The sequence below is a fragment of the Plecotus auritus genome (assembly GCF_963455305.1).
Source record: "Plecotus auritus genome assembly, chromosome: 15".
NCBI classification, from domain to species: domain Eukaryota; kingdom Metazoa; phylum Chordata; class Mammalia; order Chiroptera; family Vespertilionidae; genus Plecotus; species Plecotus auritus.
Window position 1 is genome coordinate 10808901 of NC_137781.1, and position 131554 is coordinate 10940454.

Below are 131554 nucleotides of genomic sequence, written 5' to 3' on the forward strand. Positions count from 1 at the left end.
ACTTCAGCAGGCACAGGCAACAGCTGGCAGATCTTATTAGAATGCAGTTTCTGAGTCGACAGGTCTGGGTTGGGCGTGAGATTCTGCATTTTGAACACGTTCCCGGCTGACACTGCTCACCTGTAGACCACACGTTGAGCAGAAAGAGGTTAGATCAGCCGTGGGCAAACTACGGCCCGCGGGCCGGATCCGGCCCGTTCGGCTGTTCTATCCGGCCCGCGGAGCCAGAAGAGCAGAGGGTTCTCTTGCTCTCCCCTCCTCTCCTTCACCAGCAGCAGTGTTAACATGGCAACGTCGGGAAACACGGCCGCAGCTCCTTCTTCTGAGTGGGCGGATTTATATCCCCATTCAGTAGAAGGAACAACCTCTCAATCTTCCAGAGGCTCCTTGTAATGCCCGCGGACGCGTCCCCCCGACATCACCCTGGGAATGCGTAGACACGTTATCATGGTAATGTAGGGAGACATGCCCCTGGAGAGCACAGGATCAGAGCATTAGCTAAAAAGGAGACCAACAACACTGTTCCCACTGAAGTTGATGTTTTAAAGACCAAAAACCTTTCAACCAGTCTACATTGCCATCTACATCTACGTCCCGGGCATAATTTGGAAGCTGCACTAAAGAAAATGTTTAATTTACTGTTTACACATTTTGTTCTTTTCTATTTGTTTTAGTTTTAAATTATTTTATTATATTTAAGTTTAATTTGAAAGGCTTTTGTACCTTTCCTTTGTTAGGCAATTTTATTTTGCCTTTGCCATCTTCAATAGAAGGTATGTGATTGTGCTATGATTCCTCCATTTTTTGAAGTTTCAAATTATAATAATTAGTGTTTACATTCTTCTTGTTAAAATGTTTGAAATGAATAAAACTATTGAAATAAAAATAAAAAAGACCGTACCCTTTTATGTAATGATGTTTACTTTGAATTTATATTAGTTCACACAAACACTCCATCCATGCTTTCGTTCCGGCCCTCCGGTCCAGTTTAAGAACCCATTGTGGCCCTCAAGTCAAAAAGTTTGCCCACCCCTGGGTTAGAAGCTGCCCATGAAAGCAAATCGAGTCAGGCAGCCTGGAACAGGCATTAGGTAACTGTAAGATCTTTGAGCACAGGAGGGATGGCCAGCACCAGAAATTCCACCTAAGGAACAGGACTCCTGCCTGCACTGAATAGGGTGGCATCCAGGTGCCACCCCAGGATGCTACCCTGGTCTGGAGGGCTGCACCCGCACAGCCGCCCCAGCGGGCCCACTGCCACGGCTGGATGGGGTTTCCAGGTGTGGTGCGCTGGGTCTGCAGCTGAGGCCGGCACAGCCACTTGGCAGGGAACTTCCTGAGGAGGTGGCTGGACATTTGGGAGGTGGGATGTGCTGCATTGATTCTCTGAACTTGGTCTTTGAAGTGTCCACTTTCCCCTCATCTTGGGTTTTCCGTAAGGGCAGGCGGTGTGGAGTCATGTCTATCTGCACTCAACCACTACGGGGAGGCCTCCCAGGCTCAGTTTGTTAGTGTGTGTAATGGGAATAAAACCCACCTGCTAGGAAATGGCATCAAGCAGTGTCTGACACATAACAGGTGCCCGTTATATATTTCTTTTTTTAAAAAACATATTTTATTGATTTTTTACAGAGAGGAAGGGAGAGGGAGAGAGAGTCAGAAACATCAATGGGAGAGAAACATCGATCCGCTGCCTCCTGCACACCTCCTACTGGGGATGTGCCCAGAACCAAGGTACATGCCCTTGACCGGAGTCAAACCTGGGACCTTTCAGTCCACAGGCCAACGCTCTATCCACGGAGCCAAACCAGTTAGAGCCTGTTATATATTTCTTAGCCCCATTACAAAACTAGATGGGTGGTCAATAAACATTCATTGCCTTCATTACAAAGATTAATTACCTAACTAATATCCTGTCCTTGAATTAACTGTCCTTCACTAATCCCACATGTCCTGGGATGTATGTCATATGATCCCACTTTACAGATGGCATGGTTTGTTCTCATTGAGAGCATCAGGCAAATACAAAGGATTATATTTTTCTAGAATGAACATTTCCACTGGGCCAGGCGTTGGGGTCAGGAACTAATTAAGATTTCATCCCATTTCTTAGTCCAAGAGGGAAAACTCTATTTCCCCGCTAAGGGACCCCAGTCACTGATATGTCAGCACTGCAAGTTTGAGACCTGACCGGAGAAACAACAGACTCAGGTAGAAAAGGGGTGAAGCCAAGAACTGCCAACCAATGGAACCCCTTAACCACAGTTCCAGGGACTGGCAGGTGAAGTAGGCACCATGCCCTCCCCAGGCCTCACTGCCCTGTGCAGGGAAGGGATGGGGGCGGGGGGGGGGGGGGGTGCGCTGACCCAGGGCCAGTCCTGCCCCCTGACAGACATGGCCAGTAAAACATCCACACAACTCCAGAGAAGCCACCGTGGGGAAACTGAGGCCCTGCAGATCCTTTTAATCAAAGAAAAACTTGGTGTATTCTCCCTGTAGTACACAGCCCACAAAGATCACACTTCTTGTTCTTCATTCAGTTCTCACCCAATGAGGGGGTCAAGCAGTTTCTACCACACTGAACAAGGCCACTAAATCTTGGGCACCACCAGCTTCCTCCACAGGGACCCTGAAAACCACCAGCCAGCCTGGGTCCCCCAAAAATGCTGTGGCTGAGCCAGCAAGCTGGGGAGTACAGAGAGCATGACCTTGTGTTTGAATTCTGACACCACCCCCCACCCCCCGCTTGAGTAAGTAAGGCCATCACTCTCTGAGGCTCAGTTTCCACATCTTGGAAGAGGAGGCACCTATAATAATAAAAGCCTAATATGCTAATTAGACCGGATGTCCTTCCAGGCGACCTTCCGGACCAAGCGGGGGAAGCCCGTGCCAACAGCCTGAGGAAGGAAGGCCTAATTCCATGCATTTGGCCTCTAGTTACAATCTATTGAGCTCTTTGGGAAAAGTGAGTGTGATATTCATGTATGTGAAGCAACTAGCTCACAGAAGGCGCTCAAAAGCTGTTGGTTCTTTTATTCTTTTGCCCGGAAACAAAATTAGGAGGGTGGTCTCCGGAGTTCCAGTTGTACTGGAGAATTCCTGCTTCCTTTGAGATGTCCTTGGTCTCTGGGGGGCGGGGGGGGGGGGCGCTGAAGCCCTGAGGGTCCCACCCCAGGACACCCGCTGCCGCCTAACCTCCTCCTCTCCCCGCTCTCCCCTGCCATGCGGCGCACCCCATGCCCCAAACTTTCAGCCATCTCCTCAGGAGGGTCCCTGCAAACCGGGGCTTGCGAGCAGGGGACCGCGTCCGCCCGGCTTCAGCGGGCAGACCCCGCGCGAAACGCCCGGGAACCCCCGTCCGGCCGCCGGGTCAGCTGTGCGGGTGCAGCCCTCCCGGGTCCCTCCGACTGCGGAGCTGCCGACCGCATTGCAGACACCGGCCCTCGGCCCTTCCCGCGCCGCCTGCCTCCTGCGGACCGGGAGCTGCGGGTCGGCGCCGCGGCGGGAGCTCTCCTCCCGCGCCCTGCGCGCCCGGCGGCTTCCCCAGCGACGCGCCGCCCGGAGCCGGGGTCCAGCGCGCGCCAGACGCCTCCGCCCGCCCCTCCCCCGCCGGGTCCCCGGGGGTGGGGTTTCCCTGGGAGCGCGCCCCCTCCCCGCCCGCCCCGGGTATATGTGTCACGGCGCGCCATGCCCGCCCGCCCGCCCACCTACCTACCTCCCCGCCGCTCCTGACGGGCTTGCAGAGCGGAGGACGCGCGCGCCCCTCAAGGTCTCTCTCCGCACCTCTCCGGCGGCTTCTGACGCGGGGCCACGGGACTCCGGGCACCTTTCCGTGTCCCTTCTTCCCTCGGCCAACCGGGACTCCACAGCCAGCCGCCGCCGCTGCGCCGCCGCCGGAGGGACCTGCGGGCAGGACGCGGGCAGGAGCCGGAGCGCGGCGCCCGCGCAGAGCGTCTCCCCGCCGCGCCGCCCCGCGAGACCGAGACCGGGCCTCCGGGCCCAGGAGCCCCGCTGCGGCGCCAGGTGTACGGGACCCAAGTTCTTGCAGCAGGAAGCGCAACTCTTCAAGGTAACGGTCTCCTGCCCTCGGGGAGAGGCTCGCCCGGGACGCCGCTCCGCGCTCGCGGCGGCGCTGCCTCAGTCTCCCCTCAGGGCCGGGGGCTCGGGGGCCGTCACCTCGCCGCTGTGGCGTCGAGCAAACTTTCCGGCTGGTGCAGACTCGGCGCGAGTGGGGCGAAGGAGCGCGCGAGGAGGGGCGCTGGTCCCCGGGCCCCCAGAGTTCAGGAACAGTGAACAGGGAGCTTTTGTGCCAACTCCTGTGTTTAGTCCGGGGTCTGAAAGGAGCCATCGCTGGCGGAGCCGGGCTTCGCGGACTGGAAAGCGCGGGGTCAACTCTCGCGGTTACTTGCGGGCGGTGCGTGGTTTCGCCCCCGGCCCTGCGTGCGCGCCGTCAGTGGGGAGGGTCTCCCTGGCACGTGGTTTCGCCCTCGGCCCTGCGCGCGCGCCGTCAGTGGGGAGGGTCTCCCCCCTCCCTGCGTGCGCGCCGTCAGTAGGGAGGGGGTCCCTGGCACGTGGCTTCTCCCCTGGCCCTCCTGCGCGCACACCGTCAGTGGGGAGGGGGTCCCTGGCACGTGGCTTCGCCCCTGGCCCTGCGCGCACACCGTCAGTGGGGAGAGGGTCCCTGGCACGTGGCCGGGGGATGCACGAGGGGACCGGGGTGGTGGGTCAGGTACACAGCAGGTGCCTATGAGAAGCAGCTAGAGGCCTTCGGTCCCACTTCCTTGGCTACTTCGCCTAATCCGGGAGCCACAGGGCACCTGGAAAGCGGGGAGGAATTGGCAGAACCTGTGAGCGGCCAAACCTGCCCCCAAGAAGGTGCATTTCTGAAGGAAGAGGAGGGGAGATGAGGACCCAGGGCAGTGTCTCCAGCTCTGCGTTCCTTCGCAGATGAGGCCAGTGATGGCGGAGCAGGGACCCTGGGCTAACCTTGGCGTGGGGTGGGTGGCGGTCAATGTCAACGCACCCACATGCTAGGCCACAGCAAACTGTGGCGGTGGGGTTGTCTCCGGCTGGGAGGTAGGATCCAACCCAAACTTTTCCATCGTTCTCTTCCTTGCAGTCCTGAGCGGGATTCTGCTGGGATCCTTCTAGAGTTTCATCCCAGGTCCCCGAATTTTGGTTGATGCGTAAATTCCAGTTCTGTTGGGGTGGCTGGCAGGAGGAATAGAAGGGAGATGCAAAGCTGACTTGGTTTAGGGTGGCGTTTCTGGTGCTGGACGCAGCAGTGGGTGGGTGTCCCACAGTGTGAGAAATCCTGGACCTTGGAAACCCACCCATCTCATCTCCTGATGAGGGAAAGTGAACCCAGAAATACGCGGTGACTTGGTAACAGTCGCCCTGTGACTTGGGGGACGTCCTGATTGAAGAGTGCAGCCGTCTGGGCTCCAACCCTTGTCTCCATTCCTTGCTCTGTAGGTTGCCAATGAGAAGGAACGATCAGGCAGCCTGGGCCCCTGGGTGAGGGGTTTAGGAAGCGCTGTGAAGGCCCCTGTAGGAGTGTTGGCCTGTGAATCACTGAGTCGGGGAAGACACTGCCCAGGAATGGCAGGGCCATGAGGGAGGATACTCAAAAGCTTGTGGGAACGGGAGTGGTGGAAGTGAGATGGGGGAGAATGTTTCTAACCTGAAAGAAAAAAATTACGGCTCAAAAGATCTCACGTTTAAAAAGTGTCGGATGAGGGGATTATCAAAAGTAAGAAAGTGTCTCTCAGAGGGACACTGATAGGTTCATTCATTCTCCCGTATCTACTGAGCGCCACCTAGGCGCCAGGCCTTGCACGGTGCTGGCCCAGAGCAGGTCCTCAAACAGTAGCTGTGATGTGACCCAAGCAAAGCACACAGCATAGTACCTGCCACTGCGCGAGTATTCAATAATGGTTTGATATTTATTGTTATTATTATTATTATTATTATTATTTAAAATATTTTCTTTTCCTAGATTTTTTAATGGAAATCATACCTAAATTGGGATTCTTCAGTATTTAAAAGCCCTCTGGTCAATACAGGAGTAAAGAATTGGGGGAGGGCCCTAGCCCGTGTGGCTCAGTGGATAGAGCGACAGCCTGCTGACCCAAAGGTTCCCGGGTTCCATTCCGGTCAAGGGCACATACCTCAGTGGCAGGCTCCCCCCTGGCCTGGGGCCCTGGTTGGGGCGCGTGCAAGGAGGCAACTAATCGATGTGTTTCTCTCCCATTGTTATTTCTCTCTATCTTTCCCGCTCTCTTTCAACTCTCTCTAAAAATCAATGAAAAAATATCCTCAGGTGAAGATTTAAGAATCGGGGTGAGGGGTGATGGAAATATTATTACTTATTTGGCGGCAATCTCTGTGTGCTTGAGTGGTGAGATCCGCGCTCTCTGGTCTGAGCCACACCTGACCCCGTATTTTGTCCCTGCTCACTATGCCTCACACACACACACACCATCCCAGCAGCCCACACCCCTGCAATGCTGAAATGGGGTGCTCTCCATCCTTACATGCCCAGAACAGCCTGTCCAAATGCCCAGTCAGAGAGGGGGCTCCAAGAGAGAACTCACCTCCCCGGATGGGGGAGAAGAGCCCCAAGAATGAGCAGCCTGCCAGGCAAGTCAGAACTTTTTGACTCGAGGGCCACAATGGGTTCTTAAACTGGACCGGAGGGCCGGAACAAAAGCATGGATGGAGTGTATGTGTGAACTAATATAAATTCAAAGTAAAGGAGCGGAGGGGAGAGCAAGAGAACCCTCCGCTCTTTCGGCTCCGCGGGCCGGATAGAACAGCCGAACGGGCCGGATCCGGCCGGCGGGCCGTAGTTTGCCCACGGCTGGGTTAGAATCCCAGCTGGGCCCCTTACCTGCTACAGGACTTCGATGATGTTACTTAGCTACCTCTGACTCAGTTTCCTCTTCTCTGAAAAGGGGAGGAAAACCGAGGGTTGAAAGACATAATGTGGGTGCCTTGTCCAGCACTCAGCAGGAACCACAAATCTTAATTCCTGTCTTCTAACGGTTCCTCTCCTAACGGTCACCAACCGTAAGTTCAGGATAGGGCCAATTTTGAATATACTCTTAGTAAGAGACCCTGTGTCCTAACTGTTGGTGTGGATTTTTTAACGATGCCTGCTATTACCCGGTCCCGTCCAAGGCCCTTCTTGGGCGCTAGTGTGACCACAGCTGAGCCAGGAGAAGCCCACAGGCGCCTGACTGGGGGGTGTGTTTTAAACCATCTCTGCTCCCCCAGTAACTTCTTTTTTTTTTTTAATATATTTTATTGATTTTTTTTTTACAGAAAGGAAGGGAGAGGGATAGAGAGTTAGAAACATCGATGAGAGAGAAACATCGATCAGCTGCCCCCTGCACACCCCTCACTGGGGATGTGCCCGCAAGCAAGGTACATGCCCTTGACAGGAATCGAACCTGGGACCCTGCAGTCTGCAGGCCGACGCTCTATCCACTGAGCCACACCGGTTAGGGCTCCCCCAGTAACTTCTAACACCAGATTTGTCCCTTTGCAGGTTGTGGAACCAATTTAGTGGGGATTTATGACACAGGAGAGTGTAATCTCATAGTACTACTCATATAGTAAGGATAGATATTGTGTCTGGAAACTCTTTTTTGTTTGTTTGTCTGTTTGTTAATCCTCACCTGAGGATGTTTTTCCATTGGTCCTTCAGAGAGAGAGAGAGACAGAGAGAAACATTGATGTGAGGGAAACACATCGATTGGTTGCCTCCTGCACGCACCCTGACCAGGGCCCTGGTCGGGGAGGAGCCTGCAACCCAGGTCCGTGCCCTTGACCGGTATCGAACCCTGGGACCCTCCGGTCCGCAGGCTGACGTTCTGTCCACTGAACCAAACTGGGAAACTCTTATTTTTTGTTATATATTTTACAGTCCTATGTGAACGTATGTGTGTTTATAACATGTATGTATATACTATGCACAAATATATGCAAACTTGATATTTGTGTAATGGTATTTCTCACTGTGGTCAAGAAAGTTGAAAAGACATTGATCTCAACGTCTCTGAGAAATTCCTGCCTTGGGGCTCCAGGTGGCAGGCACAGTCCCAACACCTGGAATGGATGCTCTCCTCCTGTCTTGGGAGGGAAGGCAGTGAGGGGTGGAAGCTGTAGGTGGGCGTGAAAGGGGAGCTGGAGGGAGGGGACCCAGAAGCAGGGAAGAAGCGTGGAGGACAGGCCTGCTTGCGAGTGGAGGGGACAGGCTAACGGGCTGCCCTGGGATAGGGGCTGTGGGTGGAACCTGTCTTGGAAACGGGAGTGTCCCGGGCTGTCCTTGGCCACGCTCTGGGCCCCGGTGGGAGTTTCACTGCCGTCCTCCTTCCTGAAGGAAGCCCTTTTCCAGAGCGCGAGCGAGCGAGTGCTGTCTCTATGGCATCTCCCCTGGGAGTGGCTGCTCTCCGTCCCCCAGACCTGTACCCGACAGGACACCCCATCCCTGCGAGGGGGTCTGGACCCCTGGGCATGGTCCAAGATGGGTGGAGATTGCAGAGGAGGGGCTGCTGGAGAGGTGGAGCAAGCGGAGGACCAGCGAGGGCGGCGGGGGGTGGGGGGGGGATGTGTAGGGAACGGTAAAACGCTTCCTTTCTTCAAAAGTTGAATCCAGGGCAAGAACGGAAACGGTGGAGTTTACTTTTAAAAACTCAGAGCCTCCTTGTAAGCAGCCGAGAGAGTGAGTGTGTGTGTGTGTGTGTGTGTGTGTGTGTGTGTGTGTGTGTGTGCTGGGAGGGCGGGCCCTGCGGGCTAGCCTGGGCCTGTGAGAGGTGACTTTTCTCCCTCTCAATGGCCTTACAGTGTATCCCAAAGAAGCTTTTTGTTAGGCTCATGAATAGGTGAATTTGGGGTGTGCGATGCTGGGCATCGCGATTTGGATATTTGGTTACCTTTGAGGTTACATGTTTTTCCTTTTAAGACACACACACCCAAAAAAGAAGCCACCTCTCCTGCATAGGGTTGCTTTTCTGGGGAGTGCCTGTCTCTCGGTCATTGACTTGACTTTTTTTTTTTTAATTGATTTCAGAGAGGAAGAGAGAGGAAGAGAGAGATAGAAACATCAATGATGAGAGAGAGTCATTGATCGGCTGCCTTCTGCACACCCCCTACTGGGGATGGAGCCCGCAACCCGGGCATGTGCCCTTGGCTGGAATCGAACCCAGGACCCTTCAGTCCGCAGGCTGATGCTCTAGCCACTGAGCCAAACCTGCTAGGGCCAAGGGACTTGACTTGAACGGCAAGAGCAAGGAGAAACTTGGGACTGGGCAGGTCTGCCATGTCTGGCCTGGGAGGCAGCCCCTAATCAGCCCCTAAACTCTGGGCCTCTGAGGTACAACATGGCCATTCCCAGACCCCAGATGTCCAGCGCCGTCAGGAGCTGTGATGACTCTCATTTAAGAGAGAGCAAAGGGGATCAAGGCCCAGAGAGGAGACGGTGCATGATTCATGCCAGCCCAGAGCAGGTTGGTGAGGATCTGAATGAGAACCGAGGCCTTCAGGCCCTCGTCCTGAAACATACCATGTCCATGGAAACCATCATTCATTCATTCATTCATTCAACTTTCAGCAACACTTGCTACATGCCAGGCACTGTACTAGGTGTGGATAACACAGCAGTGAGTAAAGCAATTCACTCTTCCTGCCCTTTAGCTGTTCCCACTCTCATAGACAGGCTGTAATCAACTTGACCCTGACCCCTCATTTCTATAAAGCGCTGATTCTCAGCTGAGGAGCTATTCCCCCCACTCTAGGAACATTTGGCCATGTGTAGAGATATTTTTATTGTCACCAGGGGAGAGGGGCGATACTACTGGCATCTTGTGGGTAGAAACCAGGGATGCTGCTCAATATTTATAATGCGTGGCACAGCACCTTCCCCCCCAACTCTAGAGAATCAGTTGGCCCCAAATGTCAATAATGCCAAGTTGAGAAATCCTGCTTCAAACCTTCATTTAGTTATGGGGCCAGGTCACACAGCAAAGAGTGGGCCACCCAGAAAGAAACAAAAAAGCTTCCCTGGCTGGGTTTGCTCAGTGCCTAGAGCGTCGGCCTACAGACTGAAGGGTCCCGGGTGTGATTCCAGATCGAGGGCACAAGCCCGGGTTACAGGCTCAATCCCCCGTGTGGGGCGTGCAGGAGGCAGCTGATCAATGATTCTCTCATCATTGATGTTTCTCTCTCTCTCCCTCTCCCTTCCTCTCTGAAATTGATAGAAGTATTTTTAAAAAAGAAAGAAAGAAGCTGATATGACAATGGTAAAGTAGAAAGAACTTGGACTCTCGCAGCCCAGATATAGACTGAAACCCCAGCTGTGAGCTCTTGGGAAAGTCATTTAGCCTCTCTGAACCTCGGTCTCTTCATCTACAAAATGGGGCTCGGGGATGATTGAGAGGGTTCAAATAAAGCAAAGGAAGGACCTGGCAGAAAGTAAGCCTACCATGAAATAGCAGGTATTATTATTTTTGAAGTTTTTAAAGGTCTCGCGGTGGAAAATTACAGCATCAGCAGGTGTGGACATGTGATCACAAGGCCAAGGAAGGTTGCTGTTTGGGGCATGGTTGCCATAGTAATGCCATCTGTTTGGGAGGGTGCAGGTCAGCATCTCCTCATACACACAGCTCCCAGCAAGAGGTGAGAAGAGGGGGAGGGGTTTGCTCAGTGTGTGTGCACTGGCAGGAGCACTGGGCTTGGAGCCGCATGAGCTGTGTGACATGGGGAAATCGCTTCACTTCTCGGAGCCTCGGGTTCCTTGGCTGTAAGATGGAGGTGCTGAGGTGAGCCCTCACTGGTCAAGATCCGGTAGGAAAGGACTGTCCGGAAGGTGCCTTGTGGGGGCATCCATGAAGACTAAGTGGGGACCTTTTGTATCTAGTGTGCCCCATACCTCATCCAGTATGTGGCATATACAATGAATGAATGAATGAATGAATGAATGAATGAATGAATGAATGAACGAACGAACGAATGGTTTCTCTGGTAACTTCATCTGTCGTGAATGAATGAATAACCAAACGAATGGACCGTCACACTATACATTACTTTCTATTCTTGACAAGGAGAGTTCCAACAATACCCAAATGGGCAGTTCTCCACTTTGCCCCTCCTCCAGCACAAGCAAACCGGAAGAAGCCAGGACCTCTGTGTGTGCCCAGGCCAGGTTACAGCACCAGGCAGTAGCACCCTCTACAGGTCATTGAAGGCATAGCAATTAAGTTACAACAGCCCCAAGGTGGGATCCCTGGGGAAGTAAGAGGTACAGGTAGGAGATCAGAACCAAGGAAGGCCAAGCTGCTGAAAAGGGGACCAAATCGGGATCAGGAACCCAGAGACCTATCTGAGTGGAGGCACATCCTCAAACACCTCCATTTTCCTATCTGTAAAATGGGCCCATTGCTCCATCACATGGAGGTGAAGTCACAATAAATTAAGGCCTAACTGAAAGCCACTAGCCAAAGGGGTGGATTTGGGAAATGGATTCTAATTTCCTTAGAATCATAAAGCATTGGAGCAGAACGGGTCACATTCAGACCAGTAAAAGGACGCACCAGGCCTGGCCGGTGTTGCTCAGTGGTTGAGCGTTGCTCTATGAACCAGGAGGTCAGGGTTCAATTCCCGGTCAGGGAACATGCCTGGGTTGCGAGCTCGATCCCCAGTGTGGGGCGTGCAGGAGGCAGTCAATCAATGATTCTCTCTCATCATTGATGTTTCTCTCCCTCTCCCTTCCTCTCTGAAATTAATAAAAATATTTTTTTAAAAAAAGAACAGATCACTGTGGCATTCCATCAGAACAACTGTGGGCAGATTTTTTTCCTGGGGCCACCCACTGTCGACCCTGGGCCACCTTCTAGCTCTGTTCCTTCCAGCTCCTTGCTGGTTTCAGGGCTGGTTTTGGTAAGAAATCCCTTTATAAGAAAAATATCCAAGGCAAGGGGGAAGCCAGCATCCCATCTCCCTCAGAAAACTAGGGTTTCCGCCCTAACCAGTTTGGCTCAGTGGATAGAGCATCAGCCTGCGGACTCAAGGGTCCCAGGTTCGATTCCAGTCAAGGGCATGTACCTTGGTTGCAGGCACATACCCAGTAGGGGGTGTGCAGGAGGCAGCTGATTGATGTTTCTCTCCCATTGATGTTTCTGACTCTCCCTCTCCCCGCCTCTCTGTAAAAAAATCAATAAAATATATTTAAAATAAAATAAAAACTAGGGCTTCCGTGTCCCAGCCTCCACTCTGGGTCAGATGCAAGGGCCTTTTAACCAGCAAAACCTAGACCTTGGTCTGACCTTCCACCATCACTTCCTTCCCCAACCAGGTGCTCCCTTCCTCCACCATCCAATCCCATCACTTTGACCTCATATCTGGATGGCTCAGGGGAACACCTGGATTTTAGTGGATGTTTGTTAGCTTTCCAAGACTGAAAAGGGGGCCTGGAGGCCGTCATCACGGGTACCCTTCCATCCCTAGAACCAGAAGCATGTGAGGAGCTTTTGAAAAACAGGGGTGCCTGAGCCCAAATGTGCCCCCCAGGGTGCTTGATTGGGGGCAGGGGTGGGACTCGGCATTCGAAACACCCCAGGTGTTTCAAATGCAGTTCCGTTTCTGAACCCCTCATCGAAAGCCCAAAGCTATTCCTCTGGGTGCGATTGGTTCTAAGCCCCTCCTTCTAGCCCTGCCTCTGGGGGTCACTCGCCCCTTTTCTCTGCAAGCAGAACTCCAGCCACCACCACCAGTGTGTCCTTTTCAGGGAGGGAGAAGGTCAAGCTTCCCTATCTCCTCTCTCCGGCCTGAGACAGGGCTCCTGCTTCCTGAATAGAGTTGTCCTTGACCCTGGATTCAAGTGCGTGTGTCCCAAGAGGCAGATGAAGCCAGGCCAGGATTCCCCAACGTGGGTGCGACAGAACATTCCTCAAAAAGACAGGGTCCATAGGCAGGACATGACAAAAGGGTTTCATCCCCAAGGGTTAAACAGAATAAAACGGGTCCCTTTTCTACAGGGTGTCTCAGGATGCTGATGGATATCTACATCTTCATCAAGCATCTCACATTGAACTTGACCAGGGGACTCTCCTTCCCTAGAGCAGAGTGAAGGACTCCCTGACCCTATAGAGATGCCAGTCGAGGCAACCAGCCAGGTCTGATCCTGCAGCAGGAAGGAGGCTCTGCACCAGGGCCCATGAGCCCTTCAGGGGAAGAGGGACCCCACCAGGTCGGGCTGAAAACCCCACATCTCAAGCACAGTCACTGCCCCAGCAAGCCCTCACCCTCCCATTGCAAGGCTGGGCCCAGCCGCTCTTTTAACACCTCCGACCAGCCACCTTCCCTTTCAAGGTTAGCCTGCTGGATGCAGAGGGCCTGGGGCCTGACCCCATGTGTTCCATTGTTTCCTGGGTTTCTTTTTTTAAGTGTTTTTTTTTATTATATTTTATTGATTTCAGAGTGGAAGGGAGAGGGAGAGAGAGATAGAAACATCTATCCTATCTAATAAAAGAGTAATATGCAAATTGACCGTACCTCTGCTATACCCACAAGCCACGCCTACCAGCCAATCAGGAGTCAGTATGCAAATTAACCCAACCAAGATGGCTGCGGCCACGGAGAGAGCAGGAGGCTTGAGTTTCCCTGGCAATGGAGGAAGCCAAGCTTTCCACCTGCCCTGACCAGCCCAAGCCTCCACTCAAGGCTACAAAGTTTCAATTATAGAAGATAAATAAATCCCAACAAAAATGGCTGCGGCCACGGAGCTGGAGAGAGCAGGAGGCTTGAGTTTCCCCTGGCAATGGAGGAAGCCAAATTTCCGCAGCCCTGGCCTGCTTTGGCCTCTGCTTAAGGCTACAAAGTTTTAATTATAGAAGACAAATAAATCCCAACAAAAATGGAGGCAACCACAGAGCTGGAGAGAGCAGGAGGCTTGAGTTGCCCCAGGCAATGGAAGAAGCCAAGTGTCCACAGCCCTGGCCTGCTTTGGCCTCCGCTTAAGGCTCCAAAGTTTCAATTATAGAAGATAAATTCCAGATACTAGGGCAGGGGTGGGCAAACTTTTTGACTCAAGGGCCACAATGGGTTCTTAAACTGGACCAGAGGGCCAGAACAAAAGCATGGATGGAGTGTTTGTGTGAACTAATATAAATTCAAAGTAAAGGAGCGGAGGGGAGAGCAAGAGAACTGGATAGAACAGCCGGATCCGGCCCGCGGGCCGTAGTTTGCCCACGGCTGGCTTAAATTGTCTTCACACCCACTCCTGAGGGAGAGGAGTGCTAGGTAGAGCCACGGTTGGGGTGGGAGCCGCTTCGTTAGCCAGGGAAGGTCCTAGCACTGGCTTAGAGCCTCAGCCCCCTTCGCCCACCTAGGTCTTCCCACCCACTCTCCTCTCTGGTCACTTCATCTGTCATGGATTAAGATGGTAAATTTTGCCCAGCCAGCGTGGCACAGTGGTTGAGCGTTGACCTATGAACCAGGAGGTCATGGTTCGATTCCTGGTCAGGGCACATGCCCGGGGCTGTGGGCTCCATCCCCAGTGTGGGGTGTGCAGGAGGCAGCCAATCAATGATTCTCCTCTCCCTCTCCCTTCCTCTCTAAAATCAATTAAAAATGTATTTTTTTAAAAGATGGTAAATTTTGTTATGTCTATTTTACCACAATTTTTTTTTTACTGATTGATTTGTGAGAGAGAGAGAAACATTGTTTTGTTGTTCCACTCATTTATGCACTCATTGGTTGATTCCTGTGACATAAAGGTGCCTCAGGGGTGCCGGGCAGGGGGAAGAGGGTCCCCCACAGGGATCAGTAAGACTTGTATACACCAGGGGAGGTTCTGGCATCAGTTCGGTGGCTGGAAGATGGTAACTAAGTCCCACTATCCTTTCTCACTGCAAGTACGAACTATGTAGAATGACCAGCCCTGTGGCATACCGCCATCAATGAAGGGCATTTGCATCTCCCTTCTCAGCCCTCCGGGACTGCAGAGATAGGGTCCTGGACTCTTAGAATAAAGCCCCGTCCCCTTCATTGGCCCACAGCCCTCAGGAGCTGGTCTCCCCTGCCCTCGGCACCCACAGTTCACCCTCCCCTCCCCCACCACCCTCAGCCACTGGCTTTCCACTGCAACCCCACCTCAGGGCCTCCCCGGCCAGGATGCTCTTCCCACAGGGCTCTGCATGGCTGGCTCGCTCTGGTCCTTCAGGTCCAGATGTCACCTCCGGTGAGGCAGCTGATCAATGATGCTCTCTCATCGTGGATGTTCCTCTCTCTCTTTCCCTCTTCCTTCCTCGCTCTGAAATCAATAAAATATATATTATTTTTTTTAAAAAAAAAAGTTCAGCCCTAACCGGTATGGCTCAGTGGATAGAGCGTCGGCCTGCAGACTGAAAGGTCCCAGGTTCGATTCCGGTCAAGGGCACGTACCTTGGTTGCGGGCACATCCCCAGTGGGAGGTGTGCGGGAGGCAGCTGATCGATGTTTCTCTCTCATCGATGTTTCTAACTCTCTATCCCTCTCCCTTCCTCTCTGTAAAAAAGCAATAAAATATATTTTTAAAAAAAAAAAAAAAAGTTCAAATGTCACCTCCTGGGGAAGGCCTTTCTTGACCACACAATTTTAAAGAAGACAAACGCCTCAGCGCCCACGGCCCAGCAGCGCTTTGTTGCATTTTCTTTGTAACTTGTCACTCTCTCTCTCTATTATTATTTATTGATAGATTAGAGAGAGAGAGAGAAACATCAAGTTTGTTGTTCCACTTGTTTATGCATGCATTGGTTGATTCTTGTGTGTGCCCGGACTGGGAATTGAACCCATACCCGTGGCATGGCGGGACAGCTCTAACCAGCTGAGGTCCCCGGCCAGGGCTTCCAAAGCTCATTTCATTTCAGATGTTGCGTTTTTGGGACTTACACATCTTTGGACTTTGCTTTGCAAATAGATTTAATCTTGAGATTTTGTTTTATTTTTCCCTGGGAATTGGATGGAATGGGATTCATATTCAAATATGGGGCACCTTTGCCCGGCAAGTGTGGCTCAGTGGTTGGGTGTCAACCTATGAACCAGGAGGTCATGGTTCAAATCCAAGTCAGGGCACATGCCCAAGTTGTGGGCCCGATCCCCAGTGTGGGGCATGCAGGAGGCAGCCGATCCATGATTCTCTCTCATCGTTGATGTTTCCATCTCCCTCACCCTTTCCCTTCCTCTCTGAAACCAATAAAAATTATATTTTTTTAAAATGGGGCGCCTTTGGTCAATAAATAAATAAATAAATACAAAAATAATTTCTGCAACGAGATCAACTGGTCACATAAAGATGCCCCATAGAGTACAGGACAGCGAGCCCAGCCTCCCTTAATAGCCCCTGATGCTTCACCGGGTCATCACGGAGGAGCAGCTGCTTTGAGGAACAAATGTCTATTTTTAGCAGGGTCCTCAAACTTTTTAAACAGGGGGCCAGTTCACTGTCCCTCAGACCGCTGTAGGGCCGGACTATAGTTTAAAAAAAAAAACTATGAACAAATTCCTATGCGCACTGCGGGCCCGGGACGCGTCGGCTGCTAAGCAGGACAGGCAGCGGCACCCGGCGGGCCGGATCCATGTCCTCGGCGGGCCGCATGTGGCCCGCGGGCCGTGGTTTGAGGACCCCTGAGTCTTAGACCTAGGGTCTCCACATGTCCTCTTGCTCTGAGACGCCTGATTTTTAGGGTCTCCCACTTTGGGAACCTCAAGTTCTACCCCTTGGGTTCTATCGAGTTCTGTCTCTTCCGGCGTCCGGGAGTGGCTGTCAGTCTTTGGCGCCCTAGGGTGCCGCTGCCTCACTCTGACCTCTGCCTCCATCGCCACCCCGCGTTCTCCCCGAGCGTCCATGTGTTCTCGGGACTGTCTTCTGCTCTCACAGGGATGCCAGTCAGGCTGAGCTAAGGGCCCATCCTCATGGCCCCACCTGCACTTGATTACATCTGCAAAAGCCCTCTTTCTTAATAAGGTCCCATTCACAGGTGCTGGGGGTTAGGGCTTCAACACATCGTTTGTGAGGGACACGGTTGAACTCATAACAGCCTTTGTTGACTTACACTGTGTTTCAGCCTCAGGCTTCATCTGTGAGATTTGCAGCAAATATTTCTATCGGGGGCACAAATTAAATAAATGATGTGTTCTCCCATATGTCAGTGTTTTTATGCTAACCAGTGTTTTTATGACTGCCTCTCATTGGGAGAATAAGATGGTAAATATTGTTACGTCTCTTTTACCACTATTTTTTTTAATATATTTTATTGATTTTTTACAGAGAGGAAGGGAGAGGGATAGAGAGTTAGAAACATCGATGAGAGAGAAACATCGATCAGCCGCCTCCTGCACACCTCCTATTGGGGATGTGCCCACAACCAAGGTACATGCCCTTGACCGGAATCGAACCTGGGACCTTTCAGTCCGCAGACTGACGCTCTATCCACTGAGCCAAACCGGTCAGGGCATACCACTATTTTTTTATTTATTGATTTGAGGGAGAGAGAGAGAGAAACATTGATTTGTTGTTCCACTCCTGTATGCATTCATTGGTTGATTCTTTTTTTAAAATATATTTTTATTGATTTCAGAGGGGAAGGGAGAGGGAGAGAGAGATAGAAACATCAATGGTGAGAGAGAATCATCATTGATTGGTTGACTCCTGCACACCCCCCACTGGGGATCGAGCCCGCAACCCGGGCATGTGCCCTGACCGGCAATCGAACCGTGACCTCCTGGTTCATAGGTGGATGCTCAACCACTGAGCCACACCGGCCGGGCTTAAACCTCATTCTTTTGACCCTAGTTTGCATGTCCTGACCCCAGATCTGGGAGAGACGTCACAGAGAACATCCACTCTGCAACCTCTGGGTCAGGCTCCTCTTGGGGAGCCATTGGGAGCTCAATCCGGCTTCCAGAGGTAACTTCTAAGCCCTTATTTAATACTTGGGGGAGGCCCTGGGCCACGCTGGGTAGTCTATGTAACAGTGTGATGTAAGGTGTGGGTCTTGGGTCATGTGGTAGGAACCTGACCTCTAGAGGCACTAGGGACTGTGAGGCACGTCTGTGTGAGCAGCCCTCCCCACCCCCACCACCCCCCACCCCCTCACCCCCCCACCCCCACCCCGTTAAAACCCTGGCCTGCATGGCTCAGGCGAGCTTCCCCAATGGGCAATCCTCTGTGTGTGCTCTAACGCCAGTAAGCGCTGTTCTCAGGGCTCCCCTGGGAAAGTAGAACTGGGGGCTCCCGGCCTGGGATCTCCCGGCCCTGCCCTACGCGCCTCTTTCCTTGGCAGAGTTTGAGCTACATCCCTTTACTGCCATGAACTGTAGGGATGCGTAGAGTGGCTTTGCTGAGTTCTGTGAGTCCTACAAATGCCTGAGCCAGAGGTGGGGCTGGAGGTGACATGGCACCCTCCCTGCTCTCTCAGCTCAGCTTGTCCTGCCTGGGACGGCTCAGTGCCAGCTTCGTAGACAGTGGACACGACCTCTTCCCCCCCGTGGCCATCCTGCAGGGACGCTGCCTCCCCTTTGGGTGCTCCCTTCTGGCCGTCGTGGGGCAGGAATGACTGCCTCTCATCGGGAGAAGCTCCCAGCACTCCTTGGCTTTCCTTCCTCCCGCCTTTCCTCTGCCCAGCTCCCCCCACGTGGGAAACGCTGCAGTAGGTGTGGGACGGATCCAAGGACGGGCCCGTGTGATCCACCCTGGGGCTCACGGTGTGGGACAGGCGCTAAGATGGGTGACTAAATCCTACGACACAGGAGGGAGGGCCGCTGTCCGTGACGGGATTCCCGAAGGCGAGAGGATGCAGGGTCGCTCCTGTTTGGGGCAGCTTCGAAGAGGAGGTGGCATTTGATCTGAGCCTCGGCAGACAGGGACATGCTGGGCATTCTGGGAGCAAGGGGTCGCATGAACAGAGGCAGGGAGGAAGGAGCAGATCCCACCGGTGTAGGATCCAATAAAAATCAGACACGAAGCTGGGCCCGATTCTGAGGGGCGGGGCCCCCACGATTAGGCTAAGGAGTCTGGCTTTGTTTTCGAAGCGATGGGGAAACTCTCCCGGCTTCAGGGAATGATGTGAGGTGTGTGTCAGGAGGAAACCACATATCCACTACCGCCGCCGGCTGACGCCTCCTCCAGGAAGCCCCCCCTGGTGCCCCATCCCGAACGTGTGTACCCCCCTCATCACAGCAGGAGCACCCGCTGCCTGTAGCATCTGTCGACCTCAGCAAGGAGACTGCCCCCACCCGTGTGCATTGGCCTGTTCATCCCTGGTCTCCCTTATCCGTGAGCACCTATCACACTGCTTCCTCTAAAAAACTGCCATGTATTGCCTGGCGGGCGTGGTTGGTGGTCCAGTGTTGACCTATGAACCAGGAGGCTCGATCTCCAGTAGGGGTCGTGCAGGAGGCACCCGATCGACGATGCTCTCTCGTCATTGATGTTTCTTTCTCTTTCTCCCTCTCCTTTCCTCTCTGAAATCAATAAAAATATATTTTAAAAAAAGATAAATAGGTTTAACTCCAAATAACCCATTTCCTTTCTTACTTTTGACTGGCCCTAGACTAAACGCCAAGAACGTGACCATCTGCCCCAAAAGTGTAAGAGATTGGGCCAGTCACCCCTTGTTTGTTCTCAGCTGTATCCCAGGCACCTGGTCCTGCACTTTGCCCAGGAATTCAGCTGTGACCCTGAGCACCCGATGGCCCTATCTGGCAAACGGTGCTTTCCACCAGGACTCTAACCTCCCAGAAACCTTTGCCAAAGATTGTTTTGTTTTGTTATTTATTTTAGAGAGAGTGGAAGGGACGGGGAGAGACAGAGAAAGAGAAACATCGATACATAGATGGGTTGCCTCCTCCCCAAACAACACCTCTCTCCCAACCCCCACCAAGGTACATGCCCTTGGCCAGAATCAAACCCGGGACCCTTCAGTCTGCGGGCCGACGCTCTATCCACTGAGCCACACCAGCCAGGGCAGCCAAAGGTCATTTTTGAAGCCAGGGAGGCCACCAAGGAGTCCCGCTGGGTCCCCAGCCCCTTCCCAAACCCCTGCAGGAAGGAGCTCTCTGCCCGGCTGGTAGAAGAACTCGGCTCTTGGCCCAAGATCCCCGCCCCAGGAAAGGTGCTTGCGCCTGATGGAAAGTTTGGGCTGAAAGACACTCGTTTCCAAAATCCCAGGTCCAATATTTACACAACGTCTGAAATTAATTCGAGAAAATCTCCAAGTGCCCGGGCTGGAACGGAAGGCTGGGACAGGAAGGGGCCGGTCCCAGCACCAGGGTTTTTTCCACAAAGAGAACAGGGCAAAGCTAACGTCCCCGGTGAGTGACTCAGGAGCCATTAATCATGCCACGTAGCCCTCCGCTTCTATTTTTTTATTATATTTTTCTTGATTTCAGAGAGGAAGGGAGAGGGAGAGAGAAATAGAAACATCCATGACGAGAGAGAATCATGGATCGGCTGCCTCCTGCATTCCCCACACTGGGGATCGAGCCCGCCACCCTGGCATATGCCCCGACTGGGAATCGAACCGTGACCTCGTGGTTCATAGGTCAACGCTCAACCACTGAGCCACACCAGCTAGGCCAGACATGGGCAAACTACGGCCCACGGGCCAGATCCGGCCCGTTCGGCTGTTCTATCCGGCCCGCGGAGCCGAAAGAGCGGAGGGTTCTCTTGCTCTCCCCTCCACTCTTTACTTTGAATTTATATTAGTTCACACAAACACTCCATCCATGCTTTTGTTCCGGCCCTCAGGTCCAGTTTAAGAACCCATTGTGGCCCTCGAGTCAAAAAGTTTGCCCACCCCTGGGCTAGGCCGTATCTCTCCACTTTAAACTGGTTTTACTGGGAATTTGCCATTGAAGGAAGGGAGAGGTGGGGTTCGTGGTGAAAGGCTGGTGATATTGAGCTGAATTCCCACCCCGGGGAAGCACTACCCGTGGTCAGCCCATCACCCCAGCTCCCGGACTCACCTCACTCCCAGCCCCTTGGACATGCATCCTTCCTCAGGGGCCAGGATGGCTCTGAGTCTGTGTTGCCCCTGGACGCTGACTCTGGAGGTACCCACCGCTCCCTGCTCTGCCCATCCTGCCCACTCCTGGTCCATGAAACCACGGTATTAAGTTTATTCTGGTGGTAAGATGCTCACTGTTGCCAAAGGGTAGAGAGCGGGTGGCTGTCCCCACTCAGTGACAGCAGAGACACTCGGAGAGGGACAAGCTTGTGTCACTGGCGAGGTCAGGGGTATCATCAGGATCTTACCTTCCAGGCCCCAATTTTATTTGAACCCACGTGCTATGTACACACAGACTTGGGGGGCAGATGCAAAAGTGAGCCCTAGATTAGCCAAGGTGGGGGCGCTGGTTGTTTGCTATTCTTTGTAGATCAAATGACCATCCATGGGGGGCAGCATTTAAATTAGATCTAGGAGACATAAAAGTGTCGAACAGACGGTCAAACTGCAGAGGGAAGGCGGCGGGGGGGGGAGAGGGGGCATAACCCATAGATTGGGACAATAAGCATAACCCATAGATTGGGACAATAGGGGGGTGAGGCCTGTGCTGGGGCACTGGAGCAGCTGGGAGAGGTCAATGGAGGGAGGAGGAGACATATGTAATGCATTCAACAATAAAGAACTAGTAAATAAATAACTAAATATTTTTTTAAATAAATAAATTAGGTCTAGGAGCAATTAGCCTGGCTGGTATGGCTCAGTGGTTGAGTGTCGACCCATGAACCAAGAGGTCACCAGTTCGAATCCCTGTCAGGGCACATGCCCTGGTTTCAGGCTCAATCCTCAGTAGGGGGTGTGCAGGAGGCAGCTAATCAATGTTTATCTCTCATTGATGTTTCTATCTCTCCCTCCCTCTTCCTTCCTCTCTCTCTCTAAAAAAAAATCCATAAAAACATATTTTTAAAAATTGGATCTAGGAGCAATTAATAAAATAGGAGTAAGGAAATCAATTATGTAAAAACAGACACAGAGAGAGAGGGCAGTGATAAGAGGAGGAAGGCCCTAGCTGGTTTGGCTCAGTGGATAGAGCATCGGTCTGCAGACTGAAAGGTCCCAGGTTCAATTCCGGTCAAGGGCACATGCCCAGGTTGTGGGCTCGATCCCCAGTAGGGGGCGTGCAGGAGGCAGCCAATCAATGATTCTTACTCATCATTGATGTTTCTCTCTCTCTCTCCCTCCCCCTTCCTCTCTGAAATCAATAAAAATATTTTTTTTAAAAAAAGAGGAGGAAGGGAGAGAGAAGAGAAAGGGGAGGAAATAGAAAAAAGAAGCTTGGCATCCACAGAACTGACCTTCACTCTTTTCTTGGCGGGGGGGGGGCGAAGCTTGCATTATGGTTCCAGTTCACAGATGGGAAAAGGGAGGGCTTCCATGAGTCCCCCTGTGAGTGAGGACAGAGAGAGGATTGGAATCAGCTTCCTGTCTCCCCCTTTTCCACACCCTCCCACCATGTCTGCTGAGAACACGCGGAAAGTTATCAGGTGCGGTTGGGGCCACTCTGGCCAGCTGTGCCCTTGGTGGGGTTGCGTGTGCCCTTCCCTGTGCTGGATTTCAAACCCCGTCCCAGGTGCATAGCCCGCGGCTGTCATGCACAGATGTAGGATGGTCTTGTCTCTGAGAGACGAGAGGGGAGACATGCTTGGGAGCGTGGCCGGCAAAGAAGTGATGTGCTGACTGACGGCTAGCACTGGGGGAATGGGTGACCTTGGTCCTTTCCAATCCCTGCCCCCAAAACGGAAGTCATGGACACAGAGCCACTGGCTACTGGCAAATCTTACTGGTGGACCACTTCCAAGCTCCGCCCACTCATCCAGTGCACAGATGTCTAATCCCGTTTTTTGTTGTTCCTGGCAAGATGTTGTTCAATGTAAATTAACACTGAAGGGTTTGGTTTTTCTTCTTCACCTTGAGGCTTAACTTTCAGCTGTAAGGAGGTCACGTCCACATGGTGAAGCTAGCTTATGTTAAACAATAGGCCATAGATACCCTACCAGCCGTGGGCAAACTACAGCCCACGGGTCGGATCCGGCCAGTTCGGCTGTTCTATCCGGCCCGTGGAGCCGAAAGAGCGGAGGGTTCTCTTGCTCTCCCCTCCGCTCCTTTACTTTGAATTTATATTAGTTCACACAAACACTCCATCCATGCTTTTGTTCAGTTTAAGAACCCATTGTGGCCCTCGAGTCAAAAAGTTTGCCCACCCCTGCTAGCTGGTTTGGCGCAGTAGATACAGCATCGGTTTGCAGACTGAAGGGTCCCAGGTTCGGTTCTGGTTAAGGGCACATGCCCAGGTTCTCGTCTCAATCCCCAGTAGGGGGCCTGCAGGAGGCAGCCGACCGATGATTCGCTCTCATCATGGATGTTTCTGTCTCTCTCTCCCTCTCCCTTCCTCTCTGAAATCAATGAAAATATATTTAAAAAGAAAACAATAGGTGGTAGAAGCAGTCAGAACCCAGAGGCAGGACCTGCTAAGGACACAGGAGCCCTGCAGGGTCAGGGCAGGGGGGCGCTTCTGTTCACTTCCCGGCAAACATTGGCTGCGCCTGCACTGCCGGACGGAGCGTGACCTGGAGGCGGACGTGGCCCTGCCCTGCCCGGCTCTGAGACTAGCAAACCGGCCTTGGTTTCAGGGTCAGCTTCAGGGACCCCTGGGACTTGTGTAGGACAACACGGCCACTGGAAAGTGAGGCTGCATCGCACAGAAAAAGAGGGGTCCCCAAGGCCCTCCCCCCAGGCTTTTACTTAGTACTAGTTCCTCCCGGTAGTATACGGTAAGCCACGCTGTGCCGCTTACCACTGAGCCACACCGTCTGGGCTGAGGCCGCCCCTTTTTGTGTTGTATTCAATACATCGCAGCTAGTATACCGCTTGCTTGTGACGCTGTGTACGGCTGTATGGATTCGTGCCAGCGCACCAGCCCCGCACGTGACTGTGGGAAGGTCACGGTCCATTGTGCAGCCTCGTGGTGTGACAACCAGGATCCTCCCTTCCCAGGTCCCCAGCACCAAAGGTGTGTGGCGGCTGGTTTGTACTGGATCTCCAGGGCCCGTTTTTATTTTATTTTATTTTATTTTATTTTATTTTATTTTATTTTATTTTATTTTATTTTATTTTATTTTATTACTAGAGGCCCGGTGTACAACATTTGTGCACTGCGGGGAGGGGGCCCTCAGCCCGGCCTGTGCCCTCTCACAGTGTGGGACCCCTTGGAGGATGTCTGCCTGCCCACTTAGGCCCGCTCCCCACAGTCGGACATCCCTCGAGGGGTCCTTAGCGCTGCCGCGGAGGCGAAAGAGGCTCCAGCCACTGCTGCTGCGCTCGCCAGCCGTGAGCCCGACTTCTGGCTGAGCGGCGCTCCCCCTGTGGGAGTGCACTGACCACCAGGGGCAGCTCCTGCGTTGAGCGTTTGCCCCCTGGTGGTCAGTGCGCGTCATAGCGACCAGTCATTCTGCCGTTCAGTCGATTTGCATATTAGCCTTTTATTATATAGGATTTTAAAATATCTTTTTATGGATTCAGAGAGGACGGGAGGGGGGGGAGAGAGAGAAACATCAGTGATGGGAGGGAACCATGGATCAGCTGCCCCCTACTGGGGATCAAGCCCACAACCCGAGCATATACGCTGACCTGGAATCGAACTGCGACCTCCTGGTTCATAGGTGGACGCTCAGCCATGAGCCACACCGGCCGGGCGATCTTGGAAACCTTGAGCACAGTGAGGGCTGCCCAGCCATGGCACAGGCCACCTTGGGAAGGGATGAACACCTTCCTCTCAGTCAGAGGGTGAAGACCTCAGCCACATGGGCAGGATCCCTGGCAGGGAGGTCGTGACTGTGAAACCCCACAGTCGTCACTTCTGGAGGAACAGAAAAAAAGCCATTAAGCCCTGGCCGGTGTGGCTCCGTGGATAGAGCGTCAGCCTGTGGACCGAAGAGTCCCGGGTTCGATTCCGGTCAAGGGCACGTACCTCGGTTGCAGGCTCCTCCCCGGCCCGGGCCCTGGTCAGGGCGTGTGCAGGAGGCAACCAATCAATGTGTTTCTCTCACATCGATGTTTCTGTCTGTCTTTCCCTCTCTCTTCCACTCTCCCTAAAAATCAATGGGAAAATATCCTTGGGTGAGGATTTAAAAAAAATTTTTTTTAAAAGTCATTTGATCCAGTGTGTTACGTGGGAAAAGCAAACGGGACACCAAAAGGTGACAACTCCATAAAGCACAGGTGAAGGCGCGGGGAAAGGGGTTGGGGGCCATGGTGATAGGTGCTCTCCGCTTCCCAGACGTTTGGAAGTGCTTGGTGATGTTGTTTCTGAAACAAAGACCGTTTGCTTCTTTATGGAAAGAACCTACTCCGGCCCTCATCCCGGGACAAGGAGCCTCCGGACAACCGCTCACCTCTCTCCCGGTCCCCACCTTCTGAGAGGCGCCCCCCACCCCCACCCCAGGCCTGACATCAGGGAGCGGGGAGGAACCGGGCACTGAGGGATGCCTGTCCGCACGCTGGGGACTGAGCCAGGAGGGCCCCTGACTGGCACAGTATCTCACTCAGCCTTTGGGGGTGGGTCCTGTGTTATTAAAGCAGCGAGTGGCTCAGCCGGTGCAGCTCAGTGGTTGAGCATTGACCGATGAACCAGGAGGTCACGGTTTGATTCCCGGTTCGATTCCCGGTCAGGGCACATTCCTAGGTTGGGGCTCAATCCCCAGGGAGTGGGAGGGGGTGTGTGTGTGTGTGTGTGTGTGTGTGTGTGTGTGTGTGTGCAGGAGGCAGCCAATCAATGATTGTCTCATCACTGATGTTTCTATCTCTCTCTCTCCCCTCCTTTTCTCTCCGAAATCAATAAAAAATATATTTAAAAAAGAAAAAATAAAGCAGTGAGTGGCTGAGCCAAAACCAGGACCCAGGTCTGGGGGTCTCCCCAGCCCTTTGAGGGATTCAAGGCAAGCGGGTAAGCCGCCCATTCGGTCCCATCATTTTTTTAACCATCCACAACAAATACATTGATTTGTTTATTTGCTTGTTTTTCCATTGATTTTTTAGAGGGAGTAGAAGGGAGGTGGGGAGAGAGAGAGAGAGGAACATCAATGTGAAAGAGACACATCTCTTGGCTGCCTCCCACACACATCTGGACCAGGGCCAGGAATGGGGCCTGCAACCGAGGTCTGTGCCCTTGACCAGAATTGAACCCAGGACCCTTCAGTCCAGGGGCCGACACTCTATCCACTGAGCCAAAGCGGCCAGGGCCAGTCCCATAATTTGATGGAATAAAAGCCAAGGCTCAGACCAGGTTGGCAATATGGCACGTAGTCTACTGATGAGGAGGGGAAGGGTTCCCTGTTTCTAACTATGGGTGTCTCTCTCTCTCTCCCTCTCTCTCTCTCTCTCTCTCTCTCTCTCTCTCTCTCTCTTCCCCGCCGCCCCACTTAGCAGCCTTCACTCAGCAGCATTCACTTCCTGTCCCCCAAGCCCTTCTTTCGCTTCATTTCAGGTGCCCCCTCTCCCCTTCCTCCGCCCAGGTACACCATCCCCTCCCCACCTCCCACGGAGAACGCCCTCCCTGTTGGTGGCCTGGCAGAGTCCACGTCCTCCCATAAAAGCCCGAGGGAGTCCTGGTGACACTTGGAACCCAGACAGAATGGAATGTCTCCCTATTTTCTTTACAGCGAAGAAAACACACACAAACACAGGAGCATATTTACTGGCGATATTTCTATCCCAAAGTTTGTCTTTAAAAAAAAAAGAAGAAATAAAATTAGTTTTACTGCCCACTCTGCGCACACACACACACACACACACACACACACACACACACACATCTCCACCCTTTTCGTTGCTGGTCGAGGAGACCGGGGAGGAACACGGAGCGGGCCCAAGGCCCCCAGAGAACCACAGCATCCTAACAATGCCGGGCTTGTTCGGAGTGAGGGAAGAGACACAGCTCCGAAAACATACTCACTACAGCCCAGGGAAGGGTGTTCTGAGGGAGAACGGACAGGCGGGCCTTGTGTCTGCTGGACACGGATCCCTGAGGCTTGGGGAAGGCAGGAGCCCACACGTCTCGCCCCCTCCCCGGAGTAGAGGGGACACCTTACCCTTTGAGCCCCCGGGGGGCTATTTCCCAGCCGTGACTGGTCACACGGGGCCTGAAGGAGACCACTGCAACCCCTCATGGAGCTGGAACCTGGAGCCCCAGTTTTTTGGGTTTTTTTTTTAGGGCAGCATCTAAGGAATAAAGTCCCGAGGAGGAGTGAGGGGCTGTTTCTTTGGCCTTTGGGGTTTTCCAGACTTCCTGCCATGTGAGGGAGACACACCTCCCACATCCATCTCAGTGCCTCCCCGGAGCACCCGGATCATGAAGGGAAGATCACTCAAACGACAGGCCCGCCTGGCTGGTGTTGTTCAGTGGTTAGCGTAGACCTATGAACCAGGAGGTCACGGTTCGATTCCCAGTCAGGGCACATGCCCAGGTTGCAGGCTCAATCCCCAGTAGGGGGCGAGCAAAAGACAACAAATCAATGATTCTCTCTCATCATTGATGTTTCTATCTCTCTCTCCCTGTCCCTTCCTCTCTGAAATCAATGAAAATATTAAAAATAAAAAGCCCTAACCGGTTTGGCTCATGGATAGAGCATCAGCCACAGACTGAAGGGTCCCGCACTCGATTCCAGTCAATGGCATGTACCTTGGTTGCAGTCTCGATCCCCAGTAGGGGGCGTGCAGGAGGCAGCCAATCCTCTCTCATCATTGATGTTTCTACCTCCCTCTCCCTTCCTCTGAAACCAATAAAAGTATTTTTTGAAAAACTAATAAAAACAGAACACAAAAAAAACAGGCCAGACAGGTCGACACCCAAGAGGGTCCCTCAGAGTCCTGGGCCCTGCCCACCGCTCCCCAATGCATTCCTGGGATGGGCACTCAGGCTAGATGGGAACCCAGCTGGATGGGAATCCACCCAGCCCCAGCAGATAGTGACTGAGCCAACAGCGCCACCTGCTGGGCCATCAGATTCTGACGGGGAAGCTGGGGCCACAGGCTCAGCTGAGTGTTACTCCATCCTTGTCTTTAGCTGTAGACCCGCCATCCCCTCCAAGGCTTCCTCCCTCCTCCCTGTGGATTGTCTGTGATGCAAACATGTCTGTTTTTTATAATACACTCAGTGGCCAGATTATTGTGATCTCTGAACGCATAATAATCTGGCCACTCAGTGTCTATCCCATATAATAAAAGGCTAATATGCAAATTGTCCCCTTGACCAGGAGTTCGACCAGCAGCCAGGCCGGCCAACCGCCTGGCCGGACCCCACCTATGCACGAATTCATGCACCGGGCCTCTAATACACACACACACACACACACACACACACTGAGTGGCCAGATTATTATGCGTTCAGAGATCATAATAATCTGGCCACTTAGTGTATATTTTTATTGATTTCAGAGAGGGAGAGAGAGAGAGAGAAACATCAATGATGAGAGAGAATCATGGATCGGCTGCCTCCTGCATGCCCCCTACAGGGGATCAAGCTCACAACCCGGGCATGTGCCCTTGACCGGAATCAAACCCAGGACCCCTTCGGGTCCACAGGCCGACGCTCTATCCACTGAGCCACACCAGCCAGGGCATGTGATGCAAACACGTCTTAAACCAAGACCAACCGCTCACGGACTGAAGAGGAGGGCGGGGCAGGTGCCAATGCAGGTCCATGCAAGGGGGTGACCAGCAGACCGCCTCGGGCACATGTGAAGTTCATCATCGCGTGTCCTATGTCACGGGACCCTCCTCGGCCTCACTGTGTCTGAACCCCCAAATAACACTCCCGCCTCCCCTCTTCCAGGTGAACTATGACCACTTTACTCCTCGTGTTTGTGACTCTGAGGGTCATCGCCGCCACCATCTCCATAGAAGTCTCAGGTGAGGATATTCCCATGCCGGTCCCATTCATCCAGCAGGGCCGGAGCCTGGGCTCTGGGTCCTGAACCTGGTGCAGCCGGTCCCAGGGATAGAGCCGCCCGTGTCCTGGCCTTTTCCCGGCCCGTCCCCTTTTCTGTGGAAATTGATCCTAACCGCAGTGACAGAGCACCTGTATGTGAGAGCACACGCATGCGTCCAGGTGCCCTCTGGGATGGACAGCTGCGGGGGGCGGGGGGTGGCGTCCAGGCAGGGGCCCACCTTCCCAGAACCCCCTCCAGGGGTCTCACCTAGAACTGTTTGCACACGGAGCTTGGGATCGGGGCCAGACATAGATGAGCCCAAAGAGAAAAGGCTGCCAGGGAAGGATGGGCTGGAGCAGCAGAGAAAACTGCCCGAGAAACAGAGAGAAGCCCCAGGCGATCACATAGGCCTTGGTCCTTCTTGGTAAACCACCCCCGCCTGGTCTCTTTTTTTTTTTTTAATCACGAGGCCATTTAATAATGAAAAGAAAATTTACAAACTAAAGGTAGACGTGTGAGCATGGAGGTAAGCCATCTCCGTATCCCGCCTGGTCTCTTGCGTGTGGCAGGCGCCCGGCCGGTTTCTGATCGCCCAGCCCTGAGCCAAGTCAGCAAAGTGTCCACTGACCCCGGAACCAGCTCGCCCCAAAGTGAGACGGATCCCGCCAGAGAGGCCACTGCTCTGGACCATGCACTTCATTGTGTATCTATTTTGTTGTTGTTGTGGATCCTCGCCGGAGGGTATTTTCTCATGGATCTTTTAGGGAGAGTGGAAGAGAGAGGGAAAGACAGACAGAAACATCGATATGAGAGAAACACATCGATTGGTTGCCTCCTGCACGAGCCCCAACCAGGGCCCGGGCCGGGGAGGAGCCTGCCACCGAGGTACGTGCCCTTGACCGGAATTGAACCCGGGACCCTTCGGTCTGCAGGCCAGCGCTCTATCCACTGAGCCACACCAGCTTGGGCCTGGGCCATGCACTTTAGAGCTCCTCCCCGCGACCCCTTCCCGTGACCCTCCTTCAGCCCCAGTGCTCCCTAAAGAATGAGGAGTCTGACGGGCCATTGACTCATGGCCATCCAGATCGATGTTCCCCTTTGGATCACGCCCTCGGTACCAGGATGCCCAGAATTCCCTGCCCAAGTGGACCCAAGCCACTTCCGGGACCACTCGGGCCTCTCCTCTCTAGGGGATCACGCCCCTGGTGTGAGCCACCCCAAGCCTGGCGGGAGAGGTTAAGGGGTGCCTGATATATGGGGTGTAGATAGAGCTGGGGTGTGAGGCTGCGGAGAACACAACCCCCTCACAGTGCAAAGCAGTGGTGGGAAAAGAAGGGGCCCCAATACCGATGCCACACGCTAAGGAGGAATCCGAGATTTCTGTAATGGAATCCGGCTTTTCCTTGTGAAAGGTGTCCTTGTCCCATAGGAAGCTAGAACGTGTTCTACTGAGCAATCTGTCAGCTTGATTTATAACTCTTCCAGGGGTCCTCAGACTCTTTAAACAGGGGGCCAGTTCCCTGTCCCTCAGACCGTTGGAGGGCCGGACTATAGTTTAAAAAAAAAAACTATGAACAAATTCCTATGCGCACTGCGGGCCCGGGATGCGTCGGCTGCTAAGCAGGACAGGCAGCGGCACCCAGCGGGCCGGATCAATGTCCTCGGCGGGCCGCATGTGGCCCGCGGGCCGTAGTTTGAGGACCCCTGAGTCTTAGACCTAGGGTCTCCACATGTCCTCTTGCTCTGAGACCCACAGATACGCAGCCCCTGGCTGGAACCCGCAGGGGGTTGCCCACACAGGCCCACACCCGTTCCCTGGGGGCGGTGGAGAGCTTTAAAAAGGGCAGAGCTGGGTACCACGCTCCTTCTCAGCCTTTCCCCTCGCAAACCACGCTGTGTTGGGGAGCATTCAAAGGGAGATTTGTGCCTGGTGGTCACTACCCAGGACACCCAAAGGTTAGGGCTGGACCCCAAACATTCCTGGCTCCCCCGTCCTTGCCCTGGTATGTACCTATCACCCACAAGTATCTGAAGCATTTTGATGTTCAACCTGTAGCCTGTCCTGGGGAAAAGGTCCCCCGGAGCTAGGATTCACCGTGAAAGGCGCCGTTTTTCCGAAAGCTGTTTTCAATCCTGTTCCAGGATGAGCTTTACTTCTAACAGGGTTTGGTGAACCACAGCAGCTTCCCGAGGAATTCTCTCTATGATTTTTTTAAAGTATGTTTTTCTTGATTTTGGACAGAGAGAGAGAGAGAATCAGCTGCCCCCCGCACGCCCCCTACTGGGGATGGAGCCCGAAACGCAGGCACGTACCCTGGCTGGGAATCAAATGGGCAATTTCTTGGTGCATGGAATGACACTCAACCGTCTGAGCCACAAGGTCCAGGGCTCTGATTTTTTATGGAGTCCGATCATAGCTCACCCCTACCCCCGCCTGCCTCTTTGCAGACCTCAGTGTCTGATCTCTGATGCTTCCCCAACCACAGAAGAGAATGACTTGTCGGCCGGCAAAGCCGGGATAAAGCCCAAAGCAGACCTCATCCTGGGAGGCACAACTCTGAAGTTTTGTGGATTTTTTTTTTCTTCCCCATAACGATGTTTCTACCCCCAACTAACTTTTCCCCAAGTCTTTGAGTCAAGCTGTCACTCCAGGAAGTTGGTTCCTGTTTATCCGGTGGCTTGGCATCCCCTACGGCACCTTAGTTTGAGAAACAGAGTGGTGTTTTTTTTTTTTTAATATACTTTTAGTGATTTCAGAGAGGAAGGGAGAGGGAGCGAGATAGAAACATCAATGATGAGAGAGAATCCTTGATCGGCTGCCTCCTGCACGCCCCACACTGGGGATCAAGCCCGCAACCCGGGCATGTGCTCTTGACCGGAATCGAACCCGGGGCCCTTCAGTCCACAGGCCGATGCTCTATCCACTGAGCCAAACCGGCCGGGCCGGAGAGGTGGTCTTGACCCTGAAGTCCCCCCTTGCCCTCCTCGGCAAACTCTTTTCTGGCTCCGTAGTTCCTGTCCTGAGGTACAGACACCAGGGGTCTTGAGGAATACTGCTCTGGGAAGGGTGTTGCAAGGATTTCTGGGAATTCCACGTGGCACAGGTGTGTCCCCAACGCGGACACACAGGCTCACTGGGTTCTGCCAGGGAGGCTGGGTGGTCCTGTCTGGGCACTAACCCCTCTGTCTCCCCCACAGTCCCTGACAACTCGCTGAGTGTCAGCATCCCCGAGCCATCCCCACTGCGGGTCCTCCTGGGGACCTCCCTCACCATCCCCTGCTACTTCATCGACCCCATGCACCCCGTGACCACCGCCCCCGCCACCAGCCCCCTCACCCCGAGAATCAAATGGAGCCGCATCTCCAAGGAGAAGGAGATGGTCCTGCTGGTGGCCACGGACGGGCAGGTGCGGGTCAACAGTGCCTACCAGGACAAGGTCTCGCTGCCCAACTACCCGGCCATTCCCAGCGACGCCACCTTGGAAATTCAGAACCTGCGCTCCAACGACTCCGGGATCTACCGCTGTGAGGTGATGCATGGCATCGAGGACAGCGAGGCCACCGTGGAGGTCGTGGTGAAAGGTGAGAGTCCTCCCCTCTGGTCCCCTCCCCCCCCCACCTCAGGGACCCTGGTTCACCTGCAAAGAGAACCAAATACTGTCCTCCCCACATGGACCCAGACAGGCCAATCCCGGCTCCTCCCCACACCCGTTTGCACCTCAGTCAGCTGGACTTTGAGGGGAGTCCCTACTTCCTGGCTACAGTCGCCTGGAAACGGCCGTTGGTGCTTTGCCACGATCCTGTGATTCCATGGGCCGTGGGCTCATACCCATTGTACAGACAGGCTAACTGAGGTTGAGAGACTTGCCTCATGTCTCCCTGGACGTGAGCCAGAGCAGACTCCTGGATCTTCATCCAGCCATCTTTTCCCTCCCCCACTTCCCCATCCAGACCCCCACTCTCAGTCCCAGAAGCCAGAGAAAAGGATGACGACGCCCCGGTGCCCTGTCTCTCCGTGGCCCAGGGAATATGGTCATGTCCTTGGTTGGCTTTGATTGGCACCAGGTTTTTCCTGTGGGGAGGCCCTGTCAAAGACAGTCCACTCCTGGGGGGTATCACACACAGGGGTCCCACCAGGAATCCACTGGGCTGAGGGTACCTGGGCCCTAGGAGTCCCTTTCCCCGAAGCAAATGTGGGGCAGGGGGGATATAAGGAGACAGCTTTTAGTTTCATGTAAAGAACTTTCTAGATGACTTCACTAGTTAGCTTAAGCAGTGTATGTGTCCATAAAATGTAAGTAATCTTAACCCCATTGTGCTGTGCCTTTTAGATGTTCCCCTTTCTATAAAGTCTTCAATTTTTTGCATATGTATTATCTATCTACACTAATAAAAGATGCAAATTGACTGTACCGTCATGATGCCCACCAGCCAATCAGGAGTGTGTATGCAAATTAACCCAACATAGATGGCGGGTTAATTTGCATATGCAGGCCCCAGCCACTCCAGGCCTCTGGGTAGCGTGGGAAGGTGGAAAGGCGGCTCCGGGCTGGAGCAAAAAGGCGTCTCCGACTAGATCGAAGGCGGTGCCGGCTGCCAGGGCAAGGAAGGCCCATTCTTGCACGAATCTTCGTGCATCGAGCCTCTAGTATGATATAATGCTATGGAAATATATGTATATTATACATGTTTTTCAAGGGGTATCTGATAGCTCTGTATTTTGTTATGGGAGTTGAAAGAAAAAAAAACTATTTTCCCACAGAAATGAAAGTTAAATTTAAAAAATACCTTTAATAAATAAAATAAAATGTAAAACAAAGAACTTTCTGATGATCAGAATTATCGTAGGTATTCATAAGTGCAAGGTAGTGAGTTCCCCATGACAGGAGGAGTCCCAGCAGAGGCAGAAAGACCACATGTGGAAAGGGGAGTCACGCATCAGCTAGAGGCTGGACCCGCTAACTGTGAGGCCTCTTGGACCACGGCCGTCATTCCGTGAGGGCTTCGGTTCGGGGAAGCTGTGCCTGACCTGCTCTCCGGCCCCCATCTGTCTCGCAGGCATCGTGTTCCACTACAGAGCCATCTCCACACGCTACACCCTGGACTTCGACAGGGCCCAGCGGGCCTGCCTGCAGAACAGCGCCATCATCGCCACGCCCGAGCAGCTGCAGGCCGCCTACGAGGACGGCTTCCACCAATGCGACGCCGGCTGGCTGGCCGACCAGACTGTCAGGTGAACCCCCAGCCGAGTGGGGTGGACAATGGGCTGGAACAGTGACCAGCCCCGAGCTGGCGCCAGTGCAACACCATGGCCATCCGAGGGTGGGGTGCCTTGGCCAGGTCTACAGCAAGCAGCCGAGGATCAATCCCAGGTCTTCGTTATTGTGTCCTGCATAGAGGGAGTGGCTGCGAGCCGCTTTGCCCTATAAGAGTATTCTCTCCAAGCAAATGACATGCGCATCATCGTCCCTCCAGAACTTAAACTACACCGAGTGGCCAGATTATTATGGTCTCTGAACGCATAATAATCTGGCCACTCAGTGTATATCCTATAGAATAAAAGGCTAATATGCAAATTGTCCCCTCGACCAAGAGTTCGACAAGCAGGCAGGCCGGCCAACTGCCCATGTCCCCTCCCTCTGGCCAGGCTGGCCGGACCCCACCCATGCACGAATTCATGCACCGGGCCTCTAATATATATATATATATACTGAGTGGCCAGATTATTATGCATTCAGAGATCATCATCATCTGGCCACTCAGTGTATTTGGCCCGGCCGGTGTGGCTCAGTGTGGAGCACTGACCCATGAACCAAGAGGTCACCGGCTCGATTGCTGGTCAGGACACATGCCCAGGTTGCTGGCTTGATCCCCAGGAGGGGGCGTGCAGGAGGCAACCAGTCGATATTTCTATCCCCCTCCCTTCCTCTCTCTCTAAAATCAATCAAAATATTTTTTTGCCCTAGCTGCTTTGGTTCAGTGGCTAGAGCATCAGCCTGCGGACTGAAGGGTCCTGGGTGATTCCAGTCAGGGCACGTGCCCGGGTTACAGGCTCGATCCCCAGTGTGGGACATGCAGGAGGCAGCCAATCCATGATTCTTTCTCATCATTGATGTTTCTATCTCTCCCTCTCCCTTCCTCTCTGAAATCAATAAAAATATATTTTTTAAATAATAAAATTAAACGGAATAAAAACTTTTTTTAATTTAAAATATTTGCTCTCTGGCCTCTTACAGGAAAGGTTTGCAGGCCCCTGGTAGAACGTGTTTGGTGTCCATAAATATTCAGTAACGGGGATGAATTTAATCACCAATCGCTATGAAAATACGTAGTTCAGCAAAGCGGACACAAAACCTATAAAAACAAATAGTCCACACATCCAGGCGGACACGGGCAAACACATCAATGAGTCACCACTCCCTCCCTCACGGGCGGAGCCTGCAAGGGCCCAGTCCCCTCTGTCCCCTAGTGAAACACCCCACCTTGGGTTCCTGGCAGGTACCCCATCCACATTCCTCGGGAAGGCTGCTACGGGGACAAGGACGAGTTTCCCGGCGTGAGAACCTATGGCATCCGCGACACCAATGAGACCTATGACGTGTACTGCTTCGCGGAGGAGATGGAGGGTGAGGCCACCTGCCCCCTTCCCAGGGGCCCCCTTCCTGTCCCTTTCACCCTGCTGACACTCAGGATCTCACCCAGGGCACCACCCACTTGACCCCCTCTGCCATGGGGGATAGAGGAAGGGGGAGGGAAGAATGGGGACTCCAGCCCTCGGTGACCCCAGGCTCCTGCCACCACCGAGCCAAAGAGTGGTTGTCGCTGATCCCTCACCTAGGACTTCGCCTCCCAGCCACGCTCCTTGCTGCTCTGACCAGCCACCACTGTCCCAAGTTAGAATGCACTGGAGCCCAGCCAACATGGCCCAGTGGTTGAGCATCGACCTATGAACCAGGAGGTCACGGTTCGATTCCCGGTCAGGGCACATGCCTGGGTTGCAGGCTCGATCCCCAGTGTGGGGCGTGCAGGAGGCAACCGATCCATGATTCTCTCATCACTGATGTTTCTATCTCTCTCTGCCTCTCCCTTCCTCTCTGAATCAATAAAAAATGTGTGGTTTTTTTTTAAAGCATGCTCTGGAGGCACCATGCGGACCTCCCTGGGGCCACGGGCCGGGGGCGGGAGGGCGGTCCTCACCCTGCCGCCGTGTCCTTCACAGGCGAGGTCTTCTATTCGACGTCTCCAGAGAAGTTCACCTTCCAGGAGGCTGCCAACGAGTGCCGACGGCTGGGCGCCCGGCTGGCCACCACGGGCCAGCTGTACCTGGCCTGGCAGGGCGGCATGGACATGTGCAGCGCCGGCTGGCTGGCCGACCGCAGCGTGCGCTACCCCATCTCCAAGGCCCGGCCCAACTGCGGGGGCAACCTCCTGGGCGTGAGGACCGTGTACCTGCATGCCAACCAGACAGGCTACCCCGACCCCTCATCCCGCTACGACGCCATCTGCTACACAGGTGCGGCGGGGGCTGGTGGCCGGGAAGGGGGGTCAGGGCCCAGAGGAAGAGATCTGGGAATGGGGGGTTGGTTTTTACCCCTTCAAGGGGTCGTTGGGCATCTGAACCTCATGTTTTAGCGGCACCCATTTCCACAGGTTCCCAGGACAGCTAAGGTACAGTGGCTCGAGGCTGCGGGATATCCGGCCTGTCTCATGAGCCCGGGACGAGTTAAAAACATGAGTTTTAGATTCCGCGTTTCCCCAGGTTTGAATCTCAGCTCTGCCACCTGCTACTGTTCAATCGTGGGAAAGCCAAGGCCTTGAGCCTCAGTTTCCTCATCCGTCTAATGGGGAGATGGTGGCCCCACATGGAAGGTGGTGGGGCCTGACATTGAGACCATGTGCCCACAGGGGGGCACTGTTATCTGCCTTTGCAATGGGTTCACTTAAAAGGAGGGCCAAAGTGTTACTGAAAAGAGTGGGGGGATCCAGGATCACCCCAATAAATTCAATAAAAAGGGGAAAAATAAATGGATCATGTCAAAAAAAAAGAGTGGGGGAGAGTTTTGGCAAGGACTGTATTTTGAAAATTTAGACAAAAAAATTTTTATCTTATATTGTACATAATCTAGGTAATAATTACTATTAAATGCTAATTCTTGGAGGGACAAAAAAAATGAATGATACAGAGTTGCCTCAGTTTTATGGCAACAGTGACATAGCTCACTTCATGTTGCCCTCCACAGCCCAATCTTCCATGCAAAGCATTATTTTTGCAAAAGTGATTAGGGTTTCCCCCAAAGCCTCTCTGGACCTTTCCATATCCTAACCACCCTTTTCAAAGTCACCGCACCCTCATGGATGGTCTCTTCATGAATGATTAACTGGCTCATTTCTGCCAGAAGCAGTAGTTCTCTCGTGTTTTATCCGTTTCACGAGCTCCTGCATCTTCCACAAGATTTCCCAGTTTCCCTTTACAGCGTTTTACATTGTCCCCATTGGCTGGTCCATAAGATGCTCAGCCAATAAGTGAGCAGGCGGCTGGCATTGACCCGGAAGAGATACTGGAGCTGTGAGATGATTGGTTAATATCTTGTGCTAAGACAGCTTTGCATTCTTTTGCAATCTGGAAACTGTGTGGTCTCCTATACTATATAATAAAAGCATAATATGCTAAGTGTCTAACCATTCGGTCAACCGCTCGACCAGTTGCTATGATGTGCACTGACCACCAGGGGGCAGATGCTCCGACTGGTAGATTAGCTTGTTGCTGGGGTCTGGCCATTCGGGACTGGGTGAGAGGGCCAGACACACCCTGGAGCCCTCCTGAGGTCCCTCCCCGGCTGGCAGCCAACCTCCCACATCCCTCCCCGGCCGACTGGCCCCCATCGGCCCCGATCGGGACTGGGCGAGACGGCCCCAATCGCCAGCCAGGCTGAGGGACCCTACCCGTGCACAAATTCGTGCACTGGGCCTCTAGTCATGAGTAGTCACATAGACAGGGACCCCAGAATGGGCTCAGCCAGGTGCCATGCACACAGTGGGTGCTTTCCCTCCCTAGCGGAGAAGGAGGTGGTGCCAACGCTCACCTCCCACCTCTCTCAGCCCCAGGATGAGCGGCTAACGCTTGCCTCTGTCCTGTGCCCCAGGTGAAGACTTTATAGATATCCCAGAGAACTTCTTCGGGGTGGGTGGCGAAGAGGACATCACCGTGCAGACGGTGACCTGGCCCGACGTGGAGCTGCCCTTGCCCCGGAACATCACGGAGGGCGAAGCCCGGGGCAACGTGATCCTCACGGTGAAGCCCATCTTCGGCGGCTCCCCCACGGCCCTGGAGCCCGAGGAGCCCCTCACCTTGGCCCCCGACATAGAGGCCACCGCCTTCCCTGAGGCTGAGAACGGGACTGGAGAGGCCTCCAGGCCCTGGGCCTTTCCCGGGGCGTCCACGCCTGGCCTGGGCCCCTTCACCAGCGAGGATCTGGTCGTGCAGGTGACGGCAGCCCCAGGTGAAGCCCAGGTCCCCGGGCAGCCACGATTGCCAGGGGGTAAGTGCCCACTCCTCAAGGGGCGGGAGGGGGGCCGGGTGGAAAGAACTTGGCCTGGGGGTGTCGACCTTCAATGGGACCTGGGACACGCCTCTCTTCTTTGATTCAGTCCTTCTTATTTGTCAGATAAAGAAATAGGCCAGCCCTAGCCGGTTTGGCTCAGTGGATAGAGCATCGGCCTGCGGACTGAAGGGTCCCGGGTTCGATTCCGGTCAAGGGCATGTACCTTGGTTGCGGGCTCATCCCCAGTGGGAGGTGTGCAGGAGGCAGCTGATGGATGTTTCTCTCTCATTGATGTTTCTAGCTCTCTATCCCTCTCCCTTCCTCTCTGTAAAATATCAATAAAATATATTTTTTAAAAAAAAAGAAAAGAAATAGGCCAGCCCTAGCCCGATTGGCTCAGTGGGTAGAGCATCAGCCTGTGGACTGAAGGGTCCCGGGTTCAATTCCAGTCAAGGGCACATGCCCGGGTTGTGGGCTCAATCCCCAGGAGGGGGCGTGCAGGAGGCAGCCGATCAATGATTTTCTCTCATCATTGATGCTTCTCTCTCGCTCTCCTTTCCTCTCTGAAATCAATAAAAATATTTTTTTAAATAAAAATAAAATAGAATTTGAATTTCACTGTCCACATGGCCTGGGGATAGGATCGGAAGGAGGGGGTGAAGGGAGGCCATTCCTCAAGAAGCCAGGGCTCCCTCCACACCCACAAAGCCTTGAGAACCGGGGACCGTGGGCACCGGCGTTGTGGCACCCGGCCTATGCCCTGAGCCTGCTCTGTCTCTCCTTCTCTCCCTGTCCTCCCCACCCAGGGGTCGTGTTCCACTACCGCCCCGGCTCTGCCCGCTACTCACTGACCTTCGAGGAGGCACGGCAGGCCTGCCTGCGCACCGGGGCGGTCATTGCCTCGCCCGAGCAGCTCCAGGCCGCCTACGAAGCAGGCTACGAGCAGTGTGACGCCGGCTGGCTGCAGGACCAGACCGTGAGGTGAAGGCCTGGCCGGGCTCCCCTCCCAGCCCCTACCCAACCTGGAGAGGTCAGGCTAGGGGGGCCAGAGCCTGGCCCTCCACCCAGGGCAGAGAGAGCACCTGCTACACGGCAGGTTAAGTAACGAGTCAGGGACTCCTGCCTGCTCCCTTAATTGCTCCCCCCAGAATCGAAGCATATTCAGAGAGGGTGGCATTAAGACCTAGGTCAGCAGCAGCCTGGGGACTGAAGGGTCCTGGGTTCGATTCTGGTCAAGGGCACATGCCCGGGTTGCGGGCTCGATCCCCAGTAGGGGGCGTGCAGGAGGCAGCCCATCAGTGATTCACTCTCATCATTGATGTTTCCATGTCTCTCTCCCTTTCCCTTCCTCTCTGAAATCAGTAAAAATATGTATTTTTTTAAGTCCTAGGTCATTTCCCCCATCCTCAAGCCCCCCAGTCCCTTCCAGCTTGACCCAATGCTATTCCATGCAGTGGGCTCCCTTCTGAAGCCGGGAATCCCCCAGAGGTCCCCAAACCTTGCGCCTAGTATAAGGGGCTTCTTTATGGTTTGAATCCCTCCAAAAACCAAAGACCCTCCCTGCCCGAGTCCCCAGCCAGCCTCACCCAGCATCCCCCAACCCGGATCAGGCCCTCATCTGCCCCTCCCACCCTCCTTTGCAGATACCCCATTGTGAGCCCAAGGACCCCGTGCGTGGGCGACAAGGACAGCAGCCCGGGGGTCCGGACCTACGGTGTGCGCCCACCGTCAGAAACCTATGATGTGTACTGCTACGTGGACAAGCTCGAAGGTACAGGCCTCATTCTCCCATTTTGGGCCTCAGATGGGCAGGGGGCTGTTGGGGAGACACCAAAAAGGAGGGTGAAATCCATCACCCGCCCACCCCCACATTTGTCTGTGGATAAATAAGTCCATTTTTTTAAATATCTACCTACCATCTGCCTCCTGGAGAGCCCCAATGCCCATGAACAAATCAAAGGCTCTGAGAAGTCCTGCAGTGTTAAGAAGGAAAAAAAAAAGCCCTAGCAGGTTTGGCTCAGTGAATAGAGCATCAGCCTGCGTGGACTGAAGGGTCCCGGGTTCGATTCCAGTCAAGGGCACATGCCCAGATTGTGGACTCATCCCCAGTAGGGGGCGTGTAAGAGGCAGCCGATCAATGATTCTCTCTCATCATTGATGTTTCTATCTCTCTCTCCCCCTTCCTCTCCGAAATCAATAAAAACATATTCAAAAACAAAACAAAACTCCTTAACTCTGCTTAAACAAACATTGCCCAAGCTTATTTAACTACCGATCCTTTACTTCTGTTTTCTCTCATTTATTTTAATTTCAATTAAAATCACCCAATTGCTGTTCCACTGAACCCAGTTTTGAAAATGCTGGTGTTCTGGAAAGACTTCAGCATTGCCACTCACTGGTCCCAGGATCTGAGGAAATTTTTTAACCTTTCTAGGCCTAAGTTTCCTCATCTGTGAAACAGGGCTGACTTATGCTTGTATCGGAGGCTCTCTGGAGTATTAAATGAGACACGTTATGAAAAGTGGCATAGTAGGTATTTAGTAAAAGTGAACATCCGTCCCTCACATCAGACACGGCCCCCAGGAACAGCTGTGGGTACTGGGGTCCAACCCCCAGCAGTGGTTACAGGAGCCGACTGCCATGCTCCATGAGTTCGTGGGGCAGAGTGCATACAGATCCCAGGTGTTCACAGAGCTCACTGACAAGTCCACAGCGGAGTGTGAGGGTGCCCCAGAGACTCCTCTCTGAGCGGGGAAAGGCAGTACCTGACTGGAGAAGTTAAAAAGGAGCCAATGCCCTAGCCAGTTTGGCTCAGTGGATAGAGCATCGACCCGTGGACTGAAGGGTCCTAGGTTCAATTCCGGTCAAGGGCATGTACGTTGGTTGCAGGCTCAATCCCTGGCCCCCATGCAGGAGGCAACCAATCGATGTGTCTCTCTCACATCAATGTTTCTCTCTGTGTGTCTCTCTCCCTCCCTTCCACTCTCTCTAAAAGTCAGTGGGGGAACATATCCTCGGGTGAGGATTAACAAAAAATCTATATATATATAAAAGCCTAAGCAACCCTTAAGACGGAACAACCAGTCGACCAGTCGCTATGACATGCACTGACCACCAGGAGGCAGACGCTCAACACAGGAGCACTCCCACAGCCAACCTCCCACGACTGGCCAACCTCCCATGGTCCCTCCACCCTGCCGGCAGGCCCCAATCAGCCCGCCGCCCACCTGCCACAGTGGCAGCATGGCAGTGAGGGAAGGAAGAGGGGAGGAGGCGGGGAACTGTGTGGTGGCAAGGTGCCTACGTTGGTGTCAGCCATCTGTTCCTTCCGTGCTGGGCCTGGCGACGGTCAGCCAGGTCTAGGGACCCCACCTGTGCACGAATTCATGCACCAGACCTCTAGTATATATATAAAAGCCTGAGCGACAGCCGGTAGCTGTGACGCACACTGACCACCAGGGGGCAGACACTCAACGCAGGAGCTTCCAAGCAACAGCAACTTGCAGAGTGCCCTCTCGCACTCCGGGATGTCGGACTGCCAGTTTCGGCCCGATCCCCGCAGTCCAGGCCGCGGGACCCCACCAGTGCACGAATTCTCTAGTAAATAAATAAGCTAGGAAGGAGGCCAGCAGGGAATGTAAGTGACCAACCCTTCCCAGTTTGGCTGCAACGTTGCCGGTTTCAGCCCTGAAAGTCCCAACTCCTAGGACAGACACCCCAGTGGTCACCCTATTTCCCAGTGTCCCGGGAGATCTAAGGGGGGAGTGGTCAAAAATTTGGACGGGACAGGGTGTTTAACTGGTGCCTGCCATGGCAGGTGTTCCACCCCTGCTGGGGGGCGGGAGTGGGCAGAGGGAGCCCTGTCCGTGGGTGAGCAGGGGCCGCCCTGGCTGTGGGCGTGAAGGGTCACCCCTGTCGCCTGCCTCTGCCCCCAGGGGAGGTGTTCTTCGTCACACGCCCGGAGCAGTTCACCTTCCAGGAAGCCCTGGAGTTCTGTGAATCCCAAAACGCCACGCTGGCCTCCACTGGCCAGCTCTACGCCGCCTGGAGCCTCGGCCTGGACAAGTGCTACGCCGGCTGGCTTGCCGACAGCAGCCTCCGCTACCCAATCGTCACCCCTCGGCCGGCCTGTGGCGGGGACAAGCCAGGCGTGAGGACCGTCTACCTCTACCCCAACCAGACAGGCCTCCTGGACCCCCTGTCCCGGCACCACGCCTTCTGCTTCCGAGGTAGGTGTCCTCACCTCTCCTCCAGCCCCCACTTCTGCCTGAGGGGTGACTCCCTGGGGCTGAGCCCTCCTGGCCCCTGTCCACTCTCCCTGTCCATCAAAACAAGAAAGAAAACATCAGTCTGTCTGGGGGAGGGGCAGCTCTGGAGCTAGCATGACTTTAGGGTTTGACCCCCCAGGCAGATGCATTCTTCTAAGGCAAGCATGTCAAACTCACAGGCTACCACGGGCCCAATAAACAAGGTGTAAGTGTATGTGGCTGCAAAATAACAAAAGCTTTCATTTTCATAGAAACGTATGTTTATTTCGATAGAGACGTGCTGAATGCAAAGGGCTGAAATAAATGAGTCATCGTTAATATAAAATAGTAGAACATTTTAATAAAAATTAGTATTTTTTTAACATTAACTTACCAGACACTGAATAATGGCACAAATGAATAAGCATAACGCAAATAAACCTATTTTTCTTGTTCTCTGAAAGCAAAATATTTCCTGTTGCGCACACCAAACAAGTCAGTCCAAGACTAATGATGTGCCCATCGGCAGCTAAAATATTCGCTGCTGGTGTTAGTGGAGAGAAATGGTGCACCTGCGCGTAAGGCGCGTCAGGGAAATGAATGAAACACGATGATAGTGATCAGTCATTAGCGAACGTTGTAGTTCGTTGTTAATAATTATGTATAACAGGATATTGTAAAAATTAAGTTACAAAATTTTTATTAAAATGTTTCTTACATACCATTATATTGGCCGGGCCACAAAAATACTTGTCGTCGGCTGCATGCGGCCCGCGGGCCGAGAGTTGGACGTGCTTGTTCTAAGGTTTCCCGGAGACAAGTAGAAGTAAGAACCCGGGCTCTGAATTCAAGCAGACCTGAATTTTCATTATGGCTCTGCTGCTTAGTAGTTGTGTGACCCTGGGCAAGTCACTTAACCTCTCAGATCCTCTTCTTCATCTATAAAATCATGATGTAGCTGAGGATTAACTGAGGTCGTGCACAGAAAACACTTGACTGAGTGCCTGGGACATAGTAAATGCTCAATAAATAGTAGCTTTGCAATTATAAATGATTTTTACACAAATCAAATTCTCTCCTGCTTGAAAGTATTTTTATGATGAGTTTAGACAAATTATTCTATTGACTAAACATCAACAACTTATGTGGGTTTTTTAATATGTTTTCATTGATTTCAGAGTGGAAGGGAGAGGGAGAGAGAGCTAGAAACATCAACGATGAGAGGGAATCATGGATTGGCTTCCCCCTGCACACTCCACACTGGGAATCGAGCCCACAACCCGGGCATGTGCCCTGACTGGGAATCGAACCGTGACCCCCTGGTTCATAGATCAGCACTCAACCACTGAGCCATGCCAGCCGGGCAGCAGTTCATGCTTTTAATTGGCCCATGCTGCTGAGGGCACGCTGCCAGATGTGTGGTTGGTTCAGAGATCTGCCACTTAAAAGCCACTGACTCTGGGCAAGTCACTTAATTCTGTGTCTTAGTTTCCTCATCGGGAAGTGACATATAGTATCTATCCCATATGGTGATTATGGGATAAAATGCTCTAGAGTACATAACACCTTTAAACCATGCCTGGCATCCTATATAATAAAAAGGTAATATGCAAATTGTCCCCTCAACCAGGAATTCAACCAGAGTATGACCAGGGGGCGGGGCCAGACCACCAACTGCCCAGTGCCCCTCCCCCTGGCCAGCCCCGTCCCTTATTGGCCCCCCCACCCCAATCGGGGGTGGGGCCAGCCCACCAACCTCCCACGGCCCCTCCCCGCAGCTAGCCCAGCCCAATGGGCCCCAATCAGGGCGGCCCGCTGAACCCCACCATTACATGAATTCTTGCACCAGGCCTCTAGTGTATAATAAATTCTGTAGGAGAGATACCCCATACCACCCTAAAATAAAGTGTCAGTGGTATGTGCATATTGATAGTGTAATTGTTGCAAAACAGCTCTTATTAATTGATGAGGTCAAAAGTGATCTCTCTTGCCCGGCTACAGGGGCTCAGTGGTTGAACATTGACCTATGAACCAGGAGGTCACGGTTCAGTTCCCAGGCAGGGATCGTGCAGGAGGCAGCCAATCAATGATTCTCTCATCATTGATGTTTCTCTCTCTCTCTCCCTCTCCTTTCCTCTCTGAAGTTAATAGAAAAAAAAAATATATATATATATATATATATATATATATATATATATATATTTTTTTTTTTTTTTTTTTTTTAAAGTGATCTCTCTGGATTGCTGGGTGGAGGTGGGGGTTGAGGCCCAGAAAGGCTCTGGCACAGGCCTGGCTCGCCTCAGACTCCCCTAGTTGCCCTCAAGAAGGGCCAGCGGTGGCGGGGGGGGGGGGGGGGGGGAGAAGCCTGGTAAAAAGGAACCCTCACCACCACATCTCGTCTAGGTGTCTCGGCTGCGCCCTCTCCCGGAGAAGATCGGGGTGGCACACCCACACCACCCTCAGATGTGGAGGACTGGATCACTCCCCAAGTGGGACCTGGCGTGGCTGCTGTTCCCTCGGGGGAGGAGACCACTGCCGTCCCAGATTTCACCATGGAGCCAGAGAACCACACGGAGTGGGAACGAGCCTACACCCCAGCGGGCACCTTGCCGCTGCCAGGTCGGTGTGGAGGGCTGGGTTCAGATGAATGATTCTCACACTCAATCGAGCAGCAGCCTTGTGGGCATGCTGGGCCCGCGCCCAAGTCTGATTCGGTGGGGCTAGGGTGGGGTCTGAGAATTTGCTTTTCTATCAAGCTGTCCCGTGCCGCTGGTGCTTCTAGTCCAGGGACCACACTTTGAGAACCACGTGTTTAGATACGATGAGATGATGATGTGCAAGTACATGAAGGGTGACCTTGATTGCCCTCCGTGAGAGCCAGGCCCCCGTACCCAGTGGGTTGTGTGGATGGCACCCCCTAAAATCTCACAAAGCACAGCCTGAGGGTGCTGGGGAGTTTCTTGGTCTCCCTCTTTCCCTCCCTTTCTCCTTTCTTTCCAGAGATACTGTGCAAGGTTCCATTAGAAAATGTCTGAACACATGTCTGAGCTCTTGAAAGAAAAAAAATTTTTTTTAATATTTTTATTGATTTCAGAGAAGAAGGGAGAGGGAGAGAGAGATGGAAATATCAATGATGAGAGACAATCATGGATCGGCTGCCTCCTGCATGCCCCACACTGGGGATCAAGCCCGTAACTCAGGCATGTGCCCTTGACTGGAACCGAACCCCCTTCAGTCCACAGACCAACGCTCTACCTGCTGAGCCAAACAAGCCAGGACAAAGAAAAGTTTTACTGAGAAGGGAATGGAACTGGGCATCTCTACATGAGCTTCAAATGGGCAGAGTTACTAAATCCCCACCTTGTCTTTCTTCCTCTCGTCCTCCAGGGGTCCCTCCTACATGGCCTCCCACTAGCATAGCCACAGAGGAGAGCACAGAAGGCCCTTCTGCCACAGAAGTACCGTTGGCCTCAGAGGAACCATCCCCCTCAGAAGAGCCATCCCCCTCAGAGGAGCCATCCCCCTCGGAGACGCCATCCCCCTCAGAGGAGCCAGTCCCCTCCCAGGAGCCGCTGTTCACACCGTCACCCCCAGTGCCCAGTGGGATGGAGCTGCCGAGCTCCGGGGAGGCATCCGGGGAACCGGAAGTCAGTGGTGACTTCTCAGCCAGTGGAGAAGCTTCAGGACACCCGGGCGCCAGTGGGCAGCCCTCGGAAGACCTTGACTCCAGTGGTGTCACCTCAGCAGCGGGCTCAGGCCTGCCCGTGGGAAGTGGACTGGCCTCGGGGGATGAAGATGGAATTACATGGTCCAACACTTCTCAAGTTGGTGGGCTGCCTTCTGGGGGTGAGGGCCTGGAAGGCTCTGCCTCCGGAGTAGAGGACCTGGGTGGACTTCCTTCTGGAGGTGAGACTCATCCAGAAAGTTCTGCCTCTGGAGTAGAGGACCTCAGTGGACTTCCTAGTGGAGGTGAGAGTCATCTAGAGACATCTACCTCTGGAGTAGACCTGGGTGGACGTCCTTCTGGAGGTGAGACTCTTCCAGAAAGTTCTGCCTCTGGAGTAGAGGACCTCAGTGGACTTCCTAGTGGAGGTGAGAGTCATCTAGAGACGTCTACCTCTGGAGTAGACCTGGGTGGACGTCCTTCTGGAGCTGAGACTCTTCCAGAAAGTTCTGCCTCTGGAGTAGAGGACCTGGGTGGACTTCCTTCTGGAGCTGAGACTCTTCCAGAAAGTTCTGCCTCTGGAGTAGAGGACCTGGGTGGACTTCCTTCTGGAGGTGAAACTCTTCCAGAAACTACTGCCTCTGGAGGAGAGGACCTGGGTGGATTTCCTTCTGGAGGTGAGACTCTTCCAGAAACTACTGCCTCTGGAGTAGAAGACCTGGGTGGACGTCCTTCTGGAGCTGAGACTCTTCCAGAAAGTTCTGCCTCTGGAGTAGAGGACCTGGGTGGACTTCCTTCTGGAGCTGAGACTCTTCCAGAAAGTTCTGCCTCTGGAGTAGAGGACCTGGGTGGACTTCCTTCTGGAGGTGAAACTCTTCCAGAAACTACTGCCTCTGGAGGAGAGGACCTGGGTGGATTTCCTTCTGGAGGTGAGACTCTTCCAGAAACTACTGCCTCTGGAGTAGAGGACCTGGGTGGATTTCCTTCTGGAGGTGAGACTCTTCCAGAAAGTTCTGCCTCTGGACTAGAGGACCTCGGTGGACTTCCTTCTGGAGGTGAGACTCTTCCAGAAAGTTCTGCCTCTGGAGGAGAGGACCTCAGTGGACTTCCTTCTGGAGGTGAGACTCTTCCAGAAAGTTCTGCCTCTGGAGTAGAGGACCTCAGTGGACTTCCTTCTGGAGGTGAGACTCTTCCAGAAAGTTCTGCCTCTGGGGTAGAGGACCTTGGTGAACTTCCATCTGGAAGAGACGGTCTGGAGACCTCTGCTTCTGGAGTAGGGGAGGACCTCAGTGGACTTCCTTCTGGAAGAGAGGGCCTAGAGACCTCTGGTTCTGGACCTGAGGACCTCAGCGGGTTGTCTTCTGGAAAAGAAGCCTGGATCGGGTCAGCTTCTGGAGACGTGGACCTTGGCAGAATACCTTCTGGAACTCTTGGAAGCGGGCAAGCTCCAGAAGCAAGCGGCCTCCCCTCGGGATTTAGTGGTGAGTATTCTGGAATGGACCTCGGAAGTGGCCCATCCTCCGGCTCACCGGACTCCAGTGGGCTTCCGTCTGGGCTCCCGACTGTCTCCCTGGTGGATACCACGCTGGTGGAAGTGGTCACAGCCACCACTGCGGGTGAGCTGGAAGGGCGGGGCACCATCGGCGTGAGTGGTGCTGGCGAGATATCTGGGCTGCCCTTCAGCGAGTTGGACATTAGCGGGGGAGCGAGTGGGTTCCCTTCGGGAGCTGAACTCAGTGGCCAGCCATCTGGATCTCCTGAAATCAGCGGGGAAACATCTGGATTCTTTGGTGTCAGTGGACAGCCATCAGGATTCCCTGACATCAGTGGGGGAACATCCGGGCTCTTTGAGCTCAGTGGGCAGCCCTCGGGGCTTCTGGAGGAAACATCTGGAATGGCCGAGCTTAGTGGGCAGTCCTCCGGACAGCCAGGTGTCAGCGGAGAAGCTTCTGGCGATCTTGGCAGCGGCCGCCCGTTTGGCATGATTGACCCGAGGGGAGAAACATCCAGGGTCCCTGACCTCAGTGGGCAGCCATCGGGGTGGCCAGGGTTCAGCGGGGCCACCTCTGGGATCCCTGACCTGGTTTCCGGTTCCACGAGTGGCAGCGGTGATGCTTCCGGCATTACATTTGTGGACAGCCCTTTTGTTGAGGTGACCCCAACTCCATTTAGAGAAGAAGAAGGTTTAGGGTCCGTGGAACTCAGCGGCCTCCCGTCTGGGGAGACGGATCTCTCAGGCACCTCTGGGATGGTGGATGTCAGCGGACAGGCGTCTGGGGCCACTGACACCAGCGGGTTGACGTCGCAGCCTCCGGAATTCAGCGGCCTGCCCAGCGGAGCCGCCGAGCTCAGTGGGGAAGCCTCCGGAGCTGAGGTGGGGAGCAGCCTGCCCTCCGGAGCCTATGACGGCAGTGGGCCCCCGCGGGGCTTCCCCACCGTCTCGCTTGTAGACAGAACTTTGGTGGAATCTGTAACCCAGCCTCCAACGGCCCAAGAGGCAGGAGAGGGGCCTTCGGGCATTCTGGAACTCAGCGGCGCCCATTCCGGAGCGCCGGACACGTCCGGGGACCATTCTGGACTGTCGGACCTCAGTGGGTCGCAGTCCGGGCTGGTAGAGCCCAGTGGCGAGCCTTCGAGCACCCCGTATTTCAGTGGGGACTTCTCCGGCACCACGGATGTAAGTGGGGAGTCTTCTGCCGCCACGAGCACCAGCGGGGAGGCCTCGGGACTGCCGGACGTCACTTTAATCACTTCTGAATTCGTGGAGGGTGTCACTGAACCAACTGTTTCCCAGGAGCTCGGCCAGAGACCCCCTTTGACACACACACCCCAGATTTTTGAGTCCAGCGGAGAAGCCTCTACATCGGGGGACCTCAGTGGAGCCACGCCAAGCTTCCCCGGGTCAGGGGTCGAAGCGTCATCAGTCCCAGAATCCAGCAGCGAAACACCGGCCTATCCTGAGGCTGGGGTGGGGGTGTCTGCTGCTCCTGAGGCCAGCGGGGTGGCTTCGGGGACCCCTGATGTGAGTGAAACCACCACCTCCTTCCACGTAGCTGACCTGGAGGGAACCTCAGGCCTGGGAGTGAGCGGCAGCCCCTCCACATTCCAGGAAGGGCCCACGGAGGGCTCCACCCCGTCGGGAATGAGTGGAGAGTCGATCACCACCCACGATGTGGCCACGGAGACCTCGGGCTGGCCTCCGGCCACTCCCGTGGCTTCTGGAGACGGGACGGAAATCAGCGGAGACCTGTCTGGTCGCACCTCGGGGCTGGGTGTTGTCATCGGCACCAGCGTCCCGGAGTTTGAATGGACCCAGGAGACCCAGCGCCCTGCAGAGGCGCATCTAGAAATGGAGTCCTCAAGCCCCGTGCACTCGGGAGAAGAGGCCCAAACAGCCGAAACAGCCATCTCCCCAACAGACGCTTCTTCCATCCCAACTTCAGCAGAAGGGACCGAAGGATCGGAGGCAACCACTACAGGTATGGTTGGCATCTTTTATTCCTTTCGATGTGTTTGGGTAATTCAGGTGGTAGCATAGTAGGAGGCGATGTAGATTCAAGGTTCTGAGCACCGCTCCCCCAGAGATGCGCTGTGCAGCCTCAGGCAAGTTTCTTAACCTCTCTGATCTTCACCCGTGAAACGGGAATAGTACCAGGGAAGATTAAACAGCATGTAACTATATATAAAACGAGCGCTGAGCATCAGAGTAGGCACGGTTGTGCCCTAGCCAGTTTGGTTCAGTGGAAAGAGCGTCGGCCTGCGGGCTGAAAGGTCCCAGGTTCAATTCTGGGCAAGGGCATGTACCTTGGTTGCAGGCTTGATCTCCGGCCCTGGTTGGAGCATGTGCAGAGGCAACCAATTGATGTGTCTCTCTCACATCCATGTTTCTCTCTGTCTCTCCCTCTCCCTTCCACTCTCTCTAAAAACCAATGGGAAAATATCCTCAGGTGAGGATGAACAACAACAAAAGATTAGTGATTGCTACCATTAAGTTATATCTTGAGAACATGTATGTGTGAACCTGATTACTTGCCGTGGGCACAGAGAGAGGGAATGATGACTGTGGATCGAGCATGTCAAACTCGCACTGGTGGGCCACAGGCCTCGGTTAAGCAACTTTGACGTGCTTGAATAGTGCTGGAAATTATGCTCCTGCCCCCTTCCCATGAGTGAGTGTGGGAGGAGAGAAGGAACCCCCTGGTGGCCTTTATGCCCAAATATGTATATATTTGGTGCAGGGTTCAAACCAGCACAATTTAAGGAATGATGATGTGTCATTTGAGCTGAGTCCTGACTCTAGCCCGTGTCCCCACCCCGACCCCAGTTCAAGGGACTCCTGTGGACTGTAGTGACTGTCTCACCTCAGCAGCATCCCAGCACCAGGCACCAGCAGCTGAGCCTTCCCCCCCTTTTGCTTTGGGGTCCCTTGCACATCGCTGTGTGCCCAGGGCCCTTTCCTGGTCAGAGAGCCCAGCCCCCAGGTGCCAGGGCTAGGTGTCCAGGAGGCGCCCCAGAAACACGCTGACCCCAAGTCAGCCTCGTGAGCTTGGGGGACCTCGTGCCCCAACCTCGAGGTCTCGGAGGCTGCGCTGCACCCCAGGCGGCCGGCTGCTTGGTGCTCAGCCTCTCCCCGGGGGTTGCAGCCCGAGTCAGGTCCTGCGCCGAGGATCCCTGTGGCCCTGGGACCTGCCAGGAGACGGAGGGACACGTCCTATGCCTGTGCCCCCCTGGCCACATGGGCGAGCACCGCGATATAGGTGAGACCCTCATGGCGCGGGGAGTGCAGGCAGGAGAGGGTGGGGACCACTGAGGTCACCTGACGCTCAGGCTGGTCAGACTACCTGGGGCCAGAAGCCACGTCTTTCTAGGGCATCTGTTCCACATGGCGGTTTGGGAGAAAAAAGTCAAGCTAAGTAATTAAACGGAGAAGTAGTTAGTGTCGCCGATGGTGGTTTGAGGAGCGGAATGTGAAATGTGCTTGAATTGTTTTTTCCTTTTTAAATATGTTTTTATTAATTTCAGAGAGGAAGGATAGGGAGAGAGAGAGAGAGATAGAAACATCAATGATGAGAGAGAATCATGGATCGGCTGCCTCCTGCACGCCTCACACTGGGGATGGAGCCTGCAACCCGGGCATGTGCCCTTGCCCAGAATCGAACCTGGGACCCTTCAGTCCTCAGTCCAATGCTCTATCCACTGAGCCAAACCAGCTTGGACATGTGCTTGAATTTTAAAGATAAAAGTTGAAACTTCAAAGAAATGCTGAATGAGGGTGTATATTGGGGATAGCTGGTCACGCCCCGCGGTCCCTATGAGGACACTCGGAAGAGCTATTGCGCATCATGGGTGGGCAGACCTCTCCAAGGAAAGTTCCCTACATACGTGGGTCTGAGCGAGGTTTGGGTCCCCTTCGTGCCCTGCAGGAAATGACCCAGAGCTTGTCACCGAGCCCCGGGACTCACAGCTGCAGGTCAGGCGTGATCCAGCAGCTCCCTCGTAGTATCTTTTGACACCTCTCCATTCTTAGCAGCCCCTTCCCCAACCTGACACTTAAAGCAAAAGTGTGACACTGGTATCAGAAGTCACAGCTCACGTCCCCAAACCCCTGAAATTAGAAATAGGTGACAGTGGACCTTAACTAACCTTGTGTAAGGACATCCTTTCTCTAATCATGTCTTGTCTTTTTTTACTAGAGGCACGGTGCACGAATTCGTGCACGGGTGGGGTCCCTTGGCCTGGCCGGCAATCAGGGCCGATCGGGGCCAATCAGGACCAGCCAGCCAGGGGGGAGGGACCATGGGAGGTTGGCCAGCTGCGTGAGGTTGTCTGTGGGAGTGCACTGACCACCAGGGGGCAGCTCCTGCCTTGAGCATCTGCCCCCTGGTGGTCAGTGCACATCATAGCAACCGGTCATTTGGTTGACTGGTCGTAATGGTCACTTAGGCTTTTATATATAGAGATGTATATTTTTAATTGATTTCAGAGAGGAAGAGAGAGAAAAAAAAAAGAAAAAAGAAGAGAGAGAAACATCAATGATGAGAGAGAATCATGGATCGGCTGCCTCCTGCACGCCCCCTCCTGGGGATGGAGCCCACAACTCAGGCATGTGCCCTGACCGGGAATCGAACCATGGCCTCCTAGTTCATAGGTCGATGCTCAACCCCTGAGCCACACCGGCTGGGCTCGAATCATATCTTTTAAAAAGGCTTTCTTCCCAGACAGCTTCGTGAGTAACTTGGTCACTTCATCTGTTCCCTTACCTCTAATATGGCACAGTGATGTTCCTGCCACAGGCCTGTTGGGGGGATAATGTGTGTGAGACATAGCACCTGGCTCCGGCAAGATTCCTGAGAGACCTTGGGTCCCTCTCTTTCCTCTCTTCCTTCATGTAATCTGCCCGTTGCCCAAAGCCCTTCCTGTTCCCCTCCCCCGTGCCCCCTACGGCCACCTTGTCTGGTGTCCCCCACTCTGCGCTCGCTCACAGCGGGGCCGGCCCCACTCCCTCTCATGGTTCCAGAAGATGAGCAATGTCCTAACTGCCCTTCACGGAAAGAGGTGGCCATGCTGGGCCAGGGTGGCCATGAAGAGCCCGCCCGGGGCCGTCAGCCCTCTTCCTACTGCCGGGGATGCTGACTCGCAGCCTCCCTGAACCCGCCCCCCCCCTCCCCCCGCAAGACACCCACAGGCTGTCTGGGCTCCGGGACGGGCGCCCTTCCTTCCCGCCTCATGTGTGAGCCCAGGGCCCTGCACAAGATGGCTCTGAGCCCTGGAACCGGTTCCTTGAGTTTTGCAGTCCCCCCGACTTTCTCAGATGTTGGCCGCACACAGAAGGCAAAACACAACTGCTCCCTGAAACCTCAGGCCACATGGGAGTGGGGGAGGGGGTGATAGAAGCCACTGGAACACCTGGAAGCCACCTGGCCGGGCCTCCCCGGGGCCTCTGCCCCTCCTGCCCTCTCCTCCGTGGTCTGGGCACAGGCCCCGGGGCTGACATCTGCCTCTTCTGCCCACAGGCCACCCCTGTCCCCCCCGCCACCCCGCTCTGTACAACTGCTTTAGCGCCTACATTTGCTTAATCCCCCCTCGCCCAGTGCTCCCCATCTCCCGCAATGACGCCGCTAATGGACAAAGGAGAGCGGTCGCCCCCCCAGCTTCCGCCGGCCCACCAGCCTGACCTATTGCTGCTCCTGCTGCTGCTGGGAACCCAAGTGCATGCTGGGATTGCAGTCGGTCCCTCATGCATTTGGGTTTTGCTTGGAACAGTTCCAGACTCGGAACTGTCGGTGCCTAGTCGCCTAGTCCGCGGTGTGCACTCCCCCGAGATGAAGTTAAGAAGTTCGTGGCAAGACAGAGGCGCCTGCAGGCCACCCATTCATTGCGCAGACCCAACCCTCCTCTAGGCGCCACCCACGAGGCGGCAGGGAGAAGGGTCCAGAAGGAAGTGCGTTTGCCTTCTAATCGGAGGACTGGCTGTAAGGCGTAGTCTGCCCTTGTGAGAGGCAAGAACTAATCCCTGCTCACCTCGAGGCCCCCCCCAGACACGGGGGATCCTGACGGTTGTATGCGCACAGACGCACATACCAAGGCCGAGCCACCTATCTGGATCCCCCATGAGCCCGTGGGACCCATTCATTGCAGATTTGCATTGATCTCCTGGGAAGAGGAGGTTCCCAGTTCCTTGCAACGTGTTCCCAGGGGAAGCAGCCCAGGAAAGACCCAGCAGGAGCGCCTGGAATACAAATACCAAGGTCTCCAGCTTCTCAGAAAGAGCCAGAAAGACCAGATTTAGGAGGAGATGCAGTGCTTACCTTGGCCAGTGGAGAAAAACTCGAGGCAGAGGCCAACGGCATTCAAGTCCTGCAAAGAAGTCGGGTCAGGAAGAACAACTTGGACCGGAAGCACAGAAGGGAAGAGAGGGCCTGGGAAGAAGAGGCTGATGGGGACCTGCCTGTGTCCCACGTGCTGGCGTTGGTGGGCGGCCACCTACTAAGTGCCTCACCGACCGGCTTCCAACGCGGGTCTCCCACTGGACAGAAGGGAGCCCCTCTGAAGTTGTGACTCCCTGGAGCCCTTAAACACAAACAAGATTGCCTGGGGGAAGGTTGGGCTGGGTTTCTGGCTCTCCCCCCGCCCCCCAAGCTTCATCTTCAGAAGATGCTCCAAAATCTTACTTGGGAAAGACAAGAATGGTGTCTGCGACCCACAGATGTTCGTGGCTCCCACCACACGTCCCATCCTGCCATTTTCTCGTGGTTCCTTACTCCGCAGACCTCTCATTCACTCTAGCATCGCACAACTTCCTCCCCTGGCGCACAGCTACAGAGGAAGCGAGGGAAAAGGAAGAGCTTAGCCACGCTTCAAGAACTTGACCTTCAGTGTCCTTGCTCAACGCCAGGTCAGACCCCATGGCTTCTTTTTTTATTATTGATTTCAGAGAAGAGAGAGGGAGAAAGAGAAACATCAGTGATGAGAGCGAATCATGGATCGGCTGCCTCCTGCACGCCACCTACTGGGGATGGAGCCCGCAACCCAGGCATGTGCCCTGACTGGGAATTGAACCGTGACCTCCTGGTTCATAGATCGACGTTCAACCTCTGAGCCACGCCTGCCGGGCCCCACGGCTTCTTGAAAGAGTCTCAAGAGAAGGCATCTTGGAGGTACTCGGCGCTCACACGCTTGGAAATCGGGCTCCATGGTCAGGTTGCCAGTCAAGAACCACGTGCATCCAGGAGACCCCTTGCTGGATCTTTGGCTCAGCTCCAGATGGTGGCGGTGGCGGCGGCGGCAGCGGCAGCAGCAGCAGCAGCAGCAGCAACAGTTCTCAGGAAACCCAGCCACCCCTCCCAGGGCTCAGGAGAGCCGCAGGGCCGGCCACCCAGAAAGAGGCCACAGGGCTGGCGTGGCCGGCGGGCGTCCTAATGGTGGCCCTTGGTTTCTTGCAGACATTGATGAGTGCCTCTCAAGCCCTTGTGTGAATGGAGCCACCTGCGTGGACGCCATCGACTCTTTCACATGCTTATGCCTTCCCAGCTACCGAGGGGACCTGTGTGAGATCGGTACGGCCGGCCGTCTCGGCTTCAGCTAATGTCGCTAACTGCTGCACCCCCTCCTCCTCCCTCACCCTCCCCTGCTAACCACAGGCTCCAGGCCCTGGCCGGGGCCCCCACGGTCCATCGAGAGAGCCGGTGCGGGAGCCACAGCGAGAAGTCCACCCCGACGCACCCCCACTCTTTCTGTTGCTGTCCCATCTCCGGGGCAGCGGCTGAGCTGAACACAGGAGAGACGTGCGGGCCGGGCCAGCCTGCACTTTGGAATGTGGGGCTCTGGGTGACCTTTATTTTATTTTAATATATTTTTATTGATTTCAGGGAGGAAGAGAGAGGGAGAGAGAGAGAGAGAGAAACATCAATGGTGAGAGAGAATCATGGATCGGCTGCCTCCTGCACGCCCCACATTGGGGATCGGGCCCACAATCTGGGCATGTGCCCTGACTGGGGATCAAACCGTGACCTCCTGGTTCACAGGTCAACACTCAACCACTGAGCCATGCCGGCCGGGCTATTTTAATATATTTTTATTGATTTCAGAGAGGAAGGAAGAGAGAGATAGAAACATCAACGGTGTGAGAATCATTGATCAGCTGCCTCCTGCACGCCCCACACTGGGGATTGAGCCAGCAACCCTGGGCATGTGCCCTGACTGGGAATTGAACTGTGACCTCCTGGTTCATAGGTCAACGCTCAACCACTGAGCCACGCTGGCTGGGCTCTGGTTTAAAACACTCATTTTTCCCTGGCCGGTTTGGCTCAGTGGATCGAGCGTCCGCCTGCAGACTGAAGGGTCCCGGGTTCCATTCCAGTCAAGGGCACATGCCTGGGTTGCAGGCTCAATCCCCAGGAGGGGGCGTGCAGGAGGCAGCCGATCCATGATTCTCTCTCATCGTTGATGTTTCTCTCTCTCCCTCTCCCTTCCTCTCTGAAATCAATAAAAATGTGTTGTAAATAAATACTAAGTAAATAAAACGCTAACCTCCTCAGGGCTTCCAGGCCCACGGATGATGCCACCGTCAAGGTCGGTGCATGCCTCACACTAAGAGGACAGAGTCCGTTCCTCGCGTTGGCCTTGAAGGAAGCCGTGGGCGGGGTAACTGATTGTCACTCAGGTTAACAATCAGGGATCTTCCTCGTGTGGACATGCACAGGAGCCTGTGTCTGCTGCTGTATGGCCCGTGGGACCTCGGCGGCCCCTCCGTGGCGTTGGGAGCCACTGGGCCTCACAGGCCAAGCTGCCTTCCCCTCCTTCTCCGGCAAGAGCTCAGTTTGCCTGCCTGAGAGCTCCCGCGTCACCTGCATGCTCCGGTCATGCAAGAGCAGGGATGGCTGCTGTCACCCTCTCCTCTTCACCATGGTGACCAATGCCATGACAATGCCACTTGGGCCCACACTTCCTCCCTCCCTCCCCCGTGCAAGGCACAGGGCTGGCAAGGAGAACAGAGCCTCAGTGCAAGGGGCAAGGGCTGAGTTTCATCTCTTGGGCCTTGCCTGTCCCTCTGCTTCTGCACCTGGGCCAGGCTCTGCCAGGGGAGCTGCGTGCCAGGCCGAGCCCCCTGCTCTCTCACCAGGGCCCCATATCCTGGCTCTCAGAGCCATCCCAGCTCAGAATGGGGGAGAGGAGAATTACGGTTGCTAATAGCAATGGCCCATAGAGAACTGGAAGTGTTCAGGGGCTTAAAACCATTTTCTTTTAATATATTTTTATTGATTTCAGAGAGGGAGAGAGAGAGAGAGAAACATCAATGATGAGAGAGAATCATGGATCGGCTGCCTCCTGCACGCCCCCTACTGGGGATCGAGCCCGCAATCCAGGCAAGTGCCCTGACCGGGAATCGAGCTGTGACCTCCTGGTTCATAGGTTAATGCTCAACCACTGAGCCACGCCAGCTGCGCAGAAACCACGTTTAATGCCCTCTCGGGTTGGACATCCCAGAAGCTTGCAGAAAGCAGCGGGAACTCCTGGGCAGTCTCCCTTTGGTTCTGAGCAGTGTGCGAGGCAGTAGGATCGCATGTTCCTGGAGGCATGGCCAAGTCGGGGAACTTAAGGGGTCTGCAAGGAAAGGCCTGAGTCCTCCTCCCTGCAGCCTCCCATCCTCCCCTTTCACCCCAAGTCCCCAAGACATCGGTGCATGGGGTCCCGGCTGGGGTGGGAGAAGAGGTATAAGGATTTTCTCCACAGGATGCCAACGTATTTGTCATCGGAGAGAAGGGTCTGGAAGGTCCATACGGACCACAGCCCTCGGGCGCCAGGCTGGGGAGAGGGGTGTCCTGTGGGCGTGGAGGCGGGGCCCTCACAGCACATTGGATGGAGCCACAGCCACCCAGCTGGGCCCTGGGTGCAGGCACCCAGCTAAGCAGGGCGGCATTTCCTGTCCCGTTCCATCCTGAGCCCACACCACCCCCAGGCCCTCATGCCTGGGCTCTGGTTCCCTGCTTCTCCCACTCTCAGCCCCCCTGGACTGCTGTGGCTGCTTCCTCCTCCCCACTGCCCCCCGCAGGCCTCCATCCTGCATGCATGGCCCTGCCTCTCCCGTAGCAGCTACTTGCTCCAGCTGGGCCCTAGACACTGAGGTGGCCCAAGAATGGACCCCACAGCCAGCCCTGGGGTGGTGTGGGTGCTGCACCAGCTCTGAGGCCTCCCCGCCTTCTTCCCAGACCTTTGCCTGTGGCAGGGGGGGGGGCATTGCCTGAGGGGAACAGCCACCCTGCTGCTCCTCAACCCGCCCCCCTGCTGCTTTGCCTCTTCTCAGCCTGCTGGCCTCCCACTCTCTCCACTCTTCCCACCGGCCACACCTGCACCCCTCCATCCTGAGTCTCCTTCCCCTCAGAACTGGTCCTCTCTCCCTGGGAGGCTGCCCAGGGCCCTGGGGCACCTTCACCTGGGGGACCCGGGGCAAAAGGGAAGAGGGGGTCTTGGAATTCCCCCCGCCCAGCGCTGTGCCCGCAAATGTTTAACAACGGGCTCTCGTGCAGCATCCGCCAGTTTCCGAGGGGAATACTCCCACCCGGACCCATTGAAAGCGGCCGCTGTGGTGTGGCCGGAGGCAGAGTTGGGAAGACACACGCATCAGGGCTCTCCCACGCCTGAGAGCCAGCGTCAGTGCCCCCCGCCACCCCGCCCCGCCTGTCCGTCCCCCAGGCTGCCCCGGGAGCTCCACACCAGCCCCTCCTCTAGAACCCAGAGCCCGTGACCCATAGAGCTTTGGTGGGGGGGTGGGGGACGCTCTTCCCCATCCTTCATCTGCCACCGAGAGAGAAAATCAAAAGCCAGGACCACCCCCCCACCACCGGGTTGACTGCTTGGCCCTTTAAGAGGGAGACACCGTGCACTGAGCTAGAGCCAGCTCAGACTGACGGACAGACGGGCTTGCAGCTCTGCGTCCTCTTTGGACCCAAAGCAGACTTATTTCTGCTCCTCTGTCCCCACCCCAGGGTCCCTTCATGCCCCCAGCTCTGCCTCCTGATGCTGCCGCCTTCGCACACCTCCCTGCAATCCCCTGTCTCCCTAGAGACCCTCAGAGCCTCAAGGCTTCTCACCTCCCCCAGAGCAGGCAGTGACAGGAGAGAACTGGGGGGTGGGGGGAGGGCGAAAGAGAGAAGGATCCCTGGCTTTTCTCAGAGGGTGGGAACCTGCACGCAGGGCCCGGGGGCCAGGCCTCCCTGGCGTCCACCCTGAGCCCCCATCCAGCTGGGCCTCTCCCCTCCTTTGAAGGGGTGACATCAAAGGCAGGGCGAACACAGGAGTCATTGCCAGGAGACTGGCGGCCTCGGCCCCTCCCGTCAAGGCCCCCCTCCCCCGACCTGTGTTGCAGACCAGGCGCTGTGCGAGGAGGGCTGGACCAAGTTCCAGGGCCACTGCTACCGCCACTTCCCGGAGCGCGAGAGCTGGGTGGACGCCGAGAGCCGCTGCCGGGAGCAGCAGTCCCACCTGAGCAGCATCGTCACCCCCGAGGAGCAGGAGTTTGTCAACAGTGAGTGCGCTGGGGTCCGAAGGGAAAGGGGCCGGGAGCCAGCAGACTGGGACCCAGCGAGGCTGCAGGGGTGGGACCAGGGAGGGTGGGGTGGGGGCAGGGAGGGCGAAAAGGGCTTCCCCCAGCCTGAGAGAGGAGAGAGGAGTCTTTGGGGCCACTGGCTCCTGCTGCACCCAGGACAGCCCAGCATCTATCGGAGTCAGCCCCCGGCCCTGGCCGGTTTGGCTCAGTGGATAGAGCATCAGCCTGCAGACTGAAGGGTCCCAGGTTCGATTCCGGTCAAGGGCATATGCCCGGGTTTCAGGCTCAATCCCCCGTGGGGGGCGTGCAAGAGGCAGCCAATCAATGATTCTCTCTCATCATTGATGTTTGTCTCTCTCTCCCTCTCCCTTCCTCTCGGAAATTAATAAAAATGTACTTTAAGCCCTAACCGGTTTGGCTCAGTGGATAGAGTGTCGGCCTGTGGACACAAGGTCCCAGGTTTGATTCCGGTCAAGGGCATGTACCTTGGTTGTGGGCACATACCCAGTAGGGAGTGTGCAGGAGGCAGCTGATGGATGTTTCTCTCTCATCAATGTTTCTAACTATCCCTCTCCCTTACTCTCTGTAAAAAATCAATAAAATATATATATATTTTTTTTTTAAATGTACTTTAAAGCCCTGACTGGTTTGGCTCAGTGGATAGAGCATCGGCCTGCGGACTGAAGGGTCCCAGGTTCCATTCCAGTCAAGGGCATGTACCTTGGTTGCAGGCACATCCCCAGTAGGGAGTGTGCAGGAGGCAGCTGATGGATGTTTCTCTCTCATCGATGTTTCTATCTATCCCTCTCCCTTCCTCTCTGTAAAAAATCAATAAAATATATATATATTTTTTAAATGTACTTTAAAAAGAAAAATCAGCCCCAGAGTAACCCCGTGGCTGTCACCAGCCCGTGCCAGCTGGGGGCGGTGGTCGCAGGCACTCCCAGCATGCATGTGCCCTTGTCCGGACCTCAGAAGCAGGTGGCGTGCTCCTGGGAGCGCACCCACGTCCCGCCACCCCTGTCCCCTCTGCCTCTGTGAGCTCCAGTGTCTGAGACATCCCCAGGGTGCTTTCACCCCCAACGCCCGTGTCCTCTCCGCAGACAATGCTCAGAACTACCAGTGGATCGGCCTGAACGACAGGAGCATCGAAGGGGACTTCCGCTGGTCAGATGGACACTCCCTGGTGAGTTTTGTCAGGGGCCCGGCAGTGTAGGTGACCCGAGGAGGGGGGATAGAGACCCCAGAGAGAGATGCATTCCAGCCACATCCAGAGCAGCTGCTGCTCCAGGCACTCGGGATGGGGTGGGGGGGGCGGGGGGCAGTGTCTCGCTCATCTCGGCCTTCCAACAGCAGCCCAGGGCTGGACCCGGTGAGCGAATGACCCCATGAGGGAAGGAGGAGGGCAATGAATGAGTGAAGGCAAACCACCCTGAGAGACGTATGGAAGCTTTAGAGGGCGCCTTGGCCCACAAAGGACTCGAGTGGACTCAAGGACACAGACAGACAGACAGCACCATAGTCACCAATTGAACAACACACATAGTAAATGCTTTACCTCTGGGAGCTCAAGTTGCTCAGACATCTCAGAAGGCTTCCCAGCCCGGCCGGTGTGGCTCAGTGGTTGAGCATCAACCTATGAACCAGGGGGTCACGGTTCGATCCCCGGTCAGGGCACATGCCGGGTTGCAGGCTGGATCCCCAGGAGGAGGTGTGCAGGAGGCAGCCGATCCATGATTCTCTCTCATCATTGATGTTTCTGTCTCTCCCTTCCTCTCTGAAATCAATAAAAATATATATTTAAAAAAAAAAAAACCGAGCCAGTTTGGCTCAGTGGATGGAGCATCAGCCTGTGGCCCAAAGGGTCCTGGGTTCGATTCCGGTCAAGGGCATGTACCTTGGTTGCAGGCTCCTCCTAGGTGTGCGGGCCCTTGTCCGGGCACATGCAGGAGGCAACCAATCGATGTGTCTCTCTCACATCGATGTTTCTCTCTCTGTGTCTCCCCCTCTCTCTAAAAATCAATGGAAAAATAGCCTCGGGTGAGGATTAACGAGAAAGAGAGAGAGAAAGGAGATGCGGCTGGGGCGTGACTGGAGAGAGTGGGAGTCAGGCCAACCAAGCCACGGGGCTTCTGTGCCCGCCTCACCTCTGCCCCGCTCCCACCCACAGCAATTTGAGAACTGGCGCCCCAACCAGCCCGACAACTTCTTCGCCTCCGGGGAGGACTGCGTGGTGATGATCTGGCATGAGAAGGGCGAGTGGAACGACGTGCCCTGCAATTACCACCTGCCCTTCACGTGTAAGAAGGGCACAGGTAAGCCGGCCTGGGAGGGCCAGGCGGGAGGAAGCAGGTCCTCAGGGTCCAGCCCTGGCCAGTGCGGCTCCGTGGATAGAGCGTCAGCCTGCAGACGGGAGGGTCCCAGCTTCGATTCCAGTCAAGGGCACATATCTCGGCGGCTCCATCCCCGGGGCTGGTCGAGGCGCGTTTAGGTGGCAACCAATCGATGTGTCTCTCTCACATCGATGTTTCTCTCTCTCTGTCTCTCCCCGTCCCTTCACTCTCTCTAAAAATCAATGGGAAAATATCCTCAGGTGAGGATGAACAACAACAAAAAGACTTGAGGTTCCTTGTCTCCCTCATGGCCACCAACCAGATTGGAACTGTCGTGGGGGCCACGCCCAGAATCAGCATCAGCATCCCGGGGCCGAGGGCAGGAGCGAGTCTACTAGGGAACGTTTTGGCCCCACTTTCCCGGCACTGGGATGATTTCATGAACAACTCCGGCCGGTCTGCCGGTTCTCACCCTCTTCCTCTCCCTGTCTCCCACCCTCTGTCTTTTCCTCGTCCCATGAAGACCCTCCTTTGATTCCCTTCCTGCTCACACTACAGCACAGGGGAGCCCAGCGGGTGGCCAGATTCTGAGCGCTGCATGAAAACACCCTTAGCAGCCGGGTTCGAGGCTGGGTGTGTGGGCTCCACGCCCCTGCCACGTGCCCCGGGCTCCAGGCTGTCCCATCACAGCCAGAGGGGACCACGCTGGCTCATCGAGGGTGTGGGTCTTCATAAGACCTCCCCTCTACGACCTGGAGAGCATCACGCTAAGTGAAATAAGCCAGTCAGAGAAAGCCAGGTATCCCACGATCTCACACATACGAGGAATCTAATTAGCAAAATAAACGGATGAACGGAGCGGATCCAGAGACATGGAAGCATGGAACAGAGGGCGGAATCTCAGAGGGAAGGCAGGGGAGGGTGGGTGGGAGGTCATCAACCAAAGACCTTGTGTGCATATGTGCATGGCCCACGGACACAGTTAATGGGGCAGGGAGGGTGGGGGGGCGGGGGCTGGGAGGAGGGCTGGAGGGGGGTCAATGGGGGAAAAAGGGGACATATGTAATACTTTCCACAGTGAAGATAAAAAAATCAAGAGCCCCCCTAAGTCCCCCTATGACAGTTGCAGAAGACCAAAGAAAACCAAGCAACGCTTTAAAAGAAAAGGAGTGACACTGTTTAATACGCCAGCGGACTCAGGGAAAACCTTTCCAAATCTGAGTGAAGAAACATGCAGGAGTCTTCTCTTTATATCTCCCTGGGGTCTTTGTCCCGCAAATATGGATTATGCTTCCTGTCCTTTTTGAGGGGTTTGCAAGAAGGCCCCCAGGTGTTGGGGGTCTCCAGGCCATGTCTGATGGTCTGGCCTGGCGCCAGCGTTAATAACCCCCCCTCTCTGGGGGCAGTGCACTGTTCACAGTGTTATGGCCTCTGTACCAGGTTCTGCAAGACCAGATTCTGGGAAGGAGGTGGTGACTTAATTATAGGTTATCAAGAACGTACACTGAGCTTGCTGGCACGGATCCAGATCGCTAGCCCCCCAAATATCAGGGTTACATTGGACTTAGCCCCTTTTTAGCCTTCTCATGGTGGGTGTTTGCCCCCCAGTGGCCTGCGGAGAGCCCCCCGTGGTGGAGCACGCCAGGACCTTCGGCCAGAAGAAGGAGCGCTACGAGATCAACGCGCTGGTGCGGTACCAGTGCACCGAGGGCTTCGTCCAGCGCCACGTGCCCACCATCCGGTGCCTGCCCAGCGGCCACTGGGAGGAGCCTCGCGTCACCTGCACAGACCGTGAGCATCGCCCCTCCCGCCCCTGGCCGGGCACCGCGCCGCAGCCCGCCCCCCGCCCCCCTTCCTGGCCCCGGAGCACCCAGGTCCCGGCCCTCTCCTGGGGACCCCACACCCTCACGGGCAGCACCGTCTGTGGGCAAGGTCACCTGTCCCTGACCCCCCCTCCCTTCCCTCCGCCCGGCCCCAGGGACAGAGGAGAAAGCAAGCAGCCGGCTCCCCTCTTCAAGCCCAGCCGAAGCCCCTTAGCCCAAGTTGGTTCAGGAAAACTCAGAAAAGCCCTCGCTGGTGTGGCTCAGTGGGTAGAGCATCAGCCTGTGGACTGAAGGGTCCCGGGTTCCATTCCCGGTCAGGGCACATGCCCGGGTTGTGGGCTCGATCCCCAGTAGGGGACGTGCAGGAGGCAGCCGATCCATGATTCTCATCGTTGACGTTGCTCTCTCTCTCCCTCTCCCTTTCCTCTCGGAAATCAATAAAAAATGTTTAAAGAAAACTCAGAAGGTAGAAAAAACCTTCACTAGCCTCGGCTTCTGCAGGGAGTGGGCGGGCAGGACAGGGTGGGGCCGGGCTGGGCCCCTTTTTCCCGGGGGTTCACCAAGACTGTCCCCTCTCCCGTCCCCCAGCCGCCACCTACAAGCGCAGACTACAGAAGCGGAGCGCCCGGGCCCCCCGGAGAAGCCGCCCCGCACGGCCCACTGAGAGGAGCCCCAGGCCGCGCCCAGGATGCTGAGCCCAGAGCCCTGCAGGCTGACGTCCCCTCGGATGGCGTCCTCCTGTCGCTTTCTGCCGTATAAGGAATCCCATTAAAGAAGGAACAAGTGAAATCCCACAGTGTGTATGCACCACCCCCACCCACCCCGAACGGCCAAGAAAACGCATTTGACTCCCCCACCCCCCCAAAAAAAACCATGCCAAAGCAAAGCAGACGTATTGTAACCCGTGGACCGAGTGTAGAGATTTTCTTGATTCTCCCGTTGTGCCTTTCCGGGGACCAGTGCAGGGACAGGGAGCAGGGAGGGGTTAAGTTAAATAAAGAAGATTATTTTTTGTTTGCTGACTTTATCCAAGAGCAGTGCAATCGTTGGTTCTTTGACCTCCAGGGAGAGCTAGGGAGGAGGGAGGAGGGGCAGGAGGAGCTGGGAAGGCAGAGGCCCAGGGCATGAAGAACCAGGAGCCACAGCTGAATGTAGGACAAGGGCTGAGGGCAGCTCCATCCCTGCGGGGAGCCCGCAGGAGGGAGCCAGCCGGGAGCCTTCCGCTGCGTAGGGGTTAGGGGTCGGGTTCCCTCCAAGGGTCCCTCTTCCGTCCGTCCGTCCCCTCACCTGGTCTGCCACCCTAGCAGGTGTCATCTCTCTCGGCAGGGCTGGGTGGGGGCACCTCCTCCTTCCCGGTGGGAACACCCCCGCCCCTCCCCCTCCCTCCCCCGCCCCCGGGACCGTGCAGGCACCAGGGTTCCGCGCACCTATTTATATTTTTGAAAATTGAAGATTATGATAATTATAATAATAAAGACATTGGAAGAGATCTATTTCTTTTCCCTTCTTTTTTTTTTTTTTTTTAATTTAAAGAGGTAACCGTGCCTGCGTGTGGACCTTTGGTCCCCGCTGGTGGCGCCCTTGCTTTGTGGTGGTGGCGGGGAGCTGGTGGCCGCGGCCTTTTGGGCTGGGATGAACCGCGGAGGCAGGGGAGCCGAGCCGGAGCCATGGCCGGTACAGTGGTAGCAGTTGGACTGACCATTGCTGCTATAGGATGTGCAGGCCGTTATGTTTTGCAAGCCATGAAGCATATGGAGCCTCAAGTAAAACAAGTTTTTCGAAGTCTACCAAAACCTGCCTTCAGTGGTGGCTAGCACAGAGGTGGGTTTGAACCCACAGTGACAAAACGAGAAGCAGCATTCATACTGGGTGTAAGCCCTCCTGCCGATAAAGGAAAAATAAGAGATGCTCACCGGCGAATTATGCTGTAAAATCACCCAGACAGGAGAGGATCTCCTTATATAGCAGCCAAAATCAGTGACGCTAAAGATTCGGTCAAGCTAAAAAATGAAGTAAATGTATGGTGAATTTTAAGTTGTTTTAGTCACATATATAAAAACAGCTTTTTGTAATAAGATGTCCCAAAGCTAAAAAAAAAAATATTAATAAAGAGGTAACCGGGGTCTAGGGTCTACGGAAGGGGGCCTTAGGACGGGTGGCCGTGCGGACAGGTTTTGATCAAATAACCCCAAACGGGTGGGAATCCTATCTGTTCAGAGAGCCTGGGACAGTTGCCCTGCTGTGCTTTAATTTTGCAAGAGCACAGGTGGGTTGGATGGAGAGAGGAGAGTGTGTGTGTGTGTGTGAGCGTGTGTGTGTGTGAGAGAGACAGTAGATGGGTCACTTCCCATAGTTGGTCTTTTTATAAAAAAAAAAACTTATTTTTTATTTATTTTTATTTTGTATTGATTTCAGAGAGGAAAGAAGAGGAAGAGAGAGAGAGAAACATCAATGATGAGAGAGAATCATTGATCAGCTGCCTCCTGCACACCCCCCACTGGGGATCAAGTCCCCTGACCGGGAATCGAACCATGACCTCCTGGTTCATAGGTCGACGCTCAACCACTGAGCCACACTGGCCGGGCGCATAGTTGGTTCTTTGATGTCACACTTTGCTCCCACAGAGGAGCCGGTTGGTGGAACGCGTAGAACGTGACGCAGAGCGGGACAGAGGAGGGCTGGAGGAGGAGGGGGTCACAGCACCATGAATTGTCCCCAAAAAAGCACACGCACCAAATTGGGGGGAAATGAGAACACAACACAGACTCTGAACTAAGAGAGGGGAATTGAGGGGGGGCATCCCTCCCTTCCCTGGGACCTCACTCAGGAGCCGGGGGCCCCCTCCAGCCCTAGCCCTTCACAGGGACAGGAGACTGCAAGGGTCAAAACCCAACTCCGAGCCCCTGGATGCCCCCCCAGCCCCCCAGGCTGAGGCGGAGGCAGAGCGGCAGCCAGCACACCCTGGTCCCTGCGTCACTGCCCACTCTGGGCATCAGAGTCCTCAGAGCCACGGACCTCAAATGTCCCAGAGAAAAGGGGTACAGGGAGCCTTGGGCTATCTACCTGAGCACAGGGAGGATTTGGGATCTGTTGGCTTTTACAAAAACAGTAATTTTTTTTTTTTTTAATTTAAGTTGAGCCCAGCCAGCGTGGCTCAGTTGGTTGAGTGTTGACCCAGGAACCAAGAGGTCATGGTTCGATTCTGGTCAGGGCACATGCCCAGGTTGCAGGCTCGGTCCCCAGTAGTGTGTGTGCAGGAGGCAGCCGATCCATGATTCTCATTATTAATGATTCTCTCTCTCTCCCTCTCCCTTCCTCTCTGAAATCAATAAAAATATATATTTTTTTTAAATTTAAGTTGAGAAGTATAAAAACAACAGGGAACATGATCCACTTGGTAAATACAGCCGTGAGGGGACAGGGTGTGCAGGCAGGCACAGAGCTGTGGCCGGCTCTAGCGAGGAGGATGGTAACAGTAGACACCATACTGGCGGCTCTGCGGGTCTGGGAAGCCGAAGCTTCGAACCCCGGGCTCCAGGGGCCCGCAGGTGGGACGTGGGTGAGCCACGGGGTAGCGGGCGCTGCCATCTGCCAGCCAGCCGGCATCACAGCGGTCCAGGCCGCGGAACTTCCAGGCGGCAAAGAGCTGGCCCACCTTGGCGATCTGGGCGCCGTCTTCCCGGCAGGCCGCCTTGGCTTCTGAGAGTGTCAGCTTCTCGGGGTGCTCCAGGTAGTACACCCGCCCTGTGGGAAAGTGGGGTGTGAGGGCTAGGCAGCAAAGGGGACAGCCGGACCTGCAGCACCGTCTGCCTTCCAGACATCACTACTCAGACCCCAAAGGTCTGTCTTCTCTCTGAGCCCGGGAGCCCCCGTGGGCTCTGACCTCTCTGTGCCTGTTTCCTCATCTGTAAAACGAGAGTAATGCCCCAGCCTAGCCCGTGTGCTCAGCCTCGGCCTGCACACTGAAGGGTCCTGGATTCGGCTCCAGTCAAGGGCTTATACCTCGGTTGCTGTGGGCATCTAAGACATTTGAGGGGCACCTGCCCAGTCCTCACTCTCTCTGAGAGCTTCACCCCACCTGCCATGGGGCTGGGGTCCCTCCTGTCCTATCTGTACTCCCCCCAGCGCTCCCCTAACTGCACCCTGAGTGGGCACCCCACCTGGGCTGGACTAATCAGAGTCTCTCGCTGGCTCAGTTGTTTAGTGAGCACCTACTATGTCCCAGGCGTTGTTCTAGATGCCTGGGGTATGGCGCTGAGTCAGCTTCTGTTTTCACTCGTCTGTCTTCCCATGAAACGAGCCACTCTGTTTGTCTGTGATGCCCAGAGCTTAGTCCAGGCCCCAGCCCGTTGTGGGCACTCAGGCAATGCTTGATGAACCAATAAACAAATGATTGGTGTGAACAGCTGCATCCGAGCCCTCAAACTCTCATCATCGATGTTTCTATCTCTTTCCCTCTCCCTTCCTCTCTGAAATCAGTAACAATATATTTTTAATATATTTTTATTGATATAGAGGAAGGGAGAGGGAGAGAGAGAAACATCAATGCTGAGAGGGAATCATGGATCGCCTGCCTCCTGCACGACCCCCACCGGGGATGCAGCCTGCAACCCGGGCATGTGCCCTTGACGGGAATCGAACCCGGGACCCTTCAGTCCGCAGGCCAATGCTCTCTACACTGAGCTAAACAGGCTAGGGCCGTGGTCAGCAAACTGCGGCTCGCGAGCCACATGCGGCTCTTTGGCCCCTTGAGTGTGGCTCTTCCACAAAATACCACAGCTTGGGTGAGTCTATTTTGAAGAAGTGGCGTTAGAAGAAGTTTAAGTTTAACAAATTTGGCTCTCCAAAGAAATTTCAATCATTGTCCTGTTGATATTTAGCTCTGTTGACTAATGAGTTTGCCGACCACTGGGCTAGGGCAATAAAAATACATTTTTTTAAAAAAAGACACAGTACTTGCAATTGCAGTGAGGACTCATCTGGAAAATCCAGTCTACACACACCCCCTTTCTCAAGATCCTTCATGCCATCACATCTGCAAAGTTCATGTTGCCATATGAGGCCACACTCGGGTTAGGACCTGGATGTTTTGGGGAGCCATTCTTTAGCCTACACACCCGTTTCCCGAGAATTTATTTTGCTGCCCAAGCACTACTCGAATGAGGTTTAAGGAAACTTCTGAATCATCACAAACTTAGGGGCTTAAGATGTTTACTTCGCTCGTGATTCCACGTGTAGGCAGTTTGGCCTGGATCACTCACGTGCCTGCAAAGCCACAGTGGATACGGGGACGGGTGCAGCACTGTGGCCATTCTCACCAGGTGGAGGTGCCCCAGGGCAGGCAGGAGGCCCCCGCAGCGCCCAGGTGCTCCCCTCCACCCACAGGCTGTGCTGGGCCACCCCACTCACCCCTGAGGGCAGCGGCGAAGCAGAACACGTCATAGCGGTGCAAGCGGCGGTGGCGGGGCCCGTAGCTGCGCACGCCGGGGGCCAGGCCCAGGCCGCCGCAGGGCCCCCGGGCCAGCGTGACGGGGTACTGCACGGAGGCGTCCTGCAGCCAGCCCGCGTTGCACCAGTGCAGGCCCTCCTCCCAGGCCCGGAACAGCTGCTCGAAGGAGGCCACGGCCGCCTCCTGGGCCTCGCAGGCCTGCTGGGCCTCCTGGAAGTTGAGCTGGTAGCGCCCCTGGGGGGGCTGGTAGGGAAACACCACACCTGGGGAGGAAGGGAGAAGGGCTTGGAGGGGTGGGCCGGAGCCCCGCTGGCCGGAGACCCCAGTCCCCTGCACCCACACCTCCATGGGGACAGATGCTCCCCCCCAGGACACACCGAGTCCCTCGGAGACGCCCAGCAAAGCTGCCCCCTCCTGTCATTGTCCAAGCCCAAGGCAGACGCATCACGACACCTCCTTCCAGAGCCAGCCAGCAAACAGCAGCTCTCAGCACACGCCTACTGTGTGTTAAAGCAGCCACTGTCAACCTTTTCCGCCTCCTGGCACACATGAACTAGTTACTAAATTTCTGCAGCACACCCAAGACTATATTCTATTTTTTACTGATCTGACAAAAAAATTACGATTAATTTTGACTGATTTACTACCAATAATAATAGTAATTGCCTACCCTTTTTGCTCCAAAGTGACTTTTTTAAAAATCAGGTGCCTAGCCTGGCCGGTGTGGCTCAGCGGTTGAGCATTGACCTATGAACCAGGAGGACACGGTTCGATTCCCGGTCAGGGCACAGGCCAGGGTTGTGGACTCGATCCTCAGTGTGGGGCGTGCAGGAGGTAGATGATCCATGATTCTCTCTCATCATTGATGTTTCTATCTCTCTCTCCCTCTCCCTTCCTCTCTGAAATCAATAAAAATATTTTTTAAATGTTTATCTGGCCCTAGCCGGTTTGGCTCAGTGGATAGAGCGTTGGCCTGCGGACTCAAAGGTCCCGGGTTCGATTCCGGTCAAGGACACATGCCCGGGTTGTGGGCTCAATCCCAGTAGGGGTCATGCAGGGGACAGCTGATCAATGATTCTCTCTCATCATTGACGTTTCTCTCTCTTCCTCTATTCAGGGGTCCTCAAACTTTTTAAACAGGGGGCCAGTTCACTGTCCCTCAGACCGTTGGAGGGCCAGACTATAGTTTAAAAAAAAAAAACTATGAACAAATTCCTATGCGCACTGCGGGCCTCGGACAAGTCGGCTGCTAAGCAGGACAGGCAGCGGCACCCAGCGGGCCGGATAAATGTCCTCGGCGGGCCGCATGTGGCCCACGGGCCGTAGTTTGAGGACCCCTGCGTCTATATCAATGAAAATATATTTTTTTAAAAAAATGTTTATCTGCCTAAAGCACCAAGGTCCGGCTGCTTTCTCAGGGCCCCCCCTCGACCCCCGCATCACACAGCCCCACTCAGGGTCTCACCCCGCAGCTCCAGCTCCACCACGCTGCTCTCGTCCTCCAGCCCATCGATGACCTCACAGCGGTAGCGCCCGGAGTCCTCCAGCCGCAGGTCCCGGATCTCCAGCGACACGTCCCGCTCCCCCTCCTGCCGCAGGCGCACGCGGCCCTGGTAGTCCCCGAAGGAGCGGTGCCTCGGCCCGATGGCCGCCAGCACACCCTGCTCCGGGGCCCCGCTCTCCGACAGCCTCCACCACTTGATGCGCACGGGCCTCTGGGAGGCCAGGGCCGGCTCGTAGCGGTACCGGCAGGGCAGGGTCACGTTGGCCCCTCGGTGGGAAAACAGGGTGTCCTCGGGCGTCTCCACCACCAGCTTCATGCCGTTGAAGAGGCCTGGGGGAGAGGTGGGGGCAGAGGGGGACCCGCTGCAGATCATCTGTACCCCCGCAAGGGTCACCCCATCTCCTTGTCCCAGCTCCCGCCCCCCCTCACCCCCCCCCATGTGACACATGGTGAGAATGGCCACAGAGCTGCACCCGTCCCCGTATCCACTGTGGCTTTGCGGGCACGTGAGTGATCCAGGCCAAACTGCCTACCCGTGGAATCACGAGCGAAGTAAACATCTTAAGGCCCTAAGTTTGTGATGATTCAGAAGTTTCCTTAAACCTCATTCGAGTAGTGCTTGGGCAGCAAAATAAATTCCAGACAAAAGGGGTGTGTAGGCTAAACAATGCCTCCCCAAAATATCTAGGTCCTAATCCCTGAGTGAGGCCTTATATAGCAACATGAGCTTGGCAGATGTGATTGCATGAAGGATCTTGAGAAAGGGGGTGTATTTAGACTGGAGTTTCCAGATGAGTCCTTACTGCAATTGCAAGTACTGTGTCTCTTTTTTTTTTAATGTATTTTTATTGATTTCAGAGAGGAAGGGAGAGGGAGAGAAACATCAATGATGCGAGAGAATCATCAATCAGCTGCCTCCTGCACGCCCCCTACTGGGGATTGAGCCCGCAACCCAGCCATGTGCCCTGACCGGGAATCGAACCCTGACCTCCAGGTTCATAGGTCGACGCTCAACCACTGAGCCACACCAGCTGGGGCTCAGTGTGGCTTCTTAAGATTTGTGTGCCCTGGGCACCTGGCTTGACCTTCTGAGCCTTGGTGTCCTCAACTATGCGATGGAATAATACATAGCGCCTGCTTTCAGGGCTGCGAGGACAGCCGGCTTCCGTTTGGCCTGGTCAGTGCCTGTGCTGGTAAACATTATCATCCTCACCTTTGCCTGTCACAGTTTTTGTGAAGATTATATAACATAGTATATAAGGGACCTAGAAGCATGCCTGATGCATAACTAAAAAGTCACCTGCCCAAAGCCACATAGCGAGGAAGTGGCAAAATTAAGATTCAAACTCATCTAACTAACCCCAAAGCCCCTTCACACTGGGGAGGCCAGGGGAGATCACCTTTTTTAAATAGATATATATTTTTATTGATTTCAGAGAGGAAGGAAGGGGGAGAGAGAGATAGAAACCTCAGTGATGAGAGAGAATCATTGAGCGGCTGCCTCCTGCACGCCCCACACTGGGGATCAAGCCTGCAACCCGGGCATGTGCCCTGACTGGGAATCAAACCATGACCTCCTGGTTCATAGGTTGATTCCCAAACACTGAGTCATAGAGTTGGACGGGGAGGTCACCTTCTTAAGCTGGATCTTGACAAACTGGCAGGACTTTGGGGAAGTACAAAAAGCCGAAGTGACCGTCCTTAAGTGCATCTGAGGGGCTCCAAGCACAGAGTCACTGAACCATCTCTTCTGCTGGTCTTAGAAATGCGGCTGGTGCCAAACCACCATGGCTCAGTGATTGAGCGTCGACCTGTGAACCAGGAGGTCACGGTTCGATTCCCTGTCAGGGCACGTGCCCGGGTTGCAGGCTCGGTCCCCAGCAGGGAGCATGCAGGAGGCAGCCGATCCATGATTCTCTCTCATCATTGATGTTTCTATCTCTCTCGCCCTCTCCCTTCCTCTCTGAAATCAATAAAAAATGTTTTTTAATAAAGAAAGAAAGAGCCCTGACCGGTTTGGCTCAGTGGATAGAGCGTTGGCCTGCGGACTGAAGGGTCCCGGGTTCGATTCCGGTCAAGGGCATGTACCTGGGTTGCAGGCACATCCCCAGTGGGAGGTGTGCAGGAGGCAGCTGATCGATGTTTCTCTCTCATCGATGTTTCTAACTATCTATCCTCTCCCTTTCCTCTCTGTAAGAAATCAATAAAATATATTTTAAAAAAATAAAAAGAAAAGAAAGAAAGAAAGAGGAAAGAAAGAAAGGAAAGAAAGAAGGAAGGAAGGAAGGAAGGAAGGAAGGAAGGAAGGAAGGAAGGAAGAAAGAAACGACACTGGTCTGCTGCAAGGGCCCCGGCTGGGAAAAGGCTGCCGGCTCCATGCCCAGTCCTCCATCCCAGCCTGGAACCTCCACTTCACAGCAAAGTCAGGGGAGGTCTTGCTCATCCTTAGGAGCAAAAAGCCCGGCCCAGGATGCCACCCACCTCCGCCGAGGCCCGGGTCCCAGCCGTGGGCACTGTTGGAGTAGTAGAAGCCATTGTAGAAGGGCAGGCCAGGGACGCAGGGCAGCGGGAGCAGCAGGACCAGGAGTAGCAGGCGGCCCATGGCAGCAGCGCCAGCGTGTCCTGGGCAAGGCTGTGGCCAGGCAAATGGGAAAGAAGAGAAAAGTGAGCCAATTAAAGGAGCCCCTCTTCAGAGGGCCGGGACCCCTGGGTTCCAGCACCCACTCATTCTCCCACTTCATAGGTAATTGGGGAGCACCATCCACGCACTGGGCACTGTTCTCAGAGCCTGGGTCTTATTAGTTGTGGGATTCTGGGCTGGTCTCCTTGTTTGTGAAACCGAGATCGCAAAACTCACCTGGGGCCCTAGTCGGTACGGCTCAGTGCATAGAGCATCGGCCTGCAGACCAGAGGGTCCGGGGTTCAATTCCGGTCAAGGGCACATTCCTTGGTTGCAGGCTCCTCCCCAGCCCCGGCTCTGGTCAGGGTGCGTGCAGAAGGCAATCAATCAATGTGTTTCTCTCACATCGATGTTTCTCTCTGTCTCTCCCTCTCTCTTCCACTCTCTAAAAATCAACGGGAAAATATCCTCCGGTGAGGATTAACAACAACAAATGAAGATTAAGGCAGAGCGCTAGAATACTGCCTGGTAGAGAGGAAGCGCCCCAAAATATTAGTTATTATTACTACTGTGAACGGTTGACGAAGAGAAGTCTTACATTACCTCGGGGGCTGTTTCTCCTCTCTCCTTGCCTGGGAGAGAAGCAGCCACCACTGTCTTCTCTTTCCAGCTGGGGACACTGAGGCCAAGGCTTTATCTTTGGTAAGCAGGCAGAGCTCAGAGAAAACTCGGGTCTCCTGATGGCCCAGCCTTGGCTTTTTCCAAGCACCGCTTGCCTGGGGACCCCCTCCACACGCTAGAATAAACTGAACCCCGACTTGGAAGGCAGATGGAGCCCACCAGAGTGCGTGTCCCCCAGACACCAGCAGGGGGCAGCATTGCCCTGCGGGTCTCCAGCATCCCGCCGCCGGGAGGAATCTGACTTCGGTGCCCTGTTTAGACAAGGCTTACAAATGCCTTTGAAACCTACGGCCCGGGAAAGTGGGAGCCGGGGGTGATTCCTACCAGCCTTCCCAGCCCTGGGGCCCGTGCAGGGCCCGGGAGAGGGGCAAGGGCGCCTCTCCATCACCTCCCCTTGCGGCAGGGAGCAGGGACACTCCCGAGGGTCAGCGCTGGCCACCGCCGTCCACACGGGGTCACAGGCTGGCGACCGAGCTGGGTGAGTCCCAGGCCCCTGCTGTTTCCTTCCTGGGCGCTCACCAGCCCCAAATTCCCCCCTGAGCGATCCACCTCCCACCCAGGGCTCCCCGCTCCGCCCTCCCTGCCCTTTCGGGTCTCAGGGCAGAAACCCCAGGGAACTGAGGCCTGAAACCGACGGACATCCTTTGCGTTTGCCCTGGGGCTGCAGGTCCGCCCGCCCGCGGGGTGTCTCCACCCGCACCCCCGGGTTCTCGTGGCCCCGGACTGAGCGTTCGGCAGATGCCCCGAGGCTGACCCGGCGCGTGGCGCGCAGTGCTGGCGGCTGCAGGGCCCGGACAGGACGGGGTGGGAAGGAGTCGGGCGACCCCCCATGGGAAGGAGGCTGGACCCGGGCGGCGGTCCCGGAGGCCCCGGGGTGCGCAATGATGGTGGCCCTTCGGGGCGCGCACGCGGGTCCCGCGCAGTCAGCCCGCACCCCGCGCGGCTCTCACCTCCCTGGCGCCCCGCGCCGGTGTTCACAGCCCAGCCGCCCGGTCCCTGCCCCGGAGGCCACAGGAGACCCGAAGCCCCGAGGGAGGAACGCACCGTCCCCCGCGGCTCCTCGACGGCCCGCGCGCTCGGGGGTGCGGGCTATCCGGGTCTGAGGACCCAGGCGGATCGGGGGACCTTGCGTGGCCAGAAAGGAAGCGGCTGCGGACAAACCCCCGCGCTCCCGCCGGGCCTGCCCCTTAAAGGAATACACGCCCCTTTCCTTCCAAGGGCCGGGCCCAAAGGGAGGAGGTGGCCTGCGCTCCAGACTCCGCTGGGGACCACCTCACACAGCGGGGCTGCTGGGCGGGCTGTGAAGGGAGTGTCCGGAGCTGAGGCCGTCACGTCTTGGGGAAGGTGAGTGGGGGGTGGAGGAGCATTTGTAGAGGGAGGTCCCATTAGGACGCTCTGGCTTACCCCAAACAGTGCGACTAAACAAGGCGGGGGACACCCTCACCCCCACCCCCACCGCCCCCCTGCAGCCCTCTGCGGGTGGGCTATGGTCGCCCCCACCTTCGGGAGGGTGTTTTCTTTCCCGTCCGGACCAGCAGGGGGCGTGGGCTGACAGTTTGCTTCCTAAACACACCAAGACCGCTTGCGTGCACACGCGTGCATGCCTGCCTGTGTGTCATACACGAGGGCCGGGAGCGCAGCCGAGCAGAGCTGCAGCGACTGGGGAGGGAAGGCCAGGCCTGATGGGCAAAAGGGAGCCAATGACGGCTCCTCTGCGAGGAAGAGATGGCTGACCAGTGTGCAGCATGGGTTGGAGGGGAGGTAGATGGAACACAGGTACCAATCAGCATACTCTGACAAGCTTCTCTGACAAAGACGCCCAGGGTCTGAGGCCCCGGATGGGCTCCGCTTTGCATGGGTACACTCCCGCCCCTAGTCCCCAGGCGGCCATGGAGTCGGCCGTCATTGCTGAGGCCCAGAGATTTCATTATTGAACGTTCCTCGGGGCGAGGCTGTCCGACTTCAGACCTGAGGCTCCTAATCACTTCACGATGTTTAGACAAGGACCAGCCCTAGCCCGTTTGGCTCAGTGGATAGAGCGTCGGCCTGCGAACTGAAGGGTCCCGGGTTCGATTCCCGTCAAAGGCACATATTTTGGTTGCAGGCCCTGGCCTCCCGGTTGGGGCACGCGCAGGAGGCAACCACTCACTCCATGTGTCTCTCTCACATCGATGTTTCTCTCTGTCTCTCCCTCTCCCTTCCACTCTCTCTAAAATGTCAATGGAAAAATATCCTCAGGTGGGGATTAACAAAAAAATAAATAAAATAGCCAAAACCGGTTTGGCTCAGTGGATAGAGTGTCGGCCTGCGGACTGAAAGGTCCCAGGTTCGATGCCGGTCAAGGGCATGTACCTTGGTTGCGGGCACATCCCCAGTGGGAGGTGTGCAGGAGGCAGCTGATCGATGTTTCTCTCCATCGATGTTTCTAACTCTCTATCCCTCTCCCTTCCTCTCTGTAAAAAAATCAATAAAATATATTAAAAATAAATAAATAAATAAAATAAAAATAAAGAAGGACCATAAAGGAGACCAGACTCCTGGGAGAGGCAGGCCACACAGGCCCCGGGTGCTGACAGCCACAGGTGTGGGGAGAGGGAAGGCCAGTTTGGTGACAGCAAAGTGAGTTTCACGCCTCAGGGAGGGCCAGGGCTGACCAGCAGGTGGGAGCTCAGAGCTGGCTCGGGTGCCTGCAGACAGGAATAAATAAATTTGTGGAGTTGACTTGTGAGTGGAGGAGGCTGCCCCGGGAGAGGAGCCAAGAACAGAAGGGGTCAGGAGAGAGGGGACTGTACGGCCCAGGGTCCCCATCCACGGCTCGGAGGGACCTGAACGGTGGCTTAGGCTATTCTGGAGCCATGGTGGGTCTTTCTGTGGCCACATGGCCACTCACCCAGTGAGACCGGCCCACGGAGAATGTCCAACCCCATGAACAGGGCTCAGAGGGAGTGAAGCGATTTCTGCTTCTGCAGGTGAGACTCCTGGGTTCCAGAGAGGGTGGATCTGGTTAGTTATTGGGGAGGCAGAGCCATCCCAGAGGAGAGATGCAGAGAGAAAGGTGCTTCCCCCAGTCTGCTGGTCCCCAGGAGAGGCCAGAGCGGGGCTGGGGGCAGGAAATGCTCCCTGGAGGGAGTCCTGGGGCCAGCAACCATTCAGAAAGACTGGCTCTGAAGTTGAGCATCGACGCATGAACCAGGAGGTCAGGGTTCGATTCCTGGTCAGGGCATGTGCCCGGGTTTCGGGCTCGATCCCCAGTGGGGGGCATGCAGGAGGCAGCCAATCCATAATTCTTTCTCATCATTGATGTTTGTCTCTCTCTCCCCCTCCCTCTTCCTTCCCTGAAATCAATAAAAATAAATTTTAAAAAAGACTGGCTCCAAACCCAATCCGAGAGTGACACAGGAAGGAGTGGGTGGGCCAGGGGACCCCAGCGGAGGGGAGCCCCACAACCCCAGTTCATTTGGAGACCTCGGCCGGCGCCTCTTATTCTGTCCCTGCCCAGCCAAGGAGCCCTGGCGAGGCCAGTTCTGAGGAAGGAGCCACTTCCAGACGAATTTCCCTGGTGAGGCCCCAGCAAAGCCGCACCCTCCCTCTAGGGCAGCCGCGTGGCCAGACCTGCCGCCCAAGGGCGCCTCCTCTGTGGATCGCAGCCTGGCTCCCCAATTTTATTCTGGAAAATTCCTCCTGTGCCCCGAGGCCTCCAACACTAGGGTGGTTTCATTTGCCCCGTTTCCAGCCAGACTTTCCCTCCTCTGTGGCCGGCCCCTTTCCCAGATCACCAGGCACTGGCCTGCGCTGCCCCCACTGGCCACTTCCTGATGGCCCCTGCCCAGGGAGGGAATGCGCCAGCGCCTCCCAGAAGCCAGTGCGCTCGGCCAGGAGGCCCTGCACCCACTTGGCAGCGTCCTGGCCCCCTGTGGGCCCCCAGCAGCCTCCTCCTTCCTCCGGCTGGGAAGCAACGTGTCGTCGGGCAGGTGGGGAGAACGCTGAGGCTCTGGGGACACGGCGGACGAGGGTGGGGACCAGCACCATGGGAAAGAACCACGCAGCAAGAGCTCCAGGCAGTGATATAAATATATTTTGGAAGCTGCCTGTGCACTCAGGGGCCGCCCAGGCCTGCCCACCTCCTCCCATCTGTCCACAGACCCACCCCACCCGCTTCTGTCTTTCTAGGCTGCAGCTCAAGGGTCAAGAGGGGTCTCCAGGGAGGTGGGTGGGCGTGTCAGGGGGCTGGGTGGCGGCATCAGGAATGGCAGCATCATGCCTCCGGGCTGAGCGGCAGGCGGCAGGCAGGCGACTGTTATCTCCAGCCTGGCGCCTCGGGGCCTTCCTCCAGCGCCCGGGAATGTGGGGGGTAGGAGGCGGGCTATTGGCAACAGAGGCTGGAATGGGGGATCTGAAAGAGGTACCCGTAAGCCACACCCCGGTTTTGCTCTTCCCTGTCCATCCCAGACCTACTCAACTCCCACAGCGCCTAAGAACATGGGATGGATTGTCCCCCGGCCTTTTGGCAAGATCAAGTGTAGAAAGTGGGAGGGCATGAGGGCTGGGCGCCAGGGGCAGGTGGGAGGTGGGGCGGGCGTGTGGGAGGTGAGGTGTGAGGAGGACAGAGGGAGGGAGAGGTGACGGACATCCCCCCCACCCCCGCCCCCCACGGCACTACAATCAGGCGGGCGGTGGGTGGAGGAGGCAGCAGGACCACAGAAGGTCAGGAGAACCAGGGATGGGGCACTTGCCCCACGGCCATCCGGTCCCGTCAGCTGGCCCTACGCGCATCCCAGCAGCTCCACCCGGAGGGTGATTTGGTTGTGCCAGGCCACGGGCAGGATGCGCACAAACCGAGCCATAAAGGGCGTCTCGAACATGTTCCTCTTGTGGGAATTATTGTCAAAGTTGCCTGGGAAAATCTAGAGACAGAGAAGGGATCAGGAAGGCCCCCGAGGCTGGCCGCCTCCCCTCAGAGCCCCAGAGGCCCAACCCGCAGGGCACCGCGGAGTGGCGAGGGGCGGGCGGCTGACACTCACCTTGCTGCTCTCGGCCCCGGGGTCCTTATACTCAGTCCATTTCAGGCCATCATCACTGTGGGCCACCTTGTAGGCTGCCACATACTGGATGCTGCCGAAGTCTCGGGCCCCCTGTGTAATGATGCCGGTCACTTGCTTCTGAGAGCCAAGGTCGATCTACAGGGAAAAAATAAAAATAAAAATAAAATAAAGTCAACCACCTTTTCTTTGCTTGCACCCTTTCCAGTAAAGTGGAAAAAGCAGACACGGAGACAGGAAATGGAGTTTGGGGAAAGCTGCTTGTCAGGGATGATGTTGTCCTCAGAGCCTCAGTTTCCTCATCTGTAAAATGGGCATAAATGTGCCCGGCCGGCGTGGCTCAGGGGTTGAACGTCGACCTATGAACCAGGAGGTCACGGTTCGATTCCCAGTCAGGGCACCTGCCCGGGTTGCAGGCTCGATTCCCAGTGTGGGACGTGCAGAAGGCAGCCGCTCAATGATTCTCTCTCATCATTGAGGTTTCTATCTCTCTCTCTCCATTCCTCTCTGAAATCAATAAAAATATAAAAATTAAAAGTAAGTACCGCCAGCTTTGTCAGACACAATGAGGCAATTCACTGCAACGGAGCTCACATTTCAGAGTCTGGCCCCTGGCCAACGCCTCAGCTTGAACTGCTCCCGGGGACCCGGCGGGGCTGACCACAGCCTGACCTTGGTCCCGAGGAGCCCAAAGGCAGGCAGCTCCTCAGAACCCAGCTCCACGGGCTAATGTGCTCCTTGGGGCCCCGAGACAGACCTGATCCAGGCCCTGACCATCCTGGGGAGCCCCAGGCAATTCCTGACCCGCCAGGACTCGGCTTGCGCAGCTGTGACATGAGCGGATGCTCTGGTGTTGGTGATTCTCAAGTTTCCCAATTGCATTGGAATCCGAGGGCTGTCCTGTGGTGTGTCCCCGACACCGTGTCAGAGAGCAGTGCTTGGTGCTCAGGCAGGGAAACCCCAAGGTGCCTGTCTTGGGGCCCCTCCTCCACCCTGCCCTGCTGTCCATGGGCTCAGCCTGGTTTCCCTGGGACAGCCAGTGGAGGTGGCTCTCCCCCTACCGACACACGCCCTTCCCCACATCCACACCCCCCCACACACATACACAGACACACATGCAAATAAGCACACACACACACACAGTCAGATATACAGATATGCACAGATACACACACAGACACACACACACACACCCTCCACACACACAGGTAGACACAGACACACAGACACAGACACACATACAGATAGAAAGACACAGATATACAGAAACAGACACACCCCCTCCACATACACAGATAGACACACATACACAGATAGACACACATATATACAGACACGTACACATACGCACACTTATACACACACACAGATATACAGACACACACACAGATATACACACACACCGATACACACACACGCCCTTCCTACACCAGGGCTGCGGGCCTCGGTTGAAGCAGCAGCGAGCTCCCCTGCTCTCCCCCCTGTTCTTATAGAATCAGGAGGAAGGTGGGGTTCATGGCAGGAGAAAACAGCAAACAGACAAGACTTTCCAGAAATTCCCTCTTGGGGAGCAGAAGCCTGAGCCGTGAGGAGGTCAGAGACCTGGCAGCCCCCCCCCCCCCATCCCACCCACGGAGCCAGGCCCACCTGCAGCCACTCGGAGGCAGAGTTTTTCTCCGCGGTCCAGGCATTGAACTTGCCCTGCTGGTCCAGCCGCGCGTAGTAGGGATACCAGCTGAAGGAACTCAGGCCCCAGGTCTTGTAGATGCTGGAGGCCGTGATCTGCTTGTCAGGGATGATTCTGTCCTTCATGCCCAGGGGTTCATCACATCCTGCTAACAAGGGGGGCTGGTAGATCTGGGGTCCACAGGCTCCCAGGGGTGTGAGCACAAGGCAATGAGGTGGAAAGAACTGTGGAACGATCAGTCCTTGGCATCCTCTTGGACAGAAGCTCTTTCTGCCTTTTAGAATCAACCATCCTGCCCAGCCCGTGTGGCTCAGTGGTTGAGCATCGATCTGTGAACTGGGAGGTCACGGTTCAATTCCCAATCGGGGCGCATGGCTGGGTTGCGGGCTCGGTCCCCAGCATAGAGCATGCGGGAGGCAGCAGATCAATGATTCTCTCTCATCACTGATGTTTCTCTCTCTCTCTCCCTCTCCCTTCCTCTCTGAAATCAATAAAAATATTTTTAAAAATTAAATTAACCATCCTTTGTTCTCACTGCCTGCCCCACCCCCTCCTCCCTCCGCCACCTGCTCTCAGCTCCCACCCCCACCCGACTTGCCCTTCACCGATCACCTGCTATTCTTCCTTCTCTGCACCAGGGCAGGCCCTGATCCATCCACCACTTCCCACCCTCCTTCAAGGCCTGCCTGTGGGACACCTCCTCCAAGAAGCCTGCCCTGACCACCTCACTGGGGCAGGACTTGTCCCTCCTCTGGACTCACAGCACTTCCTGTGTCACTCCTACATTACTGCTGAGTCCTGGGATGGTCCTGCAGGACATGAATAACAACCATCTCACTGATTCGGTGCTCACCTCGGTCAGTTCATCTACCACACGGAAAACTGAAGATATTAGCCACCCTGTTTCACAGGCAGGAAAACTGAGGCCGCGAGACAAACACTGTACCAAACCACACACACAAACTCCTGATGGCCACCCACACCACGCTGTGACATCATCTCCACCATCCACACACCCAGCCAGAGCCATGAACAGGACTTCCAGCAGGTGGAAGTCAGAGAATCAGAACTCCTGGGGCCCCAGGGACCAACCTTTATCCTTGCCCAGCAGCCCCTCTGTCAGCGTCTAGAAGATTCCACATTCAACAGCTGGCATACGGTCAGACAGGCCTGTGAGGGCGGGCCTCAGGAGCGGGCCTGGGTTTCATTCAGGCCTGCCCCAAACACTCAGGAATGTGCCGGGCTGTTATGTACTAGTCACGGGCACCTTCAGGTGGCCTTTAGAATAGCTGAGGACTCCCAGGGCAAGGATGGGTGTGTCTCACATCTGGCGGAATCCCCAGTCCACAGCTGGTCTCCCTTTGGGTAACTGGGTGGGTGGGGGGCAGTGGGCCTGGAGAGCCAACCAACTGAACATTGGGCAAGGCAAGGAGATGGCCCGGGAAGCAGACAGGGCATCCTCGGCTCAGCCTGTCTCGGCCTCAGAGGGAGACGGCTGGGACAGGACCCTGCAGGCAACTATAACCGCCTAAGGCGGTGCTTCCCAACCTCTCTTTGGCCCGCGCCCCACCTAAGCATCTCTAACATCCTGATGCCCCCTGTGACCTATCATTCTTATTATTCAAAAAGTGAGCTCCTGCCGAAACCGGTTTGGCTCAGTGGATAGAGCGTCGGCCTGCGGACTGGGGGGGTCCCAGGTTCGATTCCGGTCAAGGGCATGTACCTTGGTTGCGGGCACATCCCCAGTGGGAGTGTGCAGGAGGCAGCTGATCGATGTTTCTCTCTCATCGATGTTTCTGACTCTCTAACCCTCTCCCTTCCTCTCTGTAAAAAAATAAAATATATTTTTTTAAAAAAAGTGAGCTCCTATTCACGTGGAGGAAGCCTCAAAGGCCATGAACTTGGTCTAAACAAGCTTCCCAAGAACATGGCATCCATGAGAGAGAGAAATGAAAGAACGATAGGACCGGGGAAGGACTGAGGAAGAAATCACTAAGAAATTGTTAAAATAATATGAAGTGATAGGAAAAAATAGCAAATAAAGTTTCAAATATAGAATAGAGAACTGAAATGCATACATATGTCACCATATATATTTATAGTCTGTACATGAGGCCCCGAGAACCAGAAGACATGCAAAAGATTCACTGTTAATAACTCATTCTCGAATTGCCCCCCTTAAACATCACATCGCCCCCCTGTGCGGCATGTGCCCCATGTGGGGAACCGCTGGCCTAAGGCTTCAGACTAGGACAGCGAGTAGGAAGGGACTCCAAGGACAGGAGCCAGAGTTGGGACCCCCAGAAACTGCCTCTGCCCTTTACCAACGGCCAAAATGTCCTTTTAGCAGAAGGCAGCGTCTTTTTTCTTTTTTAATTTGTATTGAACTTATTGGGGTGACACTGGTTAATAAAATTAGGTTGCAAGTGTATGATCCTGTAATACAGCATCTGTATATTATATTGTACACTGAGTGGCCAGATGATGATGACCTCTGAACGCATAATAATCTGGCCACTCAGTATATATCCTAGATAATAAAAGGCTAATATGCAAATTGTCCCCTCAACCAGGAGTTCGAGCAGCAGGCAGGCCGGCCAACTGCCCATGTCCCCTCCCCCTGGCCAGGCTGGCCGGACCCCACCCATGCACGAATTCATGCACCAGACCTCTAAAATACACACACACACACACACACACACACACACACACACACTGAGTGGCCAGATTATTATGCGTTCAGAGATCATCATCATCTGGCCACTCAGTGTATGTTCACCAAGCAGGCAAGTCTCCTTCCATCACCATTTATCCCCCCTTTACCCTCTTCTACCTCTGCCCACCCACCCCCCCAACCCCCACACTCTGGTAATCACCATACTGTTGTCTGTGTCAAGGAGTGTTTTGTTCGGTTTTGTTTTTAACTTAATCCCTTCACCTTTTTCACCCAGAAGGCAATTATCTAACTCCCCACTTACACAACTGGGCTCAAAAGGTAGTGGCCCTGGGAATACAGACTTAAGCTCACATTAAAAAAAAAAAAAACTAAACCCAGCCAGGCACAGAAGTCAGCTCTGAATGGTATTGGGTGGTATCTGAAATGGGGTAACAGGAAGAAGTGCCACGGAGGGGAAAGGGGGCGCAAAGGGTGGGTCTTGGGTAACCTGAGAAAGGCAATCGGCCTTACAAGCCCTACAGTTCCGCCAGTGCGCAGCAGGTGGCACTGTGGCTGCAAAAAAGCGGGAACCACTACCTGGATCTCCGAGAAAACAGTTGAGCTGAGACAAGGAAGCTGGGCTGCCTAACCCCCTGCACCCTGACCCCCTGCACCCTCTTCTACCTCTGCCCCTCCCCCCCCAATGGTGCGTGTTTTCCTGGCTCAGAGGAAACCCGTCCCTTTCTTATCCCCCATTCCTCTATCTGGGACTGTCTCTGGAAATGGCAGCAGGACACCAGCTGCACTAGAAGCCTTCCTTGTCTCTTAAATGCAGACAAACGGGAGTTTTTTGCGGGGCGGGGGGGGGGGGGGGTGTGGAGAGTAAATGTACTGGATGGGTAGGTGTCAGAAGCCCAAGTTTTAATGCCTGCCAGCTGTATGCCCTTGATAAATAATTTATCTGGAGCCCTAGCCGGTTTGGCTCAGTGGATAGAGCATCAGCCTGCAGGCTGAAGGGTCCCGGGTTCGATTCCATTCAAGGGCACATGCCCGGGTTGCGGGCTCGATCCCCAGTAAGTAGGCATGCGGCGAAGCAGCCAGTCCATGATTCTCTCTCATCGTAGATGTTTCTAACTCTCTCTCCCTCTCTCTTCCTCTCTGAAATCAATAAGAATATATTTTTTTAAAATACTAACAATTTATCTGGGCCTCACTTTCCTCATTCATTCACTCATTCATCAAGTATTTATCCAGGCACCGTTCTAGGCACTGGGAATCCACAGTGAACAAATCAGACCAACTCCCTGAAGACGGGAGCTGACCTCTGCAACACAGAACGGATGCTACGAGTCTAGAAGCTCAAGGAACCAATCAGAATTAAGTGACAACGCTCTGAGAACGGAAGTGGCGTCTCTTTTTGTCCTCTACCCACCAGAATGCCATGGGCTGGCACAGAGAGGATGATACCCGGGCAGGGCTGCTGACGGCCGGTGACCCCTCTCTGCTGTGTGAGCCCGGGTCCCTGGGCCTTGCTGCAGCCCCGCCCAGCTCAGCTTGGCTGAGAAGAGAGGCCAGCCCCTGGGACGGACCCCAGCCGCCAGCACTCACCATTCAACTCACAGCCAAGGAGCTCAAAGCGCAGGGTGCAGCCCCGGTGGCAGTTAATGGGCATCAGTCTTACGTACTGCAACTCTAGAGGGAAGTCAAACATGTTGACCTTCAGGCCACTGTTGTCCACGTTCCCTGTAAATATCTGGGAGGGAGAGACGGCGGGGAGGGTCAATATGGGCAGGCCCCCTTCCTGGATTGCCCCTTTCCGCAGGCCCCCTTCCTGGATTGCCCTTTCCTCTTTGGGTCTAGGGGGCGGGGAGGAGGGCTCAGCAGGGACTCGGCCCTTCCCATGGCCACCTCCCCTCCCCCCAAGATTCCCCTTGTCGCACCTTCCTCGGTCATCACAGTGCCTGGGCATGAACCCCTGTCTTCCACACAGGGCCACCTATCCACCTATAGGGTGCCTCTGCGAATTCGGAAAAGGCACTCCTTTCTCAAGCCGCTTTATTATAATAGTTTTCCCACAGATAGAAGCACACAAACATATGTCCCGTGGTGAATGGGCTCGCCTGCTAATGATATCCTTGAGCGTGCCTGCACGGCTGTACATGGTGGTCCTGAAGGCTCGGAGTGCACCCCAACTCCACTACAGCCTCCCCCAACAACAGGTCACTGTTGAGTCTCACTATTCTCATCTATAAAGTGGGGCTATTGCCCTAGCTGGTGTGGCTCAGTGGAGAGAGCATCAGCCTGTTGACTGAAGGGTCCCAGATTCGATTCCGGTCAAGGGCATGTACCGAGGTTGCAGGCTCAATCCCTGACCCCAGAGGCAACCAATCCATGTGTCTCTCTCACATCAATGTTTCTCTCTCTCTGTCTCTCCCACTCCCTTCCACTCTCTCTAAAAAAAAAAAAATCAATGGAGCCCAGCAGGTGTGGCTCAGTAGTTGAGCATCAATCTATGAACCAGGCGGTCACAGTTCAATTGCCAGTCAGGGCACATGCCCGGGTTGCGGGCTCGATCCCCAGTGTGGGGTGTGCAGGAGGCAGCCGATCCATGATTCTCTCTCATCATTGATGTTTCTATCTCTCTCTCCCTCTCCCTTCCTCTCTGAAATCAATAAAATATATATATATATTTTAAATATCAATGGACAAATATCCTTGAGAATTAACAACAAGAACAAAATAACAAAGAAAAGATAAAAACCTTTAAAAAAATTAAAAATAGAACTATCATATGATCCATCAATCCCACTTCGGGGTTTATATCCAAAGGATAAGAAAAAAAATAATAAGAATAAATCAATAAAGTGAGGCTATTTACTTGTAACCACAAAACATGGGAATAATCTGGGTTTCCCAATTTCTGGGAGCGAAGATGCACTTGAAGATCCCCCCCGCCCCCTGCCATGGCCAATTACGGGGCAGGCTACCCTCGCCTCAGTGGGGGCCCTCCAACAAGGCTGGAGCCCCGGGGTGCTGACCACAGCGCTTCCTTACGGCCCATGCGGCCTCACCTTGTCTCCTGAGTTCCCGTCTTCCTGGATGAACTTGAACTTTTTCCCGTCAAGGCTGTACGCCACCTTGAACATCTTCACGTACTCGGCTCTGCCTGCGCGGCTGGCGCCCTGCGTCACCACGCCCGTCACCTGCATCCTCCGCAGGAGGTTCACCTGGACCCGGGGTGGGGAGGACAGGACCCTTAAAACTCCCACATCCCTTCCACCTCCGCCCCTCCCCCCACCCGGAGCAGGGACAATGCAGGCAGATAAGTGGTGGATGGAGTCTCTCTCACCCCACTCTCTCAGGACTGTGGACCCAGTGCTCAGAATAGCCCAGAAGGATGCACAAGGCCCCCAGAGACCTCATCCAGTGCAAACAGCCCCCCACAACCTGGGGTTAGCACCCCCTCACCCCACCCGTATACCCCAAGTCCCCCAAGGCTGCCCTCCACTTACAGACAATTCATCTGGAGGAACCTGCTACCTTGATACCTGGACCCCCTGATGAACCCTCCCGCGGTGACCCCCAAACGCAGGCACAAGCATCTCACCTTTTCCCCTCCCATCACGCCACCCCCTCCTCCGCACCTGGATCCAGGGCTTCCTGTCATAGTTACTGGCTGTCCAGGCATTGACAATGCCCGAGCGATGTAGGCGGGCCAGCTCCGGGGCCCAGCGCTGCAAAGCCATGAAGCCCAAGTGCACGGACGAGGCGGAGATCTGCCGGTCGGCGATGGCCCCCGTCTCCATGCCCAGCGGCATGGCGCACCCTGCAGGGAGGGAGACGGCAGTCAGGTGGCCACCCTCCCAGGTGGGACCCAGAGGACAAGAGAAGAAGACAGACGGTGTGGCCTCTGCCAAGGACCCAGAGCAGAGACCATAGGGGACAACGAGGCCCAAGAAGAGGTGCCAGGAAAGGTTGTGTGGTGAGGAAGCAAGCACAGCACCCAGGCCTGTACTCATGAGGCTGCCGTGATTGACAGCTGGAGTCTCCTATCAGGAGGACCACTGCACCCAGCCCCGCCCCTGGCTCCCCCAGGACGGCTTTGGGAGAAGGGGCACCTCAGATGGCAGGGGACTTCCCATAAAGCAATAAGCATACCCATAAGCAAATCCGTGTGGAGTCTTCTAGAACCCCAAGTGGCATGAGTTTTCTGGTGGGACGTGAAGGCCATTCTGATTTCTCCTGGACCCTCTGCCCTTTCCAACTGCTGGTCCGGGCCCAGCCACCTGCCCAACCGCCCCTGGCCGAGGCCACGTCGCCTTCACCATCACCCCAGCGAAGTGGTCAAGGGGTGAGCCATTCTCCTGGCTCCCAGCAGGGAACCCAGGCTCAGGCCCCCCTACAGGCGCACCCCAGGCTCACGCAGGGACAGTGGGGCTCAAAGGGCGACCACGGGCCCAGGATCAGAGCCGCCAGTGGCTGAGCAGAGGTCTGCACTATCCTCATACCCAGGTGCCTGCCCCCTCAGGGACTCCAACATGCATTCTTGAGACTGCAGCCCTAGCCAGTTTGGCTCAGTGGATAGAGCATCAGCCTGTGGACCAAAGGGTCCTGGGTTTGATTCCGGTCAAAGGCATGTACCTCGGTTGCAGGCTCCTCCCTGGCCCGGGCCCTGGTCAGGGCACGAGCAGGAGCCAACCAATCGATGTGTTTCTCTCACATCGATGTTTCTCTCTGTCTTTCCCTCTCCTGCTCTCTCTTAAAAAAAAAAAAAAATCAATGGAAAAATAGCCTCGGGTGAAGATTAACAAAACAAAAGACAAAAAAAAGAGGGGCTGCAAAGGTCCCTCTGGGGGGCTGCTCGGCCTCTGTGGACGCCTCCTGCCTTGCACAGGTGCCACCGTCGAGGGCAGACCCCAGCCAGAAGCACAGGAGGCTAGGTGGGTAATTCCAACTCAGGCACACCCATGGTTACCTCGGCGCCCAGCACAGTAATTAGTGGGCCCACCTGTCCCCCACCCAAGGCTGTCTGCGTGGCGAGCCCCTCACCCCCCACTCCCCACACATTCCTGCACCCAGGATAGCAAACACATTGGCCCAGGGCCCATGCCTGTGAGGTGAAGGGCATCATTTAACCTGCTCCCCCGCAGTGCCCCAGCAAACCTCAGTGTCCCCTCTTCTGCCTGAGGACAACCTCCTGCCCCCTGCCCAGGATGCTCAGTGACAGACACAAAGCACTGCAGAAGTCTGCCCACCCCCGCGTCCAACCCGGGCAGGGGGACTTTTCACACCTGGACCAGGAGGGAGGACTTGAGAGCCACCGCACCGCGGGCAATGTCAGCTGGGCCCACCCAGGGCCATTCTGCGGCTGCCGGGTCAGCAAGCAGGCCACAGGCCAGCTCTGTGTATGTGCCTGACTGTGAAGGGACAGCCCAGCCTCCCCAGGCCCCGCCCTCCTCACCTCCATAATGAGGCCAAAGGTCAAACATGGGCCAGGAGCTGTCAGACCCTGAGGCCCAGGCTTTATTGACTGACCTCCTGGGCCCCAAAAGATTAAAAATGTGTTTGTTTTGCCCTCTTGGTAGAAAAACCCTAACACTTGCCTTAGCCGGTTTGGCTCAGTGGTTAGAGCATCAGCCTGCAGACTGAAGGGTCCCAGGTTGGGTTCCGGTCAAGGGCACATGCCCGGGTTCCAGGCTGAATCCCCAGTGGGGGGGTGTGCAGGAGGCAGCCCATCAATAATTCTCTCTCACCATTGATGCTTCTATCCCTCTCTCCTTCTCCCTTCCGCCCTGAAATCAATGGAAGTATCCTATATAATAAAAGCCTAATATGCAAATCAACAGAACAGAGGAAGGACTGGTGGAACGACTTTGCTATGATGAGCACTGACACCTGGGGGCAGACACTAAACGCAGGAGTTGCCCCCAGCCCGCAGGCCCCAGGCCAGCCAAGGCGGGTGCCAGTGGGCTCCCCCCACCCCATCACCCCCGAGTCAACCTTCAGAGGGAGGTGACTAACGGCTGCAGCAGCAGGGGTGGGGGCAGCTGGCAAGTGGGTGGCAGGGGGCAGAGCCAGCCAGCAAGTGGGCTGGACCTGGGAGGCAACTGGCGGGGCGATTGGGGGGTAGGGCCAGCAAGTGGGCGGCACCAGGCTGGCCAAGGCAGGTGACAGTGGGGACCCCTTGACCATCGCACCAATCGCCCCACAGATCGGCCCTGATCGCCAGCCAGGCCTAGGGACCCTACTCATGCATGAATTTCATGCACCGGGCCTCTAGTACTAAAATAAAGGAAAGAAAAATCCCTGCCATGACCGGTTTGGCTCAGTGGATAGAGCGTCGGCCTGCGGACTGAAGGGTCCCTGGTTCGATTCCGGTCAAGGGCATGTACCTTGGTTGCGGGCACATCTCCAGTGGGAGGTGTGCAGGAGGCAGCTGATGGATGTTTCTCTCTCATCGATGTTTCTGACTCTCTAACCCTCTCCCTTCCTCTCTGTAAGAAATCAATCAAATATATTTAAAAAAATAAATAAATAAATAAGATTTCTTCCCTGGCCCAGTGTTGCTCAGTGGTTGAGTTTCAACCTATGAACCAAGAGGTCACTGTTCGATTCCGGTCAGGGCTCCATCCCCAGTAGGGGGCATGCAGGAGGCAGACAATCAATGATTCTCTCTCATCATTGATTTCCTATCTATCTCTTCCCCTCTCCCTTCCTCTCTAAAATCAATAAAAATATATTAAAAAAAAAAAAAAAAGAAAGAAAGAAAAATCCCAACCCTTAGCCCTAACGCTATTTGTCTGGTTCATGGGGACCCAGGAAACAGCACTCCCATGATTCAGGGGCCACCATACCCCCCACTCCCCCTGCAGGGACATCTGGCCTGGCCTGCAGCCCCAGGAAAGAAGCCGGGGGGAGGAGCAACAACACCCCGCCCCCATTCTATGGCCTCCCTTAGGCTCTGACCCACCCTCACCTCAATCTACCCAGGGGAGGCCCTGACACGGGATAATAAGACCGGACGTGGCGGACATGGCCCAGCTGCCAGGACGGTGGCTCAGGGTCTCCCCCCACCCCAGCCGGGGCAGGTCCCAGATACTCACTGCTCTCACAGTGGACGCCCGAGTAGCCTTGCGGGCACTCGCAGACGTACTGTTTGAAGACATCGCCACGGTGTGCCTCCTCCCCAAGCGCCTGGCATTCGGCATCATTGCGGCAGGGGTTTGGGAAACAGGGACCTGGGTAGGAGCAGGCAGGTGAGATGGGCAGGTGATCAGGAAAAGGTAGGGGGGGGGGGTGGAGACAGAGACAGACAGCAGCCATTGGACCTAGCCCAAAGGGACCTTCTGCCTAAGCTCCGCCCCCTGCCCGCCTCCCTCTCCCATGCCTTCCCTCCCTCCCCCACCTGGCCTGGTGGGGCCTGGGCCAGCCTGGCGCCAAGGAGGGCCGTGTGTGGGTGGATCAGCCCAAATCAAGGAAGCACCCAGCTTTGCAAGGGGCTCGGGGTTTTCCAGGGAAACGCTGGCTGACAAGGGACAGGTGCGGGGGACACTGCCCACTTCACAGACCAGCTCACCCCAGCAGCCTGGGCTGCAACTGGGAGCGAGGCGAGGAGGAGGGAGGCAGGCGCAGCCCAGGGCAGGTACCTTTCTCAGTCTCGTTGCAAATGGGCCCCGTAAAGCCTTCGGGGCAGAGGCAATAGAAGGGGAGCTCGTCCTGGCCCGACAGGCAGGTCCCACCGTTCAGGCACTCGAGGGAGTCACAGAAGTCACCTGCAGCGGCAGCTCCAACTCAGGAACAATTCCTTCTCACAGTAAATGCTTGGGGGGCCCCACTACCATCTACGTATGTGCTGGGCCCCCGAGACAGAGAAAGCAGGCATAGCACAGGCCTCAAGGAGTCCCGGGGAGGGGGCGGACCAGTGAACGGGGGTGACAGGCCCCATGAGCCTACACAAGAGGCCACTTTCCAGTGGTTTCTGCCAAGGAGACTGCGGTTCTGCAGAGGAGGGCTATGTGAGCTGGCATAAAAGACTGGCTGGGGTGGGCGGGGGGGGGGGGGGCGGGGGGGTGCACCAAGCAGGGGAATGAGGAGCGAATGTGCTAAAGAAAGGCAGGCCCGGCTGGCATGGCTCAGTGGTGGAGCATTGACCTATGAACCAGGAGGTCACGGTTGGACTCCCAGTCAGGGCACATGCCCAGATGGCAGGCTCGATCCCCAGGAGGGGGCGTGCAGGAGGCAGCCGATCCATGATTCTCTCTCATCATGGATGTTTTTTTCTCTCTCTTTCTCCCTTCCTCTCTGAAACCAATAAAAATCTATTTATTAAAAAAATAATAATAAAGGCAGAAGCACAGAGAGCCGGGTACACTGGGAGACTAGTAAGACAGCTAACCAGGTGGGCTGGGACCAGACTGGAAGGGACAATAAGAATGACAACTTTAGACTTTTCTACCTGCACACCAAGGGCTCGTCACCTTCCTTCAGCCTCCCTACCGTGATCCACCAGAAAAAAACAAGTCAGAGATCCTCACTCGGGACGGGGGGGAGGGGGGGGGAGGGATGGGGACCCTGGTTCCAATTCCGAGAAGGGAACTGTTATCTGCTGGACTCGCCTGAGGTGGGGAGGCGCCTGGGAGTGACACAAAGATCCCTCTGGCTGTTAGGTGAACAGGTGACAGGATAGGGGAGGTAGGGGACCAGGAGAGCATCGGGGAGGCTGCCCCAGGCCTCCAGAAGAAAGGAAGGCAGAAGGGGTGAGGAGGGCAGGTGGATGTGAGACACACTGGATGAGGACTTCAGACGTGGGAGGAGGGCTGGCGAGGACATCACAGCCTTTGGTGGGGGCCTGCCTGGGTGGCCGATGTGAACGATTACCCAGAGTCCCTTGGCTCTGGTGAACGGGGTGAGCCGGGCCTGTCGGAGGGGCTTCTGACCTTAGCATCCCAGAGGGCTCCCCCATGGCCCACACCTGTTCGGGGTAAGACATGAGAAACATTTGTTCCTCCCCGCAAGTCTGGCCATGCCAGGCTGGAGGGCCCTCCTGGAACCCCAAAATCCCTGCGAGCCGGGGCCGGGCTGCAGGGAAGGGACTACCGTTAATGAGCTATGGAGCCCTCAGAACTCCACCTTGGAGCCCTCAGAACTCCACCTCAGCTCGGGCCTCCTCGGGAGCTCAGGCGGCTCCCAACGCGCTATTAGTCACTGGCTTTAAATAGCAGGTTAATCCCCTCCCCTGACCTGGCGGGCGGCGGCTCGGGCACAGACAGGGCTTGGTAATGGCCGGAGTCCTGGGCTCCGGTCCCAGCCAAGTCCAACTGCTCTTCCTCGCCCTCCCAAGTGGCTGCAGGGCCAGGTGGTCCAGTGGGAAAAAGGGAAAGGGAACGGGACAAGGTGCCCCCTTCCCTGGGGGCCCTAGACTGACTCACCTGGGCACAGCAGCCTGGGGCTTCCCCGTCCCAGGAAAAGCCAGATCACCCCCCTACTACAGTAACCACCTTCTGGATTTCAGGGTCCTGCCCTTTTGGTACATTTTGCCAGGCTGCCGGGCCTGAGAGGAATGGGAAGGGACAAGACCCAGCGTCTCTAAGGGTTATTGAGGGGAGCCACCAGCTCCCCAGTGCGTGGGAGCCTGGCGTGCCCTCAAAGGCTTCTGCTGCAGGCCAGGGGTCAGGGGTCAGACCTTCACGGATGGCAGAGCCAGGCCTCCGCTGTCATCCACCCACCCCCTTGCTTCAGTCAATCGTGGAAATGATGGAGGGGGCGCCTGAAGAGCCCTTGTCACCCACCCGCCTCCTTTTCCCAGTCCTGGAGGAGGGCTGCGTGGCCCCAACGCCAAGGGGATGGGGCATCCCAGGACCTGCCTGCGGGAGGCCCGGCTGGTGGAGGGAGGCCTCCTGGGCGGGGGAGGAGGACCAGGGGAGATACAGCAGCCGGCCAAGGCCACGGAAGGAAGGAGTCAGGAGAGGAAGCCAGTCTGGCCGGCCGCAGCAGGAGACAGCCCTTTTCCGAGGCCTTCTCCAGCCTGGGAATCCTCTCGTGGGCCCCACCTAGAGCCCTTCCATCCCACCCACTTCCCAGCCCCCCTCCCTCTTATCACTGGTGAGCGCGCGCGGGCGGAAATCTCCAATGATCGGACCAGCGGCCAGGGCTTGGGAAGGAGTTAGTTGCCAAGGAGGAAAGTTGGCTGGAGACTTATCAATACCAGAGTCCTAGAAACGTACAGCGGGAAGGCGCGCGCGAGGCGAGGCGGTCACCGTTCAATGGCCTCATTATACAGATGGGGAAAGAGAGTCCTACACAGCGGATTCCTTTGTTATGTTTAAGCCACCTCCCTGGGGATGGTTGGGCTGTCACCCAGCGTCCCGAGCCGCCGCCCGACGCCCTAGCCTCTCTCACCGACCAAAACTCCCCAGCGCGGAGACGGCGGGAGAAGCCGAGAGCATCGCGGCCGCCAGCGGGGGCGCAGCCGGGGAAGTCGCCCCTCGGCCCCGCGGAGGCTCTCTCTGCCCAAGTTTGTCAACAGTGGAGGTGGAGGGAGGGCGCCGCGCCGAACTTCCGAGCGGAGAGGAGGGGCGAGGGCGGCGCGATCACTCACCGGAGCCTGCGAAGAGGCCGGAGGCGCAGAGCAGCGCGCCGCAAAGCGCGGCCAGCAGGCGGGGGCCCGGCATGCTGCGCACCAGTGGGGGACCCGGCGGAACTGAAGATCGGGCCGTGCAGACAGCAGGCTCTCACTCCTACTCCTGGACCGGAATAAATCAGGCAGCGCTGCACCTCCCACTGGCCCGCGAGCTCCGCCCAGGCCGGCCAGAGGCGGACTCGGGGCGGGGCTCCGCAGCAGGGGTGATGGGGTGGGGGGGACCCAGGGGTCCTCGCCTCCCGCCTCCTGCCCGGCCACGCCCACCCGACCTCTGGATTGAGGTTGGTGTGACCTAGCGCCCGGTCTAAATAGACTGGACAGGAAAGAGCGCACATGGAGTTGTTTGGGTTTTAGTTGTATTTTTTTTTTAACTTTACTTTCGACTTAAATAGCTAAACCTTATGCATCATACTAATGAAAACGGCAAGCACGATGAATACCAGCTTCACTTATCAGATTGGCCAAGTAGCAAATGATGCGCACACTGTTAGCAGGAGGCTCTGGGGAACGGGCCCCAGCATGCATTGTTGGAGGGCGTGTCCATAGGTTCAGCTTCTCCAGGGAGCTACTTGGTAATCCCTGTCAAAGTGACAAGCGCTGAGCCCATGAGACTTAGCAATTCCTCGTGTAGGAATTCATCCTACACATGTGGCCCTGACCGGTTTGGCTCAGTGGATAGAGCGTCAGCCTGCGGGCTGAAAGGTCCCGGCTTTGGATTCCGATCAAGGGGAGGTGCCCCGGTTGCGGGCTGGATCCCCAGTAGGGGGCGCGCAGGAGGCAGCTGATCGATGTTTCTCTCTCATCGATGTTTCTGACTCTATCCCTCTCCCTTCCTCTCTGAAGTCAATAAAAATATATTGAAGAAAAAAAGAAAAGAGCCGAAACCGGTTTGGCTCAGTGGATAGAGCATCGGCCTGCGGACTGAAGGGTCCCGGGTTCGATTCCGGTCAAGGGCATGTACCTTGGTTGCGGGCACATCCCCAGTAGGGAGTGTGCAGGAGGCAGCTGATCGATGTTTCTCTCTCATCGATGTTTCTGACTCTATCCCTCTCCCTTCCTCTCTGTAAAATATCAATAAAATATATTTTAAAAAATAAATAAAATAAATTGACCTGGGATTCTACTTGGTCAGATATGAATGTATTTTTAAAAAAGCCTTTAAAAAAAAAAAGAAAAGAAACTCACCTGTGTAAAATGATGTGCACACAAAGGAAGCAGAGCACATCCTAGCAGCATCCTCTGACATGGCTCCCTCCCAACCTCCATTCCCTTCCCCTTGCCCCTGTCCCCTTCCCCCCAACCCCCACGCCAGGAAAACGCGAGCCGTCTATGGACTGCCTCCACTGCCTCCTGCCTTCGGCGAACCGGCCCCAACGGCCGCCCCCTCGCTCCTCTCCTAAGGCTCCTCCGAGCGCCACGGGCGCCTGCCTCCCGCCACTCCACTCCGCACGCTCCCGGCTCGCGGGCACCTTGCTGCTGCAAAGCGCCGCGCACCAGGCCTCCGGGCCCCGCAGTGCCGCCCGCAGGCCATTTCTGGTTCATTTGCATCCTTGAAGAGCATCTGCAGAAGAGGAAGGGAAAGATGGGTGTGAAAACTTATACTCATAGCTCTCCTTCCCACAGTCAGGAAATGCTTCGAAAGCTAAACATGCTGTGAAATGATGGCCATTTCTCTGACATCACCATTCGTGTCCAGGACAAAATCTGCCGGCACATAAGGTGATACTAGCAGTTTGCAGTGATTTTTTTTCTCCGCACCAAACTTGTAGGCCAAGTAGAGGAGGAGGACAAGAATGTGTTGGAGACCTAGCTGGTGTGGCTCAGTGGATAGAGCACATGCCCAGTGGTCAGGGCACATGCCCAGATTGCAGGCTCGATCCCCAGTAGGGGGGTGCAGGAAGCAGCCGATCAATGATTCTCATCACTGTTTCTAACTCTCTCTCCCTCTCCCTTCCTCTCTGAAATCAATAAATACATTTTTTTTAAAAAGAATGTGTTTGATTTGCATCGTTACAGTGACTGATTTTATCCCCCTTCTAGAATATGCTTACACAGCCACTCTGGCAATTAACACAGAAAATATTGATGTGCTAGCTGCAGCCAGCTATATGCAAATGTGTAATGTTTGCTATCACCTGCTCAGAGTTCATGAAATCAAGCATTTTATGGAATACACCCAACAGCCAACTGGAAAAGGGTCAAGACTCGATGCTGGACAAGAAAATAACTCTAATTGCAATTTCACTTCTGGAGATGGAAGCCGTTCACCAGTGTCCTCAGAGAGCAGCGTGGTAGAAAGAACCATTCCAGCCCTGGCCGGTTTGGCTCAATGGATAGAGCGTCGGCCTGCGGACTGAAGGGTCCCAGGTTCCATTCCAGTCAAGGACACATGCCTGGGTTGTGGGCTCAATCTCCAGTAGGGGGCCTGCAGGAGGCAGCCGATTAATGATTCTCATCATTGATGTTTCTCTCTCTCTCTCTCTCTCTCTCTCTCTCTCTCTCTCTCTCCCCCTCTACCTTCTTCTCTGAAATTAATAAAAATATATTTTTAAAAAAAGAAAGAAAGAAAGAACCATTCCCAAGAATCCCGGAGAAATTGCAAAAGCTGCATCGTATGTCTCCCGAAAGTCCTGTACAGTGTAGCACACAGTCCAGCTGCTGAATTCTTCAGCTTCCTACTCAGAAAATAGAACTCCACCCGTTGACTCTTCTTTAGCTTTTTCCTGCACTTTCCCTTTTGGAATTGATCGAAGGATTCAGCCTGATAAGGTTAAACAGGCAGAAAGTACCCGGACTTCAGCGTCCCCTGACCTGTCTGAGACAGAAGAACGGCTGATTTTGTGACTTGTGAGAGCACAAGAAATGTCCTTGCCTCTGGGTACCGAAGAAGATGTCTGGGTGAAAGGAGAAAGGTTAATTGATGAGGAGGTGCCCGAGTGTAAGAAACAGGCCTCTGATTTATCTTCATAGAAAAGAAACAGCATGTGGCTCACGAGCCGCAGTTTGCCGACCACTGCCCTAGACAAAGGGAGGTGGAGGCAACTAGAAAAGGCCCCAGCCCATTTTTTTAAATAACCGAATGAGGAGACGGCAAGGCCTAGGTGACCTATTAGGAAACAGGTGACCAAATAGTACTCAGCCAATGAGGAACCAGAGGAGGGACTAAAGAAATAGGCTATGGTCCCTGCACCAGCTATGATCCTGTACAATGGGCACCCGCTCTCCAGACTGTCATTAAAAGTCTCAGTTTTGCCATGCTTCCGTGTCCTAGTCCATCACTTGAAACTTGGACTGGTGAGCCATTTCTCACAATGAGGAAGTACCCCAGCCTATTAGTACATCTCACAGTTCTCAGAGTGACCAGGAGACAATGCCAGGAAGTGAACACGTCCAAGAGGACCTTCTGATTCATCCACAGTCTTCCTCGATGGGCTCAGTAGACGAAGGCACCACCCAAGGGTTACCTACGCTTCAAGGCACTTCTAGCACCAATGCCCACGCAGATGATGATGATCGATTGGAAAATGCTCAGTATCCCTACCAACTCTCCATTGCTCCTTCTCCCAGCAGTACAGAACGGCCCAGCCCAAATGGTCCAGAAAGACCCTTTTTCAATGTCCGACGTGTGGGGTGCGATTCACCTGAACTCAAAACCTAAAACAGCACATGCTCATCCACTCAGGAATGAAACCATTTCAGTGTGACCGCTGTGGGGAAAAGTTCACCAGTGCTTACTCGCTAAACATGCATCGCCTAGCCCGAGCTGGTTTGGCTCAGTGGATAGAGCATCGGCCTGGGGACTGAAGGGTCCGGGGTTTGATTCCGGTCAAGGGCACATGCCTGGGTTGTGAGCTGGATCCCCAGTAGGGGGCGTGCAGGAGGCAGCCGATCCATGATTCTCTCTCATCATTGATGTTTCTATCTCTCTTCCTCTCTGAAATCAATAAATATATATTTAAAAAAAAAAAAAACAACTATCTCTGCCCTGGCCGGTTTGGCTCAGTGGATAGAGCGGCGGCCTGCGGACTGCGGGGTCCCAGGTTTGATTCCGGTCCAGGGCATGTACCTTGGTTGCGGGCATATCCCCAGTGGGGGGTGTGCAGGAGGCAGCTGATGGATGTTTCTCTCTCATCGATGTTTCTAACTCTCTCTCCCTCTCCCTTCCTCTCTGTAAAAAATCAATAAAGTATATTTTTTTAAAAACTGTCTCTAAGAGGCTGGTTTACAATTATCGGTCAACACTGTCCAACTCCATCCATGTAAAGAGGAGAGAGGAGGCTGCCCAGCCAGCCCCTCCTCCTCTGCTTTCCAGCATTGGGGAGCGCAGACATCACATGAGCTTGAGCAGAATAGGACAGTGGCCCCACGCTCAAAGCCTTTACACACACAGCCTTCAAACGCACACCCTCTTTCCCAAAGCAGCCGCTCGGCGCACACATGATCTGTGAACAAACATCCCTGCCCAGGGACCAAACAACCCGCTTTTGTTGACAAGCCAAAGGCCAAGGGCCAGGGGCTAGCGCAGGGGAATAAATACGCTCTCAGTTTCCAAAACGCAGAAGTGTTTTCTCGCTGAAACCAAAAAGGTGGGTGGAATTCTGAGGTCCCTTTATGTGAATTTTCTTACTTTGGTTGGGGCTTCAATTAACCACTGTCCTCCCTGATGTCTCTGGCGACTACCCCACCCTAATTTCCCTCCTCTGACGCCTGAAGCCGGACACGCAGAACCAGCCAAAGGTCCCCTCGTCACAGCTGAGCGGCATCCTCATATATCTTCTCACCCACCGGCTGCTACACAAGCGTTAGAGCTGGACCCAAGCCCCACCTTCACATCTTACCTGTCCCATGACCCCTGCCTAGCTGCTCATCAGGCACCTTTCTTTTCTTTTTATTTACTTTTTACTTTATTTTTTTTTCTTAAATTATTCTTATTGATTTCAGAGAGGAAGGAAGGATAGAGAGACATGGAAACATCAATAATGAGAGAGAACCATTGATCAGCTGCCTCCTGCACGCCCCCTACTGGGGATCGAGCCTGCAACCCAGGCATGTGCCCTTGGCCAGAATGGAACCTGAGACCCTTCAGTCCGCAGGCCGACGCTCTATCCACTGAGCCAAACTGGCTAGGGATACTTTTTTTAAAATATTTTTTTTATTGATTTCAGAGAGGAAGGGAGAGAGAGAGAAATAGAATCATCCATGATGAGAGAGAATCATCGATTGGCTGCCTCCTGCACGCCCCCAACCGGGGATTGAGCCCGCAACCCGGGCATGTGCCCTTGACCTGAACTGAAACCAGGAACCTTCAGTCCACAGGCCAACGCTCTATCCACTGAGCAAAACCAGCTAGGGCTTCTTTTTATTTATTTTTAAAATATATTTTTATTGATTTTAGAAAGAAAGGGAGAGGGAGAGATAGAAACATCCATGATGACAGAGAATCATTGATCGGCTGCCTCCTGCAAGCCCCTTTCAGAGGATTGAGCCCGCAACCTGGTGTTAGGTTTAATCAAATAATTGAATTGAGCCCTAACTGGTTTGGCTCAGTGGATAGAGCGTCGGCCTGCGGACTGAAGGGTCCCAGGTTCGATTCTGGTCAGGGGCATGTACCTTGGTTGCAGGCACATCCCCAGTATGTGCAGGAGGCAGCTGATCAATGTTTCTAACTCTCTATCCCTCTCCCTTCCTCTCTGTAAAAAATTAATAAAATATATTTTTTAAAAAATAATTGAATTGATACCCCTCCCCTGGGAACTGACCCTTAGGCCACTTCACGATGGACATCCCCTTTCACTTAGACCACATTCCATTTGTTAAGACCACATTCCACTTGCTAAGACCATTATCTCTCCCCTCTGTACCTTCCCAGGATCCAGACCTACACAGAGAATTCCCCGCCCAGCGAAAGCCCACCTAGAGTCCTTTAAAAACCTCTGACTCCCCTTCTTTGGTGGCTGGTGCCATTTTGGGGCTCACCCTGCTGCAGAAGACCAAAGAAAAACCAAGCAACGCTTTTAGAGAAAAGGGGTGACACTGTTTATTTACGCCACAGACTCAGGGAATAACTTTCCAAATCCGAGTAAAGTAACATGCAGGGGGCTTCTCTTTTATATCTTCCTGGGGTCTTGGTCCTGCAAATATGGATTATGCTTCCAGTCCTTTTCACGGGGTTTGCAAGAAGGCCCCCAGGTGTTGGGGGGTCTCCAGGCCTTATCTGATGGTCTGGCCTGGTGCCAGCATTAATAACCCCCGCTCTGGGGCAGTGCACTGTTCACAGTGTTATGGCCTCTGTACCAGGTTCTGCAAGACCAGTTTCTGGGAAAGAGACAATGACTTAATTATAGGTTATCAAGAACGTACACTGGGCTTGCTAGCACGGATCCAGATTGCTAGGCCCCCAAATATCAGGGTTACATTGGAATTAGCCCTTTTTAGCCTTCTCAAGCCCATCTGGTTTTCCAGGTGACCTAATCTATAATAATAAAAGTGTAATATGCTAATTAGACCGGACAGCCAAACGACCTTCTGGATGTCATTCCAGATGTCCTTCCGGACGAAGCCACTGCGGCAGGGTTCGAGGCAAAGGTGGTTAGGGACGATCAGGCAGGCAGGTGAGCAGTTAGGGGCAATCAGGCAGGCAGGTAGAGTGGTTAGGGGTGATCAGGCAGGCAGGCAGAGTGGTTAGAGGCGATTAGGCAGGCAGGCAGGTGAGCAGTTAGGAGCCAGGGATCCGGGATTGCGAGAGGGATGTCCGACTGCCAGTTGAGGCCTGATTGGGCCTAAACCAGCAGTTGGACATCCCCCAAGGGATCCCAGATTGCAAGAGAGTGCAGGCCAGGCTGAGGAACCCCCGCCCCCGTGCACGAATTTTGTGCACTGGGCCTCTAGTAAATGCATAATTCTTGCCCTGTCTGGCTTGGCTCAGTGGATAGAGCATCAGCCTACAGACTCAAGGGTCCCAGGTTCGATTCCTGTCAAGTGTACATGCCCGGTTTGCGAGCACATCCCCAGTAGGAGGTGTGCAGGAGGCAGCTGATCGATGTTTCTCTCCCATCAATGTTTCTAACTCTCTATCCCTCTCCCTTCCTCTCTGTAAAAAATCAATAAAATATATTTTTTAAAAAATGCATAATTCTTTACCCCTTTGGCCTCGTGTGTTCCTCCTTCAGTGACCCTAATATATGCCCTGACTGGGAATCGAACCGTGACCTTCTGGTTCATGGTTAGATGCTCAACCCCTGAGCCACAACGGCTGGGCAGGCACCCTTCTTTTCTCCCTTCAGAGTTTGTCTCCTTTCTTCCTTCCCCAGGGGTTCATGGCACCAAGGGGCGTGGCCTCACTGGCTCAGAAGGGTTCTAGCAGCCTGCATCTGCTGTGGACAAGAAACACGCCCACACCTAGGCTGGGTGGGTACTCTCTCTACAGAGTAGAGAGGAAGTGAAAAAAAGGCCTTAGAACGATCTATTTTTATAGGGCCCAGTTCAAAGCCTTTCTAACCGGGCCAGCTGGACAGCTGGACATCCCATCATCTCACGCCTGAGTCCAGAACAAGGCCATTGCCAGAGAACATCAAGTCCTTTCCTGGAAGTGGAATACAGGAAAGCCTGGAGCAAGAGCCCAGGCTGGGCAGGGTGGTGGGCGAGGTGTCAGTAAAATCTAGGCCAGGAGAGCTGGTCATTGGCTAACCCCATCAGCACTGCCATCGCCAGCACCAGCCTCTCCAGTTCCTCCCCTCTTCTCATCCCTCAGCTGGGCGTGAGGCAGGGCAGTAGGAAGCTAGGAGAGCCCTAGCTGGTTTGGCTCAGTGGATAGAGCGTCAGCCTGAAGACTGAAGGGTCCCAGGTTCGAATCCGGTCAAGGGCACATGCCCGGGTTTCGGGCTCGATCCCTGGTTGGGGGCATGCAGGAGGCAGCCGATCAATGATTCTCTGTCATCATTGTTGTTTCTGTCTCTCTCTCCCTCTCCCTTTCTCTCTGGAATCAATAAAAGTACATTTGATCCTAAGAAACTAGAAACACCAATCAGAAAGGATCTATGCACCCCTATGTTCATAGCAGCACAATTTACAATAGCTAAGATTTGGAAACAGCCTAGGTGCCCGTCAGCAGATGACTGGATCAGAAAACTATGGTACATCTACACAATGGAATACTATGCTTCCATAAAAAAGAAGGAATTCTTACCATTTGTAGGCACCTGGATGGAATTAGAGAACATTATGCTAAGTGAAATAAGCCAGTCAATGAAAGAAAAATACCACATGATCTCACCCATTTATGGATAATAAAAAACATTATAAACTGATGAACCAAAAAATAGATACAGAGGCAGTAAAGCATCAAACAGACTGTCCAATTACAGCGGGAAGGTTAGGGAGAGGTGGGGGAAATAAGAGATCAACCGAAGGACGTATATGCATGCATATAAGAGTAACCAACGGATGCAAAACATTGGGGGGTGAGGGCATGTATGGGAGTGGGGTGGGGGGGGCAATGGTAAGATATGTACACATATAATACCTTAATAAAAATATATATAAAGGAAATAAATAAATAAATAAATAAATAAATAAATAATAAAAATAAAAATACATTTGAAAAAAAAGAAGCTAGGAGAATTCCTTGGCAGGTGGAATGGGGAAACTGAGATAGAGAGCTGAACAGACCAGTCCAGCAATTTACAGGCAGATAGTAAATCGCCAGGTCTTATCTTCCCTAAGCAAAGACGCTTAGGAGCAGATGTTTACACATTCCCGATGCTGCCCGGGCAGGATCCTAAGTCCTTCCTTTGTTGTGCTGTCCCCAGCTTTCATAAACGCGCTCTCAAAGCCACCTGGACTCGTGTTGTGAGATCCTTCCCGTGTGAAGCCAAGAACCCACACACCACAGGCCGGCCCTGGGCCTGGGCCTTTCCCACGGACGGAAGGAACTCTCCTCAAGCGTCTGGGAGCCTTTCCCACGAAAAGATCCCCAACCAGTTTGGGAGCTGGATTCTGTCCCTCCCTCCCTTTTCAAGCCAGCAGCCCCAGGAGAACCTGTCAGACATGCATTTTCCCATTTCTTTCAAGAAAAAGTCACCTTCTCGCCCTAGCCCGTTTGGCTCAGTGGGTAGAGCATCGGCCTGTGGACTGAAAGGTGCCAGGTTTGATTCTGGTCAAGGGGCACATGCCCGGGTTGTGGGTTCGATCCCCAGTAGGGGGCATGCAGGAGGCAGCCAATCAATAATTCTCTCGTCATTATTGATGTTTCTATCTCTCTCTCCCTCTCCCTTCCTCTCTGAAATCAATAAAAATATCTTTAAAAAAAATATTCACTAAGCCACTGCCAAACTGTGTGGTGTGAGGACCCATTTAGAACCCCAGAGTTGGTGTAAAGAATATTTGAAGCCAGAGATATTTGAGCTTCAACAGATACGAAAAGAAGCCTTTGGAAACTTGCCTCTCTGACCACAGTCAGAAACTTTTGAGAAATTAGGACCGCCATCGATTCCCTCTTCTGGGTGGGTCTACTCCCAGGAAAGGGAGCGAGAGTAACCCTATTATAAATCCCGTCTCTGGATGAGTTTCCTGGCTCTGAAGGAGACAGAAAGACCAGTCGTATCTTTAGAGGCGCAAACATTATCACATTCTCATGTCTTCTTTTGTTCTCCTAGGAAAGCATACTTGTTCTTACCATAGAAGCTTTTTTTTTTTAATCCTCACCCAAGGATATTTTTCCATTGTTATTTAGAGAGAGTGGAAGAGAGAGGGAGGGACAGAGAGAAATATCGATGTGAGAGGAACACATTGATTGGTTGCCTCCTGCAGGAGCCCCAACCAAGGGCCGAGGTCAGGGAGGAGCCTGCAACCGAGGTACATGCCCTTGACCGGAATCGAACCCGGGACCTTTCAGTCCTCAGGCCGATGCTCTATCCAGTGAGCCACACCGGCTAGGGCCCATAGAAGCTTTTTATCCCCCTTCCCTTTCCCCAGCTAAATTAGATAGATAAGCCCCTAATTCTCACCCCTACTTGGAGTTAGTCATCATCGAGCAAGCCTGTGTGTAAATAAAGTCTACTCTGTTGTTAGTCTTTTGTAAATTTAATTCACAGGCCCTCAGATACAGAACCAAAGAGGGTAGAGGAAATGTTTTGTTTTTTGTTTTTTCTTTCCCAACAATGGTTTGTCCTAAATCTTGTTTTACCCTCCAGTTCTCAGCAGGGCCTGGAGCGCCTAATGACACCTACCATTCCCAACCTTTTGACCCTAAGACATTAAACCCTTCTCACAGGACCCGTGGGGGTGGGGGTGTCTCCGGTCCTAGCCTGTGCTGTCCAAGGTTCTACGAACCTCAGCAGAGGAATTCCCTGGGACAGGGGCCTTCCACCAGAATCCACTCCTTTCCCAGCACATCCACAGGTCAAAGATATTTGTCTTCTTTCTTTTTTTCTTTTAATATATTTTTATTGATTTTAGAAAGGAAGGGAGAAGGCGAGAGGCGATAGGAACATCAATGATGTGGACGAAAGGGGGCCACATGCTGACCTGACAAACTCAGGGGAGGCCTGCATGGCGGTTGTGCAAACTCAAAGACCTAAAATAACCACAAAGGGTGGTCTGAAAATTAAATATTTAAGGACAAACAGGTTATAGTGCAGCCGTGGGCAAACTACGGCCCGCAGGCCGGATCCAGCCTGTTCGGCTGTTCTATCCGGCCCGCGGAGCCGAAAGAGCGGAGGGTTCTCTTGCTCTCCCCTCCGCTCCTTTACTTTGAATTTATATTAGTTCACACAAACACTCCATCCATGCTTTTGTTCCGGCCCTCCGGTCCAGTTTAAGAACCCATTGTGGCCCTCGAGTCAAAAAGTTTGCCCACCCCTGTTATAGTGGGTAGTCATATCCTAGGCCAGTATTTTCCCTGGCAAAGATCAACTTAGATCTTTACTGAGCCCCTTTGTCTTTTTGCCTCTAAGATAACATGACCTGTGAAATGTCTGGGTAACTTGCAACTTCCCTTTTTCTGGATCCCTCAGGGCACAACAGATGGCACCAGGACACCCCCTCATTGTTATCATGTTAATCATCAACTGTTCGCTATGCTAAACTATCCTGTATTCATCTATGTAGCCTATTGTTGTAGTGTAACCCCCATCTTACAAAGGACGCCTCAAAAAGTCGAATTATGGAATCGTTTATTAAAAGCCGGCGACATACGAGGGAGCAAAAGTGCTCCAGACCTCGCAGCCCCGAACAGTTTGCCACATCTGGCTTATATTGACAGAATATCACAAAGGTATTGATTACATCGTTGGGTCTGGAATGAGGAACCTGTTTCACGAAAAAGCATTTTTACAGAAGCAGAATTTGAGCAACTTAGTTATCTAAAGTATCTATGAATCACTGAATCAACAGAAACACATTATCTGGGACCACCTGGACGATTTGGAATAATTGTGCTGTCCAGATTCCGGGACCACTGAGTCAACGGAAATTCAGTTATCTGTAGCTACTGAGACAATTTAGGATCACTATCTGTCCTGGGTCCCAGAAGAATGTGCTTCGATGACCAGTGAGATCACAATCAATGGGATATTCAAATTGCCATCAAGGGAGTATTCAATCATACATAAGTTCAGAAAATCAAAATAACTTTTAAATGAGTACAGAACCCAAAACAGCAAGGTTAAAATATTAAACAGCAATTTTTACCCAAGTATGGTTGCTACCATACTTCACATATGTCCATCATTTCACTTTTTATCCAATCCCAGAGGTTTCCCTGTTTTGCTTTATCCCACCTCCTTAATCTATCACCAATGGATTTCATGTAACCCACCTACATCCCTTCCTTTGATTGCAATGTATAAATACAGATGTGACCCTCCATTCTCCAGAGCATTATCTCAATCCGTTGAGGTTCTGCTTCCTGGCATACGTCGAGTTTGGCTCAAATAGACTCACAAAAATTCTTAACAGGTTTCACTGGTTTTTGCGATAACAAGATGAGAGAGGATCACTGATGGGCTGCCTCCTACACGCTTCCTACTGGGGATTGAGCCCGAAATCCGGGCATGTGCCCTGACCAGGAATCGAATTGTGACCCCTTGGTTCATAGGTCGACACTCAACCACTGAGCCACACCGACCGGGCAAAGATATTTGTCTTTTTTTAAAGAATTTCGTTTCTAGAGTCCATAGTTGTCTTTGTAGAATCTAGAATGCAGATTAATGCTCTGGGGCAAGCACGTCAAACTCACAGGCTAACACGGGCCAAATAAACGAGGCGTGTGGCCCGCGGGTTGTGAGTTTGACATGCTTGCCCTGGGGGCTTCTGCCAGACAGTGCTGGTCTTTGGCGAGGGAGCTTTGGCACACCAAGTCCAGACCCTTCCAAGTCTCCCCAGCAGGGTACCTGACTTGCAGAAAAGCCTCATTTCTCCAATAATCCAGCTCAGCATTGCTGAATGAGATCCGCCCCCATTTCCAAAGATCCGCTCTCAGAAAGAGTCTCGCCTAATCCCTCAGGACAGGGCTCTAAGGCTGCCTCAGATACAGAGTTCATACTTCACACCCTGCTCCCCCAGCCCCCAGGGCCTGCCAGGCACCAGAAAGGGCGCCAAGGAGCCAGACCCTTAAAGGCTGCTTCTCAGCCACACACACACAAGGAACCGGAGGAAGCTTTGAAATGACTTCTTGTAAAGGCGCGATCAAATTCTTAGCCCCAGGTGGCCCTCTTACCCCTCTGCCCCTGATTGGGGGGGAGGGAGGGGACATTCTTCCGGGATCTTTGTGTTTGGGGATGTAAAGTTGAGATGTGGGAGCAAGTTGATGCATACAGATAGGCAGATAAAAATGAAAATCCTCCCAGGCCATGGGAATGGGGGCGCTCCCTTGGGGGCAGAATCCAGGAGGAGGCAGAAGGTCTGTGTTTGCACCTATGGGCTCCGCGAAGGTGCCCTCTGTTAGGGTCACATTCCCCCTTCGGTGACCCTAACACCCTCCCTCACCTCTGCCCCACTGCCTCGACTACTGAAAGGCCAAAGGGCAGGAAGGAACTGCCAGCGGAACCAACTTCCAAACCTGTAGGAATCTTGATGAGTTCATTTGATCCTAACTGACCACTGCTGGGGAGCAAAATCTCAACGGATGGAGAAAGGTTCGCCATTCTCCGGTGTATTTTATACATTATAATCAAAAGGGAAAGCAGAAGGGGTTTTTTTTACATGGTATCCATTGGAGACAGATTTGGGAGGCGGGAGACAGCAAAGAGGGGGCGGTGAGGAGAACCTGGGATTGCATAAAAAGTAAAAAAACAAATAGACACTTCTTCTACATAACAATGAGGGGCTCTGTACTCTCTGCTCGGGTGGGCGATTGGAAAAAGGAAATTACCTCGACATTCCGACATTCCGCAGGTAGTTATCTTAGTGCCCAAAGACAATAGGCTCAGTTAAGGTAAAGATCAACCTTTAAGCCCAGCCAGGTGTGGCTCAGCGGTTGAGCATGGACCCAGGAATCAGGAGATCACAGGTTCAATTCCTGGTCAGGGCACATTCCTGGGCTGCAGGCTCGATCCCCAGTGTGGGGCGTGCAGGAGGCAGCCGATCAATGATTCTCTCTCATCATTGATATTTCTAGCTCCCTCTCCCTTCTTCTCTGAAATCAATAATACATATTGATTGGGGGGAAATATATATATATTTTTTTGGGGGGGGGAGATCAACCTTTATGAGGGAAGATACTGGCCTAGGAGGTGACCTGCATGACTCGCTTTTAGTTAGAAAGTTTTAATTTCAGCCTTAGCCGGTTTGGCTCAGTGGATAGAGCATTGGCCTGCAGACTGAAGGGTCCCGGGTTCCATTCCAGTCAAGGGCACGTGCCCAGGTTGAGGGCTCAATCCCCAGTAGGGGGCGTGCAGGAAGCAGCCAATCAATGATTCTCATCATTGATGTTTCTCTCTCTCTCTCCCTCTCCCTTCCTCTCTGAAATCAATACAAATACATACTCTTTTTTAAAAAGAGGCTCAGGCCTTTCAGATTCATCAAGGGGAAAGTCAACAGGGCAGCAGACCTTTCTTATTACCTCTCTGAGAACATGACTTTGCTACATTATTAGGCCAGAGGCCTCTTTCCTCCTGGGACGGGAAAGGAAATAAAATGGGAAGCTATACAAAGATACATGGCTCAGCGGTTGAGTGTTGACCCAGAAACCAAGAGGTCGCTGGTTCAATTCCTGATCAGGGCACATGCCTTGGTTGCAGGCTCAATCCCCAGTAAGGGGTGGGCAGGAGGCAGCCGATCGATGATGTTCCTCTCTCATCGATGTTTCTATCTTTCCCTCTCTCTGTAAAAATCAATAAAAACATATTTAGCCCTAGCCGGTTTGGCTCAGTGAGTAGAGCATCGGCCTGTGGACTGAAGGGTCCCGGGTTCGATTCCAGCCAAGGGCACATGCCTGGGTTGCGGGCTCAATCGCCAGTGTGAGGCGTGCAGGAGGCAGCCAATCAATGATTCTCTCTCGTCATTGATGTTTCTATCTCTCTCTCCCTCTCCCTTCCTCTCTGAAATCAATAAAAATACATTAAAAAAAAATAAAATAAAAACATATTTAAAAACACACACACACACACAAATGACACCTCTCAAATTACAAGCCACAGTTGATCCAGATTATTTATCTGTGCTTGCAAAGTGGCCCCAGATCGTACAGGAGAGTTAACAATTAACTAGTTAGCAATGGACTGAGATGCATGAAATTCTCCATCCTCGGGCTGGGCATTCAGTATGTGCCAGGCCTAGTGCGGAATGCCACAGGCGCATCCAGGTGACCAGGTGGAGCTTGCAGCCCAGCAGGGCAGCGACCTCATGTAGGGGCTAACTAGGCAGACGTGATAAGGGCGCCGGGAGGGGTTCTAGCTAAGACCACTGGCTCTCAGAGACAGTGCAAACACCTGGAATTGCATAGCTCACCCTCCATGCGTCTCTGCGTGTGCCTTCCTGCAGCAACGCCCATGCTTTCCCAAGCCGGGGTCTCAGTCTGAAAACCCACATCCTCCCTGAAGTAGCAAGTGCAGGCCCTCTTGTTGCCTAACTTCTGTGATGAATGTGGGGAGAGGGGTGTAAGGTCTGGGGCTGGGAAAGCAGGAACTTTACAAACTTTGCTTTCTAGCCTGCTTTAGCCTGCTTGAATAATGAGGAAAATAAACTTAAGCTGTCTGACCTTGTAGGCCAAAGACCAGATATGCCCATAATTTCAATGCCATGCCAGGTGCATTTTTTAATTGGATAGAACGGTGTTGTTTTCAAGGCCAGCAGCAAGATAACCACTAAGTGCACATAGGGCTGGCACTTTAATAAAAAGGGAAGTTCTGCTTGTAACCTTGCTTAGAATTTGAATTCATTTTCTCTAAGCCCACCGGTGCAGCCCACCGGTGAATAAAGTGTGACTCCCCCGGCCTGTGCTCTCGGACCGCGGGACCTCACCCGAGAGCTTTCAATAAACGCGATTTTTCACTTTTACTCTGCTTGTCTTGGTCAACTTATTGGTTTCGGTCGGGTTAAGTCTTACATCTCTGATTAAACCTTACAAGGGGGTCTTCCAAAGCCCTCTGCCTTAACATGGCAGCCTCCTGCTTCCCCAGCACCTCCCAATTCCTGTCCTGGATGCACCCCTCCAACGCCAGGTTTAGGGGCTTACTTCTCCCAGTCATCGCGAAGCCTCTTCTCACCCCGCAGCAGGCCCCTCTATTTTTTTTTAAATTTAAATTATTTATTGTTTAAAGTATTACATATGTCTCCTTTACCCCTCATTGACCTTTCCCCAGCTGCTCCCCCTACCCCCCCACCCCCACCCCAGCTCCTCTATTTCTACTCTTCCAGCAAAATTTCTCCCCGATTGGAGACTTGGCTGTAGCCTTGTTCTCTCCCTGCTTCATTTGGGCACCCTCACCTTCAAATCACCTTATTCTGTTGTGAACCCGAGAAGACAGATTCATTTGACGTGAACCTCCAGACGGAACTAATCGGCTGAGCTGGACTCCTCCGTGGTCAACTGAGGGCCCAAGTTCTATAAATAATGAGAACCTAGACAGGGCTTCTCACCTATTCTGTGACGGAACCCTGGCTTCCCGCCCCTTGTCTGCTTGCTCATGTCCCTTTAAGTCAACTCACATGGGAAGTTCCTGGTTCTGTCATTTTTATTATTTTTTTAATCCTCACCTGAGGATATTTTTCCATTGTTTTTCAGACAGAGGGAAAGACAGAGAGAGATATCCATGTGAGAGAAACATATTGATTGGTTGCCTCCTGCATGTCTGGGGAGGAGCCTGCAATCGAGTTATGTGCCCTTGACGGGAATCGAACCTGGGACCCTGCCGTCTGCAGGTCAACGCTCTATCCACTGAACCAAACTGGCTAGGACTTTGGTTCTGTCCTTTGACCAATGGGCTTTGACCTGTCATGGCCAATCAGAGCTGCACTACTATATCCTCATTTGCATCTAAGACGGACCTAACTGCTCCATTTGACCAATCAGATCACGTAATGCTGACCAACCGGGACTGGCACCGCCTCCTTTACGTACCTACGTAAACCCGGAACCTGGGTGGGAAGTTTCTCTATAAATGGCGACCACCCCTTCCAGTGAGGTGAGGGAGTTCGCTTTCGGTTTCTACCACGGGCCGTGTTTCCTCACTTTGCAAACTGTTCATCGGAATAATAAGGCCTCGGTCATTTAGTATTCTTTTTGGGAATTTTTGTTGACAGGTGCCCATGTCACAGTGGGAGGGTGAGGCGCAGAGAAACCTCCCCTTTCTGTCGGCTCAGGGCGCCTTGCCCTGGAGGCCAGGCCCTGAGAACGAACAGAGTAAGTCCTGGTTTGGGACCCGGTCCTGGGAAGGAATGTCGTCAGAGCTGTCAGCTGAGGGCAGCTCCCCGGCTCCCTCCCCGCGCTTCCCTCAACCAGCGAGCGAGCTTAGACTGGGATAGGACACTCAGGGGAAGCACCGGAAGCGGAAGTAGAAGCTGCCTGCAGCCTCCCGCAACCTTCCCGCCTGAGAGGTTCTGAGACCAGGCCCTGGAGGAGAGCAGGTGACAGGTAGGCTGCAAATGGCGCCCTCTAGAGGGAAAAGCAAAAATAATACATTTAACCTGTGGGTGGGTGGGGGTCAAATGTTTACCTCTCCCTTAAAAAATTTAAATTCGGGGTTTTGCCTATAATAAGACTTATCACCAGCCCCCCCCCCTTTTTTTTTACCTATTACCGAACGTCTGCTTTTTCTTTTAATTAATTATTAAATAATTAATTTATTTTGGTTAATCCTCCCCCGAGGATATTTTTCCATTGATTTTTAGGGAGAGTGGAAAAGAGAGGGAAAGACAGAGAGAAACACACTGATTGGTTGCCTCCTGCGTGAGCCCAGACCAGGTCCCATGCTGGGGAGGAGCCTGCAACCCAGGTACGTGCCCTTCACTGGAATCGAACCCGGGACCCTTTGGTCCACAGGCCGACTCTCTAGCCACTGAGCCAAACGGGTTAGGCCTTAAATTTTCTTTATTGATTTTAGAGAGAGAGAGAGAAACATTGATTTGCCTTTCACTTATTTATGCATTCGTTGATTGATTCTTGAAGATGCCCTGACTGGGGATCGAACCGGCAACCTCAGCTTATCGGGAGGAAGCTCTAACCAACTGTTTACCCAGCCAGCATGAATATCTGCTGTTACTGAGCCGAGAGAGAAAGACCTTCCTCCCCTGTGTCGCCCTAGGCCAGCCATGGGCAAACTACGGCCTGCGGGCCGGATCCGGCCCGTTCGGCTGTTCTATCCGGTTCTCTTGCTCTCCCCTCCGCTCCTTTACTTTGAATTTATATTCGTTCACACAAACACTCCATCCATGCTTTTGTTCCGGCCCTCCGGTCCAGTTTAAGAACCCATTGTGGCCCTCGAGTCAAAAAGTTTGCCCACCCCTGCAGGCGCTTGCCTTCATCCGTAGCCAGAATGTGGGATATACCTCATTTTCCTTCTGTCTCTGCACCTCTCTCACGTACGTGGGCTTCCAAGGTGCACGCACGTCTGTAGTTAAAGTTGGTCCTTTTGTCTTGTTAATCTGTCTCACGTCATTTTAATTATTAGACCAGCCGAGGAGAGAACCTTGGGAGGTGGAGCAAAGTTTCTTCCTTCTCACACTACCCGTGAGATTTCCTCATTAGCCCAGCTGGCCAGATCTGCCTGCCCCTACCCCCACGCCAAGCCCAGAAAGCCAGTTGGCACGGAACGTGGGCACCAAGAGTTCCTTCCCCGTGTGGCAATTAGATCCAGACATGGGAGCAGATGCACATTGTCAGGGAGGCCAGGGCCCAAGGCCTTGGCAGGCACCACGGCAGCTGCCCATCGCCAGCGAGGCTGTCAAAGGGAAGTGAGGCGTGGGAGCCGGGCCCTTGGAGGGCCACCACAGGACCCGCCGGGCTGCCACCAGGTCTTGGCAGGAAGAGAAAACTTTTCTGCTCTTACAGAGAGTAATGAAAATGGCAGCATGGCCGGGCAAGCCAACTTCTGCCAGTCTGCAGGGGGCGGAGAACAAAGCCCTTTTTTCTCCAGGTCCTCGAACCCTCTGCCAGGCCCAGCCATTGGTTGGTTCTTTCCCAGCTCTCTTGGCACTGGGAGGTGTGGCGATGGGAGCTGCCCGGGACCCATTGAGGAGAGGCCCTGAATTGGCACATTCAGGAGGCCCAGGCCAGCGGATGCTCCCTCCTGGAGTCCAAGCCTCATGGGCTTTGCATTCTGAGGACCTGTATTCACCGTCCGGGCTCCATTACCCCTGGGAACCTCAGGGTCCTCTTATTTAAAACTAGAGGCCCGGTGCATGAAATTCGTGCATGGGGGGGGGGTCCCCTCAGCCCAGCCTGCACCCTCTCTAATCTGGGACCCCTCGAGGGATGTCCGACTGCCCATTTAGGCCCGATCCCGGTAATATTGGGCCTAAACGGGCAGTCGGACATCCCTCTCACAATCCAGGACTGCTGGCTCCCAACTGCTCGCCTGCCTGTCTTCCTGATTGCCCCGAACTGCTTCTGCGTGCCACCCTGATCACCCCCTAACCACTCCCCTGCCAGCCTGATGGATGCCTAACTGCTCCCCTGACAGCTCGATTGCCCCTAACTGCCCTCCCCTGCTGGCCTGGTCACCCCTAACTGCCCTTCCCTGCAGGCCTGGTCACCCCTAACTGCCCTCCCCTGCTGGCCTGGTCACCCCTAACTGCCCTCCCCTGCAGGCCTGGTCACCCCTAACTGCCCTCCCCTGCAGGCCTGGTCACCCCTAACTGCCCTCCCCTGAGGCTTCATTGCCCCCAACTGCCCTCCCCTGCAGGCCTGGTCACCCCTAACTGCCCTCCCCTGCAGGCCTGGTCACCCCTAACTGCCCTCCCCTGCAGGCCTGGTCACCCCTAACTGCCCTCCCCTGCAGGCCTGGTCACCCCTAACTGCCCTCCCCTGCTGGCCTGGTCACCCCTAACTGCCCTCCCCTGCAGGCCTGGTCACCCCTAACAGCCCTCCCCTGAGGCTTCATCGCCCCCAACTGCCCTCCCCTGCAGGCCTGGTCACCCCTAACTGCCCTTCCCTGCAGGCCTGGTCACCCCTAACTGCCCTCCCCTGCAGGCCTGGTCACCCCTAACTGCCCTCCCCTGCAGGCCTGGTCACCCCTAACTGCCCTCCCCTGCAGGCCTGGTCACCCCTAACTGCCCTCCCCTGCAGGCCTGGTCACCCCTAACTGCCCTTCCCTGCAGGCCTGGTCACCCCTAACTGCCCTCCCCTGCAGGCCTGGTCACCCCTAACTGCCCTCCCCTGCAGGCCTGGTCACCCCTAACTGCCCTCCCCTGCAGGCCTGGTCACCCCTAACTGCCCTCCCCTGCAGGCCTGGTCACCCCTAACTGCCCTCCCCTGCAGGCCTGGTCCCTCCCAACTGCCCTCCCCTGCTGGCCTGATCGCCCCCAACTGCCCTTCCTTGTAGGCCTGGTCCCTCCTAACTGCCCTCCCCTGCTGGCCATCTTGTGGTAGCCATCTTGTGTCCACATGGGGGCAGCCATCTTTGACCACATGGGGGCAGCCATCTTGTGTGTTGGAGTGATGGTCAATTTGCATATTACTCTTCTGTTAGATAGGATAATGACCATAGCCCTGGCTGGTTTGGCTCAGTGGATAGAGGGTCGGCCTGTGGGCTGAGGAGGGATCCCAGGTTCCATTCTGCTCAGAGGCACATGCCCAGGTTGCAGGCTTGATCCCCAATGGGGGTTGTGCAGGAGGCAGCCAATCAATGATTCTCTCTCATTAATGTTTCCATATCTCTCTCTCCCTCTTCCTTCCTCTCTGAAATCAATTAAAAAATACTTAAATAAAGTATGTGAAGTGCTTTGGACAGAACTGGCATCTAGTGAGTGTTCTGTGTGTGCATTCTTTTTTTTTTTTTTTTTTTTTTTTTTTTTTTTAAATATATTTTATTGATTTTTCACAGAGAGGAAGGGAGAGGGACAGAGAGTTAGAAACATCGATGAGAGAGAAACATCGATCAGCTGCCTCCTGCACACTCCCCACTGGGGATGTGCCCGCAACCAAGGTACATGCCCTTGACCAGAATCGAACCCGGGACCCTTGAGTCCGCAGGCCGATGCTCTATCCACTGAGCCAAACCGGTTAGGGCTGTGTGTGCATTCTTATTCTCAGAGAGGGGTAGTATGATGAGTTGAGCAGATGTGGCTTAAGTTCTCCCTCCCCTCTTACAAGCTGTGTGACCTTAGATAAATGGCTCAGCCTCTCAGAGACTTAGTTTCTGCATCTGCAGACCAGACCATGAAGCCAGTTTGGCTCAGTGGATAGAGCGTCGGCCTGCGGACTAAAGGGTCAATGATTCTCTCTCATCATTGATGTTTTTATCTCTCTCTCCCTCTCCCTTCCTTTCTGAAATCAATAAAAATATATATATTTTTTTAAAAAAGGATAATGTGTTTAATGGCTTAAGATAGTGCCTGACACACAGAAAACCCTGACTAGTAAATAGCAGCAACTTCTTTGGGATATATGAAGAGGAGAGCTTGCTTTCCTATTTTTTTTTAAATTATATTTTATTGATTTTTTACAGAGAGGAAGGGAGAGGGATAGAGAGTTAGAAACATCGATGAGAGAGAAACATCGACCAGCTGCCTCCTGCACAGCCCCCCCCCCCCCCACGGGGGATGTGCACACAACCAAGGTACATGCCTTTGACCAGAATCGAACCTGGGACCCTTCAGTCCGCAGGCAAACACTCTCTCCACTGAGCCAAACTGGTCAGGGCTGCTTTCCTCTTTTTATTCCTTTATATGTATACAACCACTTCAGGAAATGCAGTTTACAAAATCCCCAATTTTTTTTTTTTTTTTAAGATTTTTATTGACGTCAGAGAGGAAGGGAGAAGCGGGGAGAGAGAGAGAGAAACATCATTGATGAGAGAGAATCATGGATCAGCTGCCTCCTGCACACCCCACACTGGGGATCGAGCCTGCAACCCGGGCATGTGCCCTGACCAGGAATTGAACCGTGACCTCCTGGTTCATAGGTTGATGCTCAACCACTGAGCCACGCCGGCCGGGCACAAAACCCCAAATTTTGAAAGAGAAGACAAATCTGAGGAAGAAGATTCTAGTTATAAAATAATTCACTGACTGGATTAGGGATTTTCTGTGTTTGGCTAATGGCTGAAAAGCAGAGATCAAGCAGAGAACAGACTTAGTCATTGACACCATAAGTGCTTTGAAACCCTGAGTGGACAGTACCTGCAGGAATCAATAGCTGTGCCTTTGGCATCCTGAGCTGTTGCTGAGGAGCTTCTTGCCCTCAGAGCTGAGGGCTTCACAGCAGCTTCCCAGATAGACCCCAGCTCTCATCTTCCCTTCCCTTCATCTTAACCCAGGCCCCCCTGTCCTTTTGGAAATTCCAAATTTTCCAGCCCGATCCTCCCCAAGAACAAAGCCACGTACAACTGGCCACAGCTGGAGGCGACACCTTCTGCCTCAGCCTCCTGGCCTGGCAAGGAGCTGAGCTGTCTGTGGACAAGCCGAGGGCCTGGAATCAGACGGCCTCCGGGCATTACCAGGGCAGAACTTACACTCACTGGCCCTGAAGTCCCCTTCCTGGACCTCTTCTCTGTCCCTCCCTGACTGTGGCCCCTCCTCTACTTTTCTCCTCCCCTTGCTCCTCAATCCAGCCTCTTGCCAGCTTAAACCAGCGCCCATTGAAGACCCCATCTCTCCTGTGGGGGGGGAGGGGGCATTTCACACCCAGCTTTGTCCTCCCCTCCTGTGTGTGTGGTCCCCTCTGAAGGTGCCCACGTGACCTTAGGCCACACCCACATTTTCTAGACCAAACAGAGCCTCCAGAAGTAAAGATGCCAACCCGCAGTGATTCTGGGTGACAGAGAGGCAGTGCCACTGACATCCCGGGCTTCCATCCAGTCTCCCTTGTTTGGCCTTGATCGTGTGACCTCAGAGAGTCACGCAAATTCTTTCCTCAGTGCCATAAAGTGGGGGGAGTGACAGCCATACGGCCCATCTTGCTTGAGTGTGGTGAGGATGAAGGGAGTTGCTATGAGGGAAAGTATCTTGTAAACAGAAAGGCATGTAAGAAAGAAATTATGATAATACGTTTGCGGAATTTCAAAGACCAGCCTGACTTGGCACATTCTCCTTCTGTCCCCTGCAGTGACCTCAAGTGCTGCACGGAGCCCTCCTTCCCCTTGCCTGAGGGAGGACACATCTGTATGTCCCACTGCTCGGAGGGTTTCCTCCGCACCTGGTTGGACGGTGCCTGGGACCTCATGAGCATGTCGCTCTGACCACCTCCTCCCCGGGACACCACTCACCCCTCATCCCAGCTCCCTGCTGATGCCCAGTCCCAGGACAAGCCATCAGCAGCCAGCTCTCTAATTGGCTGAGTGAGGTAAGAAGTCAGCTTCCCCAACAAAGGTCTCAGACTTCCTGTCTCATAAAAATGCTTCTAAGAAAACAAGGGATTCTGTGGTTGAAAAAGTTTGGGAAATTCTGCTGACCCACGACTAACCTTTTCCTCTCCCCCACTCATCAAGGACGAGGCAGCCTGCTGAGTTGGGATAGCGCAATGGGGTGTTGTTGTTGTTTTTTAATATATTTTTTATTGATTTCAGAGAAGAAGGGAAAGGGAAAGAGAAATAGAAACATCAGCGATGACAGAGAATCATTGATCGGCTGCCTCCTGCACACCCCACACCGGGGATCAAATTGTGACCTCCTGGTTCATAGGTTGACGCTCAACCACTGAGCCATGCCGGCTGGGCGTAATGGGTTTTTTTTAAGGCAATTTGCAAATACACACAAATACAGTGCAGGGTAAAATGAACCCTTTGGTGTGTCCTTCACCTTCAGCAATCATCAACACTTAAGAACAAGGGAAACTGAGGGTTTGGGAAACGTCCTGATGTCGGAATTCCAGTCCCACCCCAGTTAGTGCTGGACCCTGCACCAGCTGTTCAGTCTCTGAGTCTGTGTTCTCACGTATTAAGTGGAAATGTTACCTCAAACCGGAAGGGACTGTTCTAGAGTCAGTGAAATAAGTCAGTTCTATCTAAGGCACTAGCTGGATGTCCCAAGGTGAGTGCTCGGTAATAGTACCAGTCATTGCTAGAAGCAAGGTGGTCCAGGCTGAGTGTGTGGGTTCTGGCGCCAGATTTCCTGGGTTCGAATCCCAGCTCACACTGCTTCCTAGCTGGGTGACCTTGGACAAGTGGCTGACCCTCTCTGTTCCCCAGTGTTTTCATAGCAGTGCCTGCCTCCTGAGTGTTTCGTTAGGAAAGCTTTTCCCCTCTTCCTGTCTCAGTTGTTTAGCTAGTCTAATAATGACATTGACACAAAACAGATTAACGGGAAAACATTTAATTTAACACATAAAGAGATAAGTGATCCTATCTTTGTGATCAAAACAGGTGGCTTTTAGACCTTTTAAATAAGAAAACAATAAATTTGTGAAGAATTGACAAAACAAAGGGTTTAGGTTTGCTTATAGTCTTTTCAGCCTAAATTTTCTGTCTCTGGTCATAAGGATGCCTTCTCCCCACCTCGTACAGGGAGGGTACCTTCACAGGAGAGGTTTACTTCGTGCTTTCAGGATGCTAAAGGAAGGATTCCTTCTCTCTAAAGCCCCAAATTACCGTACATCACCCTTAGCTCAGCATGCCCTTCTCGCACAGGCTGTTTCTCAAGAACTTTAACTCAGAATAATAAACCAAAGTGGCACATTTGGGGCTGGTATAATTTGCTCCCCTTTAGACATGAAGAGCAGTGGGGCTCGGCCTTGGTGGCTCAGTGGTTGAGCGTCGATCTGTGAACCAGGAGGTCACAGTTCAATTCCCAGTCAGGGCACATACCTGGGTTTCTGGCTCAATCCCCAGTAGGGGGCGTGTAGGCAGCAGCCGATCCATGATTCATGATTGATGCAACTTGGATAAGCTGGAGTCACAAACCAGGGGAGAGGTTCACAGCGCTCCTCCCCCGATCCATGATTCTCATCAATGTTTTTCCCTCCCTCTCTGAGATCAATAAAAATAAATTTTAAAAAACAGCAGTGGGAACAGTGCCTGGCAGGTAGTGGGGGCTCAGTACAGGTTTGTTTTGTTACTGTTAACACAAGCTACTGAATTTGACTTGGCATTTTGTAAATCCCACTCACCCACCTATAAGCATCTTCCTTCTGAAGTGGAATCTCAGAGCCCCTGTTTGGGGAAGTGAAGAAATAAAAGTCTGAGGAGTCCACTCCCACCATCGGTGCTCCTGCCATGACCTCAGCAGAAATGTCAGACCTGTGGCCCCAAGAGTTATGTGCCCTGATTTGCTGGCTCAGTGTGTGGGTCATAGGTTAATCACAGGACACAAAGAAAAGCTCTTAGGGTGAGTTGATGCAACCCGGATAAGCTGGAGTCACAAACCAGGGGGGAGGTTCACAGTGCTCCTCCCCCACCTCTAGCTGAACAAAGGGAATCCCAAATCTTGAAGACCTTTGAACTGAGGTCTGACCCTTCCCCAGGAGGCCTGCCACCTGGAAATCCTGGAATGGGGCTCCCGGAAGGTCCATTCCATTATTCTTCGCTTGTGGAGTGAACATAACATGCTGGGCACTGGAATGGCAGGATGCAGCCTGCACCGTTTTCTCTGGAGCTCCTTGGTGGGTCTCTTGACACATCTGGGCTTTCTTTCTTACTTTCCTTTATATATATATTTTTTTTATTGATTTCAGAGAGGGAGAGATAAAAACATCAATGATGAGAGAGAAGCATTGATCGGTTACCTCCTGCACGCCCCCTACTAGGGTTCAAGCCCACAACCCGGGCATGTGCCCTGGACCGGAATCGAACCCAGGACCCTTCAGTCCTCAGGCCGACGCTCTATCCACTGAGCCAAACCAGCTAGAGCTGGGCTTTCTTTTTTTTTTTTTTTTTTTTTTTTAAATCGTCAGCACCCGAATGATTTCCAGAGTCCCTTTCAAATCTTGCCTTTTGTGTTTATATAATTCTGTTTTTAAAAATCTAAAATTCTACTATTCTAATAATCCAGTTCTTTTGCCCAAATGAGGGAGCAAGAGAGGAATCAGGGGCCTGTATCTTCCAAAGAAGAGCGTGGTTCCCCTCTCCGCCTGCCTCTGCCCACCCCACCTTCTACATCCAGATGTTTATAGCAGCCGAAACCACAGCACTTCCTTAGCTTTCAGGCAGTGTGGCCAGCTCATCCCAGCTGACCTTTTGCTTTGTTTATTAGGAAAAAAACACCCCAAAATCCCAACTGTCAAAGTCCCAGACAGGCTGAACCTATAACCTCAGGGAGGGCAAATGCCCTGAGGCGGTGCCAAGGGGAAATCCCAGAGGCCCCAGGACAGTCGCCTCCTTTCGACACCCTGGCTACATTATCAGGAACAGGAAAGGAAGCCTCTGTTGCCCAAGTTCTGAGCTTTTTACACCAGAGTCCAGATACTGAGTTTAAAGCATCTGTGTGGACGGGCTGAGCAGGTAGAAGGAAATTTGGCTCTGAAGCTCATGAGAGTTGCAGAGAAAGGCATTGTGGTTTGGACAGGCCTCAAAATACAGGAGAGAGGTAAGGCTGTAGGAGTGGATGCGGTCATCCAGAGAGGAAGCAGTGCGTGACAATCAGTGCTCTGTCTGGCTGCTGGGGAAATTCCAGCACCAAAAGGACCAGCAGATAAAGAAGTTACGAAAAAGAGAAAAAATAAGGGACATGAGGGGCAGTTCATCTGGAAGTTCCAGAAATGGAGAAGAAAAGCAGACAGAGAGGATGGAACCAATAGAAGAAAATACCTATGCATTGAAGAAAGGAATGACTTCATGTTGAAAGGGCTCAAATGTCAAGCAAGATCAACAACAGGACAAAACACCCCAACAAAACTAGACACAGTCTGATGATACTACAGCACTCTAAGGGTAATCTTTAAAAGAAAGTCCTAAAAGTTTCTGGAGAAGGAAAAACTAGTCACCTGCCAAAGAAGAAACATCCAACTGGCCTCAAACTTCTTATCAGCAATATTGGATTCTACAAGATACTGAAACAATGGCTTTCAAGTACCCAAGGGGTATTGTTTTGATCCTATAATTGTATGCCCACCCAAAAGATCAAATAAAAATTTTTTGAACATTGATTTCCCATGTGCCCTTTTGGGCGGTGGGCGGAATCAAGGACATAAACTTTCAAAATGAAAAGGGAATTCAGGAAAAAAAGAAATAATGAAATTAAGTGAGGAACACAAGGGGGGAAGCGGGGGGGGGGGGGGGAAATCCCAGAATGGCACTTGTCCACAGATCTGTCAATTAGTGGCTCCTTCATGAAGTCAAGGAGTTTCATGAAGAATGCTTTCAAGGAGAAAGTGCATTCCAATCAACAGATAATATTTTTTTACTTTAAATAATTTTTATTTTTCAATTACAGTTGGCATACAATATTAGTTTCAGGTGTACAACCCAATGATTAGACAGTCTATAACTTACTAAGTGATCACCCTGATAAATCTGGTACCCATCTGACACCATATATAGTTATTACAATATTATTGACTATATTCCCTATGCTGTACTTTACCTCCCTGTGACTATTCTATAATTGCCAATTTGTACTTCTTAATCCCTTCATCTTTTCCACCCATCCCCTAACCCTCCTCTCATCTGGCAACCATCAAAATGTTTTCTGTATCTATGAGTCTGTTTCTGTTCTGCTTTTTAGAGTCCACATACAAGTGAAATCATATGGCATTTGTCTTTCTATGTCTGACTTAGGTCACTCAGCACAGTACCCTCTAGGTCCATCCATGTTGTTTCAGATGACAAGATTTCATCATTTAAAGTAAAGATTGATATGTATTTATTGCCATTTTATTCATTTGTTTTTCCTTCTTAAAGAAGACCCTTTAACATTTCTTGTAATGCTGGTTTGGTGGTAATGAATTCCTTTATCTTTTTCTTGTCTAGGAAGCTCTTTATCTGTCCTTCAATTCTAAATGATAGCTTTTCTGGGTTGTAGGTCCTTGTTTTTCATCACTTTGAGTATTTCTTGCCAATCCCTTCTGGCCTGAAAAGTTTCTGTTGAGAAATCAACTGCCAATCTTATAGAAGCTCCCTTGTAGATAAATAACCGCTTTTGTCTTGATGCTTTTAAGATACTCCCTTTGTCTTTAATCTTTTTCACCCATACCCTTAACCCTCCTCCCACCTGGCAACCATCAAAATGTTTTCTATATCTATGAGTCTATTTCTGTTCTGCTTGTTTATTTTGTGTTTTAAGGTCCACATACAGGTGAAATCATATGGCACTTGTCTTTCTACGTCTGACTTATTTCACTCAGCACAATACCAGTTGAGAAATCAACTGGCATTCATATGAGAGCTCCCTTGTAGATAACTAACCACTTTAGTCTTGCTGCTTTTAAGATTCTCTCTTTGTCTTTATCCTTTGTTAACAGATAATATTTATACCAGAGGACAATTTTTGTCTCCCCTTCAATAAAAAAGGGGAACCAACAAAAACAAACAAAGAAAAACAGCCCAGCTGGCACGGCTCAGTGATTGAGTGTTGACCTATGAACTAAGAGGTCACGGTTCAATTTCTGGCCAAGGGCACATGCCTGGGTTGCAGGCTCCATCCCCAGTAGGCGGCATGCAGGAGGCAGCCAATCAGTGATTCTCTCTCATCATTAATGTTGTTATCTCTCTTCCCCTCTCCTTTCCTCTCTGAAATCAATAAAAATACATTAAAAAATAAATAAAATGGTGCAGCCTCTTTGGAAAACAGTCTGGAAGTTCCTCAAAAGATCATGCATAGAGTTACCATATGACCCAGCAAATCCACTCTTACTATATACTCTAGAAAAATGAAAACATGTTCACACGAAAACCTGCACACAAATGTTAATAACATTATTCGTAATGGCCAAAAAGTGGAAACAACCCAAATGTCCATCAGCTGATAAGTGGATAAACATAGTGGAATATCACACAATGGAACACTATGCAGCAATAAAAAGGAATATTTTGCAACATGGATGAGCCTTGAAAACCTTATATTAAAAGAAAGAAGTATCCTATATAATGAAAGCCTAATATGCTAAGTGTCCGGTTGTCCAGTTGTCCATTCAACCAATTGAAGTGTAATATGCTAATGATATGCTAAGGCTGCTCAACCGCTCGCTATGACGTGCACTGACCACCAGGGGGCAGACGCTCTGACCAGTAGGTTAGCTTGCTGCTGGGGCCTGGCTGATTGGGACTGAGCGAGATGGGCTGGACACACCCTGGAGCCTTCCTGCGCCCCTCCCCAGCCCCAATTGTGCACCAGTGGGGTTCTTCGGCCTGGCCTGTGCCCTCTCGCAATCTGGGCTGAGGGACCACCCCCCCAAGGTGCACTAATTTCATGCACCGGGCCTCTAGTCCAGAATAAGAAACCTATAGAGTCCTAGCCGATTTGGCTCAGTGGATAGAGCATCGGCCTGTGGACTGAAAGGTCCCAGGTTCGATTCTGGTCAAGGGCATGTACCTTGGTTTCAGGCACATCCCCAGTAGGAGGTGTGCAGGAGGCAGCTGATCGATGTTTCTAACTATCCCTCTCCCTTCCTCTCTGTAAAAACAATCAATAAAAAATTTTTTTTTAAAGAAACGTATAGAGACAGAAAGGAGATGATCGTCCCTAGGAGGAGTGGAGAGTTTCTGTTCCTGGGTACAGGATCTCTTTTTGGGGTCATGAAAATATTCTGGAACTAGTGGTGATGGTTGGACAACTCTATGAATATATTAAAAGCTGCTGAATTGTACACTTTAGAAGGGTAAATTTTATGGTATGTGAGAAAGGAAGAAAAGAAGAGAGAGAGGAAGGAACAAAATGAATGAGAAAAAAAAATACAAAGGAAAAGTTTGAGGGAGAAGGGAAAGAAATTCCGGACTTAACTAGCCCTTTATTTTTTTCAAAGAAACTTTCATTCCACAGGATGTTATGTGTGGAGCACTTAATAAAGGCTGCTTGACCCAGCAGAGGCTCTGCAGCTGATCATTTAACAAGAAGGCAACAGGTTCTGCTGATTTAGGAGGAGTGGGGTTGAGGATTTCAGGGGGGAGGGGTCCCATTGACCCTTCCTAGTGCCAGGGAGCACCCTTGGTGTCTTAACCATCCTGGGCCCACGGTCTGTTACCCAGAAGCCTTTTAAAAGGGCAGGCATCCTTTTCTTGGCTTCTGCAGTGAGTCACCTTGCCAGTGACAACATCGGGGAAGCAGTGGGAAAGGACATATTTCTAGTTCCTGGGTAAAAGGACATATTTTTAGTCTCCAGGGTTTTGGCGAGGAAGTTCCTGTTGCCATTTACCTCATAAGTGACTCATTCTCCTGGAGGCAATTCCGTGGCACTTCCTGGACACCCACTCACCTGGAAGAACAGATTGCTCCTGCTGTTACCTGTGGAGGAGACAAGCAGCTTATTGTAGGTAGAAGTGGCTGCCTTCGTTCTCCTCCACAACCACCTCATGCCCGCATGGTCCGGGGGACTTGCCCTCAATGCCGAAGTGTGCAGAAGGAACATAGATTTGTCTTAGGGGCTGGAGACCTGGTTAGGCTGGTTAGGCATTAGAATGTTAATGACGCTAAGAGACATTGTTCTATGGCTGCTGAAGCTTAGCCACAGAGGTGGAACTTCCCTGGCCTTTCCTGGTAGCGGAAGCCACGAACTGCCCCAAAGCATAAGACAGCTTTGTTCTCACTCCATCACTGCTGCCCACGTTCCTTGGTCTCTGTCTGCAAGAGTGGCCCCACCTTTGGCCTTCTTTTTAAAATATATTTTTATTGATTTCAGAGAGGAAAGGAGAGAGATAGAAACATGAATGATGAAAGAGAATCATTGATTGGCCGCCCCCTGCACGCCCCCCACTGGGGATCGAGCCTGCAACCCAGGCATGTGCCCTTGACCGGAATAGATCCCGGAACCCTCCGGTCCACAGGCCGACACTCTATCCACTGAGCCAAACCGGCCAGGGCCCTTGGGGCTGTGTGAGGATGCAGTGAGGAAACTGTGACACCCCAATTTGCGATGTCCCGCTCCCCAGTGCCCTCTAGTGACTAATCGGACCCACTGCTTTCTCCCCTCCCTTCAACCACCGCACCTCTGGTTCTGGGATCTGAAGGATCCTTTTGTAAGTCAAAACACTTCCCTGACCGCATCACACCCTCACACATCCAATGACACATCGCCAAATATTCAGGACGGTAAATGGGCTTTTAATATCCATTGCTTGAGGAAATGTTTTTCAAAAACTGGCAGTTACATAAGTAGACAAAGCATGTTATCTGACTGCTTGCAATGTCCTTGGCATGTGTACTTGTGTCATGTGTTGTGTATGCGTTCCCTATATTTTCAGGAGCTTCCCAGGGCCTTAGGAGAGGGACCCAATAGCCAGGCTAGGCACTCTGGCCCTTGTGTTAAAAACAGGCTATGGCCCAGCTGGCTTGGCGTGGTTCGATTCCTGGTCAGGGCACATGCCTGGGTTGAGGGCTAGATCCCCAGTGTGGGGTATACAGGAGGTAGCCGATCAATGATTCTCTCTCATCATTGATGTTTCTCTCTCCCTCTCCCTTCCTCTCTGAAATCAATAAAAAAATATATATTTTAAAAAAACCCACAAAAATAACAGACTATGGCTGTAGCCACCGCTGTCAGTATTTAGGTTCTCACTGCCCATTGCTCCGTTCACTGGGGAAGTTCCAGAAGCTGTCCTCCTCTTTAGCCAGGGCTGACTGACATTCCTGGGGGTGGGGAAGTGCTGTGGGGAGTCACGTATGCTCTCAGCTTCCAGGCTGGACCTCAGGCATCTGGCAGGAGGGTCTCTTGTCGCCTGACCTTGTCTTCGAGTGACTCGTGGTCCGTAGGTGGTGCCAGCATTGACCACGTGTCTACAATGTTACAGTAGGTGAAGTCAGCGGGCTCCTCTCGTGATGTGGTCATTACTATTATCACAATCTCCAGCATTTTGTGGGTCTCTACTATGTGCAGAGCACTTTCCAGGAACTTTTAAAGAGTAGAAAGCAGTATCTTTGTCTTCCCAAAACATAGTCTTTTTTTAATATAATATGTATTTTTTTATTTCAGAGAGGAAGAGAGAGTTACATCAATGATGAGAGAGAATCATTGATCGGCTGCCTCCTGCAGGCCCCCTACTGGGGATCAAGCCCGCAACCTGGGTATGTGCTCTTGACCGGAATTGAACCTGGGACCCTTCCATCTGCAGGCCAATGCTCTATCTACTGAGCCAAACCAGCTAGGGCAAAACCATATAGTCTTATGGAGCAAGGAGTGGTGATAACATGAGTACATACGAGAAAATAAAATTCTGTTCAAGTCCATCAAAACCAGTTGAGCACTTGTGTAAGGACTTGTATAAGACATTTTAAAGTTGCCTTAGAAGAAAATTGTGATTCTTAGTTAGAATCTTCTGAGGACAATAAGAATGAGGAATGGGACATTATTAAAATACTAGAGGCCCAGTGCACAAAATTTGTGCACGGGTAGGGTCCCTAGGCGTAGCTGGAGATCAGGGCCAATCAGGTTCCCTGCCTTCATGCCTCCCCACCTCCTCCTTCCCTTGCTCCCTCAGCACCCCACCACTGCCGCTGGTCACCTGCCATGTTCCGCGCTGCCCCTTGGTGGTCAGTGCACATCATAGTGAATGATCGAACTCCTGGTCGAACTCCCAAGGGGACACTTTGCATATTATCTTTTATATTTATAGATAACAGTCAATGGTGCAAAGTAGAGTAAGTTCATACCTATACTAACCAGGACTTTCTATATACCAGTTAGTTAGCTCAAACTCACATAAACAAACAAAAAAGCGGTTATTGGTTCATTGAAAGGATAGGAAGGTAGGAATGGGCTAGCATCAGGGACAGCTGGATCCAGGACTGAAATACCAGGAGGACACTACCAGCCATGGGCAAACTACGGCCCGTGGGCCGGATCCGGCTGTTCTATCCGGTTCTCTTGCTCTCCCCTCCGTTCCTTTACTTTGAATTTATATTAGTTCACACAAACACTCCATCCATGCTTTTGTTCCGGCCCTCCAGTCCAGTTTAAGAACCCATTGTGGCTCTCGAGTCAAAAAGTTTGCCCACCCCTGCACTAGCCCCTTCCCACCAACTGGAATCTTCAGGCTTCTCTTTCCGTGGCTCACACAAAAGGGCTTCCTCAGCAAACAGGAAAGGGGCCCCAGGCAGATCTGGACCTGTCCCTTGGCTCTCTACCAAAGAAGAAATGAAATCTTCCCTTTGGGTTCATTCAAAAGAAGAGAAGCAAAAACCAGAAAAGGACTTGATGTGCTTACCCTTCTGGGAAGGGTGGGGTGGGGTGCTTTTATTGGTAGCCCATCTAGAGCCAAATAGTTGGAGTGGGGAGAAATATCCCCCCAGATAAAGGGGAATGGTGGTCTTGGTAGACAAAGCAAGGTAAACCAGTATGAGTCACATGATTGCTTTTCTGGAATGAGGGTCCATAGTTGTTGTTTTTTTAAATATATTTTGATTGATTTCACAGAGGAAGGGAGAGAGAGAAAGTGATAGAAACATCAGTGATGAGAGAGAATCACTGATTGGCTGCCTCCTGCATGCCCCCTACTGAGGATTGAGCCCACAACCCAGGCATGTGTCCTGACCAGGAATCGAACCGTGGCCTCCTGGTTCATAGGTCAGTGCTCAACCATTGAGCCACGCTGACCAGGCAGGGTCCATAGCTTTAACCAATGGTCAAAGGGATCCCTAACCCAAAAACTTAGCTCTAGAAGTAACCTTGGTGACCACTGGGTTCCACTCCCCCATTTTATAGAGGGGAATACTGAGGTGCAGAGGGTTTAGGTGGTTCGCCTAAGATCACACAGCTATGACGGGTTTCCATATTGATCTCGTGTAGGTTGAAGAAGGGAGTATATAAGAAGTAAGGGTCAAAACCTGATCTGAAGGTTAGAGTTAAGACAAACATTTAAAAAATGGTAGCGTACCATAAAAAGAGAGTGTGGGAAGCCCAGTCAGCGTGGCTCAGTGGTTGAATGTCAACCTATGAACCAGGAGGTCACAGTTCGATTCCCAGTCAGGGCACAGGCCCGAGTTTCAAACTTGATCCCCAGTGTGGGGTGTGCAGGAGGCAGCTGATCAGTGATTCTCTCTCATCATTGATGTTTCTATCTCTCTCTCCCTCTCCCTTCCTCTCTGTTAAGAAAAAAAAAAATTTTTTTTAAAGAGAAAGAGTGTGTGGGGGGAAAATAAAGCATAGAATGAGGTGAGGCTTATTTTTTAAAAAACAACAAGATAAAAATAAAACCTTGCCCTGGCCAAGTAGCTCAGTTGGTTAGAACGTTGTCCCAGTATACCAGAGTTCAGTCCCCGGTCAGGGTGCATACAAGAACCAACCAAAGAATCCCATATAATAAAAGTGTAGTATGCAAATTGACCCCTTGACAGGGAGTTCCACCAGGGGACGGGGCTGGCTGGGGGAAGGGAAGGAGTACCGGGCCAGTAGCCAGCAGCCAGCAGCCCCTAGGGACCCTTCCAGTGCACGAATTTCATGCACTGGGCCTCTAGTGCATAAATAAATGGGACAACAAATTGACATCCCTCCCTCCGCCCCTTCCACCCTCCTTCCCTTCCTCCCTTCCTCCTTCCCTTCTCTCTCTAAACACATCCTTTAAAGTCAACAAGGGCTGCTTTGGTTAAGTTTCAAGGCTTCATCAGTGTTTTTAATCTTAGGAATTTTTAAGAATGGGTGAGGCACCACCTGACTAGAAATGGGCAAATGTTCTGATCTTCCAAGAGGAACAAGCTGATTCTAAGAGTTCCAGGCTGGTGATCTGGGCAAGGCTCCAGTGTGGGTTTAAGAACAGATCATGCCAGACAGGCCTCATTTCCCTTTTTGAGAACAGTCTCGCCCCGGCAGGTTACTCGGGAGGGATATGCTACATTCTAATCCGTCTAGGGATTGAAAAAACAGAGGTGCCAAACCAGTGACTCCCACCTGAATCCAGTCCTCGGACATGTTAAATAAATGAGGACATTTCCCGTAAAGTCTGCCTTTCTGGCTTCATGATGAGATTGGTCTACATTCCTGTCTGCCAGGGGGTATCACTGCCCTCAGTAGGTAAAGCATGCCCAATGAACACGCCACTTCACCGCAGACCCCACCGTTCCCTATTGCCTCACCATTAGCCAGCTTCATTCATTAGTGTCAGCCTGTGAGTGTGTGCCCCTGACCTAATCTACCCTTTATTATTTTACAGAGACTCAGGAAAGAAGTGGGGTTGGAAGCACTTCTCACTTCCCCAGAAGATGGCAATCTAGCGTGGACTACAGCTCCTATCTACGTAACCAGCTCTGGAGAAACCGTAGAAGCTTGGATCTGAGCGCCAAACCTCAAAACCGTGAGTTCTCCTAGGAAAACCAAGGCTGTTGTGAACTAGTGTGTGGTGGTATTTTGGAGCGTGGCGGCTGAGCATCCACCTGGGGGCATCCACAGCAGTGGGAGGATGGGCTGCAAGAGATAGGTTTTCCTTTTTTAAAAAATAATATATTTTTATTAATTTCAGAGAGGAAGGGAGAGAGAGAGATAGAAACATCAGTGATGAGAAAGAATCCTTGATCGGCTGCCCCCTTGTACGCCCCCTACTGGGGATCGAGCCTGCAACCCAGGCATGTGCCCTGATAGGGAATCAAACCATGACCTCCTGGTTCATAGGTCGACGCTCACCTACTGAGCCATGCCAGCCAGGCCAAATTTTTAAATCTTTCTCTTGCTTCTTCCTCTCACTGGTTGTGACATTCTGTGTAGCAGAAGCCAGGAGTGACAGCTCACGTTTCAGGTGTTGGTGGGGTAACATCAGGGGTGAGAAGCTGGGAGAAATAGGTGTGAGCTGACCAGTTTCCCTCAGACATTCACTGGAGGAGACAAAATGTCTTGGAGAAAGTGAAGGGGGCGGGGCATCCCCTCCCCTCAGATGCTGGGCCTGGGAGGAGGGAGGGGTCGGGTCCCAGGAGCAGTGCAGACCTGGCCTGGCTCCTTGACAGACCCCAAAAGCCACAGACCTGACCTGAGAGGAGAATGGCAGGAGTGTGTGTCCAGGTGGGGGGCTAGTTTAGATGAAATTTGCAGTGTTTCTGGGCCTGGGATTTTGGAGGCCAGGAGTATGGACCTTTTGGCAGTAACCAAGTAGACATTTATCCAACAGGATGGCTTGACACATCTAGGATTTGGGGACTGAAGAGCAACCATGGGGTGGGGTAGGGGAGTAAGCAGCCCATCTCCTTAGAAACCGGGGTTCAGTGTCCCCAGGTTAGCAGAGTAATTGACTTTTGAAAAGCAGAGGTAAACCTCATAGGTATCTGAGTTTGCAGACAGATTTCCACCCAGTGCACCTTCTCACGTTGTGAGTGCTGGGGACCCCACCTGTTCCCTTTCCAGCAATCTCACTGGGTTCCATCTGCTGGGGTAGGAGGTGGAGAAGAGCGGGCAGGCACCAGATGACAGTTCCCCAGGGGGTGCAGCTCCGAGGGAGGCAACGGCAGCATGAGGGACATCCATGGGTCAGTGAGCTTGGGGGAGCACACTCCAGGGTCCAGAAGAAGAGTGAGGGAAAGGAAGCTGCATGAAGCTGTCATAGCAGGGGACTTTCAGTCCATTTTAGAATTAACTTACTGACCACTTCCCATGTGCCAGGTCCTAGGCTAGGCGCTGGGGGATAAGTAAAAGAAAGAATGCCAGAGCTTGGCTGCTGTGGCTCAGTGGTTGAGCACTGACCATTGAACCAGGAGTTCACGGTTTTATTTCTGGTCAGGACATATGCGCGAGTTTCGGGCTCAGTAGGAGGTGTGCAGGAGGTAGCCAAGCAATGATTCTCTCTTATCATTGATGTTTCTAACTCCTCTCTCTCTCTCTCCTTCTTCTCTGAAAGCAATAAAAAAAAATATGTATTTAAAAAGAATGCCAGAAAGCACGCGTCAGAGCTTGGCCCTTAGTGAGTGCTTCATAAAAATGCCTGTACTCCTCCTAAAAGGCTACAAAGATGAAGAAAACAGAGCTTAGCCCTCAGGGTCTAAGGTCCTATCAGAGGTTGACCCTTGCACACAGCTCTCGGTAACCCAGGCAGAGCAACGAAAACACTGTTGCCTGGGCCCAAAGATCCAGGGGTTCATGGCAGGGCTAGAGACGTGGTTGAGGCGTCCCAGGAGAGGTACCATGTGAGGGCTGAGTGTGTGTCCAGGGGAGGTGGGAGGTGAGGAGGGTGCCAGGGGACCAGACTCGTGGGAAGCTGGGAAGACTGAGCTGCAAGAGAACACATCCCGGCAGCCCCTAACCTCCAGAGGGAAAGATCATGTGCAAATCAGTCCTTTGGAATCCAGAGTGCATTTTCCCATGGGAACAATACCATACATGGAGGCTCGGTTCTCAGGCCAGTGGGTGGAAACGGATTTACCCCACAACGTTACTCAGCTCGATTACTCAGAACTCTTCCCTAGATCAGGGCTCAGAGAGACCGGAGCTCCGTGCATAACTCCTTTCTGGGGAGCTGGGCCTGTCAAAGGCCAAGGTCCTTTTGTGTGGGGTTTGTTATGGTTTAGAAGGGGATTGAACTTGAGTCTAGTTAAAAAAAATTGTTTATTAATATGCTTTTACTGATTTTAGAGTCAGAGGAAAGAATAGGGATAGAGAGGTAGAAACATCAGTGCGATACATCATCAGCTGCCTCCTGCACGCCCCCTACTGGGGATTGAGCCCGCAACCTGGGCATGTGCCCTGACTGGGAATCTAACCAGTGAGCTCTGGGTTCATGGGTCAGTGCTCAAGCACTGAGTCACACCGCTGGACCATAAGGCTAGTTTTAAGTGTATTTAATAACAAAGCTACCAGCTGACATACATTTATAATTACATATGAAAGGGGTAGTTAGCTTGCAGGAGGTAAGGGATGACTACATTGCTATCAGATCAGAGGCAAGCTAGTTTTAGAATTTCACAGTGGCCCAAGCAGTTCTGTTTGATATAAATGCCTTCGAATCCCTAATCCAGTATAGCAGGTGTTCTTATCAAAAGGGGGAATTTGAACGCAGACACGCACAC

The 131554-nt window shown here is 53.5% G+C and overlaps 3 protein-coding genes and 2 pseudogenes across 10 annotated transcripts; 3 read left to right on the forward strand and 2 right to left on the reverse strand.

The window, feature by feature from the left end:
• The first annotated feature begins 3753 nt into the window (after positions 1-3753).
• On the forward strand, positions 3754-65115 carry ACAN (aggrecan). Of its 2 annotated transcripts, XM_080651835.1 has the most exons (18): positions 3754-4069; positions 28873-28949; positions 32168-32551; positions 34028-34202; positions 35468-35595; positions 36189-36482; positions 38113-38508; positions 39318-39492; positions 40155-40282; positions 42447-42740; positions 45162-45377; positions 46146-49901; positions 55365-55478; positions 59288-59446; positions 60571-60653; positions 61638-61782; positions 63409-63591; positions 64212-65100. In XM_080651835.1, exons 2-18 carry the CDS (start codon positions 28880-28882, stop codon positions 64316-64318), a joined length of 6807 nt encoding a protein of 2268 aa, XP_080507961.1. In that variant the 5' UTR covers positions 3754-4069; positions 28873-28879; the 3' UTR covers positions 64319-65100. The 2 variants fall into 2 exon arrangements, with proteins under 2 accessions (XP_080507961.1, XP_080507962.1); XM_080651836.1 differs by lacking the exon at positions 55365-55478 and having other exon boundaries at positions 64212-65115.
• Positions 65116-65268: 153 nt separating this feature from the next.
• On the forward strand, positions 65269-65650 carry LOC308239032 (mitochondrial import inner membrane translocase subunit TIM14-like; annotated as a pseudogene). Its single transcript has one exon. The product of its transcript is annotated as a mitochondrial import inner membrane translocase subunit TIM14-like (transcript).
• Positions 65651-66972: 1322 nt separating this feature from the next.
• On the reverse strand, positions 66973-75044 carry HAPLN3 (hyaluronan and proteoglycan link protein 3). Of its 2 annotated transcripts, XM_080651682.1 has the most exons (6): positions 74828-75041; positions 73434-73553; positions 73058-73208; positions 70538-70906; positions 69033-69335; positions 66973-67367 (listed from the first exon to the last, which is right to left on the reverse strand). In XM_080651682.1, the coding sequence occupies exons 3-6, from the start codon at positions 73176-73178 to the stop codon at positions 67078-67080; spliced, it is 1083 nt and encodes a 360-aa protein (XP_080507808.1). In that variant the 5' UTR covers positions 73179-73208; positions 73434-73553; positions 74828-75041; the 3' UTR covers positions 66973-67077. The 2 variants fall into 2 exon arrangements, with proteins under 2 accessions (XP_080507808.1, XP_080507809.1); XM_080651683.1 differs by lacking the exon at positions 66973-67367 and having other exon boundaries at positions 68820-69335; positions 73434-73641; positions 74828-75044.
• Positions 75045-77935: 2891 nt separating this feature from the next.
• MFGE8 (milk fat globule EGF and factor V/VIII domain containing) lies at positions 77936-94054 on the reverse strand. Of its 4 annotated transcripts, none has more exons than XM_080651494.1 (9): positions 93857-94023; positions 90906-91031; positions 90363-90497; positions 86904-87085; positions 86331-86486; positions 84868-85012; positions 80564-80751; positions 78899-79054; positions 77936-78781 (listed from the first exon to the last, which is right to left on the reverse strand). In XM_080651494.1, the coding sequence occupies exons 1-9, from the start codon at positions 93927-93929 to the stop codon at positions 78641-78643; spliced, it is 1302 nt and encodes a 433-aa protein (XP_080507620.1). In that variant the 5' UTR covers positions 93930-94023; the 3' UTR covers positions 77936-78640. The 4 variants fall into 4 exon arrangements, with proteins under 4 accessions (XP_080507620.1, XP_080507621.1, XP_080507623.1 ...); XM_080651495.1 differs by having other exon boundaries at positions 80564-80748; positions 93857-94022; XM_080651497.1 differs by lacking the exon at positions 90906-91031 and having other exon boundaries at positions 80564-80748; positions 93857-94054.
• Positions 94055-95480: 1426 nt separating this feature from the next.
• Positions 95481-97702, forward strand: LOC308239033 (zinc finger and BTB domain-containing protein 44-like; annotated as a pseudogene). Its single transcript has 4 exons — positions 95481-95690; positions 95889-96217; positions 96482-96836; positions 97219-97702. The product of its transcript is annotated as a zinc finger and BTB domain-containing protein 44-like (transcript).
• Positions 97703-131554: the final 33852 nt, after the last annotated feature.

Excerpts from the sequence above, each read along its gene's own strand:
- HAPLN3 (XM_080651682.1), bottom strand. The coding sequence starts at position 73,178 with ATGGGCCGCCTGCTACTCCTGGTCCTGCTGCTCCCGCTGCCCTGCGTC. Across the intron at positions 70,907-73,057 it reads GGACCCGGGCCTCGGCGGAG|GCCTCTTCAACGGCATGAAG; the intron begins GTGGGTGGCATC and ends CCTCTCCCCCAG. Across the intron at positions 67,368-69,032 it reads CTTCGCCGCTGCCCTCAGGG|GGCGGGTGTACTACCTGGAG; the intron begins GTGAGTGGGGTG and ends ACTTTCCCACAG.
- ACAN (XM_080651835.1), top strand. The coding sequence starts at position 28,880 with ATGACCACTTTACTCCTCGTGTTTGTGACTCTGAGGGTCATCGCCGCC. Across the intron at positions 38,509-39,317 it reads GCAGCCACGATTGCCAGGGG|GGGTCGTGTTCCACTACCGC; the intron begins GTAAGTGCCCAC and ends CTCCCCACCCAG. Across the intron at positions 59,447-60,570 it reads GGAGCAGGAGTTTGTCAACA|ACAATGCTCAGAACTACCAG; the intron begins GTGAGTGCGCTG and ends TCCTCTCCGCAG.
- MFGE8 (XM_080651494.1), bottom strand. The coding sequence starts at position 93,929 with ATGCCGGGCCCCCGCCTGCTGGCCGCGCTTTGCGGCGCGCTGCTCTGC. Across the intron at positions 91,032-93,856 it reads CGGCCTCTTCGCAGGCTCCG|GTGACTTCTGTGACTCCCTC; the intron begins GTGAGTGATCGC and ends CTGCCGCTGCAG. Across the intron at positions 78,782-78,898 it reads CCGGGGCCGAGAGCAGCAAG|ATTTTCCCAGGCAACTTTGA; the intron begins GTGAGTGTCAGC and ends CTCTGTCTCTAG.